This window comes from Phocoena phocoena, chromosome 8 (genome assembly GCF_963924675.1).
Source record: "Phocoena phocoena chromosome 8, mPhoPho1.1, whole genome shotgun sequence".
Lineage (NCBI taxonomy): Eukaryota > Metazoa > Chordata > Mammalia > Artiodactyla > Phocoenidae > Phocoena > Phocoena phocoena.
The window spans coordinates 109,741,263-109,873,714 of record NC_089226.1 but is presented as its reverse complement, the minus strand read 5'-3'; the positions used below and the strand labels follow the sequence as shown (position 1 = coordinate 109,873,714).

The 132,452-nt window shown below is 58.9% G+C and overlaps 9 protein-coding genes across 10 annotated transcripts; 4 read left to right on the top strand and 5 right to left on the bottom strand.

Moving 5' to 3' along the window:
• Positions 1-34,370: 34,370 nt before the first annotated feature.
• On the bottom strand, positions 34,371-37,314 carry HRAS (HRas proto-oncogene, GTPase). 2 transcript variants are annotated; one of them, XM_065883282.1, is made up of 6 exons: positions 37,207-37,314; positions 35,853-36,014; positions 35,508-35,686; positions 35,258-35,417; positions 35,086-35,167; positions 34,371-34,736 (listed from the first exon to the last, which is right to left on the bottom strand). In XM_065883282.1, exons 2-5 carry the CDS (start codon positions 35,961-35,963, stop codon positions 35,105-35,107), a joined length of 513 nt encoding a protein of 170 aa, XP_065739354.1. In that variant the 5' UTR covers positions 35,964-36,014; positions 37,207-37,314; the 3' UTR covers positions 34,371-34,736; positions 35,086-35,104. The 2 variants fall into 2 exon arrangements, with proteins under 2 accessions (XP_065739354.1, XP_065739353.1); XM_065883281.1 differs by lacking the exon at positions 35,086-35,167.
• Positions 37,315-41,723: 4,409 nt separating this feature from the next.
• LRRC56 (leucine rich repeat containing 56) lies at positions 41,724-56,547 on the top strand. The gene is made up of 11 exons (XM_065882504.1): positions 41,724-41,900; positions 43,955-44,042; positions 44,550-44,610; positions 52,333-52,429; positions 52,500-52,700; positions 53,473-53,656; positions 54,064-54,240; positions 54,320-54,384; positions 54,486-54,628; positions 54,842-54,975; positions 56,255-56,547. Exons 1-11 carry the CDS (start codon positions 41,724-41,726, stop codon positions 56,545-56,547), a joined length of 1,620 nt encoding a protein of 539 aa, XP_065738576.1.
• A 754-nt stretch (positions 56,548-57,301) lies between these two features.
• Positions 57,302-63,906, bottom strand: LMNTD2 (lamin tail domain containing 2; the record flags this gene model as incomplete). The annotated part of the gene is made up of 15 exons (XM_065882503.1): positions 57,302-57,433; positions 57,515-57,625; positions 57,672-57,786; positions 58,029-58,225; positions 58,310-58,429; positions 58,522-58,711; positions 58,827-59,123; positions 59,359-59,652; positions 59,942-60,030; positions 60,116-60,184; positions 60,493-60,648; positions 60,760-60,844; positions 61,250-61,402; positions 61,492-61,617; positions 63,842-63,906. Coding segments are annotated over 15 exons (2,199 nt in total), but the record flags the coding sequence as incomplete, so codon positions are not given.
• A 572-nt stretch (positions 63,907-64,478) lies between these two features.
• RASSF7 (Ras association domain family member 7) lies at positions 64,479-66,016 on the top strand. Its single transcript, XM_065883076.1, has 5 exons — positions 64,479-64,602; positions 64,762-65,474; positions 65,616-65,744; positions 65,821-65,902; positions 65,985-66,016. Exons 1-5 carry the CDS (start codon positions 64,479-64,481, stop codon positions 66,014-66,016), a joined length of 1,080 nt encoding a protein of 359 aa, XP_065739148.1.
• Positions 66,017-77,895: 11,879 nt separating this feature from the next.
• PHRF1 (PHD and ring finger domains 1) lies at positions 77,896-102,294 on the top strand. The gene is made up of 17 exons (XM_065882501.1): positions 77,896-77,989; positions 78,288-78,386; positions 81,813-82,027; positions 83,003-83,086; positions 84,693-84,811; positions 90,946-91,043; positions 91,310-91,485; positions 92,022-92,148; positions 95,521-95,648; positions 96,094-96,275; positions 96,667-96,786; positions 97,316-97,470; positions 98,076-100,667; positions 100,902-101,047; positions 101,245-101,520; positions 101,610-101,738; positions 102,151-102,294. Exons 1-17 carry the CDS (start codon positions 77,896-77,898, stop codon positions 102,292-102,294), a joined length of 4,884 nt encoding a protein of 1,627 aa, XP_065738573.1.
• Positions 102,295-103,081: 787 nt separating this feature from the next.
• IRF7 (interferon regulatory factor 7) lies at positions 103,082-105,599 on the bottom strand. Its single transcript, XM_065882500.1, has 8 exons — positions 105,580-105,599; positions 105,330-105,492; positions 105,028-105,235; positions 104,647-104,708; positions 104,428-104,546; positions 103,536-104,086; positions 103,339-103,457; positions 103,082-103,249 (listed from the first exon to the last, which is right to left on the bottom strand). The coding sequence occupies exons 1-8, from the start codon at positions 105,597-105,599 to the stop codon at positions 103,082-103,084; spliced, it is 1,410 nt and encodes a 469-aa protein (XP_065738572.1).
• Positions 105,600-107,396: 1,797 nt separating this feature from the next.
• CDHR5 (cadherin related family member 5) lies at positions 107,397-113,198 on the bottom strand. The gene is made up of 15 exons (XM_065882499.1): positions 113,144-113,198; positions 112,890-113,065; positions 112,480-112,530; positions 111,245-111,337; positions 111,009-111,110; positions 110,813-110,923; positions 110,541-110,711; positions 110,111-110,201; positions 109,875-109,972; positions 109,567-109,767; positions 109,349-109,462; positions 109,188-109,272; positions 108,793-109,101; positions 108,107-108,345; positions 107,397-107,834 (listed from the first exon to the last, which is right to left on the bottom strand). Exons 1-15 carry the CDS (start codon positions 113,196-113,198, stop codon positions 107,397-107,399), a joined length of 2,334 nt encoding a protein of 777 aa, XP_065738571.1.
• Positions 113,199-114,577: 1,379 nt separating this feature from the next.
• On the bottom strand, positions 114,578-115,467 carry SCT (secretin). The gene is made up of 4 exons (XM_065883169.1): positions 115,382-115,467; positions 115,176-115,277; positions 115,003-115,095; positions 114,578-114,790 (listed from the first exon to the last, which is right to left on the bottom strand). Exons 1-4 carry the CDS (start codon positions 115,465-115,467, stop codon positions 114,667-114,669), a joined length of 405 nt encoding a protein of 134 aa, XP_065739241.1. The 3' UTR covers positions 114,578-114,666.
• Positions 115,468-126,074: 10,607 nt separating this feature from the next.
• On the top strand, positions 126,075-129,081 carry DRD4 (dopamine receptor D4). The gene is made up of 4 exons (XM_065882498.1): positions 126,075-126,344; positions 127,949-128,061; positions 128,133-128,755; positions 128,879-129,081. Exons 1-4 carry the CDS (start codon positions 126,075-126,077, stop codon positions 129,079-129,081), a joined length of 1,209 nt encoding a protein of 402 aa, XP_065738570.1.
• Positions 129,082-132,452: the final 3,371 nt, after the last annotated feature.

Here is a 132,452-nt window from a genome sequence, read left to right as displayed (position 1 = left end):
GGGCCCGGGCCGTGACATTAACGTGGCGGGCAGCGGGTTGGCTCGCTGACTTGGAGCAAAGTCTGAGTGTCGGGATACAGCGAGCATCGACAACTAGAGCTGGAGAGTCAGACACAGACACAGAGAGTTGGTTTCGGAAGAAAGTGGCAACTCTGTTAATTAAGGCAACGTTTGTAATCTATAGGTGATGTTTCATTCATCTAATATTGTCAATGAATGTTAACAATTCGTGCCTCACCTAAATGCATTTCTTCGTAAATATTTAGTAACTCCTGTGTGCCTGGCTGTGTTGTAGGTGCTGAGGATTCAACAGTGAGTAGAACAGACAGAAATCCCTGATGGAAGGAAACTCGGGAGGGGAAGGACTGCGCCACCAGGGAAGTCCAAGTGTATTTCTTTTAAAGTCCTTGTCTAATAGCTCCATTATCTGCACCAGGCCAGAGAGGGTTACCTGCGGGGACTGGAGCTGGTGAGGGGTGTGGCCAGGTGTCCACAGACTGAATGAAACAAGTGGTGCCCAGCCAAAGGACATAAAATTGAAAGCTGACTAAAACACCTGAGGAGGGGAAGGAAGGTCTGGAAGTGCCTTTCCCCTCATTTTCTCACCCGTATTTGTCAATTTTGAGACACCCCACAAAGTTGAGGGTGCAGGTTACCACCATACATGTGCTGGGCACAGTGGGGGGCCCTTTAGGATTCACTGGAAGTTATGTCATTCTTGTTATTTTTTAACTTACCTGATTCACCTGGTTGAGTCCTTTTCTTCCTTCCTTCCTTCCTTCCTTCTTCCTTCCTTCCTTCCTTTCTCTCTTTCCTGCATGGCTGTGGGATCTTAGAGCTCCAACCAGGGATCAAACTCGGTCCCTCTTCAATCCTAGCATTTTCAAACTTCTTTCTGGGATCACTTTTTTTTTTTTCCCTCCATGGAGAACACCTTCTAGTATTTCATTTGGTATGGGTTTCCTGGTGAAACCAGGAAACTGGATTCTGCCAGGTTTTGTTTCTCTGAAAATTTTTCTGTGCATTCTTTATTTTTCAGGGACATTTTCACTGGGTATAGATGTATAGGTTGGCATTTATTTCTGTTAGCATTCTGAGGATGTTATTCCATTGTCTTCTGGTTTCCATACTTTCTGTCACTCTTATTGTCACTTCTTTGAAGATGACATGTCTTCCTGGGTACTTTAAAGCTTTCCTCTTTATTCTCAGTCAGCAGGTTTACTATACTGTGCCTGGATGTGTTTTTCCCTGTATTTATCCTTTTTGTTGCTCACTGTGCTTCTAGAATCTGTAGCTTGATATCTTTCATCAGTTTCAGGAAAGTCTCAGCTCTTATTTCTTCAGATATTTTGGATGCCTCGCTCTCTGCTCTTCATCTAGAATCAATTAAAAATATGCTTGAGGGCTTCCCTGGTGGCGCAGTGGTTGAGAATCTGCCTGCTAATGCAGGGGACATGGGTTCAAGCCCTGGTCTGGGAAGATCCCACGTGCCGCGGAGCAACTAGGCCCGTGAGCCACAACTACTGAGCCTGCGCGTCTGGAGCCTGTGCTCCGCAACAAGAGGGGCCGCGATAGTGAGAGGCCCACGCACCGCGATGAAGGGTGGCGCCCGCTTGCTGCAACTAGAGGAAGCCCTCGCATGGAAACAAAGACCAAACGCAGCCAAAATAAATTAATTAATTAATAATTTAAAAAAAAAGAGTAGCTATAAAAAAAAATATATGCTTGAGGGCTTCCCTGGTGGCTCAGTGGTTAAGAATCCGCCTGCCAATGCAGGGGACAGGGGTTCAAGCCCTGGTCCAGGAAGATCCCACATGCCACAGAGCAACTAAGCCCGTGTGCCACAACTAAGCCTGCGCTCTAGAGCCTGCGAGCCACAACTACCGAGCCCGTATGTCACAACTACTGAAGCCCATGTGCCTAGAGCCCATGCTCCACAACAAGAGAAGCCACCACGATGAGAAGCCCACACACTGCAATGAAGAGTAGCCCTCCGCTCGCCACAACTATAGAAAGCCCATGCGCAGCAATGAGGACCCAACCCAATTTATTTATTTAAATAAATAAATAAATAATAAATATGCTTGATCTTTCCACTGTACCCACATGTCTCTTATGCTTTTTATTAGATTTTATATCCTTTGGCGCTGTTTCGGTCTACATAATTTCTTTTGAACTGCCTTCTGGTTCACCGATTCTCTCTTTATCTTTAGATCTGCTGTCAAAACTATCCATTGAGTCCTTAAATTTAGTTATTCTATTTATTTCTTTTAGAATTTTCATTTGTTTGTTTTTGTTTCCAGGTCTCCCCCCGCCCACATCTGTTAATCTTGCCTTTTGCTCCTTGAGTACATTAAATGTATTTCTTTTATTTTTTAATAATAAATTTATTTATTTATTTTTGGCTGCGTTGGGTCTTTGTTGCTGTGTTCAGGCTTTTCTCTAGTTGCGGCGAGCGAGGGCTACTCTTCATTGAGGTAGCTTCTCATTGCGGAGCACAGGCTCTAGGCACACAAGCTTCAGTAGTTGTGGCTCGCAGGCTCAGTAGTTTTGGTGCATGGGCTTAGTTGCTCCGCGGCATGTGGAATCTTTCCGGACCAGGGTTCAAACCCTTGTCCCCTGCATTGTCAGGAGGATTCTTAACCACTGCACCACCAGGGAAGTCCAAGTGTATTTCTTTTAAAGTCCTTGTCTAATAGCTCCATTATCTGCACCTCTGTTGGGTCTGTTTCTATTGCCTGTTCTTCTTCATCACATCTTATTTCCTGATAATGCCTGGTTACTTTTGATTGAGTGTTGCACATTTTATATTTAAGAAATCATAAAGAACTTGATGATTGGATGACACGCTGATGATGTTATCTTCTGTTGGAGCAGACTGCCAGGCTAGGAGCACAGGCAATAGTCAGGTCACCTTCGTCCTGACGGGTTGGGATCGCTTGAAGCTGAGCTTTGCTTCTTACGGGGGCGTATCTCCTTCCTGCTCACTCTGGCTCTAGTGTATAGCTCTTCCAGGGTCCAACCCGAACCTGAAGGGTTCACTGGCCACCCTTCTTACCACAGCCCCTGGGTTCTGTAGCAAGTTTTGATCAGCTTCTCAGCCTCACAGCTGCTGTCTCCAAATCAACAGACACTCCTGGTGACTCGTCTCTCAGACTGAGCCCTCTTCTGGGTCTTAGCCCCACAATTCCTCACTGTCTTGGTAGGAGTTCTAAGAGGTGTATGGGTTTTGTCTTGATACTGTTCCCAGCTCTTTACTTCTCAGCAGAGGGTTGACCTGAACCCTCTATTCCACCATCCCAGGAAATGGTGCCACCTCCCTCTTTTCAAGAGTATGAAATGCAACCTGTACTTGGGTTTATACTCCAAGCCCTTGGGAAGCACAGAAGTATTCCTGAGAATAGATATGACCACATTATCTTTGCATGTAGGAGTTCCTGATTTAGAGTTAGCAACTCAGAATAGACACCAGGTATGCAGGCTGAGATACCCTGCCCTCTTGGGGAGAAGACTAGAAAAGAGACACAAGGATTTACTGGAGCTGTTAATGACACCAATGTGTGAGAAATATTACATTGACTTACTTTTTTAACTGAAATGAGATATGCTCTGAGATACCACTTGCCCACTTATTCAGTGGCACAGGGACCACTCTGGGCTCCAGGTGCAGCATGGCCGTGATGAAGGTCAGTTAGGGGGCCACGTGGGGGATCAGGGCAGCCCCCCAAATTGGCATTGGGTGGGAAGGAGGAGGGGAGGGAGGCGGAGCCAGGTGTGGGGTGGCTGGGGCTCCCTGGAAGGGGCGCTGTGGGAGGGGCTGGAGGTGGAGGTGCAGGAAGTGTCCAGGATGACCTCACATTATGGGGGGGCGGGGCAAGGGAGCCCATCTGGGGGAAGAGGAGGAATTGGCTAAATTGACTGGCCGTCTGAGCACAAGGGAATTAGTGGTGTGGCAGCGTTGGCAGAATGGGGGGCAGTGCTCTCTGAGGCTCATGTTCTGCCTTCACACCGGCCAGATCCTGAACTGCGGCTGACATCACAGAATGCCCACTGCACAGAGGCTTACCCAGAGGGACGTTTAGCATCCTCATCTAGGTCAGGGGTGGACACCATCTATGCTGCCGTAGTAGCTCAGGGCTGGGGCAGCTGTAGGATGGCCATGGAAGCTCCACCACAGGCCCACGGCCCGAGGCAGAAAGGAGGAGTCGCCGAGTGGAGCAAGACTCCCTCTCCTGCATCCCCCCGACGCGGACTTCGAGGTGCACACCTGTTCCCCCGGAGCCCCCCCAGCCCCCGCAGTCCCCCCTCCCCTCAGAGCCCCCAGCACCTGGGAGCCCCCTTAGTTGCAGCAAGTTGTGTGGATGGCCTCGTGGCCCCTGGAGCAGGGCTTAGGTTCTATCCCGAGAGCAGGAGACCCATCAGGGGTAATTGTGGAGGTGGTCAGGCGAGGGTGTCCAGTGGGAAGAGAAGGGCAGGAGTCACGGTGCTCTGAAGGCACAGTTGACGAGCGTGGTGACAGGCTGGCTGTTGGCGTGAGAGGAGGGGTCACTCCGGCGTCAGCCTCAGTAGCTGAGTACACAGTAGGGCAGCTTATGCGGGGGTGGGCTGAGGAAAGACCACCTTGCAGTGGGAGGAGTTATTTTGGTGATGTGGATTTGGGGGTGCCCATGAGACACCCGGGGATTTATTGAAAGCTTCGAGATGCCTGGGTGGAGGGAGGCCATGGCAACCTGGTGGGTGTTTAAAGCCGTGGGGAGGAGGCCCAGGGCCGACCCTGGACAGATTCCCACCTTCATGGTCAACCAGGTAAAGGAAAGCTCCTTAGGGGGTCAGGGTCAGCTGCCGAGGGGCCGGGGGCTGGGGGAGGGTGCCAATTTAGTGTGGAGCCTGGCACCCCTCACTCACCTGAGCCCCTCCAGGCGTCAGGAGGGACCCTAGCAGTGGGTTTCTTCAACATGTGTTGTAAGATTTGTCAAAACAAAGCATTTTAACTCCATCAGCCTCTTCCCACTCCAGTATCTCCCTATTATGCGCCCCCTGTGGCATGGAGCACAGGCAGCTGCGGGCATCACCTGGCATCTGGCTGTGGAAGAGCTGAGTTAGGAATATGCCATCATAACTGCATTTGGACAGATGTTTTGCAATATTTCAATATAAGTAAAAAATTATATCTTCCTGATTTGCACAAATATGAAGCACATTGACTTTTGCCACCTTATATTTATTTATGTTTTGGCTGTGCCGTGTGGCATGTGGGATATTAGTTCCCCGACCCAGGATCGAACCCGCACCCCCTGCACTGGAAGCACGGAGTCTTAACCACTGGACCAGCCAGGGAAGTCCCCCACCTTAAATTTACTTGTTAAAGAACTGGGGGAAATTTTAAATACTGAAATATGAAACAAAAGTGCTGGAGATGAGCATTGAAATCAACAGAAATTATTCAGACATTGAGGCACGAAATACAACCGAAGAATGTTGAGATCACACTGTTCATTAAAAGGAAGAGACCATGTCAAGTAGAAGTCACGGACAGTCTCTTGAATTGTCAGGTGATTCAATTAATGGAGACGGGAGAATGAAGAGAAGAGTTGTGGTTTCCTCCCAGATCTGATCACGAGGAGGAGTGAGGCCGTGGCACCACGAGGGCCTTGACGGCCTTGATGGCTCAGAGCGCCTTGTCCACAGATCCTTGAAGATCTTCAAAGACTCGTCACTTCACAGGAAAGTGGGAGCTCCTCGTACATGGAAGAAACTTGACAGAGCACTTCCCAAATTTACAATGATTCAAAAATGCATGGGCATAACCAATAACACGTTATAAATACCAATGATATAAAAGTGTTAAATTGTGGTTGAGAGTCCACCTGCCGATGCAGGGGACACGGGTTCGTGCCCCGGTCCGGGAAGATTCCACATGCCGCGGAGCGGCTGGGCCCGTGAGCCATGGCCGCTGAGCCTGCGCTTCCAGAGCCTGTGCTCCGCAGCAGGAGAGGCCGCAACAGTGAGAAGCCCGCGTACCGCAAAAAAAAAAAAAAGAATTGAAAACATACATGTAGTATGACATAATTGTATTAAGCTAGAAATTGCTAACAGAAAGATACCATGAAATTCTCCAAACACTTAGAAATTAACCTGTTCACTTCTAAATAGTTCATAGGTGAAAGAGGAAGTCTCAGGGGAAATTAGAATGTATTTTGAACTAAATAAAATGTAAAAATTTATGGGCTGCAGATAAGGCAGTGTTTACAGGGAAATTTATAGCACTAAAAGCCTACATAACAAAAGAAGATTGGTCTCAAATGAATTAACTAAGCATCCACCTTAAGAAACTACAATGGCGACCAAAAAATAAAAATAAACCCAAAGCAAGCAGAAGGAAAGAAATAATAAAATAAGCATACATATCAACAAAATTGACAATAGCAGAGAAAAATCAGTAAAACCAAAAGCTGGTTCTTTGAAAATATCAAAATATTGATAAATCTCTAGCAATACAGACAAGAATAAAAGAAAGGACATATTTTACCAATATCAGGAAAGAGAGGGTATCACTACAAGCCTCAAAGACATGAAAAGGATAAGAAGGAAACACCACAGACAACTTACACACACACAAATTTGACAACTTAGATGAAATGCACCAATTCTTCCAAAACTACAAACTGACAAAACTCACTCAAGATAAACTGGATAGCTGGGGTAGTCCTTAGGGTGTGTGTGTTTTTCACACCACCAAAGACTTGGTTCTCACAGACCAGGTGTCCCACAAGTTTAACTGAATTCTGACTCTGTCACCCTGGAGATAGCACCAGCTTCCACAGGTTAAGGGCTCAGTCCCACAAGACTGACACCACTTCAGCCGCCAATCCAGGTTCATCTGTGCTTCTGACGAACTGACTACAGATCGGAGGTTCCCACGACCCCCTCCTCAGGTTGGATTCACTTGCTAGAGCGGTTCACAGAATTCAGGAATCCAGTTTACTTACTAGATCGCGGGTTTATTATAAGGGATATTAGAGGATATGAATGAACAGCCAGATGGAGAGATATGTATATAAGGCGAGGTTTGGAAGGGTTCCCAATACAGGAGCTTCTGTCCCTGCGGAGTTTAGGGCCTGACACGTGGAAGCTTTCTGGTTCACCAACCTGGCAGCTCTCTGAACACCCTCCTTTTGGGTTTTCATGAAGGCTCCAACCCTCTAATTATGGTCGGTTCCCCTGGAATATATATATATATAGGGATAGATTGTTATATCCCCATCCTTAGGGGATTTCCAATAGTCACCTCTTACCATAAACCCAGTAGTGGTGGAAAGAGACTTGTTATGAATAACAAGACACCCATTTCACTTCGTGGCTCTGAGGGATTTCAGGGACTGAGGCCAGAAGACCAAATATTGTAACGAAAGATGCTCCCGTTACCCTTAGGAAATTCTAAGGGGTTTGGGATGAAGACCAAAATATATATTTATTATAAATCACAATATCACAGTCCTGTGACCATAAAAAAAAAGAATTTGTAGTTACACTTACTGAAAAAGAAATCTCCAGGCCCAGATGGCTTCAATGGCAAATTCTACCAAATATTTAAAGAAGAAATAACAATAATACTATGCAGTCTCTTCCGGAAAACAGAACAGGAGGGACTATGTCTGAACTCGCACTTTGAGAGCAGCATTATCCCGAGCCCCACACCTAAGGATGCCAAAAAGAAAAAGAAAGTTACCGACAATAGCCCTCATAAGCCAACTGCAAAAATCTTCAACAAAATATAATCAAATCAAATCCTGTAATATATAAAAAGAATAATGCATCACAACTTACTGGGATTTATCCTGGGAATGCAAAGTTGCTTCTTTAGTTGAAATCTGTCATTACAATTCATCATGTTAATGGTCTAAAGAAAAAGATCACACGCCATGTCAATTGATGTGAAGAAAGCATTTGACAAAATCCGACACCCATTCATGATAAAAACTCTCAGTAAAATGGAACAGAGGGGAACGTCCTCAACCAAATAAGGGTCATCTACAAAAACCTACAGCTTACATCACATGTAATGGCAAAAACTGGACATATTCCCCCGAAATTAAAAGAAATCTACTCTTACCATCCTTATTCAACATCATACTGGAAGTCTTAGCGACCCCAGTGAAAAGGACATAAAAATACAGAGATTGGAAGGGAAGAAATAAAACTGTCTTTATTCACAGATGATCTGATTATCTGTGTAGAAAATTCCAAGGACTCTGTAAGAAAAACTTGTAGAACTAATTCACAAGTTTGGTAAGGTCTTAGCATGCAGGATCACAACAGAAAGATCATAATTAGAAACCAGAAAATTTTAAAATAGCATTTACAGTAGCGCCAAAAATCAAATACTAGGTATAAATCTCCAGAAAACATGCACTGGATCTGTATGTTGAAAACTACAAAATCCTGAAGGAAGAATTTTTTTTAGCTTTTTAGAATTATTTTTTTAATGTTAAAAATTGAAGTATAGTTGATTTACAATATTGTGTTAGTTTCAGGTGTACAGCACAGTGATTCAGTTATACATATGAAGGAAGAATTTTAAGACAAATAAATGGAGAGGCATACCATGTTCATGAACGGAAAGACTCAACATAGTAAAGATATCAGTTCTCCTTAAATTGATCTACAGATTAATTACAATTCCAACCACAATTCCAGCAAGACTTTGTAGACAGAGACAAGCTGATTCTAAAATTTACATGTACAGATGGAAAAAACGAGAATAGCTTAAACAATTTTGAAAAAGAAGAATAAAGTGTGAGAATCACATTACCCAACTTAAAAACTCACTCTGAAGTTGCAGTAATGAAGACAGTGTGGTATGGGTGAAGGATAGACACACAGATGGACAGAGCAGATTAGAGCCCAGAAATAGGCCCTCACTCCTTTGGCGAACTGATTTTGACGAGGGCACAAAGGCAGTTCAGCAGAGAAAGAATCGTCTTTTCAATAAATAGTGTGGGAGCAACTGGATATTGATGTGAAAAAAGAAAAGAATTTTGATCTAAACCGTATAATTTATGCAAAGATTAACTTTAAATGGGTCATAGGTCTAAACATAAAATCTAAAAATATAAAATGTTTAGATTAAAACATAGGAGAAAATCTTACTAGCATGGAGTTAGGTAAGGAGTTGATAGATTTGACATGAAAAGCAAAATCCATCAAAGGCAAAAATATGTATCCTAACGTTAGTAGCACTGTCAAGAGGGATAGTTGTTTGGAAAGCAGTCTGACAGCATCTGGCAAAATTGAAATGATATATGATCTTTGACCTAGAACTTTCTCTCCGGGGAATTGGGCCATCCCACAGAAAGGAGCATCCATGCTGAGGATGCAGGGAGAAGGGTTTAGCTTTGCCTGCGGTGGCAGAAACGCGGGGCCGCAGGAATGGCCGTGCAGAGAGTGTACTGGACATCCACTAGCATGGCCCCAGAACCGCATGAGGCTGACCCCAAGCTCTACGCTCTGGGAACGCAACAGGGAAGCTGCCCAGGTGAGGAGGGGGCAGAACCGTGTGTAGTAAAGAGCCGTGTGATGAACCAGCAACAACCAGTATGTGCACAGGCCAAGCGCAGCGGGCTCGAGGGGAATCCTACGTAGATGCAGGAGGTGGGTCAGGAGAAACAAGACACCACCTCACGGGCTTTCTTGGAGGGGGTCCTGCTGCAGAGGTGGGAGAAGTCAGAGTGTGGAGCCACAGAATGGAAAGGCAGAGGCCGTGGGGTTTTTTGTTGTTTGGGTTTTTTTGGCTGCGCCTCGTGCGACTTGTGGGATCTTAGTTCCCTGACCAGGGATCAAACCCAGGCCCTCAGCGGCGAGAGCTCAGAGTCTTAACCACTGGACCACCAGGGAAGTCCCAAGGCCCTGGTTTTAAAACCACAGGAAAGATCACACTTGGGCGTATCTGCAAATGCACATGTATGGGTGGGCACTTGTAACGGGAACTGATGGGGAAGACAAGCACTGGGCAGGGCGGGTGCTGGTCACTGAGGCATGGCGGCCCCTGGCTCGAGGACATTGCGGGTGCAGGTGGGGGTGGGGATGGGGGGGCATCGGGAGCCCAGGGGGCCTGCCCACTCCTCCTAGGTGGTCAGGCCTCAGGCCGTGGTGCCCTCTGGGGCCTGCCAGGTGGGGTCTGCTCCAACCACAAGGGCCTTGGTTCTGCCCAAATCCCCTGAGGCCTTTAAGAGGAACAGGGTCTTTTAGACTAAAACCCCCTCTGTTTCCATAGTCAGTGGGTCTGGACACATAATAGCAGGTGGTTAATAAATGTAGCGGAATGAGGGACACTTAGGGTGTTATGGTGTTCTGGGCGCGGGGTGGCAGGGGGAGCCCACAGGAAGGCGCCACGTGGCTGAGGGTCCACGAGAGGCAGCACAGGACCCCCTGTGGACAGGGCGCGGGGACGGCCACCAGCAGCACAAGGAGAGGTCTGGAGGCCGCCTGGAGAGCAGAATGGCCACCAGAGCCAGTGGAGCACTTGAGAAAAGCTCCTTGTGTCCCCGGGCGCCGGTCCTGCACGCGGCGGCCTCCCCGTGCCCGGAAGCGGACGTCCCGTCCTGGGCAGGCTGCTGGGGGCTGCTCTGCTCCTGGACCTCAGGACGGAGGGCCCGAGGCTCTGCTCCCAGACCTCAGGACGGAGGTCCGCTCGGGGGCCGCTCTTTTGCAGCCATTCAGCACCTCCCAGCCCTTGTTTCCCTAACGGCTCACGTTTGGAGACATTGCTCTTCTCCAGGAGGCTATAAATAGAAAACTTGTCTTGAGCTCCTGGCTCAGCCTGACTTACTTCTGCCTCAGAACTGCAGGCGTCAGTGTTGGATATCTGCTGTGAACGCTGGGTTTTATAAACACGGAACCTGGGAGGAAAGACAGTCTTTTTCCTCCTATTTCGCTGTTTGAGGACATGACCATGTGGCCAGTGAGTCTGGCCGGTGGCCAGCACTGAAGGACCAGGAGTCCGTGTGCCCGCGATTACCTCCAAAACAGGACACTTGGGCAGCTGTTTGCCAAGACGTGGTTTAAAGAGGTCCAGAACTCGGTCGGGAACGTGGTCTAGAATGAAGTCTTTTATTCCTCAGACTGTATTAGTAGTTGTCTCCATAATTCTGTGTCAACCAGTGGGAAGTTAAAATCTGTAGAGAAAAGTTATAAAGAGAAGAGGACGGACGCTGGAAAGCGTGTCATGTGCAGGCAGGACGGGGCTCCTCTGTCCCCAGACAGGCCTGTGAGAACGCAGCCCCACAGGGGAGTTCCCGGAGCCCGTGCCTCCGGGGAGCGCCGCGGGCATCCTGTCCACGAAGCGGAGCCTCCAGGGCAAGGAGGGGATGGGGTGCTGAACGCATATGCCAGGGCTGGCCTTGCAGGCGGCCTGGTTCAAGTCGCTGCTGTGTTGCGGCTATCGCCGCCCTGCTGCCGACGACAGGGCGGTGGCGGGGCTGGACCACGTCTGCGCCTCGTCCCCACTCAGGGGCTGTTGGGAGCCAGGCTGCTGTAAATGTTGTGCTCTCATTTCCCTGGGATGGACGCTGGGTCGTGTTCAACCAGTGAGAAGCCGCCAGGCTGCTCTGGGGCTGGGGTGGGGCTTGCAGGTTCCTGTCCCCGGGCCGCGGTCCGTTTTACCTTAGCCAGTCTGATGGCTGTGGAGGGCATCTCGTGTGGCTCTGAGCTGCCTTCCCTCACAGCTGATGACATGGGCGTCTTTCCTCGAGCTTCTTTGCCAGCTGTGCCCATCTTCAGGGAGGTGTCCAGCTGTGTCTTTTGCCCGCTCCCTAACTGGAATATCTGCTTTACTGTTGAGTCTCCGGAGCTCTTTCTGTGTTCTGGAACTAACCCTTCGTTGGGTTATGTGCTTGCAAATATTTTCATCCGCTCAGCAGGGTCTTTGGCGGAACACAAGTTGGGAGAGCTGGCACGGTTACCACGTTGTCGCCCAATCTACGAACATGCTGTCTCTCTATTGGGGCTTTTGATTTCTTTTATCAGCATTCTGTAGTTTTCAGCATGCAGTTCTGTCTACATTTTGTTACGTTCAGTCCTAAGTGTCTTATTTTCCAGGGCGTCACTATAGCCGGGGTGGTGTCTTCATTTGGTTTCCACGCGATGATTGACCATTGTGAGCACGGAGGCGCCTGCTGACGCGTGTGTGGGTTTGCTGAGCCCACTCTGTCCTTCTACACGTGCTTTTGTTGATACCCTGAGATTTCCTACGGTCAGCCATGTCCTATGCAAAGAGGGAGCTTTATTTCTTCCTTCCCAATAGGTCTGCTTTTCCTTGCCTTACGGAAGCAGCTAGAACTCATAGGGCTGCCCTGAAGGGAGCAGAGAAAGCAAACTCCTGGTCCCACTGCAGCCCCAGGGGAAAGGCTCACGTGTCCAGTCAGGCCCCTGGGGCATCGGCTGGGAGGTGAGCTGAGGCCCACCTCACATGACTCAGACATGGCATCGAGCGTGATTTACGACACAGGGCGGGTCCTTACCCGCAGTGACAACGATGCAGCTAGCTCCACGGATGGGAACGGACAGTGAAATTGGATGTGGCACCATGGGACCAGGTAATGAGGGCTTGACGGCCAGAGTGAGTGACCTGGGCTCAGTCCAGCAGCTGGCGGAGTTCAAGACAGACGGAGAGAGACAGAGACAGATGGAGAGAGACAGACGGACGGAGACAGGAGATGTGGCGGCAGAGGGAGTCTTCTTTTGTGACTCTGTCCCTTTAGAGTGTGACCTGGGGGGATACTCGTACTGACCAGCCGCAGCCGAGCCTCTGGACGCGGGGCGAGAGTGCCTGGGGCCTGGGCTGTCCTCGTTGGGTCTCACACACCTGAGGCACCAGGTTCCTGGACTCTCGCCAGGGCCACGATAGGTGGCACACGGTGCCTGGCAGGGCTACGCACTCACGTCAGAGCTCTGGGGTCAGGACGGAGTTCCTTTGGTTTAATTGGCACTTTGGACTTCCCAGGTACCAGAAGCTCTGAAGTGATGTATGGTCACGGAGATCTTCGCTTCTCTTAGACTTGGTTTTAGGGGTTGAGAAGCAGCAGGCATGTCCTCGGGACCTGCTGTCCTGGCTGCAGCTGCGACCCCGGCAGGGAGCGGACTCAGGAAGCTGGGTGGGGAAATTGCCACGTGGGAGCTTGGGCCTCCTGCCCATGCTGGCACCTCTGGGAGGGACCGAGCAGGCGGAAGGGAGCCTCTGCACCTCTGGACCTTCCCCGGCTTGCACCCTCGTCCCCCCCACCCCTCTCCTCGCCAACACCCCTCCTCAGCAGCCCTGACCCCGGCCGCACCCCCTCGCGGCCGCCTGGCCCTTGGGGTCCTCTCTTGTAGTTTAAAAATAACCTCCTTGCAGAGCCTCCCCGAAATCCAGCCCCCCGCACTCTCTCCAGAACCCCAGTGTCCAGCCGCCTGGTGGCACCACACGCAGACATCCATGCAGCTCGTGATGAGCTCAGCGGAAACCAACTGTGAGGACAGGCCGCCCCGCGGCGGCGAGGAGCTCCAGATGGGCTGCGTCCCCGGACGCCCGGGCACAGCTCTTGCCTCGGCCCTCCAGGCCCCGCAGCTCAGGTGAGGAGACGCGCGGCCTCCTTCCCGTGCTCTCAGGGTCTGTCCCCGCACCGTGGGTCCCCAAGCTGATTGCTTGCCAGTGGATAAGCTCGTGGGCTCCAGGCCTTTGGAAGGACCAGCCCCGGGCCCTCCTGTGTCCTCCTTCATCCTCTTCCCTCCGCCCCGAGGCTCTGCCCTGTTCTGTGTCCAGCCTCCCGAGTCCATGAGCGGCTCACGGATTTCCGGTGTCTCCTGTGACTCCATTAAAACACGTAAAGGCTCTTCATTTCTCCTGAAATACACTTTAGCTGCTTCCTGTGCCTGTTGGTATTGTCACGTCTAAGTATTCCTAATTTCCATTATGATTTCTTCTTAGACCCATGAACTATTTAGAGATGTTTCCAAATGTATGGTTTTTTTTGTTGTTGTTTGTTTTTACATCTTTATTGGGGTATAATTGCTTTACAATGGTGTGCTAGTTTCTGCTTTATAACAAAGTGAATCAGTTATACATATACCTATGTCCCCATATCTCTTCCCTCTTGCGTCTCCCTCCCTCCCACCCTCCCTATCCCACCCCTCCAGGTGGTCACAAAGCACTGAGCTGATCTCCCTGTGCTATGCGGCTGCTTCCCACTAGCTATCTATTTTACGTTTGGTAGTGTATCTATGTCCATGCCACTCTCTCGCTTTGTCACAGCTTACCCTTCCCCTCCCCGTATCCTCAAGTCCATTCTCTAGTAGGTCTGTGTCTTTATTCCTGTCTTACCCCTAGGTTCTTCGTGACATTTTTTTTTTCTTAAATTCCATATATATGTGTTAGCATACAGTATTTGTCTTTCTCTTTCTGACTTACTTCACTCTGTATGACAGACTCTAGGTCTATCCACCTCATTATAAATAGCTCGATTTCATTTCTTTTTATGGCTAATATTCCATTGTATATATGTGCCACATCTTCTTTATCCGTTCATCTGATGATGAACACTTAGGTTGTTTCCATCTCCTGGCTATTGTAAATAGAGCTGCAGTGAACATTTTGGTACATGACTCTTTTTGAATTATGGTTTTCTCAGGGTATACGTCCAGTAGTGGGATTGCTGGGTCATATGGTAGTTCTATTTGTAGTTTTTTAAGGAACCTCCATACTGTTCTCCATAGTGGCTGTACCAATTCCCATTCCCACCAGCAGTGCAAGAGGGTTCCCTTTTCTCCACACCCTCTCCAGCATTTATTGTTTGTAGATTTTTTGATGATGGCCATTCTGACCGGTGTGAGATGATATCTCACTGTAGTTTTGATTTGCATTTCTCTAACGATTAATGATGTTGAGCATTCTTTCATGTGTTTGTTGGCAGTCTGTATATCTTCTTTGGAGAAATGTCTATTTAGGTCTTCTGCCCATTTTTGGATTGGGTTGTTTGTTTTTTTGTTATTGAGCTGCATGAGCTGCTTGTAAATTTTGGAGATTAATCCTTTGTCAGTTGCTTCATTGGCAAATATTTTCTCAAAGAGCACAGAGGGGACAGACAGCGTCGTTTCCAGGAGGGAAGAGCATGAGCTTGGAGCCCTCCGGCTGCATTTGCCAGATCAGAAAAGCATGAGTGCCTGTCAGTGCGGGACTTTAATAACATCCTGATGGACCCACGAAATGCACATTCACAGCCATTAACAGCAGACACACCTAGAAGGTAATCATGAAGATTTTGAAGACTGGTAAATGAAAAAGACACTCAGTGACGCTGTGGGCGGGGGAGTGGGTAACTGTGATACAGGACCACCTGGAGGCGGCTTGGCTGGACTCCGTGAGGATGGGCCAAGGGATGGCGGGAGAGGGCCAGGCCTCCCGGCTGAGACCTGCATGGTGACAGGACCCTCCCCCGAAGGCAAGAGACCTTCGAGGTAAAGGGCTCGGTTCTGATCCTGACCTCTGACCCGGGCAGCGACACCGCAGTTCTGCCTGCTGCCCGGCACCCACTCTGCTTTGTGTCCGTAGGCAGTTGGGAGCCCTCGTGGTCTCTGACCTGCTCTGACCCTCGCCCGACCCGACCGCAGTCCATTTGTAGAGACCAGGCGCCGCTCCGGCAGTTGAGAGGCCGGAAAGGTGAGCATCACCTGCACCCTCGTCCCTTGTGGCCACGTTGGGGGTAGAGGTCACCAGATGGGCAGTTCCGTCCTTCCTGGATGCGGCCAAGACGACGCTGACCCCCCAGCATCGACCCTGGGCCGGGCCCCTGCAGCCCCTTCTGCCTCCGTGGGGGGAGGGCTGCTGCCAGAGGTGCCCGTGTCCACGTGAGGAGCCCGAGGTCGGAGCTTAGACACCTGGCCCCGAGGAGGAGGAAGGACAGCAGGAGTGGGTGGAGAGGGTGCGGGAGGAAGAGCAGGGGGAGACGGACAGAAGACGGAGCCAGTGGGGAGGTGCATGCAGGGTGACGGAGGGAGGAGGAGGTAAGACAGGAAGAGGGGGAAGGACAGGAAAGATGGATGGCGGCAGCAGCGGAGGGCGGCGGGACGCAGGAGCAGTAGGGGAGAGTGGCTGAGTGGCTGAGGAGTAGGTCTGGGTGTCGGGAAATGGGGAGAATGCAGAAGGAAGGGTAGAGGCGAGTGGCCAGTGGGGACAGTGTAACAGCTGACGGAGGAGGGGGAAGGATGGAGAAGGGATGCAAGAAGTGGGCAGGAGGCGAGGGTGCAGGAGGAGGTGAAGGGTGAAGGCTAGGGGTGCGAGGGAGGGGAGGGGAGGTGTGTGGATGGAGGGGAGGCGAGCGGAGCAGGGCAGGGTGCGGGGAGGTGCTCAGAGCTTCGGAAGCCCCACAGCCTGGCGCCCTCTCCAAGCCCTGCGCTTGTGCCCTGCGTCCTCGAAGTACCCTGTCCATCGTGCCCCAGATCAGGGGCACTGCCAGGTGAGGACGTTTGTGTTCGGCCTGTGGGCCGGGCTGGGACACGGGGCCTCATCCTGAGCAGTGCCCTGTCCCAAGTCCTCTTGACGTGTCACTGGTCCAACACATCCCAGCCGTGTTCCCGATGGGCTGGGCCTTCTGCAAGTGTCCGGGAACGAGTGGGTCCCTCTGCGTGAATGGGGACCGTGAGGCCCTTCCCCCATCGCCTTGTTCAGAACTGTGGACCGAGAGACGGTCTCAAGCAGCACAGAGGCTGCCTGAGGTCAAACGTGTCCTCCTCTCCCCAAGCCACACCCTCCTGATCAGCTGCGGTGTCGTCTGAGCTGATTCACCAGCCAGCGCCAGCTTCAAGTTCAGTCAGCTGGAGTACGTGTGAGCATCTCGTCCTAGAGACCCCCGGGCCCCAGTCCCTGCTCTGCTTCCCAAGTGGGGCCATCCTGGGTGGGCGCCCGGTCCTGGGAGGAGCCTAGTGGGCAGGAGCCCAGGGCCGCCCTTGACCAGGAGCGCCCCTGCCACCTTCAGGGTCTCCTGGGGCTGAGACTGTGGGGAATCGGGCTCAGAGAGCTCTTTTTCTTCAATTCACACATCACCAAATTTAGCTGTTAAAATACACCGATCAGTGGTTTTCAGAGTACTTACAAAGTTGTGCAACCGTCACCACTGTGTCCACATTTCACCACCTCGTAACAAAGTCTCGTATCCATCAGCGGAGAACCCCCTAGCCCCTCCCCCAGCCCCAGAGACCACTGATCGAGTTTCTGTCTCTATGGATCTGGCGATGCTGGACATTTCAGATCAATGGGATCACTGTGGTCTCTTGTATCCAATTTATTTCACTGAGCATCATCTCCATCCATGTTGTAGCCCGGATCAGCATTCCTGTCCGCAATACAGGAGGGTTCTAATTTCTCCGCGTCCTTGTGTTACTGGTAATGGCCATTCCGTGGGTGAGGAGTGGTGTGTCCTGTGGCCTTGTCTCTGAAGCTGGGTAGACTTCGGAGAAAGGTCTATCCACGTCCTCTCTCCACTTTCTAATTGGTCTACTTCTCTATTGAGGTCGGGGTTTTCATATATTCCATACACGAGGCCCCTTATCAGGTGATTCACAGATATTCTTTATTGAGGTTGGGGTTTTCATACATTCTGCACACGAGGCCCCTTATCAGGTGATTCACACATATTCTCTATTGAGGTCGGGTTTTCATATATTCCGCACACGAGGCCCCTCATCAGGTGATTCACACATATTCTCTATTGAGGTCGGGGTTTCATATATTCCGCACACGAGGCCCCTCATCAGGTGATTCACACATATTCTCTATTGAGGTCGGGGTTTCATATATTCCGCACACGAGGCCCCTTATCAGGTGATTCACACATATTCTCTATTGAGGTCGGGGTTTCATATATTCCGCACACGAGGCCCCTTATCAGGTGATTCACACATATTCTCTATTGAGGTCGGGGTTTCATATATTCCGCACACGAGGCCCCTTATCAGGTGATTCACACATATTCTCTATTGAGGTCGGGGTTTCATATATTCCGCACACGAGGCCCCTCATCAGGTGATTCACACATATTCTCTATTGAGGTCGGGGTTTCATATATTCCGTACACGAGGCCCCTCATCAGGTGATTCACACATATTCTCTATTGAGGTCGGGGTTTCATATATTCCACACACGAGGCCCCTTATCAGGTGATTCACACATATTCTCTATTGAGGTCGGGGGTTTCATATATTCCGCACACGAGGCCCCTCATCAGGTGATTCACACATATTCTCTATTGAGGTCGGGGTTTTCATATATTCCGCACACGAGGCCCCTTATCAGGTGATTCACACATATTCTCTATTGAGGTCGGGGTTTCATATATTCCGCACACGAGGCCCCTCATCAGGTGATTCACACATATTCTCTATTGAGGTCGGGGTTTCATATATTCCACACACGAGGCCCCTCATCAGGTGATTCACACATATTCTCTATTGAGGTCGGGGTTTCATATATTCCGCACACGAGGCCCCTCATCAGGTGATTCACACATATTGTCTATTGAGGTCGGGGTTTCATATATTCCGCACACGAGGCCCCTCATCAGGTGATTCCCACATATTCTCTATTGAGGTCGGGGTTTCATATATTCCGCACACGAGGCCCCTCATCAGGTGATTCACACATATTCTCTATTGAGGTCGGGGTTTCATATATTCCGCACACGAGGCCCTTATCAGGTGATTCACACATATTCTCTATTGAGGTCGGGGTTTCATATATTCCGCACACGAGGCCCCTCATCAGGTGATTCACACATATTCTCTATTGAGGTCGGGGTTTCATATATTCCGCACACGAGGCCCCTCATTAGGTGATTCACACATATTCTCTATTGAGGTCGGGGTTTCATATATTCCGCACACGAGGCCCCTCATCAGGTGATTCACAAATATTCTCTATTGAAGTCGGCGTTTCATATATTCCGCACACGAGGCCCCTCATCAGGTGATTCACACATATTCTCTATTGAGGTCGGCGTTTCATATATTCCGCACACGAGGCCCCTCATCAGGTGATTCACACATATTCTCTATTGAGGTCAGGGTTTCACATATTCCGCACACGAGGCCCCTCATCAGGTGATTCACACATATTCTCTATTGAGGTCGGGGTTTCACATATTCCGCACACGAGGCCCCTCATCAGGTGATTCACACATATTCTCTATTGAGGTCTGGGTTTCATATATTCCGCACACGAGGCCCCTTATCAGGTGATTCACACATATTCTCTATTGAGGTCGGGGTTTCATATATTCCGCACACGAGGCCCCTTATCAAGTGATTCACACATATTCTCTATTGAGGTCGGGGTTTCACATATTCCGCACACGAGGCCCCTGATCAGGTGATTCACACATATTCTCTATTGAGGTCGGGATTTTCATATATTCCGCACACGAGGCCCCTTATCAGGTGATTCACACATATTCTCTATTGAGGTCGGGGTTTCATACATTCCGCACACGAGGCCCCTTATCAGGTGATTCACACATATTCTCTATTGAGGTCGGGGTTTCATATATTCCGCACACGAGGCCCCTCATTAGGTGATTCACACATATTCTCTATTGAGGTCGGGGTTTCATATATTCCGCACACGAGGCCCCTTATCAAGTGATTCACACATATTCTCTATTGAGGTCGGGGTTTCACATATTCCGCACACGAGGCCCCTGATCAGGTGATTCACACATATTCTCTATTGAGGTCGGGGTTTCATATATTCCGCACACGAGGCCCCTCATCAGGTGATTCACACATATTCTCTATTGAGGTCGGGGTTTTCATATATTCCGCACACGAGGCCCCTTATCAGGTGATTCCCACATATTCTCTATTGAGGTCGGGGTTTCATATATTCCGCACACGAGGCCCCTCATCAGGTGATTCACACATATTCTCTATTGAGGTCGGCGTTTCATATATTCCGCACACGAGGCCCCTCATCAGGTGATTCCCACATATTCTCTATTGAGGTCGGGGTTTCATATATTCCGCACACGAGGCCCCTCATCAGGTGATTCACACATATTCTCTATTGAGGTCGGCGTTTCATATATTCCGCACACGAGGCCCCTCATCAGGTGATTCCCACATATTCTCTATTGAGGTCGGGGTTTCATATATTCCGCACACGAGGCCCCTCATCAGGTGATTCACACATATTCTCTATTGAGGTCGGGGTTTTCATATATTCCGCACACGAGGCCCCTCATCAGGTGATTCACACATATTCTCTATTGAGGTCGGGGTTTCATATATTCCGCACACGAGGCCCCTCATCAGGTGATTCACACATATTCTCTATTGAGGTCGGGGTTTCATATATTCCGCACACGAGGCCCCTCATCAGGTGATTCACACATATTCTCTATTGAGGTCGGGGTTTCACATATTCCGCACACGAGGCCCCTCATCAGGTGATTCACACATATTCTCTATTGAGGTCGGGGTTTCATATATTCCGCACACGAGGCCCCTCATCAGGTGATTCACACATATTCTCTATTGAGGTCGGGGTTTCATATATTCCGCACACGAGGCCCCTCATCAGGTGATTCACACATATTCTCTATTGAGGTCGGGGTTTCATATATTCCGCACACGAGGCCCCTCATCAGGTGATTCACACATATTCTCTATTGAGGTCGGGGTTTCATATATTCCGCACACGAGGCCCCTCATCAGGTGATTCACACATATTCTCTATTGAGGTCGGGGTTTCATATATTCCGCACACGAGGCCCCTCATCAGGTGATTCACACATATTCTCTATTGAGGTCGGGGTTTCATACATTCCGCACACGAGGCCCCTCATCAGGTGATTCACACATATTCTCTATTGAGGTCGGGGTTTCATATATTCCGCACACGAGGCCCCTTATCAGGTGATTCACACATATTCTCTATTGAGGTCGGGGTTTTCATATATTCCGCACATGAGGCCCCTTATCAGGTGATTCACACATATTCTCTATTGAGGTCGGGGTTTCATATATTCCGCACACGAGGCCCCTTATCAGGTGATTCACACATATTCTCTATTGAGGTCGGGGTTTCATATATTCCGCACACGAGGCCCCTCATCAGGTGATTCACACATATTCTCTATTGAGGTCGGGGTTTCATATATTCCGCACACGAGGCCCCTCATCAGGTGATTCACACATATTCTCTATTGAGGTCGGGGTTTCATATATTCCGCACACGAGGCCCCTTATCAGGTGATTCACACATATTCTCTATTGAGGTCGGCGTTTCATATATTCCGCACACGAGGCCCCTCATCAGGTGATTCACACATATTCTCTATTGAGGTCGGGGTTTCATATATTCTGCACACGAGGCCCCTCATCAGGTGATTCACACATATTCTCTATTGAGGTCGGCGTTTCATATATTCCGCACACGAGGCCCCTCATCAGGTGATTCACACATATTCTCTATTGAGGTCGGGGTTTCACATATTCCGCACACGAGGCCCCTCATCAGGTGATTCACACATATTCTCTATTGAGGTCGGGGTTTCACATATTCCGCACACGAGGCCCCTCATCAGGTGATTCACACATATTCTCTATTGAGGTCGGGGTTTCATATATTCCACACACGAGGCCCCTCATCAGGTGATTCACACATATTCTCTATTGAGGTCTGGGTTTCATATATTCCGCACACGAGGCCCCTCATCAGGTGATTCACACATATTCTCTATTGAGGTCGGGGTTTCATATATTCCGCACACGAGGCCCCTCATCAGGTGATTCACACATATTCTCTATTGAGGTCGGGGTTTCATATATTCCGCACACGAGGCCCCTCATCAGGTGATTCACACATATTCTCTATTGAGGTCGGGGTTTCATATATTCCGCACACGAGGCCCCTTATCAGGTGATTCACATATATTCTCTATTGAGGTCGGGGTTTCATATATTCCGCACACGAGGCCCCTTATCAGGTGATTCACACATATTCTCTATTGAGGTCGGGGTTTTCATATATTCCGCACACGAGGCCCCTTATCAGGTGATTCACACATATTCTCTATTGAGGTCGGGGTTTTCATATATTCTGTACACGAGGCCCCTTATCAGGTGATTCACACATATTCTCTATTGAGGTCGGGGTTTTCATATATTCCGTACACGAGGCCCCTCATCAGGTGATTCACACATACTTTTATTCATTGTGTGTCTTTCCACTTTCTTGATGGCGTCATTTGAGGCACAGAAGCATTTCGTGTTGATAAAGTCCAGTTTACCAATTTTTTTCTGTTGCTCGTGCTTTTTTATTTATTTATTTTGTGTGTGTGTGGCCATGCTATGCAGCATGTGGGATCTTAGTTCCCCGACCAGGGATGGATCCCGTGCCCCCTGCAATAGAAGCACGGAGTCCTAACCGCGGGACCGCCAGGGGAGTCCCCTGTTGCTCACACTTCTGATGCTTGAGCAAAACGTGATTCCCGCAGGAGCCCCTCTGCAGCCGGCAGCCACCCTCTCCTCTCCTCAGCGCCCAAGGCCAGGATCACAGCTCACTGCACAGCTCAGCACTTCGCCTGGGCCTCCTGGCCCCTTTCTTGCCCCTCATCACCTCACTGTGACAGGATTTCCCAGGCGGCTCGGAGGGGAGTCTGGGAGCGGAAGTAAGTGTTACGAGGTGTGGGTGCGAGCCATGACCCGCCACCCCGGCGGCGTGGTTTTCTCCCCTCATCAGACAGACGGGGGAGCTGCCGACAAGGAGCCAACTTCAACGTGCCGGCCCTCTGGAGCTCTTTAGCACACTGGGATATTTGGATAGTTTTGTCTTGTAGCGTCGCACATGGAGAAGCCGGAGACCCTGCTGGCCCTGGAGCGAGCAGAAATAACAGCCAAACACAAGTAGGTGAGACCCCGGCAGGGACGGTGAACACGAAGAGCAGGTGCAGCCCAGGCAGGTATCAGAGCCAAGGACAGGCAGGTGAGGCCCGGCGGGGATCAGAGCAGGTAGATCAGGTGAGGCCCAAGTGGGTATCGTCACCAGTCGGAGCAGGTACAGCCCCGGTGAGGATCATAGTCACCAGCAGCAGGTGAGGCCCAGGTGGGGAAGCACAGCCAGCACAGCCAGCAGGAGCAGGTATGTCCCTGGTGGGATCAGAGCCAAGGAGGGGTGGGTGAGGCCCAGGTGGGGCCCATCACCAGGTGTGCGCAGGTGCGGCCCGGTGGGTGCCACAGCAGCAGGAACAGTTATGTTCCAGGCGGGGATCCCGGCCAAGGCGAGAAGGCGGAACCCAGGTGAGTATCCTCACCCGGAGGGGCGGGTATGGCCTGGGTGGCGGTCACAGCCAGTGGGACCAGGTGGCCCAGGCAGGATCCTAGCCAGGTACGAGCAGCTCCCACTCGGGCAGGTGGGTCTCGTGCTGTGCTCCTGGGACGCAGGGCAGGGGAGGTGTCCTGCCCCTCCTTTGGCCACACCTCTGGCCTCTGTGGGTTTCAGGGCCAGGCAGGGGCTCCGGTGGAACCCGGGGAAGATGCTGATCGCTCGCTGTACAAAGTTGCCGACAGGCTAGGTTTTCTGCCATGAAACCTGATGGCAGGTGTCCCTGCCATCAGGATGCCCCTCCTTCCCACCTCGGGGCAGGTTTCCTTTTACAGAAAGACCTCTCTGGAGGCAGGACCCATCGCCCCAGCTCAGTGCCTCGACCGCCGGTGGCCACGGCGGGTCAGGGTCTGCACTGGGCTGGAGCTGAGAGGACTCGGGGAGGTGGCGGGGGCAGGGCTGGGCGCTGGTCCAGGCCTGGGCCTCAGCCGCGTGGCCTCCATGCCTGGCCCTGGCCTCTGCCTCCGAGGTCAGAGGGAGGCTCTGCAGAGCGTGGCCACAGGGTAAGGGGCGCCTGGCCCACAGGTCTCCGAGGCTCTGGCCCGGAGGACAGTGAGAGGTGTGGCCTCAGGCGCTGCAGGGACGGGCAGGGGGAGCAGGCAGGACCGGCCTCAGAAGCTCACGGGAAGGAGACAGACGCAGGCGGAGTTTGCAGCTGAAGACGACCTGACCCCTCGGTCTGGGGCTGGGAGGAGACTCGGGGTAGAAGGCCGTGCCGGGCCACGGTGGGGGAGAGAGGAGAAGACGTGCATGTACCTGGACGGAGCTGGTCTGCAGCAGGGCTAAGGGTGCTGGGCTCCTGGACGGAGGCATCCACTCTGGAGCAGGGTGGGGTCCTGGGGAGCGACTCACCTGAGAGCCCTGAGCGGGGGCCTCTGCGCTCCAGCAGGGCAGGGGCCGGGAGGGCATGGAACAGAGTGGGTGACCAGCATCGGCAGGAGGTGGGGCACCTCCTGGGGCTGCTGTGGGGACGCAGCCCATCCCTGAGCCAGCACCCTCCTGGGGTCAGCCCTCCCCTCCGCAGTCTCCTGGGCTGACACCTGGGGGTTGATGGGGGCAGGTGGGGCCTTCTGGGCACCCGGCCGGGTGCAGGTCCTCACGCTCTGCTTCTCTTGCCTTCCAGTCAGGGGAGCTGCGTAGCCTCAGCATCCAGGGCCTCAGCATCAGCGGCTGCAGCACCCACTCGGCGAGGGTAAGAGCCATCCATGCTGCACCGGCGGGAGTGGGGAGGACGTCGTGGGTGCAGCTTCGGTTCCCTGCCGCCCTGACCCCAGAGCCGTCAAGGGGTCCTCGGGCTGAGGGGTCTGTGCCTTTCCTGGCCCTTTTGAGGTCACGCCCATCTGGGCCACCCTAGGAAGCTGGCAGCTGGGCCAGCACCACCATTTCCCATTTTCCAGCAAAAAGCCCAGGAGATCGGGCGCGCTGCCAAGTGGGTGAAGATGCTGAGGGATTGGAGTAAATACCGGGGTGGCGAGAAGGCAGCAAGCTGAGCATCCTGACCCTGAAGGGCGCTGGGCTGGGTGCCCCACAAGGCCCGGGGAGAGTCCGGTGCCAGGGCCGCAGCCAGCCCAGCTGGGGACCCCGCAGGAAGGGAGCGACAGGGCCACGGCCCGCTCTTCCTTGTGGCAGACCCAGCCCCTCCGGAGCATCCTCCAGACGCCTCTCGTTCTCTCTCCTCCTTGGCATCCCCTGCGCCTGTCTCACAGCTGGCTTCTCTCCCGGAGATGCGCTGGCGGGTCTACAAAGGAATCCCCCCACAGGTGCGAGGTCAGGTATGGTCTCTGCTGTTGGACATGGAGGAGGTGAAGGTGGAGAACAAAGGGAAATACCAGGGCTACCCTGGTGGTGCACTGGTTAAGAATCCACCCGCCAATGCAGGGGACATGGGTTCAAGCCCTGGTTCAGGAAGATCCCACATGCTGCGGAGCAACTAAGCGCGTGCGCCACAGCCACTGAGCCTGCACTCTAGAGCCGCGAGCCACAACTACTGAGCCTGCATGCCACAACTACTAAAGCCCGTGCGCCTACAGCCCGTGCTCCACAAGAGAAGCCACTGCAACAAGGACCCGCGCACCACAACGAAGAGTAGACCCCGCTCGCCACAGCTAGAGAAAGCCTGCACGCAACAACGAAGACCCAATGCAGCCATAAATAAATAAATAAGTTTTGTTTTTTTTTTAAAGGGACGACCAGGTATGGCCCCTCCACCTGTGCGAGGGCCGCACCAACAGGCCAGGACATCAGGAGCTTGGGGGGCTGGGCCTCAGGGACCCCTTGCCCATTCCCAGCACTTTCCTGGCACCTCCCAGGCTTGCAGGCCCTGAGGCCCACCTGCCTGGAAGGCCCCACCCACCCCCCTGCTGCCCATCCCACTTGGCCCAGTGCAGACACTGTGTCCAGATACGGACACATGCCACGTGGAATCAAACTAAGCCCTCCCAGACAGTTGGGGGGACAGAGTCACACGGCAAGGGATAGAAACCAGGGGGAAAAGAGCAAAGAGACACCCACAGAAGCCATGAAAGGAGAAAGCAAAGCCAAACCAGATGAACGACAGGCCTGCATTCAGTTGAACAGAAGGACTGAATCCCGACAAGAAGCAGGTCTTTTCCCATGGCCCCAGAGAGGTCCCTACACCTGGCCTGTTCCCACCGCCCAGCAGCCCCTCTCCACCAAGGGTACCCCCAGGTCACATTGCCCGGGGAGGGCGCTCTGTGTGCCCAGACCAAGTAAGACCGGCAGGGGAAATGTGACAGTGGTCATGCTTCCACAAGCAACCCAAGGACGGGTAACCCACGAGGCTAAGAATGTGGCGGACACCCACTAACTGTGGGGCCACAGCCGGCATCACGTTCAGTCCGGAAGCTCTCAAAGGGCCCCCGGAAGCTGGGCAGATACATACAGAGACCAAGAATGTCCCTCCGTATGAACATAAAAAGTTATGAAACGGGAAACACGCATGTCCGTTAGGCCTAAGGGAGCCCCAAGGATATGTTTTTCGCCTTCTTAACCAGGGGTCTGAGAAGGGGGGGTGTCAGGGCCGCGGGGCTCTGCATTCCTCATGGGCTGTTTTAGCGTCTGGGTGTTGGGAGCCCGAGCCCCCAGCAGCCCTCCCGTCCCCGTCCCCGGGGGCCCTGAGTCAGGCTGGTGCCAGATTCACTCTTGGGAAACAAGGCAATGAGCCGCCCTTACTGTCCTCGCCTTGCCCCGCCTCGCCCCGCCTCACCCCTCGTGTCCCCGCCTGTTGGCGGTGGGACTCCGGCGGGGGTCAAGGAACAGAGGCCCAACCGCCCTCTCCGCCTCCCCACGCACCTGGGAGCCGCCTCCCTGGGGCGCTGTCATCCTGGGAGGCCGCACGCAGCGGGCGGAGGAGGGGTCCAGCTGGCCTGGACGGTGCCTCCCTACAGGGCGGGGGTCTGGACCTTGGACGTGGGCGTCACTCGTGACCCGCCCTGGCTTCAGAAATGCGCACAGTGAGGCTTCCGCAGAAACAGCTCAGCTCCCGCCGGCCTCCTCGCAGCGCGCGCTCTGTCCGGCAGTGGTGGTCGTGGGTCCGGGCTCCGCCTGACGCCTGCCCCGCCCCTTGGCCCCGCCCACAGAGCCCGAAACCGCAGGCCTGGCTGTACTCCCGGGACCTAAAGCAGATCGACCAGGGTGGGAACCGCGCCTTCCGAAACCGCGTCATGTTCCGGGAGCGCTATGGCATCAAGCGGGTCCCCGGGGGCCCGCGAGGGGAGGCGTGGGCCTGGGTCTGAGGCTGAGATGGCGGGTGCCCGACCCCCGGCCTGGCGGTGCCGCCTGAGCCTCGAGGGGCGCGAGTGGGCACGTGAGGAACGAGGGCGGCGGTGTGGGGCACGGGGTGGGGGGCGCGCGGGGAGAGTGGGGACCGGTCTGGACTGGCTCAACAGGCCCCAGAGGGCTCCGCGGGAGGGGAGGGGCTCCAGGCAGCAGAGACCAGGCTGGACCCGAGCCCAGGTGGAACGAATGGAACGAATGCGGGTCGGCGGGGTCAAAATGACGCCCCATCTTGATGTTTTTAGTTATATATTTCTGCTCTTTTAGACAATTTCCATCATTTATTTTTTAAAAGTGTGACGAACACCCAAATTCCATCACCCAGGTCCAACACTAGCGACACTGTCCTGTCCTGCGTTCACCACACACTTGACCAGCACAGGTGTTTTACAGAGAACCCAAGATGTCTGGCCTCACCCCGTCCCTAGGTTCTCAGTATGCATTTTAAAAGCAGGGATTCTTGGGCTTCCTGGTGGCGCAGTGGTTGAGAGTCCGCCTGCCGATGCAGGGGACGCAGGTTCGTGCCCTGGTCCGGGAAGGTCCCACATGCCCCGGAGCGGCTGGGCCCATGAGCCATGGCCGCTGAGCCTGCGCGTCCGGAGCCTGTGCTCCGCAGCGGGAGAGGCCACAGCAGTGAGAGGCCCGCGTACCGCAAAAAAAAAAAACAAACAAAAAAAAACCGGATTCTTGGGAACTCCCTGGCGGTCCAGTGGTTAGGACTCGGCACCTTCACTGCCGAGCGCCAGGGTTTGATCCCTGGTTGGGGAACTAAGATCACAAAGCTGAGTGGGATTTTGCCGGGGGGTGGCGGGTGGGGACGGGACGGGACGCGAAGACACAGGGATTCTTATGAGTGCCCTTGACCCTGTTGCTACACCTGAAGCATTTACCGTAATCCCCTAATATCCAGCCCTCGTGGGAGCCCTAATATCGCGTCTCCCAACGCTCCACTCCTTTCTGAACAACCTGTTCCAATCTGGGTAACTGGGTATGGGGCAAAGACCCTGCCGGCCGGGGAGACCTTGTGGGTGGGCAGGAGAGCAGGTTCGGCCGTGACAGGTTCGGGGCGTACATGAATAGCCAACAGATCAAGCTCGCTCTGGACCAAGAGATGCTCTTCAGAGCCCTGACCCCGGAGAGAAGAGGGGTCTGGCCAAGACGGCGCCGGCAGCATCAAGGCAGGCGTGGGCTGTGCTGCCCGAGCGGTCGCCCTGGACCTCCCACGCTCCTCTCGTGACGAGATTCCTCTACCGAGGAGACTCCACGGGCCCGAAGCTGAGAAGCCCCATGCCTGCCTCGGCCCGGAGCGTGGCTGTGTCTCTGCTGACCTCCAAGGCCGGGCCCAGGGCGAGGCAGCCGCCGCTGGCCCTCAGAACCTCCATCACCCCACAGTCCCCAGGCTGCAGGCCTCACGCAGACAGGAGCCCAGGGTGTGAAGATAAGTCTGGTGAGCCCCACCAACCCACCACCCCTGCCCATCTGCAGGCCTGGGCACAGAATCAGGGAGGTTTCCTATAATGCACCAGATCGTAAATATCTTAGGCTTCAGGCCCAGCCACTGCTGTCTGAGAACACAGCCTATTGGATAGACAAACGAGTAAACACGGCTGTGTCCCAACTTCTGGTTCCACCTTAAACCTCTGGCTTGTTTGCAGGGCAACTCACTTGTTGCATTAGAAAACCAGAACGCCAGGATGGGGTGAGGTCATGGACACTGGGAAAGAGGCCAGTTAGGTGAGAGAAAAGACACCTATGAGAGAAAGAACTATATCTAAATGTAAAACTTTCATTCCGCAAAAGATGCTGTTAAAAGAATGAAAAAGCTACAGAGTGGGAGAAAATATTTGCCAATCATATATCTAATTAAGGACTCATGCAGAATAAGAACCAAAGTGCTGGTAAGGATGTGAAGCAACAGGAACTCTCATGCAGCCCTGGTGGGGATGCAAATGGTGCAGCCACTGTGGGGGACAGTTGGGTGGTTTCTTACAAAACTACACATATTGGGACTTCCCTGGTGGCGCAGTGGTTAAGAATCCACCTGCCAATGCAGGGGACACAGGTTCGATCCCTGGCCCGGGAAGATCCCACATGCCGCGGAGCAACTAAGCCTGTGCACCACAACTACTGAGCCTGCGCTCTAGAGCCCATGAGCCACAACTACAGAGCCCATGTGCTCTAGGGCCCACGTGCTGCAGCAATACAGACCCAATGCAGTCAAAACCCCACTACATATACTCTCACCATGTGATCAGCAATGATGCTCCTTGGTATTTACCCAAATGAGCTGAAAACTTAGACCCACATAAAACCTGCATGCAATATTCACTGCTCTGTTCGTGATCGTTAAAAACTGGAAGCAACCAAGATCATCTTCATCAAGGGAATGGATAAACTGGGGGATTCCATGAAATGGACTTTGATTCAGGGACACAAAGGAAGAAGCTATTGATTCACTCAACAGCATGGATGAGTCTTAGACATATTTTGCCAAGTGAAGGAATCCAGACCCACATGTGATTCCACTCACAGGGCGATCTGGAAAAAGCACAGCCCCGGGAGGGGGAGGGTCAGCGGCCGCCGGGGCTAACAGGGTGGGATCTTAGGCCGGAGCACGGATGCGGCGGCCCCGCCCGTGTGCGAAAACCCAAGGGGCTGTACATCCCCGAGACTGAACTGTGATGTGTGCAAACAGAAAAAATAAAGAAAATAAAAACTTGTCAAACTGTATACCTGGGATATTTATATTTCATTGCATGTAGACTTTACCCCTGAAACTCGAGTTTTGATCCTAAAAATGCTGTATTATTAATCAGAAACTTGGCAGGGATGAAGGTTCCCAGTAATCAGAACTCTTGTGGGGCCCCCAGGGAGGCAGCTCTGCTCCACCTGCTCTTTCCAGAACATTCCCTCGAGGAACACCAGCTGAGAGGACCCCACGGGCTGCCCACAGTGGGGTCTTGGGCCAGCCCCCTGGCCTTGTGCTCTCCCAGGTCAGGCCCCCCAAGCCTGACCTCACGGCAGGACCTCCAGACTGTGCCAGGCCCCATCGCCCCCCTCGCCTCGTCTGGGAAAGGGGACCCAGGACGGCGCCCAGAGCCTCCGGCTCGGGGCCGCTGTGGTGCTGGCGCCTAGCTTGCTCAGGGGCTCTCCAGCCCACAGGGCATCTCAGGGGGCCCTCCAGGGCAGTGTGAGCTCGGCCAGGCGGGAGCCCATCCAGGAGCTGAGGTGGTAGTGTGGAGGGGGCAGAAGAGGCCTCCGGGTTGGTCCTCCATGCACATCTGGCTCTTGCAAGAGGTGGACACTGCCAGGGCATGAGCCAGGTCATGGCGATCCTGCAGACGTTCCTGGGTGAGGAGGACGCCTTCTGGGCGCTGGTCCAGCTGATGACTGACGAGAAACACGCCACACATGGTAGGTGACCACCGAGGACAGCCGGAGTGCGTCAGGGCCAGGGGTCTCCCTGCAGAGCTCCCCCAGCAGTGGGCTGGCGGGGACCTGGGCCCAGTCTATGTCCCCATCAGCGAAGGGCACGGGCTTCCCGTGCTGCCCTCTGGGTCCTAGAGCCATGGCCCTCAATCCCGGCCTCGTCCAGGCAACTCTCCCTTCCCTGCTGGTCCTTCTGCCTCACACCTGCCACCCCCCAGCGCCCTCCGAGCCCACGGCCAGATGAAGCCCCGGCGGCAGCAACACCCCCTCCCGTGCCCGCAGCCTGGCTGCCAAGCCTAGGAGAGGGCCAGGCACACCCCCGTCACCCACCCCGTGGGCTGCACTCCCTGTCCCTCTGTACTGGGTCCCCCACCCCCCGCTGCGGCCAGGGCAAGTGCCAGGGCCGGACCCCTGCCCACCCCTCAGCCCAGGGTGCCAGCCGAGCTGGGCCTCCGGGAGCAGGGCCTCTGCCCCGGCCGCCCCGGCCTCACAGGCTGTCCTGCCTGGGAAGGGCGTGTCCAGCCAGGGCTCAGGAAGGCCCTCTGCACGCTGGGGTCACCGCCGGGGGCGCCTGCGGTATTCCACCCTCGCTGGACACGGCTCTGATTTGTGGGGGTCCGGGGGCTCCTCGGGCTTCTTCATCCCGGGGTTCCCAAAACTGCTGAGACTCCAGGCCCACGAAGAGCACATTCTAGGCAGAGCCCTCCCCCAGCTGCAACGACACCTGGTGAGTAGATGCATCGCCCCCGCAGAGGCGCCGTCCCACAGCCACCGCAGGGGCTTGGCCTCCTGCAGGCTTCATTCTCCTTCGCGGGGTGGGGGTGGGGGGGTGAGCGGCGAGCTCGTTTCCAGCCGAGCACGCAGGCCCTGAGCCCGTGCCCTCCATCAGGATGAGGAGCAGACATCCACGGGCACTGACACCATCCAGTGGTTCTTGCAGTGCTTCATCGACCGGGCAAGGCTGCCCAGGAGGCTGAGGCCCGGAGGTGCTCCCTGACCCCCTCCTGATGCCTGGGGAGGACCCAGCCCCACACCCCAGACGTGCCATGCCCTTCCCGAGGGGCGTCCAGGAGCAGCCCAGAGCATCTCGAAGTCCCAGCCGTTTCTGCTTTGGCTGCCGTCAGAAGGCTGGGTCAGCCCGGGGGTGGGCAAGCCAGCGTCCTGCTCCACAGAGGTGTTCCCACCGAGCGTGGACAGGCTCTGTTGCCCCCAGACTAGGGGTCGTGCTGGCCAGATCCTCAGGACCTTGAGTCCAGGAGGCACGGCCCCACCGGGACGAGCCCCACCAGATGAGGAGCTGCAGGAGCTTGTCTGATGCAGCCCGGGCGACTGCAGGGGCCGGAGGCGGTGGCGGGTTCTTACCCTGTGCTGGGACCACCACCGTGCCCTGCTCAAGCTGCCCCTCCTGGGCCTGCTGTCCCCACAGACCCCCTCTGCGCTGACCCTGAAGCTCTGGGATGCCTACATCATGGAGAGCAAGTCCTTAAGGTCCCCGAGCGTGGCATGCAGGCCGCAGAGGCAGGCTGGCCAGCACAGGAGCCCAGAGGTCGCCCTCCGGAGCACGCCCTTGGCAGTGGCCCTGCCCATGGCTCTCCCGGGCACAGCAGACCCACAGGTGTGGTGCCCAGCGGAACACAGCCGCCGCCCATGGGAGGTGCCCCAGGGTGGGGGGCTGAGTCTTCCCGGTGGGGCCCCCGCTGGCCTGATGGCATCCACACCCCCAGAACGCCCCCTGAAGCTGCCCCTGGAAGGCCTGCAGGAGTTCCTGCAGGACACGCTGTCCCGGGCCTGGGCCCTGGAGGACGACGCGGTGCTCAGGCAGCTGCAGGCCTCGATGGCCGAGCTACGCAGGACGAAGCGGGACCTGCTTCCCTCAGGGGCACTGAGCAGCGGTCTCCTCCAGAGTCACCCTCGGGGGCACTAGGCAGCGGTCTCCTCCGGAGTCACCCTCGGGGGCACTGGGCAGCGGTCTCCTCCGGAGTCACCCTCTGGGGCAGTGAGCGGTGGGGCGAGCCCCAGGCCTTCCTCCTCACCCCCTTCCACCTGCTCTTCTGCTCTAAGACTCGGCCGACCAGGCCAGGGCTGGGCATCAGGACAGCCAGGGGTCAGCAGCCCGGAGAGCTGCTCTCAGTGTTGGGCTGGGGCGGCCACGCAGGGTCCCACCGGCCCATCCTGCGCAGGCCGAATGGCCTGGTCGAGAAGCTGACCTGGTCTGTACATTTCCAGCAAAACCTGAAGAGTTCCCCACGAGGCCCCTGGGCCTGGAGCGACCTGCCCCAGCCCCCAGGCCTCTCCTTACCCCTCCCAGCATCAAGACGCTCCCCGGAGAAGATGGGCTGGCTCTCCCTGGCCCACCTGCCCAGCACGAGCAGCCCGGCCCCTCGCCCGGCCCGGCCATCCTGAAGGCCAAGGAGCAGTGGCACGAGGGGGCCACGGCCGCAGGCCTCCCGCTGGGGACCCCGGAGGCTCCGAGTCTGGCCTGCCTGTCCCCAGCCCAGGACAGTCCTCAGGATCGGCTGCAGCCACAGTGATGGAACTCCCTCCCAAGCCTCTCAGTGAACCACGAGGCCACAGGCAAGTGGCCCCCAGACAACGGCTTTGAGCCGGAATGCTGGGTCCTCTCCCCTTCAACACCTGCCTGGGCCACCCGCAGGGCCGCACGACAGGCACGGCCCTGCAAACCCACTGAGGTCCCAGCCACTGGCTCTGCCCAGCCCACTGAAGATGGCACTTCCAGACCCACGACACCCCACAGGGCAACTGCAGCCAGCACCCCTCCTGGGGCAGTGACCAGCACGGCCGCGATGGAGCTGGGGCAGTGCCCCAAGAGCAAGCCCCGCACGTCCCCACAACCCCCAACCTCTGCGTCCACAAGGAAGCTGGACATTCAGGGGCCTCCAGAGAACAAGGTGACTGTGAGCACAGTGACCCCGAGGCCCTGGGAAGCCAATGACACGCCCTACTTCTTCACGCCGGCCTTCCTTGAGGACAGGACCCCCTCACACAGCACAAGGCCCTGACCCAGAAGCACCTGGCCTGGCCTGATTTGGGCCCCGGGAAGGCAGGGGCGCTGTGAGCACCCCGACAGTTGGGATGATGACTAAAGGGGCCGCCCTGGCCAGTCCAGAGTTCTGCCCAAGGCAAGGTGAGCCCTCTCGGAGCTGGATGTGGCCACCTGGGGCCTGGATGGGCCCCACAGGCCGCTTTGGTGACCTGAGGTGGCCCTGGGAGCAACAGGTCACCTCCAACGAGGGGATGGCAGGGGCCAGCGGGCCACCCTCACACACATAAGGAGGCAGGGCCAGCGAAACGCCGGACCCCATGCAGCCACGTGGTCCCCACGGGGCAGAGCAGAGGGTGCTACTGGACCCGACAGGCTGTGTTCCTCCCTCTGCCGAAGTCAGTTACTGCCTTCCAGGGTCCCCAAAACTCAGGAGATACGACCCCACCGGGAGTCTGAAGAAGCTCCCCGCCCCCCAGCCATTCCCTACGAAGGCCTCCCTCCCAGGGAAGGGACAGTCTTTGGTCTCAGTTTCCCCTCTTGCCGGTTAAAGGTGAATAAAGTTTCGTGTGCTAAGTGGTAGACGGGCTGGTTCTCACAGCACCCAGAGGTCTCCGGAGGACGCACCCGGGGCCCCCAGAGGCAGAGAAGCTGCCGGATGCACGAAGCTGAGGTTCCCGCATGCCTCCTGGGGCGTCACTCGCACCGCAGCCTCCCGACCTCAGCCAAATGCCAGGGTCAAGACATGAAATAATTTACTGCGACTCAGCCTGTGCCCAGTGGGCCAGGACGGGGCTGGAGGAGAGTGACAACTGGGGGCCGCCGGCGTCAGTTCACGACAGTCTGTGCAAAGCGTCCCGGGAGGCCCGCGGTCACTCTGTCCACCGACCTGGGCTGGCCAGGCTCTGGCAGCACCTCCTTCCTTCCCTGCATCCTCAGCCCGCGTCTCATCCGGCACCTCCACAGCCCGCACCCGCGCCGCTGTCAGGAGAGCAGGCACCTGCAGCTCAGGCAGCCAGGGCCGCCCTCGTCAGGCGGGCTCAGCTTGCGCGCCTTGTGCTGTCGGATCTCGCGCACCAGCGTGTAGAAGGCATCCTCCACGCCCTGGGAAGAGGAGGCCAGCTCAGGGGGGGACCACTGCCTCGGCCTCGAGCAGAGCCCCAGCCCCTTCACCCCACCCCGCACACGGGGAGCTGGACCCTGCTCCTCTCTGGCCCCAGGGGCCACCCCGTGGAGGCCCGTCCTCAGCAGCTCCCCCGCAGCCCACTGAGGGGCTGGGGCTGACCAGGACCCGTGGGGCAATCTGGGGGCACAGGGGTGGGGGCCCCAGGGTCACCGCTCCGGTCTGGCTCAGGGCAGCTCTCTCCGGGGACCTCCACCTCCCCCGGGAGCTGTGTCGGCCCAGACCCGGGCCCTGGCCTCCCTCGCTGCCCTGCCATCCGGGGAGACTTACAGCGAGAGGGGCTGCTGGGTCACGGGGGTCCCGGAGGGTCCCAGAGGGTCCCGGAGCTGGAGCCAGAGCCAGAGCGGCTGCCCTGCGTCAAGGGAGAGGGGGCAGTGAGTGCGGCTCCCGGGCGGGGCGGGGCGGGGCCCTGGCTGGCTGCGGGGGCAGGGGGCCTGCTCACCTGGCGCGTCTTAGCCGACGTCTCGATGTAGGGGATGCCGTAGCTGCGGGCGAGGTCCTGGGCCTGCCGAGACTCCACGGTGCGCGCGGCCAGGTCACACTTGTTCCCCACCAGCACCATGGGCACGTCGTCCGAGTCCTTCACCCGTTTGATCTGCTCCCTGCAAGGGGGAAGGCGTGAGCCGGCGGGCAGGCTGCCCGCGGCCCCTGAGGGAGGACAGGAGGCCCCTGAGGGCTGGCGGGCAGCTCACCTGTACTGGTGGATGTCCTCGAAGGACTTGGCGTTGTTGATGGCAAACACACAAAGGAAGCCCTCCCCGGTGCGCATGTACTGGTCCCGCATGGCGCTGTACTCCTCCTGGCCCGCCGTGTCCAGGATGTCCAACAGGCACGTCTCCCCATCGATGACCACTTGCTTCCGGTAGGAGTCCTGGGGAGGACATTGCTTAGAGACAGCAGGCCCTCCGGGGACGGACCCTCCCTCGCTCCTCTCGTGCCCCCCAGGACCTACGACGAAGAGACCCCTTCCTGCAGAGCAGGTAGAAGACAAGCCCGTGCCAGGAGCCAGGCTGTGGACAGGGGCCAGGCCAGCTCACCTCTATGGTGGGGTCGTACTCATCCACAAAGTGGTTCTGGATGAGCTGGATGGTCAGGGCGCTCTTCCCCACGCCTCCAGCGCCCACCACCACGAGCTTATACTCCGTCATTGCTCCTCAAAGGACCACAGCACAAGGCACTGCAGTGGTCGCTTGTCCCACCTGCCGAGGAAGCGGCACTCAGCACGGCCAGACCACGCAGGGGAGGCCCGCTGAGCTGCCTGGGCCAGCCTGCCCAGGCCCAGCCTGCCCTCTGGGCCCGGACATCCAGTTAACAGGGGCGGCAGCCAGAATATGGCCCAGCCGCTCACCTGTGGCACCTCCAGCCCAGAGGTTGGGGGGGGGTCCTGCCTCCAGCTGCATTTAATGACTGTGTGAGAGAAGCAGGGAGCCGGCCCCCCAGAGGCAGGGCTGACAGCTGAGAGCGTCTCCCAAGCATGCACCCGAATTAGAAGCTGCTGGGTAGGCAAGAAGCCTGAACTGGAAGCGCCGTGGGCTGACGTTACCAGCGCCCCCATGAGAACAGGCCTTGCCACAGTGGCGGACACAGCAGCGTGCCCGGACAGGCTGGTGGCAGCCAACAACCGGCTCCAGGCTCCCCCACCCCCGGGCATGCTGGTGCATTTGACAAGTATTCACTGAGCACCTACTGCATGCCAGGTACTGCTCCAGACACACGATAACAAGCAGACAGAAAGTACCCCTGCCTTGGCAGGTTCGGGCTACGCTCCAAAGAAAACATCCACATAAAGGAAAAATAAAGGGAAACCCACGGGGCCCCACTGCCAGAAGAACTTTGGAGAGCATGAGGAAGGTGAGGAGGTGGGCAGGGGGCCAGGGCTCCAGGAAGCAGAAGCCGATCACAGGAAAAGACCCAAAGGAGGTGTGGAAATAAGGAGACAGGTGAGAAAGGAAAAAGGCTTGGGGCCAAGGCCCCTAGCTGGGGTGCCCCCAATTTGTGACGCTTAAAGAAGGGATGCCCTTGTGGGGACAGTGGGCTGTGACTTCCTAAACCTCAGATTCGTCTGGTGTATGTGATGGCCGCCCGGTGCCCGAGCTCTTCGCAGGGGTCCTTGGGTCTCCGGCGGGTGGGAGACCCCGCCTAGCGCCATGGTCACGGGCGGGCCTCCGCTCGGGGACACCCAGTGCACTTGTGGGGTCCCGGAAGACAGGGCCCGGGACACGGAGCCGAAGGGGTTGGTCTGGGTGAGGCAGAGCGGACCAGCCGCCGCCCGCAACCCCCGCCGCAGCGCCCCGCCCGCCGCCGCCCGCGGCTCACCTGCGCCCCCGCGCGCCCTGCGAGGACAGCAGGCCCCCCGCCCGGCCCGGCCCTCGCCGCCCCCGCCGCACTCACCGCTCACTGGCACGACTGCCCCCGGGGCCGGGGCCGGGGCGGGGGCGGCGGCGGGGGCCGGGGTCGGGGCACTTGGCTCGCCCGGCGCATGGGCTCCGTCCGCGGCGGGTGCGGCTCGGGCTGCGGGCGGCGGACACCCGACCGGGCCGCGCACGCCCCGCCCCGCGCCCGTCCGTCAGCCCGGCACAGCCTGCCATTGGCCGCGCGCACCGGGCCCCGCTCTGCCCCACCCCGGTTGGCCGAGAGGCCCGCCCGTCAGAGGCCTCGGCCGGGCGGGGCTTCCGGGAGCTGCGCGGAGGGCGGTTCCCGCCCGGCTGGGCCTCATGGGCCCCGGCCTGAGGGGTTGGCTCCGCTGGGGACGGGGTCCGGGGGAGACAACTTCTCCGGAAACTGCCCGGACTCTCCCGGGAACAGTCGGGACTCGCAGTGAGAGAGAGACCCCGCGGCGAAGCGGGTCCGCGGCCGGGTGTGGACTGGGGCGGGGTCGCCGATGTCCGACTCGAGCCCCTGCGCCGCTCTTGGAGCCCAGCGCCGGGCCCCTGGGCACCTTCACGGCGCGCACAGCTGTGCCCACGCCCCCCTAGGCCGTCCCTGCGCCGTGCCGCGCAGCACACCGTAGGGGTTCCGGAGCGGAGGGGACAGCCCGAGGGCTGAGCCTCAGGGAGGGTGGAGCCCGCGGGGTCAGCACCGCAGACTCCCCCGGACCCGAGGCCGGGGAAAAGCGGAGGGGCTGCCGGGACGCGGGTCAGGTGCAGGTGGCTTCGGAAGGGGCTCCTCCCGGCTCCCAGGACACCTGGCAGGTTCGGCGGGGTCCTTGGGCGCGGCTCAGCCATGCGCCCAGGGCCAGGCGGCGCAGGGCGCCTCGGCTGGGCGGGGACGTCTGAGCCCGCAGAGCAGCGAGTCCGGCTCAATCTTTTTACCCAGTGCGGGGGGTCTTGTTTTTCACTTACGTAGTGCGCAGCCCCGCCCCGAGCTCCGCAGAGGGCCCTTGTCCCGCGCTCCCTGATCTCCAGCTTCCCCCAACTTCGGCAGGCCCTGCCAGACTACCCGTCCACCCAGCTTCCCCAAAGCCCGGAGCCCAGCCCTGCAGGAGCTCACCCTGAGGCCCAAACGGTACCCAGGAAATCCAACCCAAAAGCTGCCATAGGGGGTTGAAGACTCCCCCACCCCAAGCATAAATATGCACATTGTATCTCCTTTAGAGATTCTCAGAAGTACATGATTTAACATTTAAAAAATTTCAAAGTAACGCATAAACACATTCTCCTTGTTTATAAGAAAGAATGGTGCATTACACGTAAGGCCAAACCTCCCCCTCTGCTCACCCTTCCATTCCTACCCGTTCCGCGCCGTTCGGCCCCCTCCCGTGCCGGCTCCGTGCTATTCCCCAGGAGCTCACCCCACTGCAAGCCTTGACCTCGGCGGGCCCCTGGGGGGGGGCCGCCCCCGCCCCAGGCACGGCGCCGACCCCACGTGCCGTGGCTGTGTCCGGTTGGCCGTCCCGCGCACTGCGCCGCGGCCACGACGAAGCCCGGCTCGCGCCTGACGCGCGTAGACGCGAAGTAAAGGCGGATAAGTGAAAATGGGTGACGGCGCCTCTCGCCGGCGCGGACACTCTGGACTCCCCTCCAGGAGTCCAGGTCTGCATTTCCCTCGTCTTCTGAGGGTCCTTTCCCAAAGCGCTTCCTTTAAATCCCGCAGGGCCTTGGCCTCAGGGACGACCCGACACGGGCGCCTACCACCTGAGAAAGGTGGGCGCGAGTCTCCACCCCAGACCACCTTTGCGGAAGCCGACACCTGGCCTGCCTGCGCCCCGCCGTCTCGACCGCGTCTCACCTCCCCAGCTGCCCTACCGGCCCCGGGGGCGCTCCCGCGCGTGCGGGGCGGGACACGCGCGAACCTCCCAACCTGGTTGGCCGCCGCCCCGCCCGCCCTCCCTCCGGCCCTAGCAACCGTTGCTAGGGGGCGTGGCTCGGCCTCGCGGAGCTGGAAGATTCCCGCGGCTCATGAATATTTGCAGATTCAGAGAAGGCCCCGCCCCCGTTGCCTTGGCGCCCAGGCCCCTCAACCCCGCGGCCGGAAGAACAACCCCAAGTCGAAGAGAGCGCCTGGCGAAGGAGGGCGCCCGGGACCAAGACCCCGAGGCTGGGGCACCGGGGACGACCCCTCAGGTGAGAGCCGAGCGCGCCTTTGGGTCCGGGGCCGCAGGCCTCGCTGTCTCCTCCCGTGTCGGGGGGGAAACTGAGGCCGGGGATGGAGCAGAAAGACAGTGAGGTCCCAGTGATGCCCCAATTGTCAGATCTGGTCCCCTGGGGACCCATCCCACAACCCCTGGCCCTGCTAAGGGTCTCGTGGTCACCGGGACAGGAGGGACCCCAAGCCCTGCCTAGGGACCCACTCTGGGAGTTTCCATGATGGGGACCTAGGAGGGGAGAGGCCCTACCCTCAGAAGGGATAGCAGGTGGAGGGGACCCAGAGAGGTGATGAGCCCGGCCAGGAGCTGGTGTTAGTCTGGGCGGTGGAGAGAGAAAGGCCACCACATTTCCAACTTCGGGGGCTCACGGAGTGGCAGGGCAGGATGGGATCAGGGCCATGAACAGTGTGGACGGGTCCAGGCCAGTGAGTAGATGTGAAGGGATAGTATCTCAATGGGAACCTCAGCCTCCAACCCAGGCCCTGCTCCTTGGACCCCAAGACCTTTGGCTAATCTGGACCCATACTCTGGGCCTAGTCATGGGCAGGACCTCAGGTCAGCTGTTCTCAGGCACAAAGGGAAGAGGGTGGCCCACTGGCATCCCAGGCCACAGTCTGGCCAGACCATCCCTTTCCCAGAGCCCAAGGCTAGCAGCCCTGGGGAAGGTGGGGGCAGCATCTTCCTAGGGGGCCTGGTGCTGGGGTCCTCCTTTGAGGCTTAGGGCCGTTCACCAGCTGGAGAAAGGCAGGCAGCAGAGGAACTTTCGGAAAGAAATCCTGGCCAGAAATTCCGTGAGGCTCTTCGTGAGGCTCCCCTGCATGGCCTTCACCTCCTTGGGTCCTTGGTGTGTGGTCACTTTCCAGACAAGGGCACGTGGAGCCCGGGCAGCTTGTCCCAAGGCCCAGCACTCCCTCCCACCCTCTCTGTCAAAGGCTAGCTGATCACCCCCGCCCCGGGGAGGATGAATCTTGACCATCCACAGGCGGTGACAGACAAGAACAGTGGCCAGAAACTGCATCTGCCACATTCACTGATTTTGGGGGGGATATTCTTGAGCCCCTGTTCTGCACACTGGACATGGCAGGTGAGTGTCCTGCCCACACAGAGCTCACTTGCTGTCTCAGGCAAGGCACTCGCTCAACTGAACTGAGGGCTGTAGAAGGGGGTCGGTCTTATCAGGTAGTAAGTCCAGGAAGGTCGGGAGGGAGCACAGGGGTAGGGGTTGGCGAGGCCCCGATCCAAGGTGGAGGGAAGAAGCCAGGATTTCCATACAGACTTCTGGCTCTACCCTCAGAAATGATTCCAGGGTCTGGGGCCAGGCACAGGCATCTGTGTCTTTAACGAGCAATGCCAGGTGAGCCTGGTGCAGGTGGACCACCTCCTGTGGGCCTGGGGGTAACGCCCAAGAGGGACAGGGTGCCTGGGAGGCCAGCCCACAGGGGATGGTCCAGAGCAACAGGCCGGGGACCCCTTTTGGAGAGGGTAAAGTTGGGGATGGAGGGAAGTGGGGATTTGAAGACCAAGCATTTGCATTGGATGGACCCAGAGGCACCCTAGCGTCGGTCACCCATATGGCTGTCTTTCCAGTCAGCCGGGCCAGGTGCCCCATCAGGATGGTTGAGAGGACCTAAGGGCCAGCGCCCAGGCTGGCATCTGCTCACTTCTGGGCCCTGTGGCCTTGGCCCAGCCTGTCCCAGGTCCCTCGAGCATGGTGACCTGGCCAGGAGGCCAACCTGACTGTCTCTCCCGCAGGTGCCGCCTGGGACCACATGCTGCCCTCTTGCCTAGATGTTTGACCCACGGTGGGAAAAAGCAGCTGCCTCCAGGTGAGGGGGTCTCAATGGGCTCAGGGGTAGGGGGGGAGTGCCTGAGACCCTGGTCCTGAGCCCCCCAGGGTCGGAGACCATCAGGTGGAGAAGGACACACAGCACAAGGCCTGAGGCAGAGGCTTGCTGCTGGTTACAGCAGCAAATGGGCGAATGGGACCTCGAGGCAGCCCCCCTCCCCGGCCTACATGGGGCCTCAGAGGGCAGGCCGGAGCTGGCACCCCACGTGGACCCTGAAGGACGGGCAGAAGCACAGGGAGGGTGGCCTGCCCAGGCCAGGGGTGTGAGCCCAGGCTGAGGGAGGAGACGGCAAGGCCCCCGGGCAGGCTGGGGCTTCACCATTACAGCCTTCTCCGGGCCAGAGGTGGGCTCCGGGGGCTTGTTGTGTGCGTGCATACATCAAGGGCTGCACGGGGTCTCGGCTGGGCTGTGGATCAGAGGAAGAGCAGAGGCTGATCAGCTTTGCCCTCTGCCTACACCCAGCAGGTTGGATGTGAATGGACCAGGCCTGGGACAGAGCCCATGGGCCTTGGCCAAGCATAGCCAGTGTCCAAGTGCGGGCGCTGAGCTGGCAGAGCCGGCACAAGCCCCGCCCCAAGAGCAAGGCCCCGGGCAGCCGAGGCGGCAGCCACAGCGGGCGGCTGCCAGAGGAGCACCTGTCACCTGCCCGACTGGTGAGTGCGGGGGGGCTGGGCTCGGCTGCAAGGGCCCGCATGGCTGACAGATGCCCTCGGCTCGCTGGGGCCCCTGCGCCTGCTCCACCCTTGGGCCGACCCCAGGTGCTTGGTGACACAGACGTCCCCCAGGCTCTCAGGCCGCAGAAGGGCCCGAGCCAGGCCCAGCCTCAGATTTGCTGAGCCCCTACCGTGCGCTGGGCTCCAGGGACCCCTCCGTGAACCAGAGAGAAGGCCCCTCATTCCCGTGGGAAACAGGGTGACAGCTCATCCAAGCGCGTGGCGCACAGACAGGGAGCCACGAGCAGAGGAGGGAGCAGGCCATCTGCAGGGCGGGGCATCCTGGGGTCCCACTGACCGCATCTGGCGCAGTTGTTGAAGCCTCTCTCCCAAACCTGGGGTGCGGTGGCAGCTGCTTCCCACCCCCACACTGGGACCCAGCAGGTTCTGCAGAGCCCTCTCGCCTGCAGGTTCCTGCCCAGTGACCCCAGAGAGCAGCCCTGCACCTCCTGGTGACCGGACCCCTTCCCTTTCTGGCCATTGCTCTCACCCGTCATTGGCCACGCTAAGGGCCAGGCGCTCCCCAGCACCCCTCCAGCCCGCACAAACACTTGCACCCAGGTGAGGGACCCTCGGAGACCCTGGGGTGACGCACCCACCAACACTCGACAGAAGGAAGCCTGGCTGCCTGAGGTCCCCACGCACTTTCCTGACCAACTCGGAGAAGGGTCCATGAGGTCTGGTCACTGCAGGTGGACAGGACACTCCCGCCGGCCCCCTCCCCACACCCCCCAGCAGCCCCTGTGTGTCCGCCCTCCAGCCAGGCCTGCAGCGCCCACAGTACCCAGGGTCCTGGTCCAGCGTGGACCCGTCACGTCAGGCCACCGGCCCCCGCTGCTGCATGGGCTGGGTGCTGGGGACACGCCTTGATCAGAGTTACTCGGTCCACCCTGGGACCTCCCCCTCCCCCACCCAGCTCCTGGCTGGGGAGAGAGCCTGCCTGTGTGAGCGTGGCCCAAGCACCCCAGGACCACCCTTGCTTCCTAACATATTTGAGTCCGGTGCCCACCATGCCAAAGCATGGCTGCTGAAGCATTTCCCTCGGTCACTGGAACCGGGGGTCTCAGGCCTCTGTCCTCCCAGACCCTCTCGCATGTAGTCAGCATGTGGCAACTGGTTTCTCCCTGAGGCTGAGTCTTACTGAGTCATCCTAACTCCAAGCCCTTCTTCATTTTTTCTTTTACTGGTTTGAGCTGAGAAGCCATTTTATTTTCCAAGCCACGAGTTCCAGGACCCCTGGGCTCTCTCCACCAGCTCTGAACTCTGCCTTGTGTAAAACCTCATCAAATGCAGTGAACTGTGGCCAGCTCACTCTGCCCACAGTTGCCTGGCACCTCTCCACCCCCATCACAGGTTCATTGTGTGCGTCTTCTGCCATCCAGGTTACTACAGGAGACCCTTTTACCAAAAATTCCATTGTCACATGACCTGGGTCTCCATCTTTCCAGCTTCAGTAACACTCACGTCACACGCCCCCCACCAGTTCCCATCCAGTGTCACATCGTTTCATCATTTTTGTTATGGTAGCTATTGGAGCTGCACCTAGATCCCAAGTTTTGTATGAGTCAGCTATTGCTATAGTGATGCTACGTAACAAGCAACCCCCAAACTCATCAGCTTACAGTGCAGGTGTACCGTCCATGGGTTTGAAGGAGGCTGGGGCTCGGCCACGCTGAGCAGAGCTGGGCTCCCGGCCCCAAGCTGCACTGGGTCTGTTCCATGGGTCTCGTTAGGACACCAGCACACCTCAGGTCACACCCTTCTCTGGCAACGGCCCCACCAGCCACACAGGATCACAATCTCCACTCCTGTCACATCACACTTATCGTCCAGCTGGAGCCAGTCGTGGCCACAGTCAACATGGGGGAGGCAGGGAAACGCCTGCCCCCTGCTCCAGGCTTGCAGCCAAAAGCAGGAGTTTCACTGGGGGGCGGGGCGGGGTGTGTGTGACTTCTGTCCAACTCTCAGGGCTGACTCCCCACCGACCCCTGCAGCAGGCCCTGGCCCAGGTGGATGACCTCCGATTGGTGAGCGTGCTGGAGCTGTGTGTCAACACCCATGAGAACAGCCTGGGGAACTTTGGTGAGAGCCCCTCCCCATGCACACCCTCCACTGTCATGGCCAGGCCGTGCTTGAAGGCTCGGCCTGCTCAGGCCCTGCCCACCAGGATCTGGTCTTTGGACCACTGCACCCACAGACCTGCCCTGCACCCCACTCTCCAGGGACTGATAACCCTCTCCCGGGGCCCTGGGAGCACGGGACACTGGCTGGTGGGGCTGTGCTCTGGAGCCCAGTGTGTGGTCTGGCCATGCCTGCAGTTCCCCGTGGGAGGCGGCCTGGGGGCAAGACCCCGCAGAGTCCCGTGGCCCCGTGGCCTTCTGTGTGCCTCTGCCCCCACGGGGTGCCTCCTGCACCCTCCCCTGCTGGCCTGTGTCATTCACACCGGGCCTCAGACGTCAGCATGTGGCCCCAAGGTGCCCCTGGGCCTCAGAGCAGCTGTCGGGCGGCAGGGGCCGAAGGGCACTGACGCCTCTGAAGGTGCAAAGGGCAGCAGGGCCTGCGCTGACCTCTCTTCCTGTGGCCCCACAGGGCTGCACCTGCCCAACCTCAGCCAGCTGAAGCTGAATGGCAGCTGCCTGGGCTCCCTGAGGTGAGTGTCCACCCCCCGCGGTGGTCACGGGGGAGGGCGTGCTGCCGGCCTGGGTGGGGTCCTGAGCATCCCACTATCTCCAGCTCCCGGCCCTAACGCCCACCCCTGGTCACGTCGCCCACCCCTGGTCAGCTGGAGGCCCCGCTGAGGGTGACGCCAGCCACCCGGAGCCTGCAGTCAGGGTCAGGCTGGTCACACCAGGTTTTGTGGCTGACGAGGTCTCCAGGGACCTCCCTGTGGTGCCCAGAAGGCGCCCACTGACCTTTGGCAGAGGACCCCCAACCCACGAGCCTGGGCGGCTCATCACCGACCAGCTTCTGGATTTGGGGCATCCCCCCACCCCTCACCACAGCCCAGGGCTGTGTCCCCGTGCTGGTGGGGCCGTAGCTGGGGGTTGAGCCGGCCCCCATCAGCGCAGCAAGACGAGCAGAGGAGCATGGCCGCTACTGCCCAGCCGGACCTCAGGCCCCACGTGAAACACAACAGCATCTTAATAGCTTAAAAGACAAAATGCAAAAATCAGGACAGATTAAGGTTTTTGCTTACTTCATCGGGCTGGAAAGAACAAAGCTGAGGTAATATCAGAGTTTATTGGGTGTTTGAACAAAATGGGTGTCAGGAAAACCCTGCTGGGATTTTTTTTGTTTGTTTGTTTTTATAAATTTATTTATTTTTGGCAGCGTTGGGTCTTCGTTGCCGTGCGCGGGCTTTCTCTAGTTGTGGCAAGCGGGGGCCACTCTTCGTTGCGATGCATGGGCTTCTCGTTGCGGTGGCTTCTTGTGTTGCGGAGCACGAGCTGTAGGCGCGTGGGCTTCAGTAGTTGTGGCTCACAGGCTCTAGAGCTCAAGCTCAGCAGTTGTGGCACACGGGCTTAGTTGCTCCACGGCATGTGGGAATCGCCCGGACCAGAGCTCGAATCTGCGTCCCCTGCATTGGCAGGCAGATTCCTAACCACTGCCCCACAAGGGAAGCCCAGCCCTGCTGGTTTTATGCGGCCAGACAGCCGTCTTGGGGCAGTGGGAGGCCAGTCCCAATTCTAGAAAGTTCTCCTGATGTTTTAAATGGGCTGTAAGTATCCAGTCATTTCCAGAGGAGATGATAAAGGTATTCATTAAGCAGCCTTGCACGGTTTTTCCTATTTGTACTGCTGTTTGTCAAATAAACATCAAAAAGAATTTGAAAAACACCTGAAAGCCTAGAAGTGGAAGCAAAGAAGATCAGAGGCCGCGTGGCCCCCGTAGGTAGGGAGAAGCAGGCGGATGCCAGCTTCCACGGCTCCTGCATGGCTCCTGGGCCTGCAAGGAAGGGTCTGGAAAGCAGGTTCTCAGAATTGCCTTTAGTACCTATACGTGGTTCAGCAATATTCTGACAGACACGTCAATACTTCACGTTAACAAAGACAAAAAAAATCATATTTACTCCTTCATTATTAAGGCTTACAAATTAGCTCAAAGAACAATAAAATATACAGAAAACATATAAAGGATGGAAACTACAAAGAGAAGTGGAAGGTTAAAATTAAGTATTTGTTACCATTTGTAACAAAACAAAATATTTGATTTCAAAAAAAAATCAATTCCAAGAAAAAATTAAATCATTATTCATATAAAACATGTGTTCTGTTCCTTGATAACGACAGTGAAAACTGTAAGGAATCTTTAAGTTGTCTGTTAGCGAATCCTGAAACTTGGCCAAATGTTGTTTGCAAATCTCCACGGAGTGACAGTAAACAAATATTTGTAAAAGGAAGCTAATTCAATATGACAGTGCAATGAAGTAGTATTACAGCTTAGCTGATGACAGAGAGAGTCAAGACATTAAAACGTCAGGCAGCGTTATGAGGACTGGAAAGTAATTTTCATGTGATGGCTGTCACTTCATCCGAAGCTGAGAGAGAATTCAGCCCCTGAAAGTGTCACTGACGTGAGGACAGATGGGGCTGGTTTCCAGGCCAGCCAGCATCTGACAAGAGCATCCTTCACCAGGACCACTGTGTGGGGAAACCACAGTAACAATCTCTGAAACTCAACAACTAACTTGGAGATCATTAAAATGATTGAAGGGACAGTTCTCACTACAACTTAATCGTGTGTGTGTCCCCTGAAGACTCTCCACCCTTCCTCCTCCCGTGATCTCAGACCATGGTGGCTTTCACTTAAACAGAAACCCCTCATTTTGATTTGTTCCAGCCCATCAGTTCTGGCTGGTATAGTGGGTGTTTTTTAGGAGGTTTGTCTGCACCCCAAGGTCTTGGAGATATTCTACTTTTTCTTCTATTCACTTATGGTCTCACTTTTCATTTTGGGGTCTTTAATCCTACTTATCTGTGAGGTTGCTTCCACTCCTGATATGAGATGGGGACCCAGTTCTGTTTAGCACCACCTGGTGAGTTGGTTTTCCCAGCATCGTCTACCCCAGGCCCACGCGGACACGCTGGCGGAGTGAGGAGCTCTCCGTCATCACAGTCTTCATTGGTGCGCCTTTGTGTTAATCTGTAACATCTGTTACCCTCATCGTAGTTTTCCTTTTTCCAAACTGACCTAGCTATTCCTGAGCACTTATTCTTGCATTTGAGTTTTACGATCAGTTTGCTGGGTTTCACACACCCTTATCTTTCAGGATTTTGTTTTGTTTTGTTTTGGAATTTTAAAAAGGAACATGCTCATTTGGGTTAATTTTTATGTTATATACATCCATGAATATGGTATAGCTCTCCATTCATGTGTGCTTTAATGTTTTTAATAGAGTCTTTAAACTTCTTCTGTAAAGTCTATAGGTTAGAACGCTTTCAGCTGCAAGTTACAGAAACCTGCAGCCAACCGGCCTGAGCAGTGAGAAATTGTTTATCCCTTAAGTGCCTAAGGACCACGGGGCAAACCCTGTTCTAAGCACAGAGGATATGTCAGGGAACAGAACAGGTGAGAATCCCTGTCTCTGAGCGCACACAAGGAGCCCGGTGGCGGCTCACGCAGCTGGTGGCCCCCCAGGATGTGGCCCCCATCCCCATGCCTGGGGCTGCTGCAGCCACGTTGGTGGGCCGAGGGAGTGTGGTAGCTAGTCTTCTAGGGTTGCTGAACAAAGCACCACGAACCAGGTGTCTTGAACAGCAGAAACTGACTCCCTCAGGTCTGGAGGCCACGAGTCAAGATCAAGGTGTATCTCCTTCTGAGCCAGAGGGAGAACCCAGCTCACTCCTCGCTCCTGGGGCTTTGCTGGCCACCTTTGACGTTCCTTGGCTTGTAGACTCATCACCCCAATCTCTGCCTTCAGCTCACGTGGCCTTCTTCTCCCTGTGTCCAGATCCAAATTCCCCCTTTTTGTAAGGACACCAGTCATATTGGATTAGGGCCCACCTCACCTCCACCAATCACATCTTCAGAGACCCTGTTTCCACGTCAGGTCACATTCTGAGGTCCTGAAGGTTAGGACTCCAACATATGAATTTGGGGGGGGGGGGAGGATGCAATTCATCCCATAACAGGAAATGTGCCTTCCTGTGTCCATCAGTAAGAACAAGAAGGTTCCCAGCATTCTTCTGTGTTTCTTTGGCCAGAATTGTATCATGTATACACTCTCTTATACCAACCACTAGCAAGGGAATGGAATTATGATTCGAGTGGGCTAACCAGGACCCCCACCTGTGCACCCTGCTGCCACTTGGGACAGGGCAGGACACCAGCCTCCTCTGAAGGCAGGGCTCCCTGAAACCGGAACTGAATTAATTCCCACGTACTTATAGTATTTTTATAATCATGGATGAGGGCCTGATTCTGCTGTATTCTGTTTGATTGTTGCAAATTTAGAGAAACACTATTCTGATTTAGAATAGATTTAAAAATTTTTTATTTTATTAACTTTTATTGGAGTATAGTTGCTTTACAATATTGTGTTAGTTTCTACTGTACAGCAAAGTGAATCAGCTATATGTATACATATATGCCCTCTTTTTTGGATTTCCTAGAATAGATTTTTTAAATCAATAAAACAATTGATTTTTATAAATGGGTCTATTACCTCTGGCAATAGTGTACCTTTGTTTTGTATTTAACATTATTGCCAAACTGTCCTATTAATTCAAGTAATTTGTTAATTCAGATGGGTTTCCATACTGATGGTGATGTTATCAGCAAGTTGGGAGTGCTATCTTTCACTCAAATCCTCCTGCTCCTTTTTCTTGTCTTATTGCTTTGGCCAGGATCTACTAGCCAGTACGATGTTAGACAGCGGCAATGACAGTAGCAGGCATCCTTGGTTTGTTCCCGATCTTAACGGGTATGTGTCTGGGTTCCTCTGCATCTATTGACATGATCATAAAATGATATTTCTCCTTTAGTCTATTTATGCACTGGATTTCACTGACAGATTTTGTGATGGTAATTCATCCTTACATTCCTGCAGTAACACTACTTGATGAGTTATTTTTAAATCACTGTAACCTTAAAATAATATTTGCTTTGCAATTTTCACATCAGTCTTCATGAGTGATAGTGCTTTAATGCCCCAGTTTGTACTTCTCTGGTCCTGGAATCAAGGACTGACTCAGACGGGGCCCTCCCTTTTATTGTTCTCTTCAACTGCTTAATTTTTTGAAACTTCCTGTACAGGAAATTATTGTGGAAGATAGAGATTGTCTATTCCATGATAGATCTTATTTTTAAAACTGATCCAGATCCGGGGACTTGGCGGGGGTGGGGCGAGGGGTGTTAATCACTGTGTAATTTCTTTAGTGGTCATTAGTCTAGTTTTCTTTCTTTTGGCACCAGCTTTGTCTAGTTTTCAAGAATGTTGGTATATAGTTTGTTCATAATGGTTTTTGTTGTTTTAAATTGCTGCTATAGCCATAATTATTCCTCTTTTTAAGTTCCATACATTTATTTGCATTGTCCCTCTGTTCATCCTTGATCAGTCCTGCCAGAGGATTGTCTATTAAGTTTTTAAAGAACCAGCACTGGGCTCTGTTAATCTTCTCTATGTTTTTTCTAGTTATTACTGGTTCTGTTCTAGTCTTGATTACATCTTTCCTTCATGTCCTTTTGTTATTTGCTGTTGTTCTTTTTCTGGCTCCTTGAGCTGAATGCTTAGCTTAATTGTTCTACTCCTTCCAGTTTTTTGATAAATATATTTAAAGATCTAACTTTCTAGGGCTTCTCTGGTGGCGCAGTGGTTAAGAATCCGCCTGCCAATGCAGGGGACATGGGTTCCAGCCCTGGTCCGGGAAGATCCCACATGCTGCGGAGCAACTAAGCCCGTGTGCCACAACTACTGAGCCTGCGCTCTAGAGCCCGCGGGCCACAACTACAGAGCCCACGTGCTGCGACTACTGAAGTCTGCACGCCTAGAGCCCGTGCTCTGCAATAAGAGAAGCCACCGCGATGAGAAGCCCACTCACTGCAATGAGAAGCCCACTCACCGCAACTCGAGAAAAGCCCACATGCAGCAACAAAGACCCAATGCAGCCAAAAATTAAATAATTTTAAAAAATAAAAGAAAATAAAAGAATCCTGGAGGGCAACTAGCAGAGGTTTGGCATGTGCAGGATTGTAACCTTTACAGAAGTGAAGAGAAACAATAGAACCTAACAGTTGTTTAAAGGATAAGGAAAACTTGTCAGACATAAAAGAAAACTTTCATCTACAGATTGAAATAAAAGACGGAAACTGAATCGGCAACCCTGAAACGTATCCTAATAAAGTTCCTGGACTTCAAGACACAGATCATATTGGGGGCAGCCAAGGAAAGAGATCAAGTCTTCCTTTAAGAAGAGAAAAAAAAGGACGTTTTCCTCAGACTTCTCCATAGAAACACTCAAAGCCAGAAGACAGTAGAATGATGTCTACACAGCCCAGCAGAAAGACGGTATGAATCAAGAATTTCATACCCAGCCAACATTTTGGAATGAGTAAGAGATTAAGGAAAACAGTTTGATTAGCCCCTCTTGAAGGAATCGTGAGACGCAAATTTCAGCCAATTAAAAGATGATTGAAAATGCATTGAAGGCAATAGACTGGGGAGAAACGTGGACTCTCTGTAACTAAAGGTGGAGATTACGGTAACAGAACAAAACTTAAAAAACGCAACATACAGGTTAATCGGTGGATGAGACGTAACCGAAGGGGAATTTGTGAACCGGAAGATGGGCCCCAGCGACGCAGAAAGGTGAGGCGGGCCAGGAACACCTCAGAGGTGAGGAGGCGCCTTCACTTGGACCAGGGGAGCAGACAGAGCCTCCAAAGCAGGAGGAAGAGCAGATGCCAAGACCAGGGGCACCACAGTGCAGGTGCGGTTCAGGACCATGGGGAGACCAGAGCTGCTGGAGCCGGAGCAGGGAGGGCAGGAAGGCCAGCAAGGACCAACGTGTGCCACCTCATCACCACCGGGAAGCCCCTCACCTCAGCGTCTCCAGTGAGTCAGCATTTCAGACCCTCACTCCCAATCTGAATGCCCAAGAAGCTATTAGTAGTAGTATAATTAGGAATATAGCAATACCTCCAGCATGAAAGGGAAAAGTCAGGACAAACCCACAGGACCCCAGAGGAAGCAGACAATGCCAGGAGGGGAGTAAAACATCCAGGCACCTTCAGTGAATGTTCTGAGAGACACGGAAGAAGACGTGGCTTCTTTGCACCCTCAAAACAAAAACAAAACAGAGGGCTTCCCTGGTGGCGCAGTGGTTCAGAGTCCGCCTGCCAATGCAGGGGACACGGGTTCGTGCCCCGGTCTGGGAAGATCCCATATGCCGCGGAGCAGCTGGGCCCGTGAGCCATGGCCGCTGAGCCTGCGCGTCCGGAGCCTGTGCTCCGCAACGGGAGAGGCCACAGCAGTGAGAGGCCCACGTACCAGAAAAAAAAAAAAAAAAAAAAAAAAACCAGAATGCCATGAAATAAGATCAGAGAACAACGAAGGGCGCTTGGGAATTAAATGTATGAGGGCTGACAAAAAATGTCACCAGCATTGTTGGAAGAGAAGGGAATCTCCCAGAAAGCAGAGGAAAGGCAAAGAGATGGAAATGGGAGAGAGAAGGGATGAGAACAAGCTCCTTCTCAGAGACCACACGTGAGAGGCTGAGCTCCAGATATGAGAGCAGAGACTGCGAGGAGAGAAAATACAAAAGGGAATATCCCAGAAGCTGACAGAAAGGATGTGCAACAGTGGGCCGGTGCCCGGACAGGAGACGAGGGTCACCCAGGCTAAGAGGACCCCGTGGGCAGAGGTGGGGCCCACTGAGGTCGGGGGCAGATGGGAGAGCCCCGGCCTGCCCACTGGCAGGGGAGTGGCCGCCAAGGGAGGGTGGCACAAACAAGTCCCAGGTGCGGGCAAGGGGAGGGGCTGTGACACAGGGAAATCATCCACAAAAAAGGCCGGGAGGAAAAAGGGAGGGAGGACACCCCGGCTGACGCCGCTGGGCAGGGGATACCCACTACAGCGGGCAGCGGCCGTCTAGCACGAGGGCAGCTCCCGCGGCCAGGCCCGGACCCTGCAGGGGTTGGATAAGGTGCCCAAGACAGGCGGCTGCAGCCAGGAGGGAAGACAGGGGCCCGGGGGCTCTGGAGCCCCTTCCTCGGCCTGGAGGCCACCCAAGCCAGTCACAGCTGTCCCTGAACCTGGAGACAGCCAGATGTGGGTGGCGGCTGGGCAGGAGGCATGGCACAGGGCCTTCACAGCCACTGAGACATGACCCTCCGCCCCAGGACCGCACTGACCAGCCAACCCTACCCTCTGCAGGGACCTGGGCACCTCCCTGGGCCGCCTGCAGGTGCTGTGGCTGGCTCGCTGCGGCCTGGCTGACCTGGATGGCATCGGCTCCTTCCCGGCCCTGAAGGTGGGTCTGCGGCGCTCCGGGGAGTGCGGGGGGAGGGGGGCCCGGACTGAGCCCCCCCCGTGCCCCCCAGGAGCTCTACCTTTCCTACAACGACGTCTCGGACCTGAGCCCGCTGTGCCTGCTTGAGCAGCTGGAGGTGCTGGACCTGGAGGGCAACTGTGTGCAGGACCCGGGGCAGCTGCGCTACCTGCAGCTGTGCCCGCGGCTGGCCACGCTCACCCTGGAGGGCAACCCGCTATGCCTGTGGCCCGGCCCCGGCCCCGCCCACCAGGTGGGCACCGGGCGGGGAGGCGCTCTGTAGCTCCAGCCTCTCGGCCCGGGCACTGCTTTGTCCACCTGAACTCCGGCCGGGTCGCAGGGGATCCCGGGACACATGCCTAGGGCACACCCGCCTGTTGCTGGGGCTTCTTCACTAGGAGCTCATTCCCATGTTGCTGGAGGCCCGGCGGCTGCCAGCTCGTCCTCCTAGGCCAGGACCAGACTCTGAAGGGCCACGTGTACACCCCAAGAAGTCTGTGCACACGCCATGGGGAACCACGCGTGTTCTGTACAGTCTCCACATAGAGTCATGTACACAAGCACACACGCTCACATACACACACCCATGCAGGCCCCGTGCAGAGGCAGCCCCACCCCCTGCAGCGCTGCTCGTAAACCGGGGGTCTGTGCACGCCACCCGCGGCTGCACACCCCCCCGCACTGCCCGTGCACTCCCAGAGCTCACACGCCTGCCCGGCTACTCGTGGTGCCTGTGCACAGCGGCCGCCCACTGGGCCGGAGCTCTGAGTTCAGGGCAGCTCCGCAGGCCAGAGGGCACCCCTGGACCCTGGCAGTGAGCCCAGAGAGTGAGATCATGCATGGGTCCCTGCAGTCCCTGCTGTCCCAGAGTGACCCAGGCTGGCCTGGCCGCCTGGGCAGAGAGAGATGGCATCCCCGACCCCCAGCTCCCCTGCACTGCCCCCCAGCAGGTCTGGGGGCAGCAGCTACAGGGCAATGCTGGCCTGATGGGCCCACCAGACTCAGGCCTGCCACCCCCACCGCAGGTGCCCCAGGGCTACAACTACCGGGCAGAGGTCAGGAAGCTCATCCCCCAGCTGCAGGTCTTGGATGAGTTGCCGGCCACACACACACACCTGCCGACCTCCCGGAAGCTGGACCATGACTGGCTCGTGGTGAAGGAGGCCATCAAGGAGGGCAGTGTCCTGGACAGCCTGCTCCCCGGGCTGGGTACAGACGGAAGCTGTCCAGGGCCCTCGGGCTGGGGCTGCCCCAGGAGAGGGCTCCACCCCCCCCACCCGTGGCCCCGCCCACAGGTCTCTCAGAGCCGGAGAGCCGCCTCGTGTCCCTTCTCAGCCACGAACCCCCCCACCCACCCCCACCTGCCCCGTCCCCAGAGCCCTGCACACCCACCCCCAGGCCAGGACACCCTCCCTGTGAGCAGTCCTGGTGGGGGCCTCCCCAACCATCCTCAGGGGGAAAGGAGGGCCAAACCTGCCCCCTGGTGGCGCTGGGCCTTGGGCACACGGATGCTGGGTGGTGGGGGGCCCTGCTCCGTGGACAGGGTTCAGCTGGGGGAATCCTGGGTGGCCGGCTGGCGTGGGCCTTGATGACCTCTGATTTTGACTGTTGTGCAGGTTCTCCCCACGGATCCCCTGTTTGGAGACGCAGCCCCGAGCTAGGCTCACCTGAGACCCAGCGCAGGGCCCCCAGGCCCTGGCCCCGCTCCCTGCTGGTCCCCGGGGGCCCCCTACCTGCAGGCCTTCTTTCCCAGGGCCCAGCCCCAGAGGACGACGCCAGCAGCCTCACCCACGGTAGGCGACCCACCTCGGCGTGAAGCTGCCCTGTAGCCCCTCAGCCCCGAACTAGGCCCAGCCGCACCCTCTTCTTCAGGTGCCGGCCGGGTCCTCTGTGGAAACCCCGCCAAAGGCCTGCAGGAGCGCCGGCACCAGTGCCAGGTACAGCCTGCTCCCCCCAGCAGGCCGTGCCCCGGCCTGAGGGCGCCTGCCCCAGCACCACCCCGAAGGCCGTGCCCCTGAACCAGCCCGTCCCTCCCCAGGCTGGGGTGCACCCAGAGAGGCTGCCGCCTCCCAGGCCCGAAGACCTGGCCGCCCGGCCCTCCGCGCCAGGGCCTGACCCTGCAGACAGCCGCCACCTCCTGGCCTCGGCCAGGCTTCCGGCCTTGAGGGAGCTGCGCCTGCGGTGGGTTCTCCCCGCCCCCCAGCCTGGCCCCGCCGCCCTGTGTGTCCCTTCTGGCTGAGACCTGCCTTGGCTGAGTGCTCACTGGTCCTCCTGGTGGCTGGAGGGGCTGGTCACGGGAGCCCAAGGCTGGGGCACCAGCCCGAGCCACACTCATCGGGGATTGGCTCCAAAGGAGGCGCAGGGCTGCAGCCTCTCTCTTTCCCCGCACCCCAGTCCCCAACCCAGTAGGTGCCTGGAGTCCCGGGAGGAGGGGGCTGCCGCCCCTGGGGGCCCACAGAGGGGCCCTGAGGAAGAGCAGGACGAGGCTGGGCCCACGACTCGCCCCCGTCCCCCGAGCCTGGCCCCAGGTACCGCGCGACCGCGGCTCTGAGATGGGTGGGACGGGGAGGTCCTCTCTGGGGGGTGGGGCCTCACGACCAAGGGGTTCCAACCCCAAGTCCCCCTCCCCTGAACCCATGGGACCATGTGGCCACCAGGGCTGGATGAGAGAGAGAGAGAAGGCCCTCCGGAGGGCAGTGTGAGCAGAGGCTGGAGGGGTCCTGGATGAAAGAGCAAGTGGCCCAGGGGTGGGCGCAGTGAGGGGCCAGGACCAGCAAGCAGGGCAGGCCCACCAGAAGTCCTGAGGGGAGCCTGGCACAAGGCCAGCCAAGGGAGCAAGGCCACCAGATGGGCAGGAGACCAAGGCGGGGGGGGGGGGACTGCCCTTCCTCTGCAGACAGGGCCTGTGCTGGGCTCGGGACACAGAATTAAGCCAGGCGAGGCCCTCCCTCAGGGACACTGGCTTCAGAGTGACCATGGCTGAAAGGAGCAAATGCAGGGCCTTAAGGCAGAGAGACCCCTCACCCAGCAGGCCCCAGGGAGGCTTCCTGGAGGAAGGGTCTGAACCGACTGAGAGAACAGCTGGGTGGGCAAACCCGGGGAGGGGGCATTGTAAGCAGGGGCCACAGAATGTAGGCTGCAAGATTGGCCCAGTGACCCTCCGGGGTGGCGTGGCACTGGGGGCGGGTGCGCATCAAGGAAGCCAGGGTGGAGCAGGGATAGGGCAGGTCAAAGCTCTGCACTTCCTGTGCTGGCTGCGGCTTGCGGGGAGGGGCTGGGGAAGGTGGGCCATGAGACAGCCAGGAGGGGTGGAAAGGTGGAGGGGGAGCAGGCAGGCAGCCAGGAGGAGTGGCTGGAGGGGTGACAGGCAGTGAGGGACAAAGGGGTGCCAGGGCCTCCTACTACAGTCCGGGGCCGGGCGGGCTCTGGGTGACCACGGACACACCTACCCAGCCTGCCCTCAGGTAGGTGCCAGGGCCTCGCTCTGTAGGGGAGGTTTGGGAACTGCCCCAGGGCCACCAGCCTGTGAGCATGCCCTAGGGGACGGGACCCAGTGACCCAGAGCTAGAGCCCAGACTTCCCCAGAGGTGGGTCCAGCTCAAGCAAAGGTCAGAGGTCACAGGGCCGAGGGGCCACAGCTTCCCTGGGGAGCACAGGAAGTGGGGCAGTGGGGTGCTGCCTTGGCGGGGGGGTGAAGGGCTAAGGGGAGGAGCCACAGTGGACACTGCAGCCCTGCCCATGGTGACCACCCCAAGTGACTCCTTGGGGGCCCTTGTCTGACATGCCGTCTTTTTCCTTCTTTTCCAGAGCCTTCCAGGACCCTGGGCTACAACCTGACCCCCTCTCCTCCCAAGTCCCTCATGCCATCTGACAGGGGCAGCAGCTCCTGGGGGTCCACAGATATGCAGTTTCGGGGGCGTCGCCTCAGAGCCCTGGATAGTCTGGGGCCTGGCCTGGGTCAGGGGCTGGCTGCAGTGACTGCTCTGAGAGCCCTAGAGGTGGCCTCAGGCCCCAGCCCTGGAGCCGAAGGCTGTCCAGGCCCAAAGCCAGCAGCAGATCCAGCAGCCAGACCCCCAGCCTCCAGCGCATGCCGCACCTGAACCTCATCGCCCCAGCCCAGCCCCACCCCTAGTGTACATCACTACCCGCTGCCAGGCTGGCCCGGGCGGTAGGCAAGGGCCCCAGGGCGATCGTGGGAGCCCCCGTGTGAACTCTGGCCTCACAGAACCCAGAGGACCTGGGCGGGTGTGTTGGGGGGTGGGAAGTGAGTCTGGTACAGGAGAGGACCCTCTTGGTAGAAGGAAGTTAGGAGTTGGGACCACCAAGGGTGGGAAGAAGGAAAGCCCAGGAGAGGATGGTCCAACTCACCACCGCTGGCCCAGCTGCCCACCTCTTCCGTGTGGCCTGGCCTTCCCTGGAGGAGCAGGCCTGGAAGAGAGCAGACTGGGCCCAGGCCGAGGTGGCTGTAGCTGGGCCCTGTCCATCCCCTGGCCAGCCCTCCAGCCGCCCCAGGGCTCTGAGCCACCCTTGGGTTGCCGTGGTCCCGAGCAGAGGCGCTTGCCCTAGGCCAACCAGGGTGCGACCACGCCTCCCATCCCTGGTGGACTTGTGGGGTTCCCCGCGCGGGGATGGGGTGGCCAGCTCCCTCCTCTTGGGGCCGGATACCCGGAAACCAAGCGAATCATTTTCGACTCTCAGGTGTACAGAAATGCGGTTTACTTGGTAGGCGGCGTTGGTTCAATAAACTATGCAGCTGGCACCGCCTGCCTCCGGCGCTTTCTCCCCGCCCCGCCCCGCAGCCACAGTCGTGGAGACGCGGGAGCACAGGCGCCGGTGCCGCCGCCCCGCCCGGCCCTACACCGGCCAGCGCGAGTCCGCGGTGATGGGCGGGCAGCTGAGGAAGCGGAAGCCGAACCTGCTCTCGGCCGTGCTCTGCACCGACAGCGCCACCATCGGGCAGCCGCGGTCCACCCTCTTCCGGCGCACCTGGGGGGGCGGAGCCTGAGTGGCCGCAGGGCGGGGCCGGGGCGGGGCGGGGGCTGCCCGGAAGCCCGCGCCAGCGCTCACCCGGACCTTGTGTTCCTTCCTAGCCTGGCAGTCCTCGAGGCCCAGCGCGGCCTCTGCGGGGGACAATGAGGGTGTGGGGTCGGCCGGCCGCCCCCTTCTCGCTGTCCGCCCCTCCCTCCACGTCCCTCCCTGCTGCGCACCCACCGGGGACGGGGACGGGGCTGGCGGGCAGGAGCTCTGGGTGGGTCTCGGCGGCGCCCTCGGGCCGCGCTGGCCCCTCTCGCTGGCGGAGGAGCTTTCTGGTGCTCAGGCGGGGCAACTGGACCCGCGTCCTGGGGGGAAGGGCGGTGAGGGGGGTCGTGAGAGACAGAGCCTGTCCGCGGGAAGGGGTGGTTCCGGAGGGGACGGGGCCAGGGGAGGTGGAGGACCTGAGGGGAGTCCTGAATAGCTGGAGGGTGGTCCTGGCAAGGGCGGGCCCTGGGGAGGTGGGGGACAGTCCTAGCAGGGGGTCTGGGGTCTTTGTCGAGTCTGGGCCTGGGGAGAAGGTACGGACTGGGGGACCCGAGGTCCTCACCCCGGCCTCCGGCGCCCGGCCCGGGCCTCCTGCACCCGACCCTTGCGCGGGGGTCGAGGCAGGGGCTGCTGCTCCGCGAGGTCGGCACCGGGCCGGGCCTCTGAGAGCGGGAAACGGTCGATGGACAAGTCGGTGTTGTCGGCGAAGATCTTGCACACGGGGGTCACGCAGTGAGCGGCCTGGTGCTCGCTGAGGACCTGCGGGGCCGTGGGGGACACGGTGGTCACCTCCACCCTGCAAAGCCCGCCCTTCCCACCACCCTCGCTGGGATCCGCACTGACCTCGCCTTGGGGGTTCAGGAGGAGGGTCACGCAGCCCCGGCTGGAGTGGAAGTGGACGGGCTCCTGGCCCAAGGAGGAGGGTGGCTGCCGCTTGGTGCTGCTGGGCGCCTCGCCCCACACCTGGGGACGGCGTCGGCGGCCGGTGAGGGGTGAGGGGCCGGCGGCGGGGGGGCCGGGGCGGGGCCGCGAGGGGCGCGGAGAGCAGGGCGCACCGTGATGTGTTGCCTTGGCTCCAGCAGCGTGCTGGGCGGGAAGCGGTACATGCACACGGGGAAGTCGTGCACCAGCTGCTGCAGCACGAAGCCACCCAGGTCGGCCGTCTCCTCCAGCGACTGGTTGAGGATGCGCACGAACCTCCGGCGGTGGCTCACCGCCATGATCTTCAGGCAGGAGCCCGTGGGGCTGGGGCGGGAGCGCGGGCAGGGGAGCTGTGCCGAGATGTTCGGGCCCTTCCCACCGGGGTCCCGCTAGGAGACCTGCTCCCGCCCTTGCGCTCGGGGCTGGCTCCCGTCCTCACCTTGGACAGCGCCCGTAATGCCGGGGATGGGGATCCTCACGGGACTCAGGCTCCTGGCCATTCTTGCCCTGCCTGTCCGAGTGGGTTTTCCGGAGATCCAGGGAGAGGCGGCCTGTCCAGGAGAGGAACCCCAATATGGAGGGTCCACTGGGGACATCTCCGGTGAGGCCAGACCTGGCCCACTGCGCCCTAAGGCTCCACGTGGGAGAGGAGCAGCATGAGGTGAGGGTCGGATCGCAGGGGAGACGGCTGGACCCAGGAGGCTGCGCGAAGCGGAGGAGCGCCTGGCAGTACTTGCTGGGACGTGGGGGAATGTGGATTCAGGCCAGAGCGCAAAGGCGGTAGCAGTCGTCCTCCAAGACCACCTTAACCCCTAGGGATGTGGCTGGAAAGGCCCCAACTGCCTCAAACTGGGCTACTGTGAAAGCCCAGAGGGTGGGGGACACCCTTTAGGACTTTGGGCAGAGATCACAGTCCCGCGGGGGTGGGAGGGGGAGAAACCAGGGGAGCCCCGCCCACTCCACCTTCCCACGTTGCTCGACTGTCCCCGCAGAGGCTCTGTGCCTGTGCCTCCTTCTGCTCAGCAGTGTGGCCTGGCGCCTGGAGAGGGTCCCCTGTCACTTTCTGCACATGGTAACGTGCAGCCAGCAGGCAGCTGCTGGACTCAGAATCGGCACCCCCGGAGCTGCTGGTGCCCACCAGGGGCAGGGAGCTCCACTCAACGCTCTTGAGACGATGCTCCCTCTGCTGGCAGTACAGCTCTGAGTTCCACTGGTCAGGCTGTGTGGCTGGTGGGAGCTCCAGGAGCGGCGGGACCCGGGGGTGCCTGCAGGCCAAGATCAGCTCGCTGCCCGTGGCTTCAGCTCCTGGACCCCAGCCCTGCCCCCATCCAGCCTCCATAAAGAGGGCAGGGCACACCAAGTTGTGGCCCCAGTCCCTAGGATCCAGCCTGGGCAAAGGGCTCATGGCTGGACAGAGATGGGCCCAGAGCCCTTTCCCTTCTAAGTGACCTGTCCAGGGACACTAAGGGGTGGAACTTGGAGTTTGGTCCATACCAACCAAGGCAAGCCCTCCCCTCCCCTCACCCCTAGGGAGTCCCCACCCAGTGCAGTTACTGTTGATCTGAGCTGGACTCGAGGTTGGTGAAGAGGTTGGGGTACCGGTGGGCGATGCTGTTCCAGTCCACATTCTCCAGCCGGAAACCCTGGCCAGGGAGCAAGAAGCACATGACCTGACCCTCCCGCAGGACTGCAGAGCCAAGAACACACCTGGAGGGCCTCGCTTACCACCCCAGCAGTGGGGGGCCGATCGTTCTCAGAGAGGTCACTGGGGCCCATCAGGGTCTCTGCCGTCACCACCTGCAAAAGGGGCAGCAGGCTGGGGGGAAGCGCTCCCCTCTGCCCAAGGTCACTCTCCCCTCTGACCTCCCCAGTGCCTGAGGCACACACTTGCTAAGTATCAGGTGTCAGGGACTACAGGGCTTGTAGCTCCTCCCTGCCCCAGGCCTCAGTCCCGGTTCCAGAGGCAGCCTGAGGGGGGCAGGCCTCCCAGGCAGCCCAGGGACCCGCAGCGGAAGCGCCAGTCTCAAGGGGACATGCTAGCTGTCGGAGGGAAGACCGAGGAGGGCGGACTTGGGGGTGGGGGGGCGCCCAGAGGCCAGGCTCACCTCCACACTGCCCGTGGAAGACCGCAGCATGCGGCCCACCCAGGAGGAGCGGGCCAGCTGCAGGAGGCAGGACTTCTGCAAGGCCTGCAACTCTGCCTCCAGCTGCCGCAGCGTGTTTCTGGTCTGCAGCAGCCGCTCCTCCAGGTGTGCCTTCTCCTGCTCGGGGAGGGCGGGGCCTTCTGCAGACCCTGCCGGCCAAGGCCAACCCCTGCCTGCCCCCTCAGCCCCCCGTCCGCACCCCACTCCCTGATCCCACCTGCCCCTCACCAGCTGGGCCTGTCCCTTCTGCTCTTCCAACTCCAGAGTCAGCTTTTGGACCTGGTTTTGCAAGAGCTCCCGGCTGCGCGAGCTCCTGGGGGAAAGGGCAATCTCAGCAGCCCCCACCTCTGGGTCGGCAGCCAAGGAGAGAAGGAGGGGCTCCTCTTCACTGTCTTTAGGGGCCTGAGGGCACAGAGTGCAACTGGGCCAGGCCAGGTCAGGCCCTGAAGAGGTCTGGGCTGGAGGTGGCGTCCAGGTTGGGTTCAGCACCCACAGACATGTTCGGGATTAGGGTCTGGGTGGCTTTACAGTATATTAACTTCTTCAGGGCTGGTGGTGGGGGGCTCAGGGCCAGGTAAGGACAGGGGCTAGAGGCGAAGATCAGGGCCAGGGTCAGGGCTGCGGTCTTGGCAGTGGACTTTGGAGTCAGACATGAACTCGGAGTTAGGGTCGGCACGGGGACTGGGCAGGCGGGGGACCAGCAGTATATGCTGCTGACCTCTCGGCTGGAAGCCCAGCCACTTCCTGCAGGATACGGCAGTGTCGGGCCTCCCGGTGGTTCTCGATCGCCCACCGCAGGGCCTGGATCTCCAGTTCTCGCTGCCTCCACAGCAGCCGCAGAGTGCGGGGGTCCAGGGACTCCGGGGCAGACCTGAAAGGCCAGCGCACCTTCCGCTTGATCAGGCCCTGCTCTCTGGCTGGCCTGGCCCAAGTGGCTGACCTCCCCCCTCCCCTCCTTACTGCGGGTTGACAGAGGAGACCATCCTGGTGGAGCTGGGCTTGGTGTCCTGAGGGCATGCAGGAGCCCCACGGTCAGGAGAGGCGCTGGCTGGGGGCCCCACGTGGCCGCTGACCAGTTCTCGGTCCACCAGGGATGGGAAAGCCTTTTCCTCGGCATCTTCAGCCTCCTGACAAGACTCAGGGGCCATTCTTGATGTTGAGGGAGTTCAGAGGAAGGATGGTAGGGCTGCCCTGGGTCCCGTGTGTGGGCACCCCTGCAGGGCTCTCCTTACGTGGCCAGCGCACGTGCGTGTGTATGGCAGCCCCAAGATGGCACTGCTGGTTCACAGGGCGTCACTCTCCGAGAAGGGGTGTGTGTGTGTGTGTGTGTGTGTGTGTGTGTGTGTGTCTGCCCCACAGGAAAGCACACTGCCAGTCACGTGGGTGTCCACACCTGCGTGTTTCTGACCAGGCCAGGGCAGCAGGTCACCCCCACCCCTGGCACCGTGTCACTTGGGTGTTCGTTCACACATTCCCTCTCATCTCCCCCCTGTCACCCTTGCCCTCCAGAAGCTGTAATCCTGCCCCCCGGCCTAGTGCAAGTGTCCCCAAAGGTGCTAGTCCTTTGCCGGTGATGTCCCTGTCCCCCGCAGACCCAGGGCCCTCCCCCCCCAACACTCACCTGAGGCCTGAAATCCAAGCAGGCCTGGGGAGAGAAACGCTCTACACTGTTGCCATGGATACCAGCACCCAGAAGGGGAGGGGCCGTTTGTTACCAGGAGCCTCCAGGGAGACCCCAGACCGGGGCCCTGAGTGGACCCTGGGCCCCCTCCTTGTCCAGCCCGAAGGAGAAACTGTGAGAGGCTGAGCTACTGCCCAGCTAACCTCCACAGGCCCAGAGGACACAGAGTGACCAGTAGGGTCTGCCATGGTCCCCAGCTCAGCCCAACACCTCCAACCGACGCTGGGGCAGGTTCCCACCGTCCCTCCCCAGCCTGACCATGGTGATCAGTGGGTATTGGTGGCATTGCTGCCCTGTGAGTGTGTCCACAGGCCAGCAGGATGGCCTTCGTGAGAATATAAGGTAAATAAGAAAAAAACAATCCCTGCCTTCAAAAGGACTCACTGGGGCCTGAGCTGACTGGGGAGGAGGGAGAGGCAGGTGAGAGCTCGGAGAACCTGGCGGAGGGGCTTGCTGAGCTCTAACCAGCAGTGGAACCCCTCCTGAGTTCCTCCTATGGCCTCTGTGCCCATAGCGGCTGGTGCCCATTTACCTGACCAAGAGAGAAGCCTCCCCTTCCCCTTCCCCCATCCACCTCCACCACTCGAGCAACTGCAGGGAGGCCTGGGGACACTTACATAACGATGACAATGGTCCCCTCACCCGCGCCTCTGGACAAAAGTGAGGCCCCAGACCTGACCCATTAGACTCACGCCCTCCAGTATTTGCCCCCCCCACCTTCATTCCTTCACCATTCATTCATTCAGACTTTCAGCTTTTGCTTTTGGTAGGGCTTGTGGTGGGAGGGAGGACACCACCCCCCACCCCCGCCCATGGCCGTCTGATTGGGCGAGTACAGCCTCTGGATGCCCTTGCCGCTGGGCCACACAGATATAGCATTGAGGCTACGAGGGGCCCTGGCTGCTGCGCTGGCTTGGGGTCTCCTGGCAGGACTGGCCTGGTGCAGGAGCGTGTCCACAGCTTGGGCAGGCATCGGGCCCCACTGAGGGCAGGAAAGGGTGGGGGGAAGGAACCTCAAAGAGTCCAGGGCCTTTGTCCCAGGCAACCTCTGGGCGGCCCCCTCACCCACCAGGATTGTCAGCCTGGCAGCAGCCAGAGAGGAACAGCGGCCAACCAGCTCCACTGCCTCCCGCTAAGAGCCGACGCGGGCCCATCAGGCCGGGGGAAGGGCGGTTCTGGCTCCGCGGCTCCGCTGGGCGCAGGCCGGGCTCGCGGGGTCCCAGGCTGGCGCCCCCTCCCTAGGCGGGAGGCTCCTCAGACTGGGCGGCTTCTGCGGAAGTCAATCATGGAGCGCGGCCAGGCACCTGCCCCACGCGCCGCCTGCGACCGCGGTCTGGGACGCGCTTCCGTGTTGCTTTCGGGCTTGGGGCGTGCGTGGACCCGGGCTCTGTCCGCTCCGCTGCTCCCCGGAGCCCCGCCCACACCTGGGCGCCGCCGGGGGCGGGGCGGGCGGGGAGCCAATGGGGAGGGCCAGGGGCGAGGCTCAGAGTAGGTGGCTAATGGGCGTCGGCATGGGGCGGGCAGTGCGCGTCGCGAAGCCAATGGAAGTGTGCGGGGCGGGGCTCTCCGGCCGTGGGCCAATGGGGTGGCGGGCCGGGGCGCTCCCGCGGTGCTGTAGGCGGCAGGTTGCGGCGGCGCCCGGCGCCTGGCAGCAGCCAGTTCGCGTCCGGATTCCGGAGGCAGGCGAGCGTCCAGGTGAGCTGCGCCGGGTCCCGGAACTTCCAGAGCGCAGGGAGCGGCCCCGGACGGCGATTCCGACGGAGGGGCGCAAGCCAGGCCGGCGTGGGGGCCGCGCCGCACCTGCACCCGCCCCGGGCGGGGACAGCGGCCTCGCGGCGATCGCGGGGACGGGCGGGAGTGGGGAGGGGCCGACCGTGCCGGGTGCGGTGGGTCTGGAGGGCCGAGGTCTGCGGGCGGACGCCCCGCGGGAGGGGCTGTACCCTCCGAGCCAGGTGGCTGGGTCTGGTTAATGATTTGCCTTGTTCCGGGAGTGGGGCGGGGCGAGAGCAGGCTGGGAAGTGGGGAAGCCTCCGAGCGCTGCGGGAGGGCACACTGGTTCCCCCTTTGGGGGGCACTGGTCTTTGCTACCCCACTCCCAGGAATGCGCGGCCTGCAGGTGGGGCTGGGCAGCAGACGCTGAGGGGCAGCAGTCCTGAGCCAGTTCAGGGGGTGAGGGGCAGGCCTCAAGGAGGAAGAGCGGGGCCAGGCTGTGTTGGGGCCAGGCAGGGCCTGACCCTGTGGCCTTCACCCTCCCTGCAGGACAGGGATGCTCTCAGGGCTGGCGGCCATGGAGCTGAAGGTGTGGGTGGATGGCATCCAGCGTGTGGTCTGTGGGGTTTCAGAGCAGACCACCTGTCAGGAAGTGGTCATCGCACTGGCCCAAGCGATAGGTGAGTCCCCTGAAGCACGGATGGGCCCAGCAGGTGCACCTGGGGTGCCCCGAGGAGGGTGGGGCTGCTGCTGATCCCTCTTGCCTGCCCCCAACTGCACAAGCCAGGTGGACAGACGGTAAGGGATGTGGGCTGACTGACCCCTCCCCCCTACCCCAGGCCAGACAGGCCGCTTCGTGCTTGTGCAGCGTCTCAGAGAGAAGGAACGGCAGCTGCTACCCCAGGAGTGTCCCGTGGGTGCCCAGGCGACCTGTGGACAGTTTGCCAGCGATGTCCAGTTTGTCCTGAGGCGGACAGGACCCAGCCTCGCTGGGAGGCCCTCCTCAGACAGCTGCCCTCCCCCTGAGCGCTGCCCAATACGAGCTAGCCTTCCCCCAAAGCCTCGACCAGCACTGGACCGTGAGCCCTGCAAAGCACTGCCCTTCAGCCTGGGGCTCCCTGGGCTGGCCCCCGGCCCTGTGCCCCCTGAGCCTGTGGGTCCCGTAGCACCAATGCCGGGCTGCTGCGCGGACCTGCAGGGCTTGGAGCGAACGGTGCGCCGGAACGCAGCGGAGCTGGGCCAGGAGGCCTTCTGGGAGCAGGAGCTGCGGCGGGAGCAGGCCCGGGAGCACGAGGGGCAGGCCCGCCTGCAGGCGCTGAGCGCGGCCACGGCTGAGCATGCCGCTCGGCTGCAGGCCCTGGACGCCCAGACCCGCGCCCTGGAGGCCGAGTTACTTATGGCCGCAGAGGCCCCTGGGCCCCCCTCACCCACAGCGTCTGTCGCAGAACGCCTGCGCCAGGACCTGGCCGCCCAGGAGCGGCAGAGTGTGGAGGTGCAGGGCAGCCTTGCCCTGGTGGGCAGGGCTCTCGAGGCTGCTGAGCACGCCCTGCAGGTGAGCCCGCTGGACCCCGCACCCCTGCCAGTTCCTCCATCGCAGGGTGGATTTGGGTGTTGGTCTCAGGATCAGACGAGGGAGAGCGTGAGGCCGTGCGGCTCCACGGCCGTGCGCCTCTGAGGGTCCCGTGTGCCCTAGGCCCAGGCCCAGGAGCTGGAGGAGCTGAACCGGGAGCTGCGTCAGTGTAACCTGCAGCAGTTCATCCGGCAGACGGGGGCTGCACTGTCCCCGTCCCCACGGCCGGACGGGGCTCCCCCTGGCACGCAGGTCAGAGCGGTTCTGGAGGGCGGCCAGGTTGGCGGGAGGCCCAGCCCAGCTCCAAGCTGACCCGCTCTTCCCACAGGATCTTCTGCCTCCGTCCAGAGAAGAGCCCCTGCCGGGAGCCCCCCCAAGTCCAGCCCTAGTGTCCAGCCTGAGCCCAGAGAGTATGTCTGTCTCCCCCACTGTGGGTGGGATGAGGTCCTTCTGTGGCCCCCGCAGCCCTCTCAGCCCATGTCTTCCCCACAGTCACCCCCATGAGGCAGAACTCCTGGAGGTAGCAGCTCTCGCCCCCGAGTGGACGTCCAGTGCCAGCCCAGCCCTGGCTCTGATGACGTGAGCAAGGGCAGCCAAGGCCAGCCCAGCCTGGATGACAGAAGGCGAGCTCGGGGCCACAGAGGACTCCTTCCACCATGCAGTGGGAAGCCCTGGTACCCTGGGTCTGAGGTGGGACTCCTCGGAGCCCTAGGGCTTCTGCTTCAGTGGGCAGGGGAAGGCTGAGGACTCTTGCTCTAGGCCTTGTCAAATCTGCGCAGACCCCTGGAGAAGCACGGGGCATGGCTAGCCCAGAAATCACTAGGCCCCAAAGGCCACAGCTCCTTGCTGGGGAAGGGAGGTGCACGGACCACCCTGTGTTCAGCCTGTAGGTATGCACTTGCGTGTGGGAGGCATCCTTCCCCACATCCGTGTGTGTGCAGGTGCGCGCACACGCGTGTGTGTGCTGCCTTCCCACCCCGACACTAAAACCTCAATAAACTGCCCCACGTGGCTTAAGTGTGTCCCAAGGCTGCAATGGGCAGGGTCTGTGGGGTCCCTGCATAGTCCCCTGAGCTGCCTGGGGCTGGCAGCAGCCAAAGATCCTGAGATGGGGGTTTCCCAGGGACCAGTCATCAGTTGGTCTAAAGCTGGAGCTCCCAGGGGCTCACATTTCAGGCTGCTGTGTCCACCCACCCCCTGGGGGGGTGGCCCTTCCCTGTTGGTGTGTGGGGGTAGGGGGTGGGGGGGGGTGTTTCTCTCCTTGGCAACCTGAGCCTGGGGTTGGAGTGGTGCTGGGCGCCTGAAGCAGCCTCAGCACTGACCTAGGTTTCTGTCTGGACCCCTCCTCCTCCTGGCTTCCCTCTCTGGCCTGCTCCCCACCAGCAGCAGAAAGCTCTGCCCGCTCTGGGGTGGCTCCTGGATATGAGGACTCGAGGACGCGCCAGACCCGTCCATCAGGTTTCCTGAGTCTGAGAGCTTGCGGGAACTCCTGGGTCTGCGAGGCCCAGGGAGCTTTGCTGGCCCCTGGAGGGTGTGCCGCCCACCTCCACTCCCCAGGTGGGCATGAAGCCTCAGCTGCATGCCTGCAGCCTTGAAATTGGGGCAGGGCGAGGTCCAAATCACAGCCCTGGTCCTGGGGTGGGCCACAGGCTCCCAGCTCAGAGAGCTGTGGCTGGGATGGGAGAGCTCTGCCGGTCAGAACCTGGGGGCTCTGAGGCTTGGGTGCAGCCATGTGTATTGAGGAACAGGGGACGGGACAGCCTAGATCACAGGGGTCTTCGTGCTTAGTTTGGGGGAGGGCAACTTTGGGATGGACTCAGCCTTCTTCTGGGGTGGCCCCTGAGCCGTGCCTGGCATTCCCCACTTCCTTTGGGGCCGACAGTAGGGGACGTGAAGTCCTGAGTGCAAGGAGCAAGGAAACCACCAAGCACACAGCTTATGGGAGTAACCAGGAGCCGGTACTTCCTGCCTGAGCTGCAGCAGGGATGGGAGTGGCTGCACGGGCCTGGTGGCAAAAGGGATCTGGCCCCGGCTTCCTCTGTGGAGCCCCCAGCCCATCCCCTCACCTGTCCACACTCCTTCCTGACCTGTGACTCCAGATAGGGCCAAGCACAGGCCACACAGGGTGCAGCCTGGAGTGCACGGGCCAGTAAGGCCTTGCCCTGGGTGGGAGGACTGGGGACTGTCCGAGGGGCCTGCTCCCTTCACCTGTAGCCCCCACCTGTGCTCCAGAGGGTTGGATGGACCGCTGGGTACCAGCCCTGAGCCTTAGCACGGCGTCATCTCCCAAGTTGAGCACGTAGGCCAGCAGAGGGCAAGGCCAGGTGCCATCTAGGGACCACCCTACACACACAGGGGAAAGGGGAGGACCAGCCCATGCCTTTCCCAGTGTCGTGGGCTTCCCCACTCCCCAAAGGGCGGCAGACACAGAACTGGGCGGACTTAAGGCCCCCGGTCTCCGCGTCTGTTTTCAGGGAACACCCGTTCCTTCTGAAGTCACTGGCAGGGACCTGCCCCTGGCCTGAGGCTGCCTCTGAGGACGCTGACAGCCCTCTCCAGCTCAGAGAGGGTCCTCAGGCAGAACCTTCCTCTGAGGCTGTTCCAGGTGAACAAAATTCCACACCCCCCGAAAGTTGCCAGAAGTGCTTCAGATCACTAAGCAAATCCTTGAGTTGCTGAAGTTTACTTTTGAGTTTTAAACTGTACTTTGAAAACAATGATGTGAAAGGTGTTGAGGTGACGAAAGGCCCAGCTCCCATCAAACCAGTGGATGGCAGGGCAGGACCCTGCCTGCTGTGAGTACCGGGCAGCTATCCTCACTGTCGCTCCACAGGGCCAGACTGGGTTGGGGGGAAGGCACTGGTGCCCCGACTGGCCTCAGAGTTCTTGCTTGCCCCCCGCCCCGCACAGCAGGGCCCTCCAGGGCTGGCTGAGAACACCAGGGTTCACAGACGGCTGCCCAGAGTAAGTCATCACCCAGTGGCAGCAAATCAGCTCTGTTGGTTCTCAGCCCCAAAGCCACCAACAGCCTCCCTGCCACCTGCGGAACCTGGCCCTGCCAAGCCTGCTGGGTGTGACACTCAGCACACCACATCGACCATCAGTTAGGACAGGGTCCCTCCAAAGGGGAGTCCGAGTCCACACAAGGCCCCGACTAAGCCTACCTCCCCACCAGGCTGCCCCAACCATCAGCCCCCACCACCTGGGAGAGGGGACAGAGCCTGCTGCTGGCCTCCTGGCGTCTGCAGGCCCAGAGGCTGCTCTGGGCCGGCTCCACAACCACAGGATTTTCACGGTGAACTCAAGAATCCCTAACAGGAAAGCGGGCCTCCAGGAGCCCCCGCCCCTGGGAGGGTGTGTCAGGGGTGCCACAAAAGGGTCTTCAGAGCCCCGCCTCCCTTAGCGGCCCCGCTGAAGTGGCAGAGTGCACAGAAAAGTCAAATCTGTCACCACTGTCCTCAAGGAAGTCCTCAGAGGTAGCCCTCAAGAGGCTGGTTCTGGAGGTCCTTGTCCCAATGTCCAAGGGTCGAACCCCGGCACCCGTGCCTGCCCAGGACTGCCTTAAGCTTGGCGACATCGGGAAGGCGGTCCCAGGAACCCTGCACATCCTGACACCCTGAGACACACAAGGGAAAGAGAGTTCCCTCCAAGAGGGCATCTGGTCCAACCTGAGCCCCCTCGTGAGGAGGACAGCGAAGTTCCCTGAATGTCCCCCGTTTTCCCTCAGCCCACTGCTGGTCGCAGAAAAGCACACCCAGTCCACGGGGCGCCTTTGCCCACCACCCGCCTTGGCGCGCGCCCTCTGACCCGATGTGGCCGTCCCCTGCCCTGCAGGGTCACAGAGGGGACGGGGCGGTCGCGCAGCCCAGAGACAGATCAGCCGCTGTCACACGCACAGTGGGTCCGGAGCAGCGCAGTGTGCGGTGGGCAGTGGCTGCCCTGCGCCTGGAGGGACCGCCGTGCGGGCGGAAGGGTCGTCCCAAGCCCCCGACCCTTCCCTCCCCTCCAACTTGGCTGTCCGATCCCGCTGCCCTTGCCCGGTCCGAGCTCCCGCCCGCCGGCCTGGGACCCCTCGCGCGTCACCTGCGACCCCGGCACGGGGCCGTCGCCGGCTTTCTGCCCAACTTCGGCGGCGGCCGCGGCCCCCTCGCGCCCCCGCCGGCTCCGCGCTCCGCGCCCGGCCCGTATGCAAATGTACAGGTCCCGCAGCCAATGGCCGGCCGAGCCGGGCCCGCCCTGCCGCGCCGCAGCCACTGTGTGAGAGCCGGGGACGGGACGCCGCGCCCACCGTCGCGCGGCGCCTCGCGGGCGCGGCCGGCGCGTTCCTCTCCGCACGTCGGCCTCTGGGCGGGGCCGCCACCTGCCGGGCGGGGCCTGCGGGCGCCGCGTCGCCGCCTGGCGCCCGGGGCAGCTCCCCCGCCGGCCGGTGCAGGTGGTACGACCCGAGGCGCTACCCACGCCGGCCCCGGCGGTGGAACAGCCCGGGCGCTTCGGCATCCTCGGCCCGCGCGAGCCGGGCCCCTCCCCGGGAAGGCCGGGCTCCGGCACACGTAAGCCGGACCGTGCCCTCGCGACCACCTACTGGCCGCGCCTCCTGCACCCACTCCGGGGCGGTCTGGCTGGCGTTGAGGGGGCTCCGCTTCTGCCTGGTTTGACCCGCGACACCCGCGGGCCGGCCCTGGGGACTCCTGGTCACTCCTGTCCGGAGGGGCCCCGGCACGGAGCGCAGGGCCCTCGGCAGCTTGCCCCCGTCCTCTGACCTGTCCTGTCCGGGCATTGAAAATTGTAGAAACCAAGGGAACGGAGCGTTTCAGACCTGGAGTCATCCGTTTCTGGTGTAGCCCCAAGGTAGCAGCCAGGGGAGTCGTGGCCCTGGCCCCTTCTCTTCACACTCCCCTCGCAGCCTCCCTGAGGCAGAATCATGGGTCATCCGGACCCCTAATCAGGCAGAGAGGTGCCCGAGCCCCTCCTGTTCTCCACCATCCAGTCTGGAGAGTTAGGGTTAGGGTTAAGGTCCTCTTAAGACCTTTGTGTCCCCTCCAAAGTAAGCAAGAACTCTCCCGTTTGCCCACCTCCCTCAAGTCAACCAGAGTCTCTGGCACCTGCCTCAGAGCCTGGCCCTCCCTGGAGGACCCCATTCTCCCTGCTCCAGGCAGCTACAAAGGGCCCCTCTGCCCCCGACTTGGCCCAGGGACAGTACCTCCTCAGCATCAGCCACCCCGGCTGCTCTCCTGCAGCCCTCCTGCCCCCCAGCTCACTACCCCACTCTTGTCCTCCCCGGAGCCCACTTAAGCCTGGGCTGGAGCCCACCAGTTGCCACAAAACCGGTGTGGGCCCCTCCTGCACCCTTCCCACCATCTTGGTCATTTCATTTCTTCCTTCAAAACTGTTGCCCGGGTGGCCGAGTGTGGGTCTCCAGGGAGACATCTGACCCTGCCTGGGACCTTGGGAGCATGAAGCCTGAGTATAGAAGTTCAAGTGCAGGGTGTTGGGTGTGGACCCTGTGGGCAGGGCCTGCACCTTCAAGACTGGGCGTGATTGGGGGCGGACAGACAGACAGAGGTTTGGAGGGGAGAAGTCTGGGATTCGGGGACAGGGACAGGCCAGAAATCAGGGTGACTCCCAGTTCCTGCCTTGCCCTGCTGGAACGACCTCCAGCAGTGCCCCCTCAGTCCTGCTGGTTCCAAATGCACCCTTTATCACCCTCTGAAGTGTACTGAATGGTGGTCCCTCAAAAAGTTATGTTATATCCAAATGCCTAGACCCTGTGAATGTTACCTTACTTGGAAAAAGGGTCTTTGCAGCTTGATGAGGTCATCCTGGATTATCTGAGTGGGTCCTAAATCCAAAGACAAGTGTGCTTTTAAGAAAGCTACAGACACACAGGGAGGAAGGCCATACGAAGACCGAGGCAGAGATTGGGGTGATGCTGCCATAAGCCACGGAAGACTGAAGGACCAAAAAACCAGAAGCAGAAACAAAGGATTCCCTCTACAGATTTCAGAGAAAGCACAGCTGTCAACCTAGATTTTGGACTTCTGGCCTCCTGGACTGTGAGAGAAGAAATTTGTGGTTTTAAGCCCCCCAGTCTGTGGTCATTTGTTGTGGCTGCCCTAGGACACTGATACACCTGCCTTCCTAAGTTAGGGATCACAGCCCTGCCTGTCTCCTTTCCCCGGCTCTGGCCCTGTGTGTTTGTGCAGGACTGATGGCAGGGGACGGGGCTGACCTGGGCTGGACAGAACCAAGGGAGCTCCCTGTCCAGCTCCACCCTCCTGTGCACACGAGGAGAGGAGCATGCATCCTGTGTCTGGGCCTGCCTGGGCCTGCGAGGGGCAGGAGTAGGGTGTGCCAGCATGCACCAGGGCCCAGTGAGGGCTGCAAGGTACAGGTTTTTTTCTCTCTCTCTCTTTTTTTTATTTATTTGTTTTTGGCTGCGTTGGGTCTTCGTTGCTGCATGCGGGCTTTCTCTAGTTGTGGCGAGTGGGGGTTACTCTTCGTTGCGGTGTGCATTCTCATTGCGGTGGCTTCTTTTGTTGCGGAGCATGGCCTCTAGGCGTGCAGGCTTCAGTAGTTGTGGCACGCGGGCTCAGTAGTTGTGGCACATGGGCTTAGTTGCTCCGCGGCATGTGGGATCCTCCCAGACCAGGGCTTGAACCCGTGTCCCCTGCATTGGCGGGCGGATTCTTAACCACTGCGCCACCAGGGAAGCCCTGCATGTGTTTATTATGACAATCTTCCAGCAGGCCTCAAGAGCAGCTGCAGGTGAGGGTAGGAGGGGCTGATCCTGCTCCAAGGGGGCTCCAAGCTGCTTGTCCAATTCCTTCCCAGGAGCTTTAGTGGCGTGCTCCCACCCACCCAGATTTGGGATCCTCTGCTGGGCGGTGTCCTCATATCTAGTGGTCTTTGGCAGGTAGGCATGTGTGTGCAGAAGGGCCGACACTGGCTGAGACCAAGCTGAGAGGGAGGGGGAGGTGCAGGGTGTTTACCATGCTGGACCCCACCCATCCAGCCCTCCATATCACTATTTTATAGCCAACGAGGCACAGAGGAATTGAGAAACTCTTCCGAGGTCACAAGATCCATACTTACGCTGAGAGCTAAAGTGTCCGGATTTGGGTACCTGGCCTGGGTGACACCCAAGAGGTACTATGCTGTGCCAGCGCTACACACACACACACACACACACACACACACACACACACACACCCACAGAGAAGATTCCCTCCAGAGTCCCTCACCTCTCTGGCACCATCCATTCTTCCTTTCTGCAAAGTCCTTTCCGGATCCTGTAAGCACGCGGGTTATTTCTCCCCTCATATAAAGAAAAAACAAAACAACCTTCTCTCGGTGGCCTTCTTCCCAGCTGCCTCCACTTTTGTTTCCCGCTTGGTGCTCGCCGGCCGTCACTCTGCTCGCCTTCTCGTTAAACCGCCTCCAGCTGCCCGGCCCCCCAGCGCTGCTATCCTCCGGGTCACCGGTGACTCCCACCTCTCTCCACACAGGCGTCCTCCTGGATGCGCCTTCTTCCCCTGGCTTCCAGGAGCCCTTCCTGGTTTCCCCTTTTACCTGGCATCTCACATCCAACTCCTCAACAACCGCGCCCCCCTCGGTTCTGTCTTCATAATCTACCAGGAGCGGATCGCTTCCCGCACCTGCGCTGCCCCAGCCCAGCCGGCACCACGGGGGTCCCTGAAGGGGGGTTGGCCAAAGAGGCCTCCCCACTGGTCCCCCAGGCCCGCCTCCGCTGCTCCATTCTGTTCACCCGCTGCCGCCCGGGGGATCCTATCAGCCAGCGCCTGTCACCCTGCTCAGGACCCTCCCGTGCCGCTCCCCGCCCGGCCCCACTTCGCGGGCCTCCCTTCTGTGGTCCCGGCAGCTTCTCCGAGCTCTCCCCACGGCTGCTCCCTCCGCCATCACGTCTCACCCGCTAACTACCACTGGCCAGTCCTCCTGCCCCCGGAGCCCCGGATTCTGCCCTTTTTATCAGAGCACGAATCAGCTTCTCACACACCACGCGGCGCAGAGATTCGCAACGTTCATTGTTTATTGTGTCTGGACAAGACGGGACTGGGGAATTGTCCTCGCTGTGCTCAGCGCCTGGCGGAGCCCGAGCAGAGGGTCCATCAGTGTTTGGTCGGAGTGAACGGACGGCACAAAGCTGCTCGTCACTGGAGCGCCACCAGGCCGTCCCGGCACGGCTCTCCGCAGCTCACGCTTGGCGTCTGAGGGATGGGAAGGGGGGTGGCGGGAGGGCGGGGCGGGGGCGCCGCGTGGAGCCGGACCCGGGTTGGGGGCGGGGCCATCGCACGGGGCGGGACCCTGGCTGGGGGCGGGACCCTAGGTGTGCCAGGCTTCCGCTCCCATTCGCCCTGGGCGACGGGCGTAGGGTCGGACTGTACCAGCTTCCCGACGGAGGGGCAGTCCCATAACAGCCCAAAGGCAGGCACTTAGAAACCTCAAGTTCTTCCGAGCAGCTTGTCTCTTTGGACTGTGATAACGCTTTAAACAGTGTTTCCAAAGCCTCGAGATCCCCAAGCTCAGGGAGCGGCTCTCTCTTCCACCTCAGGCCTTTCTTCCCCTCCCTGGTCCCAGTGGTTCCCGCCAAGGGCGGGGTGGAAGGACCCCGGAAGCCGGCTCCATGCACTTCCGGGTCGAGGAGCGCGCGGCGGCGGCGGTGGCGGCGGCGGCGGTGGCGGCGGCGGCGGTGGCGGCGGCGGCGTTCGGGCCTAGTCGTGGTTCTCGTTCGGGCGGCGGCTGCTGCAGTGGCGGCGAGCGCCCGGTAGCGGCCGGCGGGGCGTGAGGTTCCGGGTACGTGCTGGGCCGCAGCTTCCCGGGTGTCTGTTGCGCCCCGGCCGGAGGGCCGCCCCGGGCGTCTCGCGCTTTGTCTGCGGCCTGCCCAGCGGTGCGAGGCCTGCGCCGCACTGGCCCCGGGCTGGCGGGCGGCGGTGATCGCCTGCGGGCGCGGGAGGCCTCGCGCAGAAGCTGGGAGGCCCCGGGCTTGCAGGCGGGTTTCCGGGGGGGCGCCTTCCTAGAGCGAAGTGTGACCCTTTGCTAACTCGTTTCCAGCTCCTGGTCGTCTTTACTTTCATTGGCTTCGCCACTGTTTCGACAGGCCTGTTTGGTTGACGGGATGGTTTCCCGTTCTTTAACTCACGTAGTCTTCACAGCAGTCTCTCGGGACTAGGTATTGGCCTTCCTGTTTTACATACATAGAACGGAGCCCGGAGAGGTTTAAGTAACTTGCCAACGTCACACAGCTCCTGAGTGCGGAGCCAGGGCACTGTGTTAACCCTAGCCCTGATTCCTGACCCGTGTTTTTTTTTTTTTTAATAACAAGGATTGTTTTACATTTTTGTCAACTTTGGCGTTTATATACTTACTTTGTTTCTGCAGCAGCAAGATGGTAGTCAGCCTGTGAGCCACATTTTGGCCAGTGGTCACTTGGACAGAACCTGAGGCTGAAGTGAGGTTTGACTTGGGACATAGCACACCTTCCCTCTCCCTGGACCACTCGGTATTTTTTCTTAGGAGAAGAATGTTGTGTCAGAATGACAACAGCTGGTTCCTTTTTTTGCGCCAGGCTGGTGGCAAGGCCATGACAGGGCCAGCCTGGCTTTGGTTCTCTTAGCAGCCTCCCAGCATGGATTCTTGGTGTCTGTCTCAACCCTGCCAAGACCTTGCTGGGCCCTAGCTTTTTGACTTCCGTTGCAGTTTACAGTTTCGAGGTCTTGTAGCCTCTGTGGCAGACGATGAATGAAAGTTGAGAGTTGGCCCCGTGTGAGACGTTGGACCGGGCAGGCTTGCTCAGGGCCTGGTGATGGGCAGTCAGGTTCTGGTCCTGGCATAGCTGCCGGTGACCACACCGGAAGGTCTTTTGGTTCCTTAGTGATGGTTGGGATCGCAGGTGCTTTGAGTCCCTGAATTTGAAAAGAGAGGGAAATACTCTTTCTGGTTTAAATTTTTCCCCAGGTTCCCTTAAATCTGAAGGCTCGGCAGGAGCACCACAGTGCTGCGGGCGCTGCCGAAGACGGCCAGCAGCCGGGGGGCTGTGGGCTTTCCCGCAGAAAGGGCTTCCTGGCCGTTGGTCTGGGACATATGAGCAGAGGTGGGGATGGTGGATCTGAGCAGGCGTGTCTGAGCTGGGGCTGCTGGTGGGGCCAGTAGGTGCTAAGCCAGGGTCCCACTCGCACAGTGTTCTGAATGCAGGTTTCCTTACAGAGGAAGGGGGGCGGCCGGGGCTTGCTAACGGTGGTCTCTTCCTTCGTGGTCGTACAGCGCTTGCCCTGGAAAGCACCTTCAGAGGCTAGCCGGCTCTTTTCCCTGGGCGCTGCCATAAGTTACTGTGTACGATGATGCAGGAAGGGAGGGCTGTCGGGAGGCCTGGAGGTTCTCCTCGCAGCTGTGATGGAGAAGCACAGGGCTCTCGGGACTGATCCCCACAGGTGCAGGGACACGGGGAGTCAGTCATCCTGATTCCGGAGTTGGTGTCTCAAGCAAGCCAGACCCCATCGTGGCCGCACTGACCTCCTACAGCTCTCTGAGCCAGGCCCTGCCACTGCCCCTGGCAGGCAGGCCTAGGTCTCAGTCACCAAGGGAGAGGCCAGGGGTTATTTGTTTGTGCTTTTGACTTTTTGCGTGTGAACTGTCCTTGGCTGTGCTCTGTCGTCTCTTTGGGGGGTTACATTTTCTGTTTTTTTCCTCGGTAGGTTCCTGGGTGTGAGTATTTACCTCCCTCATAGACTGTGCTTCTCCAGGGCAGGACCCCTGCTGCACACAGTAGGGGCCGGGTAAGTATGAGAGCAGGTGTCCCAGAATGACAGCTATAGCCAGAGGATAATAGGTCTTCTTACCTGCAGTGGGCTGCAGCCATCATGCTCAGGGGAAAGGTGTCATCCCGTTGGGCGGACAGTGGCACCACGGTCTGTGCGTCTCCAGCGGAAGACATGGTCAGGACATGGGTACAGGACAGGGAAGGCCCCTGCTGTGTTGCTGACTCACCGAGAAGTGGGGTGCAGACCCTTAAGTTGAGTAGGACTGTTGCTGATTTTCTTAACCTTGGCCTGTTAGGTAGAAGAAAGGTGGTGGCTTTCAGGGGTTAAAAATTTCAGTTGGCTGCTTTCAGTAGAAGCATCATATGGCAGTTTCATGACATTGACGTGCCCTCGCTATTTTAGAGAGCATCGTCCCAGAATCGGGCTTTGTATGGGAAGTGAGGCATTCCGGGGTCTGAACCTGGCCTCAGCCCCATCAGGGGATCATTCTTTGGGAGCATCTGTACAATGGTGGTAGTGACGGCCCGTTCCCTTGTTTCTGTGATGCATGTGTAATACACAGTGTGTGGCCCACAGCCCATGGGAGAGAAGCCTGCATGTAGGATCCAGGAATGAGAGCCTTTCCTGGCTTCTGGGCACGCTGCTGTCAGCCTAACCCCCTGCCCCTGGATCTTGCTTTGCGCCTCTGCCTCCGGTCTTTCCTGTGACCCCTTTCCTTTGACAGTGTAGACTGGACTTGGTTGGAAGCACACTGTGCCACCTGCATGGGGGCAGTGTTTCCTCACTGTGTGTCATTGAGGTGTTTCCTCTCGGGGTCACTTGGGAAGTGAGTAGCACTGATGGGAAAGGAGCCCTTACTTGGAGACCAAAGTCAGAGGCCCTGGTGTGGGAGGGTAATTGTGTCCCTCTACGTCTGTGGGGTCATTGGTCTAGATCTTCTGTGTTATCCTGGCGGTGGCCTTGCAGAGTAGGCACGACAGGCACCCCCACTTGGAGATCAGGAGCCCAAGAGCAGGTGGACTTGGCAGCCAAGAGGCGGAACCTGACCTCTGCTGCTTGTGGTCCCGTGCTGCTCCCGGGCAGTCGGGTGACTTGGCGGTGCCCTGTGGATGCACTGGGGCGAGGTCAGAGGAACCTCCCAGCCACAGTCAGGTGCGTGGAGCCTGGGCTGGCCAGCCAGGGCTGAGAGGGAAGTGCCAGGGGAGTGCGGGGAGAGGGCCCTGCTTGGCACCAGGGCCTTCTGGTGACCATCCCCCATTGAAAGCGCTGCTTTGCCTCAGCTTGGGATAAGCCGTTTCCTTCAAGCCTGGCCTCGTGGTACCTGGGGAGTGTTGAGGTGTGGTAGGTGTCTGACTGAACAAGAAGATGGCCAGTCTGAGGCTGTTAGGTTCGTTATAAGTTGGGATCTGACTTTGAACGTGGTTGTAGATAGGAGCCAGTCTCTTGTGTGTGTCTGCACAGTTTTGAGCGTATTATATCTCCTGTGCTACGGGTGGACACGTGTCACCAGGACGTGACGTGTAGAGAGTGACTGTTGCTCTCTCGGCAGGGAGCTTTACGTAACGGTTGGGACAGCGGGGAATTACTTGACCCTGGTTTCTTTCAGAGCTGAACTCCAATGTCCAGCAATGGATGACGACAGCCTGGACGAGCTTGTGGACCGAAGCCCGGGGCCCGATGGCCACCCGAGACTCCGTCCTGCCGCCCTGACCAGCGATGCTGGTGAGCCGCCCTCCCGCCGCTCCACACGGAGCTGGGGAGCAAGTGTTCACGCTTTGCTCTTCAAGTGCACAAGCGGCACATTGTTTGGTGTTTATTTTTAATGCAATCAATATAGATGTAAATCGAGCAAAAGATGCTGCTTTTCCCTCCCCACGTCCCCATGCGGCCCCACCCCCCCATCCCTGGGGGCAATGCTGGGCGCCCTGTGGGCAGGTGTCCTCTGAACACCTCTGTGCATCTTCCAACCTGCCTCAGCCATGACGCTGCCCCCCGGGCCTGTGTTTACCTGTCCATCTAGAAGAAAGCAGTGATGCCCACAGTGGGGGCTCTGAGGACGACACGTGCACTGAGCACAGTGACGGCGAGGATGAGGCGGGGCACCTGGAAGACGGATCTGGTGAGAACGCTGGCGTTCGAGCGGCCCCGCGTGTCCCCTCTCTCGTGACAGGGATTGCTCTTATAAAACGGCTTTGTTCAAGTTGCTGTCTTAACCGCGCTGGCCACCTGGGCTGTGAACACTGGGGGTGAAACTCCCTAGCACAGCAGTCTGGCAGTCCCCTGCAGTGGGTCTCGTCTTCAGCTGGCAAGCTGGCTCGCTTTGATGTAGTTGGGCTGATGGCACAGTGGATAGGTCTCTTCCCTGGTGGCGGCAGGAGGTTAAAATGCCCGAGAATAGGAGCAGTGCGAAGGGCGTTGCCAGGGAGAATGCAGCTGGACTGGACCTGCGGGCAGAGCGGGCCCCCAGCCCCTGCTGCAGGGCAGGGGTAGCATGGGCCGAGGTTTGCCGGGACCTGGGACCACCTGACCCCAGGGGCCACCTGGGCAGGATGGCGGCGCCTCCTTCTCTCGCTCTTGATGGAACCCCTGAGAGAACTGGCAGATGCACGGAATGACTTTATTAAGAAATTCCCAGGTTGTTTACATCGCTTGATGTTTGTGCCTCTGAACTCCTGCACGGGGAGATAGTGCCGCCTGAGGACCTCACGGCACCTCCTTCCCTGGCCTTCCCGGGCATCCTGGCTGGTACGTGTCCTGTGGGGTCCCCAGGCTGGACTGCCTTGTCCCAGCCCCTCAGAGGGAGGCGTGCTCAGCCCCCTCCCCATGTGGCACCGGGCTTTGGAAGCTTGGCTTACGGCTCTTTTCCTTCTGGCAACAGCCATCCACTCAGGACGTGTGTGGTCCTGAAGCATCTGCGTAGTCTTTTTATGACAGTCCTTGGACTCCTGTGTTTATGGACATTAGAATGTTTCAGGAAGGTAACCCCTCGCGTGTGGGACAGTGCTTGTGGAGGAATGACACAGCACATCAGTGTGGGTTTGCTACCGCGCGTGTGTTGGTGACATATTCTTCCAGAGTTAGATTTTGACTTCTGTGCAGGCACGTGAAGTTCTGTGCTGAGTTTGCAGGTCACGTTGTGGCTCTTCGCTTGTTTCTGCAGATGGGCTTGGGGCTTGGGCACAGGCATGTGGCCTTGACCAGGCTGGAGGCAGAGGACGTCAGGTCTTTGTCACTTCATCCCTCGAGCAGAGGTTTGAGGCTCTACTGAAGGCCAGAGGACGGGGGCTGCAGGCTGGAGGGCAGGTGGGAGCCCAGCCGGGGCTCTCTGCCCGAGCTAACTGCCTAGCAGCAGAGACAACGGTGTAAAGGAGCAGTTAGGTCAGGTGATAGATGCCAAGAGTGTGTTTACGGGGACGTCATGGGAATGGGGAGGCCTCAGCCCCTGTGGGCCTGGGCTGGTGAGGAGAAGCTTCCAGAGAGACACATCTAAGCTGTGATCTGAAGGGCAGGAGGGTTAGCCGGGTAATGGGGGACATGGGCTGGTGGGGAGTGCCGTGCAGGGACAGCTGGCGTAGAGCCCAGTGCCCAGCAGGCCCGCGGGTGATGAGGAGGTGCCCAGTGGCGGGCAGGCACCTGGAGGCCACGGCCATAGCTGATGGGCAGTAAAACTCCACCAGACACCCCTGGTTTTCCGCGCCGGTCGGTGAAACTCACAGGCAAGGAGCGTATCTCTGTGGCTGGTGAGAATTTAAGAGGTCTCAAACGTAGTGTCTTCAAAGGGAGTTACCTGCATCCTTACGGGCCTGGTATCTGCCACGTCCCTCTTCTCTCCGCAGCTCTTTCTACTCATCTTTTTGCTTTTCCTGCACTAGTGTTGATTCCTGAAAGTCACTTGCTTGTGTCGCTGTTTGCTCAGTTTTCAACTTTAGATAGGTATTATCTGTTCAAGTCTTAGGATGAAACATGAGGACTTGGGACTCTGACCCGCTGCCTCAGCCCGCTCTCCAGGCGGTGCACATGCGTCCTGGTCTGCTCAGCTCGCAGCCCCTCCCTACTCGGCCTCATCTCAGTTGCTCCCAGCTCTTTCCAGTGTGGTCCTGCCCTCCTCGTGTGAGCCGTGCCCTCACCTGCGCTGGGTTCCCAGGCGTGCTGTGCTGCCAGCTGCCACGCCGGGCTGGCACCCATGTCTGCACCTCCTTTGGCCTGGTCCTTCGTGTGGTTGGGGCCTGGTCCGGCCGCCCCTGAGACGGGGTGAGGAGGCGGGTGGCCCAGGGTCTTGGCACCTGCCTGTGTCTTTAGCCGCCTCTCCGTTGGTGGTCGCTGCCCCTCAGGCACTTCAGAGGCGTCCTCCGTGGGTGGGACACCGCGGAGGGGTCAGGTGGCCCTCCGATGGCCAGCTCTCTGCCTTCCCTTCAGTTCCTGAGCCTTCTGGAATTCCGGAGGAAGAACCAGATCGTCCAGCCTCCACGCCCTTAGCCAGGCAGGAAGCCGAGCAAAGTCATTCTCCAAGATTTTGTGGACACCAGTTTTGTTAGTTTTCTCTTGGTTTGTAACAGATTGTCTCGAACACAGCAGCTGAGAACTGCATGCTCTGTGGTTCCATGGGTCTGTAGTCCAGACACCGGTGGCCGGTCCTCTGCTTGGTTCTCACCTGACTGACATCAAGGGTCACAGGGCTGCCGTTCCATCTGAGGCTCAGGGTGCTCCCCTTGTCAGCAGATTTCAGATCCCTGCGGGCATGGGGCTCCAGTCCTGTCTCTGGCCGGCTGCCAGGGGAGGCCGTCGTCACTCAGCTCCTGGGAGCCACCCCTCAGTGGATAGGCCGCAACGTTGTACAACCAGCCAGAGAAAACTGCTCTTAAAGAGCTCATTTGGTTATGTTCTAGTTTCCCTTTGCCTTGAGACAGCAGAGTCTCAGGGGTGTGTAAGCACCCTGCCTGCCACACCCCTAGCCTGCTTCTCTTGTCCATGTGAAGTAGCGTTATTTCAGTGGGGTTCAGTGGGGAGAGAAAACTAATGCACCTGTTGACTCTGCCTTGGTGAACTGGAAGTGTCTCCTTCCTTTTCTGCTGGCCTAACCCCAGCTTCAGAAGCTTTCAGAAATTGATCAGGACTGTTGTGGCCAGCTTGCTGGGTTAGGAATTTATGCTCTCTAATCCCTGAAGCAAGAAAAATGAAAGACCTGTAGGAGAGGCCTTTCCTGAGGGCCGTGGCTCACTGACACTGTTTTGAGAAGGGTGTTGACGGCACGTGGCACCCTCTGGAGGCCACTGCACTGAGCCGAGAGGCGGGCTGGCCCCTGGAGGCTGCCTGCCTCATGAGGGTTCTGATTCGGCTCCAAGTTGGGGGGGTGGGGCTGGTGTCCCCTGAGCTTGGAAGCAGCTTCGGGTTAAAAATGCCCGGTGACATCTGTCCTGGTGGGGCTGCGGGAGCGGGTCTGTCCCTCGTGTGTGGGATTCGGGACCCTGCTCACCCGAGTGCGGCTGCGGCCTGCATGCCTCCTGTACTGCGGTTTGTGGACTTGTAACATTGCCTCTTTGTCAAGGTTCCGAGGATTCTGAAGAAGACGGCGACGATGCGGACACGTTAGCAGCAGCAGTGGCTACTCGGGGGGCGCTGGAAGCCAGCGGTGCATTTAACTCTGATGATGATTTGGAGAGCTGCCCGATCTGTCTTAATGCTTTCAGGGACCAGGCTGTGGGGACACCCGAGAACTGTGCCCACTACTTCTGCCTCGATTGCATCGTGGAGTGGTCCAAGGTGCGTGGCTTCTCTTCGGGTACTTCCTCCCTTCGGGCTAGCCTCTGTGTGTGTGTGACCCAGCCTGTGGCTGGCCTCTCAAGGGTCTGGGTCTCTGCTCTACAACAGGAGTTGGAGCCCCAGGTGGCGTCCGAGCTTGATCTCTGCTTCGTTCGAGCTCTAGGCCCTCAGGGTGCTCGGTGAAGCTCACTGTGGGGTGATATGCTCGTGGAGCGCTGGATCAGGAGGGTTATTTATGGGCCGGTGCCCCTCAGGGACCAGAAATCCTTAGTGGCCCAGGGGCAGCCTGCTCAGGCCGAGTTGGCCGGTGCTTACATGCTGAGGGGTCATCTCATAGACCCAGGAAAGCCTGAGTCGTGTGACTAGCAGTAAAAGCACATGGGGTTCACCAGATGGTGCAGTGTTGCAGGGTGAGCTTTAGAAGCAGTGCCCCCTCCCTACTTTCTGAACTTTGTGAAAAACCTCAAAGAAGTAATGAGTCAAAGGACGCGTGGCCCACAGCCCCGTGCCTTTCACCGTCCTCGAGGACCAGCGGCCCTGCCTGATTCTCTGCTAGTCCCACCCTCACCAACTCGGACCCCGGGAACGCGGCAGGTCTCGCCGCACCGTGCCTGCCCTTACCCAGCGAGGGTGACAGTAACGGCGTTGCCTCAAGCACCCAGCCTCTTCTCCTCCGCCCCCTGCTTGCTGGCCAGTAACCCAGCTGTCCCGCCACCCCTTGCCCTCCTCTTGTCTTCTTAGCACTGACTGGCCCTCCAAGAGAACCGCTCCACGTGGCAGGGATTTGATTTCTGTCTCTTTTCTTCACCGCTGTATCCCCAGCCGCCTAGCACAGGGCCTAGCCTACACAGGCATTCTGCGAATTAGATTTTTAATGGAAAAGGAAGTCTTGACTTCTAAATGAAATTATCTTCAGATGGTATTAATAGTGAAAGTCATTCTATAAGGTTGAAGTATGATTTTTCTTTCTTACAGAATGCCAATTCCTGTCCAGTTGATCGAACTATATTTAAATGTATTTGTATTCGAGCTCAATTTGGCGGTAAAATCTTGAAGAAGGTAAGTGTAGGCGCCCCCTTTTGTGCATTACATCGGTCCCCATCTCATGGGAAAACATGCCTTCAAAAGGCAAGTTGCTTTCCTGAAATATTAGTTACGTGTGTTTTAGAAATCGACTAAAAGGCCGTTTGCGGCCATGAACGTGAAACCCGGTGCTGGAGGTGGCGCCGTGTGCCTGGCCAGCCTGGGCTCTGCGTGGGAGTGGTTTCCCAGACTTCCTCCTCTCCACTCCCACACGCCTTTTCTGCATCTCCGAGCTTCTCTCCTCTTGAGCCACGGCAGCCACAGCAGGCAGGGAAGGTCAGGGTGTGGACCCCAGACCTGGGAGAGGGGGCCAGCTCTCTCGGAACCAGACCTCGGAAGGCGCGTGGCAGGAGCGCGAGGGCTGGGGACAAGGTGTTTTCCTTGCTCTTAAAAGTGTGCTTTTGCTCACCTGCTGTTTGGGGACTGGGAGGCCTCCATACATCGTCTTCTGTTGAGGAGCAGCATTGGAAAGACTTGTTGAGGGAGTTCCCTGGTGGCCTAGTGGTTAGGCTTCCTCGCTTTCACTGCCATGGCCTGGGTTCAGTTCCTGGTCGGGGAAGTTCCTGCAAGCCACACGGCTCGGCCAAAAAGAAGAAAAAGAAAGACTCGTAGAGACTTGCCTTACATCTTCTCAGCGAGTCTTATAGCCGCAGATGTGCCTTTTTATTTGCAGAGCCAGGGATGTGTGAGGACTCCGGCTCTGGGTGAGCAGACTTCTTCTGGAGTCTTTGCCGGGGCCGGCAGCTCCCGTCCCGTCCTGCTGGCGGAGCCTCCTGTGGCCTGCCCTGGGCGCTTTGCTCTTCTGCCCGAGGTCTCTGGGGAGCGCTGGCAGATTCCCCGCAGGCAAGCTCTGTTTCCTTGAGTGCCTGCCTCTTGAGTCCTTGGCCCCGAGCACCTCCTGTGTGGGAAGGGGAGGTGGGTGGAGGGCCCACTTAAACGCCAGCAGGTCCAGTTGGAGGAGATCCGAGAGCGGCTCAGACCCAGCACAGAGTCCAGGAGGCCGCGGGAGGGCCCCGAGTCCCTGGCTGGTGCGGGAACAAAGGCAGAGAGTGTGGCTCAGGCGAGTCCCCCGTGGGGAAGTGAGCTGCAGGGGCTGTTTCTCAGTGGGACTCACGGGCAGGAGGCCGAGGCAGCCTGTGGAGGTGGCTCGGGCTGGCGGCAGCGACGAGGAGTAGCCGTGATCGTCACGGGGCAGCGCATGTTAGAGTGTCATTTGGCAGTCACGTTTCTGTGCTTTGCTTGGTCCTGGGACAGTTCTCGGGGGACGAGAGCCCGGCGCTTCCCTGTTCTCCACCCGCGGGGTCCGTGCAGTGTAGCCCTCATGTTTGGCTGTCTCACCTGCCACTCCGCTCTGGGGCCCTTCTGTGGGTCAGACTTTTTCTGTTGAATCGTTTTTTTTCTCAGGGCTAACTACCCTGAGATGGTTAGAAAACATAAAAGTCACTGGTGCTTGTTAATTCAGAACCTCTGGGCCCATGGAGCCCGTGTGAATCCGCTCTGGGTCCATTGCAAACCGTGATATAAACGGCTCTGGGATTTGGGTCCCTCTTGCCATGTGCTGAGCATGCTGTCCTGTCCCCAGATCCCAGTGGAGAGCGCCAGGCTTGGGGAGGACGAGGATGAAGACCCGACCTTCTGTGGGGTGTGCGGCAGGAGCGACCGGGAGGACCGTCTGCTGCTCTGCGACGGCTGCGACGCTGGGTGAGCCCCTCCCGTCGGGGGCCCTGAGCTCGGCTCAGAGCTGGTCTTGTTGACCCGCTAGAGGGACCTGCCCAGCTGTGTTTGTGCTCAGCGCCACCTGCCCCCCGAGGGTCGTCTGCTGCATCCTGGGCTCCGCATGCTTCGTCCCCCCCCCCCGCATCGTTGTTTATATCCTCCACCTGTTTCCAGACGATATCCTGAGGCCGCTTGCAGAGATGTACCTAGTATCTCAGGATGAGGGGGAGAGGCAAGAAATGGGGGTGTGGGCTGGCTGGGCCGGGGGCGGACACGAACGGGACCCACCCTTTGTGCGAGGCCAGGGGCCGGGGCAGCTTCACACGGCAGGACAGTGGGACGCGCTTCCAGCCAGGCTGCCAGCCACCCCTGTGTCCGTGGAGCCCCTTTCATTGTCATTCCGCAATACCATTGGGTCCCCTGCTTCTCGTCAGGCCCTTTCCTTGTGCTGGAGCAGCACAAGCCCTGGAGGACGGGCACCTGTGGGGCCTGTGCTTGTCCCAATGCAGACACTGCCTGGGCTGCCCACCGGGGCCCACTACCTGCCACCTCCCTGCACTGAGACAGCAGGTCACCCTCCCCGGGCCTGGCAGCATCTCCCACCTTCCTCTGAGCCCCGCCCTCGGTGCTCACACAGCTGAGAATGCAATGCGTTCCTCCCTCCTTTCTCACCAGTCTCAGCTTGCATCCGTGTTTGGTGACACGGTTGCCTGACCTTGCTGCTCCTTGCCCCTTTGGAGTCCCGGAAGTTGGCCATGTCTGAGCGGGTCCCCTCTAGCCTGTTGTCGGTCTGGGGCTGGAGGGCAGAAGCAGAGCCTTGGGTGACCTGCAGACCCGTGTGTCCAGCTCACGGCTCTTGCTGTCACACTCCATGACCGAGTGGGGCCACGGGGGTGGCAGCATTCAGAACGCTGCTCACACGCAGACTGCACCCTTTTCCCCAGTGATGGTGGCTGCTCGGGGCCTGAGAAGGAGGGGCCTGGGACAGCTGGATGCTGCCTGAGAGCCCACACGTGGTGGGAAGGAGAGGCCTGGTACTGGCCGCCACACCCCTTGGCCTGGCCTGGCCCTCGTCACCAGCCTTGCCTTCTTGGCCTGGGTTCCCTGTGCCAGACGAGCCTGTGTGCCTTCCAGTGGCCTTGAGGAAGCTGGGGAGCCCTGGATGAGGCTGTCGGAGTTTTCACTCACAAAGCCTTGATTTTCTCTTAAGCTTTTATCCCTTTTTTTTTTCTTTCCTTTTTGCCTTGCTGCGTGGCTTGTGGGATCTTAGTTTCCTGACCAGGGATTGAACCCGGGCCCTCAGCAGTGAAAGCACCGAGTCCTAACTACTGGACTGCCAGGGAGTTCCCCCCTTAGGCGTTTTTTCTTTTTTTTTTTTCTTTTAATATTTATTTATTTATTTTTGGCTGTGTTGGGTCTTCGTTTCTGTGCGAGGGCTTTCTCTAGTTGCGGTGAGTGGGGGCCACTCTTCATCACGGTACGCGGGCCTCTCACTATCGCGGCCTCTCTTGTTGTGGAGCACAAGCTCCAGACGCGCAGGCTCAGTAGTTGTGGCTCACAGGCCCAGTTGCTCCGCGGCATGTGGGATCCTCCCAGACCAGGGCTCGAACCCCTGTCCCCTGCATTGGCAGGCAGATTCTCAACCACTGTGCCACCAGGGAAGCCCCCCTACACCCTTAAGCTTTTAAATGGAGCTTACGGTCCTTTTTTTTTTTTTTTAAATAGATTTTATTTTTCAGAGCAATTTTAGGTTCGTAACAAAATTGAGTGGAACATAGCATGCATTTTTTTAAAAATTGAGGTATAGTTGGTTTATAGAGTTATATTAGTTTCAGGTGTACAACAGTGATTCAAAATTTTTATCAGTTATGCTCTAAAGTTATTATAAAACATTGACTCTACTTCTCTGTGCTGTGAAGTGTATCCTTGTACCTTATTATATACAGAGTAGCTTGTATCTCTTAATCCCACCCATACCCCTGCCTTGCTCCCCGACTCCCCTCTACTGACTGTTAACCACTACTTTGTTCTCTATATCTGAGTCTGTTTCTGTTTTATCACATACGGTGGTTTGTTTCATTTCTACGTTACACATATAAGCGATAACATAGAGTATTTGTTTTTCTCTTTTGACTTATTTCACTAAGTGTAACACTCTCCAGGTCCATTCATGTTTTTTGCAAATGGCAGAATTGCAGTCTTTTTTATGGCTGAGGGTGTGTGTTTGTGTACACCACTTCTTCTTTATCCATTTGTCTGTTCATGGGTACTTGGGTTACTTCCATATCTTGGCTTTTGTGAATAATGCTGTGAACACTGGAGTGCATGTATCTTTTTGAATTAGTGTTTTCATTTTCTTAAGTACCCAGGAGTGGAAGTGCTGGATCATATGGTAGTTCTATTTTTAGTTTCTTCAGGAACCTCCATACTGCTCTGCATGGCAGCTGCACCAATTTACAGTCCCACCACCAGTGCAAGAGAGCTCCCTTTTCTGCACATCCTCGCCAACATTTGTTATTTGTGGTCTTATTTTTTTTTTTTTTGCGGTACGCGGGCCTCTCACTGTTGTGGCCTCTCTCGTTGCGGAGCACAGGCTCCGGACGCGCAGGCTCAGCTGCCATGGCTCACGGGCCTATCTGCTCTGTGGCATGTGGGACCTTCCTGGACCGGGGCACAAACCCGTGTCCCCTGCATCGGCAGGTGGACCCTCAACCACTGCGCCACCAGGGAAACCCTATTTGTGCCCTTTCTGACGAAAGCCATTCAGACAGGTGTGATGTGTTGTCTCATTGTGCTTTTGATTTGCATTTCTCTGATGATTAGCAATGTTGAACATCTTTTCATGTGCCTTTGGGCCATCTGTATGTCGTCTTTGGAAAAATGTCTGCTGTCTTTTGCCCATGTTTTAATCACTTTTTTTGATATTGAGTTGTATGAGCTGTTGATATATTTTGGATGTTGATCCCTTGTTGGTCATGTAATTTGCAAATATTTTCTTCCATTCAGGAAGTCTTTTCGTTTTGTCAGTGTTTCCTTTGCTGTGCAAAAGTTAAGATTTAAAGTTTAATTAGGTCCCATTTGTTTATTTTCGCTTTTGTTTTCTTTGCTTTGAGAGACAGATCCCCAAAAATATTGCTGTGACTTATGTCAAAGAGTGTTCTGTTATTGTTTTCTTTTAGGAGTTTTATAGTTTCCAATCTTACGTTTAGGTCTTTAATCCATTTTGAGTTTATTGTTGTATACAGTGTGAGAAAGTGTCCTATTTCATTCTTTTACATGAAGCTGTCCAGCTTTCCGAGCACCACTTATTGGAGAGACTGTCTTTCTTCAACTGTATATTCTTGCCTCCTTTGTTGTAGATTAATTGACCATGTAAGTGTAGGTTTATTTCTGGGGTCTCTTTTCTGATTCATTTTTCTGTGTGTCTGTTTTTGAGCCAGTATTGTACTGTTTTGATTACGGTAGCTTTGTAGCATAGTCTGAAGTGAGGGAGGGTGATACCTCTAGCTCAGTTCTTTCTTGGGATTGCCTTGTCTGAGCCTACAATCCTTGATTATGTTAATTCTTTATATCAGGTTCTGTTTCAGGGAGTTCCCTGGTGGTCCATTGGTTAAGACTCCACATTTCCAGTGCAGGGGGTCAGGTTCAATCCCTAGTCAGGGATCTAAGATCCCACATGCCGCATGGTGTGGCCAAAAAAAAAATTGTTTCAATTTTAGTAGTGTTTTGTTTGTTTGTTTGTTTTTGCAGTACGCGGGCCTCTCACTGTTGTGGCTTCTCCCGTTGCGGAGCACAGGCTCTGGACGCGCAGGCTCAGCGGCCATGGCTCATAGGCCCAGCCGCTCCACGGCATGTGGGATCTTCCTGGACTGGGGCACAAACCTGTGTCCCCTGCATCGGCAGGCGGACTCTTAACCACTGCGCCACCAGAGAAGCCCCAATTTTAGTAGTCTTAACAGTGACTCGGGGATTTTTGCAACTTCATCAAAAATATTTTTTGTTGTAAAGTATATTTATAAACTTATTTTTTTTTATGTGCTTGAATTGAACAGATAAAACAAGTACATGAAAATTGCGATAGACCTAAAACATTAAAACTGGTAAAACATATAGTGACTCGTATGCTTCTGAATATCCTCACTGCTAATATTTGCCATTAGCTAAATTTTCTTACAGTTAAGTCTTTCAACTAAAGTCACAAGTCTACAAGTCTAAGATCACTGTTACTCATTTTTCTTTAATAATGGGAGATGCAACTGAAATTTTTTTTTAATATAAATTTATTTATTTTTTATTTTTGCCTGTGTTGGGTCTTGGTTGCTGCGCGTGGATTTTCTCTAGTTGCGGCGAGTGGGGGCTACTCTCTGTTGCAGTGTGCGGGCTTCTCATTGCGGTGGCTTCTCTTGTTGTGGAGCACGGGCTCTAGAGCACAGGCTTCAGTAGTTGTGGCTCGCGGGCTCTAGAGTGCAGGCTCAGCAGTTGTGGCGCATGGGCTTAGTTGCTCTACAGCATGTGGGATCTTCCCAGACCAGGGCTCGAACCTGTGTCCCCTGCATTGGCAGGCGGATTCTTAACCACTGTGCCACCTGGGAAGCCCTGTTCCTCATTTTTAAATGAGTAACTCACAAGCCTGTCTATAGATACATGAATATGCCAGGTTCTTTCACTGTTGTATGAAGCAAGGTACAGATTATCTGTGGGGGGTTTTGCCTTGGTTTTTTTTTTTTTGGCCGTGCTCCGTGGCTTTTGGGATCTTAGTTCCCCGACCAGGGATTGAACCCGGACCCTGGCAGTGAAATTGCCAAGTCCTAACCACTGGACCGCCATGGAGTTCCCCCATTTGTGTTTTATGTAGCGGTATTTATTCTCGAGGGAGGACCTCTCTGTGCCGCATGGCTGTGGCTCTCCCGGTGGGAGGAGGTCATCCTTGTGCTCAAGTGAGCACTGCAGGCCGGTCCTACTGGGCGATCATGGGGCTCTTCTGGGTTTGAGCCCTCAGCCATCTCCTCCGTGGAGGGACTAGTGGGTGCAGACTGGCTGGGCGGGGTGCCTGTCACCCCCGCCAGCCTCCGCTCTCAGGCCCTGGGGCTTGGTGGCGAGAACAGGGTTGAACCGCGCTCGATCCTGGGGACACTGTCAGAAGCTGCCACTCAGTTCTTGGATGTTGTTCCTGAGACCATATCCTGGAGGATCTTCTCAGGCTGAAACCTAGTTGGGGTTCTGGGTGCTCCCCGGTCCTTGGTGCCAGCCTGCCGCGTCCCAGGAGGAGCAGCCTCCCGCCGTCCGTCCCGGGGTGCTCGGGTGAGGTCCAGCCAGGGGGTCGGGGCAAGCTTCGCCCTGTGGGTCTGTCTTGGACCCTCAGGCAGGGCAGGGCTGTGAGCAGCACACGGCCTCAAAGCCGAGTCCAGCCTGGGCTCGGATGTTCAGTGTGGGCTCGGCGCTGGTTTCCACCTGGCCTGGCTCGGCGCCATCTCGGACACGGGGGTGGAGTTTGGAGGGTTCCGGCACCGGCGGCCCATGCTAGCGGTGGCTCCTCCAGCAACTGAAAAGCAGACGCTGTTGGGTGGCGCTGCCGTGCGGGGTGTTAGTTCCTCGGAGACTGGCCTCCCAGGATGGTGGCTGCCACCCCGCCGCCGTCAGGGTCCAGCTGCCACTCTCTTAGCTCTGTCCCTCCAGATGGTACGTCCCCTGGGGAGAGTTTGGCGGCCGTCAGGGTCCCCTTGGAGGGCAGAGATGCCCAGAAGCCTGCGGTGGGGGTCCGTCCACCCAGAATGCCAGTGGGAGAGTGAGAAGACAGGTGACTGCAGCTCCAAGCGCGCAGGCCCTCTGAGCAGGCGGACTCCCCCTTGGCCTCGGGTGGGGGCATCCAAGTCAGTCCTGGCAGAGCTCACGGTCGGGGAGGGGGCGCTGTGTCCCTGGTCAGGGCCCCGCCCTCATGACTTCACTTAACCTTCGTCACCCCCACAGGCCGTCTCCAGGTGCCGTCACGTTGCGAGGTTAGGGCTTCCACACGTGGATTGGGGGGCCACGAGATCACAGCAGGGTGTGTTGTCAGGAGGCCTGTCATAGGGCTCGCTTGGCTGGGACAGTGAGGCTGGGGACACCGTCTCGTTTCCTAGGTACCACATGGAGTGTTTGGACCCCCCTCTCCAGGAGGTGCCAGTGGACGAGTGGTTCTGTCCGGAATGTGCTGCCCCCGGGGCCGCCCCTGCTGCGGGTAACACACTGCCCCCCCTCAGGTGGCCCGGACCCTTCCTGTGGGCCGGCCCCTCGTCCCAGGGAGATCGTGTCCGGCTCTCCAGCAGGGGCGGCTTTCGGTTGCACTCCTTGGGCGGGGCACGGGCTGGAGACAGGGGGTTGGCTGATGGGGGTCTAGGAGCCCAAGCTCCAGGGAGACACCCCCTGTGCCCCGTTTCCCAGAGTCCTCCTACCAGGGCCAGGGCTCAGCGGAGTGCATGTCAGCCCAGGGTGTTTTCTTCCAAGACGCGGGTCCCGTGAGCGAGGAGGAGGTTTCCCTGCTCTTGGCCGACGTAGTGCCCACCACCAGCCGGCTTCAGCCACACGCAGGGAGGACCCGGGCCATCGCCAGGACACGGCAGAGCGAGAGGGTCCGAGCGACGGTGAACCGGAACCGGATCTCCACAGCCAGGAGGATCCAGGTGGGTGCTGGTGGCCTCGCATCCTGGCCACGTGCAGGGAACAAAGCCAAGTGGGCCTGAGGCGGCGGAAGCAGTGGAGAGCTGGCCCTGGGGGTGCTGGGCAGTCGGGTCCGGCCACTGGTTGGTGGCCCAGCCCATGGGTGCATCGTGGAAGCTGCCGGGGGTCCCCTGCCTTGCAGCTGTCACCTGCCAAGGCCGTAGTACTGAACTGAGAGGAGCTGAGAGGACTTCATGGGGAACGTGGTCCCGGGACCCCACCACAGATGCCCACAGTCCCTCCTGGCACCTCCACCCTCCACTCTGAGGCCCGCAAGCCCTCCTTGTTCTGCATCCTTGCCCGGCCTGCTCCTCGGGAGGCCTTCCCAGACCCCACTTCCCACTGGGCCCTTGGGGAGCCCCCAGCAGCCTGCTTGATGTCTGCTGCTGCCAGGCTGAGGCGTCCAGCCTCCCGGGGGCTCAGGGGGCTCCTCAGGGCTCCCTCGAGGGGCCTGAGGCGGCTCCGGCCCCCCTGACCAGCGCCGTCCCGTGCTGTGCAGCACGTCCCGAGGTACCTCATGTCTCCTCTGCTGGACGAGACCATCGAAGCTGTGGCCGCTGGACTGAGCACAGCCGTGTACCAGCACCCCGGGCCGCGAGCCCCTGCCCGTCGGAGGAGGAAAGCAGGTAGGCCTGGCTCGGTCTCTGGCTTCCAGTGGTGGCTGCCATTCCTGTAGCCTGGTTTCCGCAGACCATCGCGCAGAAGGCCCTGCAGGCCCAGGGGTCTGGGTCTGGTCCTTCCCGCTGAACCCCCCAGGGTGCTGTCCATGCAGCAGCGCCCTGCATGTGCATCAGGGTGGCACAGCCTCCCCGAAGTTGATCGGGGAAGAGCCCCCAAGGACCTTGTGGAAGATTCGCGATTTTCTCTAAATTGGGCAACACACAGGTGAAGTCCCATGCCTGGCTTTTCTGGGTGGGAACAGCTAAAATGATTAATTCAGTGTCTTTGCTGGTTTTGGCGCTGTTCACGTTTTCTAGTTCTTTTCTGTGTTAGTCTCGGTAATTTTGTCCCAGTAAGTTCCGTTTTTCTTTGGTAGTCGACATCCCTGCCTGGGGAGAAGCTTTCACCCCAGTTTAACATCCTTGGCGATTTCTGGGTCTGTGCTCCAGTTATATTCATGGGTTGGAATTCTCCGAAGAAGAGCTTTCCTTTTTCTCCTTGACTATTCATTTAAACCAGTAGATGTGGTTTCCTGTTTTTTCAGTGGGTTGCAATCTGTGGTCTTTTAAAAATCAACATTATTGAGACATACGTTTTCTGTGATGAGCACACCCACTCTGGGCATATGGTTCCCGGTGAGACCGACGAGGCTTCCAGCCGGTGCCCCCACTCCCCAGGCAGCCCCTCCAGGCACCTGCCGTCCTGTCGTTGGCACTAGCTGTGCCATCCTCGGTTCTCACTTGTGAGGTCTTGAGTGTGTGCTCTGGTTTGTCGCTTAGCACAGTGATTGGGGGCCTGTGTAGTGGGTGTCTGGGGTTAATTTCTGTTTATTGGTGAGGAACATGCCACGGCACGAACCACCCCAGCTTGTCCACCTGCCTGTGCCGGGCATTTGGGTTGGTTCTGTAATGAAGCTGCTGTGAGTATCTTTCCTGCAGGCAGGTGTTTCCGCTGCTCTGGGTCGGTAGAGAGCAGTAGACTAGTTGGTGCAACCAGTGAACGTGTGTTGGAGGTGACTCACCCCCTGCGCTCCCATCAGCAACGTGCGTGTTGTAGCTGTGCCGCGTTCTTGCCCACGCTCGTCCTCCCCACCCCCAGCGGGCGTGTGTGTGTCAGGTTCCGCTGCCCTGCGTGGCCCCGCCAGGTGCCGAGCGCGTATGTGCTCCCGGAGAGCCCGCGCCCCCGAAGAGCTGAGCACAGAGAAGACACCCAAGGGCCGCCGGTGGGCGGTCCTGGTTCGCAACCCCGTGTAGTGGTTGGAGCCAGGAGCTGTACCCCGAGGTCACGCTGATCACTGCCTTGAAGTTCAGGATGAGAGAGGTTTTGCTTCTCGTATTTTCTGTCTGGATCTCCTCTCATGTCCAGGGTCTCAATTCTCAGTCCCAGTAGTTGCTCCCTTGCATTTCACAGACCCGTCCCAGGATAAGAGCTGGAGGTGCTGCAGCTCCTGGAGAGACGGGCTCACTTCTCCCTTTGTCCCGAGTGGCCCCCACGCTTGGCTGTTACATCTTTGCTGTGAATATTTCACACTTTAAAAAAAAATTTTATTTATTTAATTAATTTATTGGCAGCTTTGGGTCTTCATTGCTGCGTGCGGGCTTTCTCTAGTTGTGGCGAGCGGAGGCTACTCTTTGTTGCGGTGCGCAGGCTTCTCATTGCGGTGGCTTCTCTTGTTGCGGAGCACGGGCTCTAGGTGCGCGGGCTTCAGTAGTTGCGGCTCGCGGGCTCTAGAGCGCAGGCTCAGTAGTTGTGGCGCACAGGCTTAGTTGCTCCGCGGCATGTGGGATCTTCCTGGACCAGGGCTCGGAACCCTGGTCCCCTGCATTGACAGGCAGATTCTTAACCACTGCACCACCAGAGAAGCCCAATGTTTCGCACTTTTTACAGACGTAGTCACACTGTGGAAGTGCAGGGAGACAGGAACAGCACCCTGTGACCGTCTTGGCATGGCCTGGTGACTCCTGGCCAGGGCTGCTTCGTCTCTCTCCACCCCCTCCCCCTCTGTTATTTTGAAGCAGATCCTCATTTTGTCTCTAAGTGTCTCACAATATGTTTCTGGAAGAGGGAGTCTTTCTTTTGATTGAACAACGAGGCCGTTGTTACACTCGAGGAGATGAGCAGTGATTGCGCAGCGACACGGTGAAATAGCTGGTCGGGGTTGAAAGTTCTCATTGTGTCACAAATTGTGATGGAATTAAAAAAAATAGTTTACTTGAATCTCGAGCCAAAGGAGATCTGTGTTGCACTAGTGGCTGCCTGTTAAGTGTCTCTGTGTCCTCCTGACTGGGGGTGATGCAGGGTCTCCTATCCCGGCGCATCCCTCGTGGGCAGGTCTCACCTGCTCCGGCTGGGCGGCTGGAGCCCCGAGGCTGGCTCAGGTGCCGGTGGGCGTCTCGTTGGGTTGGTGGGGTGTCTGAAGGGTTGCTTGGGTTGGGGTTGGGGGTCCTCCCAGCGGGCAGCTCCGCCAGGCTCTCTGTTCACAGTCAGGCAGCCCCGGGGCTCAGGTCTCAGATCCATGAAGTGACGGAGGAGGTGAAGGAGAGGCTTCCTCCTGACGGGCTGCTTCCAGGAGTGCAGTTTCCGTGGACAGCACGGGCTCGCTGGCGCCTCCGTCTGTTTCCTTTGTTGAGCAGTTCTCAGAACCCCCGAGCTGCTTGTAGCATCCTTCAGTGGAGATCAGGTAGGGCTTTTAGCTTCATCGCGAGATCACAGATTCAAGTGTAGCGGAAGTGCTTTAACAGCACACGTCTTCTCAGAACCTGCTGTTTCTCTGCTGGGGTTCTTGAGAGTTCGGGGGTGCTGGAGCATCACTGAACTAGGGCGCCCTGTGGCTGCCATGGCTCGTCCCCAGTCAGCCCGTAGCGCCCCAGGGTGGCCGAGGGGGACGGAGCGCTGCTGGGTTTGCAATGTAATCCTCAGGATACGTTTTACTGGACACGTACCGTGAGGTCGTCTGTTTCCAAGCCTCTGGGAGAGTGCTTCTCCAGGGTGAGACCACCAAGTGGATACAGAGCTGGGAGCCAGTGTTTCCTTTTACTTTTGATTATTAGGGTTTGTGTTTTCTAATTTAATTCTGTTTCATAATTGTGTAAAATAATCTGCCGGTTCTAATAATGAGGTCTACAAATCAAAGTAGGCTCAGACCTACTCTGTTTTTGCTTTGCACTGCCTTCCCCCTCCCCTCCTCTGTGACGAAGTATGTAAAACCCTATAACAAAAAAAAATAAAAAGAGGAAGGCCCCAGGCCGGGATGGACAGTTGTCGTCCGCTGGGTCTTGGGGGGGACACCTGGGGTGGGGCGCACAGTGAAGTGTGCGCTGTCAATGTGCTCTTTGTAGGAAGACGGAGGAAAGTGTCGGGAAGAAAGAAAACCCAGTCCAGATCATCTGTGAAGAGCAGGAGCTCGGGGACGAGGTCCAGGAAACGCCAGGGCCGTGTGAAGAAGAGTAAAGGGAAGAAGATAAAGGTAGCGTCGGATGGGGGATCACGCTGGGCGAGCTTCAGTCCTGTGTGTGGGTAGATAGTGGGAGTCGTAGAAGGACCCTTTTTTTATAATTACTTAGAGATTCACAGATAAATATGCACGTTTCTGCAGCACGGATTGAAGATGGGGCTGAGACAAGATGTGTTCTGGGCCCCGCAGAGCGGCTCCTGGGACCGCGGGGGGCGCAAGGAGCTGGGCTACAACCCGTCAAGGCGCTTGTTCCCTGGGGTGCCGGCATCCGGTGTGAGCCAGGTGGGGGTGAGGCCCAGGCGGGGTCCTCACGTGTGATGAGTACACGTGACCCTCAGGCTGCAGGATTGTGGCTACTCGGTCGGCCGTGTTTGGTGCTGCGGATTCATAGTTGGAATGGAGGCTGTAGATTTCAGCCCTGTGGATCAGTGTTTCTCCCTCTGTCCCCTGGGTTCAGAATGAAGCCACAGCTCGTTCCCGCATCGCACGGACGCTGGGCCTCCGCAGGCCAGCCCATGGAGCCTGCATCCCCTCGGTGTACAAGCCTGCAGACCCCTCTCTGGGGCTGATGCGTGCAGACATCGGGGCAGCCTCTCTCTCCCTGTTTGGAGACCCTTATGAGCTGGACCCCTTCGACAGGTGACTGCAGAGGGGGAACTGGGGGGGGCTCACTCTTTTCCTAGGCCCGTGGGCATGTCGCTTCTGGTGGAGGCATGGCTCAGCCTCAGAATTCGCATTTGTGAAATTCCTGCTTCCGAGTTGTTCTCAGAATTCTGTACCTACTCGTCCCCTAATTTGGAGAAAGATCTAACTTGCTCACCTGTCCCCCACCCCGTCCCCGCCCAGAGACTCGGGCAGCTGCTGACAGAAAACCGCTGCACGGGGCCTGGGTTCATTGTTGAGTCACGGGGGCTGCCGTGGGGGTAGTGCTTAGTCCGCCTGGGCCCCGCGCTGCTGAGAGGTGGGGGGCGGCCCCCGGGCCTCGGTGTGCAGGGTCACGCCGTGCCCTCTGGCACGTGTCCTCCTCCAGCAGTGAAGAGGCGTCTCCGAGCCCCGCTTCCCCTCTGAGCGTCAAGAGGAGGGTCCTGTCCCGGTCAGCCCTGCGCTCGCACCAGCCTGTGGCCAGGCCCGTCTCCATGGGGCTCTCCAGGTGTGTCCCGGGGGACAGGATGGCCGGGGCGGTGGTGTGGGGTGGGGCCCCAGGCGTGCAAGGACCGTAGGCTCCATGTTGGGCTGGCGCTCTGCCACCCGGCACCCACGGCCTCTCCTGTGGCCTGTCCTCTGGCTCTCGGTTGAGGAAGTGCTGCGGCCAGTCCCAAGCCGAGGGCACAGGGACGAGGTGACAGCCCCAGAGGCTGCCTCCGTGTGCCTAGCTCTGCTGTAGAACCCACAGCAGGGAGGGGCCGGGCAGGGAGCCAAGCTTTTTCTCTGTTTGACCCTCCAAAAGAAAGACTTAACCAACTCTACCAGTCGGCGTTGCTCACGAGCTCCTGCCTGTCAGTGAGTGGAGCCGGGGCCAAAGCCTTGGACGACTCCACCCCCCCACCCCATCTTCCTTTAGTCCGAGCTGCTGGGTGGGTCTCACCCCTCCCCTCGGGGCCACCGCCTGCTGCCTGGGTGTGGGGGCGCGTGGGCAGGAGGGCCGTGACCGCTGGGCCTGCCCCGGGTCTGCCCTGCAGGAGGAGCGCTCCCGCCATGGCGCCCCAGCCGGAAGTGGATGCGGACCCCGGCCCTGACCTGCTGGGGAGCATCCTGTCGGGCCAGAGCTTCCTGATGATGAACGGCGCCGACATCGTCATCCACCGCGATGGCTCCCTCAGCGCCAAGAGGGCAGGTGAGGAGCCCCTGCGCACGGCCCGCCGTCCCCACCTCTGCGCGCCTGGAGATGAGGACGTGCGTTCCTCCAGGGACAGTCGTGTGGTGTGACCCAGCGGCTCTAGGGTTTGCTTCCGAGTGTAGGTGAGGGTGCTGAGGGACTGAAGATGCCTGTCCCATCGCTTTCTGATAACACATCTGTTGGGGGAGTTACCAGGCAGCCCACAGGCCCTCCTTGCCGTCAGCAGCTGCTGTCTGTTCTCACAGCCCCAGGAACCAGCGTGGAGCCCTCTCCACGGATCTGGGCCCCAGCGGGATTCGGGCCTGGGGGGATCTGGCCATGGAGGGCAGGGTAGGCTGCATGGGCGTGGTCATTGGTAGACCCTGTTTTCAAGTGTCCATCACGGGCTCAGGCTCCTTCTGATCCACGAATAGTGTGAAGATAGCGTGTGAAGCAGAAGGGGCTGGTGGGCAGCAGCAGAGCGAGCCTCCAGCCCCGTCCCTGTGCCCAGCCAGAGTGAGCGGGAGTGGAAACCGTGCACCGTTGGGAGGGTGTTCTGAGGAGGGTGGAGCTTTTTAAGGATGGGGGTGGGGACTGATGGCTGTTTGCCTTTTGTCTTTTAGCGCCAGTTTCTTTTCAGCGAAACTCAGTTGGTCCATCCAGAGGGGCAGAAGGCGCCGGGTCTGGGGCCTGCCTGCAGCCCAGAGGGACTCAGTCAGGAAGCGGGCCAGAGAGCTTGGGGTCCAGCTGTCCAGGCAGAGCTACCCCAGGCACACCCCCGGCCCCGCCCACCCCCGCCCATGTCCCTGCGCTCACGTTGGGGGCAGCTGTGAGACTGGACTCCTTGGTGACCCTTCAGTCAGGCCAGGCTCAGACCTTGTCCAGCGTGAGCAGACCCAGCTTAAAACAAAGTGACGGCCCCCGATTTAACGGCGACAGCAAGCACCCTCCACCTCTTAGGTCTGCGGCATTGAAGACCTCGAATGGTAGCTCTAACTTGCCTTCCGAGAGCACGGTGCTGGGACAGGCCCTGAGACCAGCTCCCAGGAGGACGGACATCTCCGAGCTCCCCAGGATACCAAAGATCAGGAGAGACGACAGGCGGGTGGGCGAGGTCCCTGCCGGCGGGCAGAGAGTCGAGATTCCCAGCTCCTGCATCAGCCGGCTGACGGGCAGGGAGGGCCCCAGGCAGCCTGGCTGTGGCGCCAGGGCGGAGGGTGAGCCCAGCAGCAGGGGCGCTCAGGAGCCCAGCACGCGCTCGGGGGGCGGCCCCCAGCCCCCTGCCCCGCTGGGCCCCTCCCGGGGGAAGGGTGTCGGCTCCACCTTCGAGAGCTTCAGGATCAACATTCCTGGGAACACAGCCCATTCCGGCAGAGTCCTCAGCCCCGGCTTCTGTAACACGTTCCGGCCCGTGGACAGCAAGGTGCAGAGAAGAGAGAGCCCTGTGCCCCTCTTCTCCGTCAGGAAGACGAAGCAGCTGAAGAGCGAGATCTATGACCCCTTCAACCCCACGGGCTCTGACTCCAGCTCGGCCAGCAGCAGCCCCGAGCACCCGGGCTCTGGCCTCCTGCCCTCTGAGATCACACGCACCATCTCCATTGACAGCCCCAAGGCCCCCGTGCTGCCGCCCGTGCGCTGCGTCACCTCCTACACGGTGCAGACCGGCATGGGGAAGGAGCCCGAGCCCCCCCAGGGGCCCTGCGGCCTGCCCGAGCTCCAGGGCGAGGAGGAGCCCGTGGCACAAGCACAGAGGCCGTCCCCGCCAGAGCCCTGGGGGGACGAGGACCCACCACCCCGTAGCTCCTTCTTTGGCTCAGAGGGGCGGACGGTGACTTGTGTGACTGCGGTGGAGCCGGACGCCCCACCCAGTCCGGACGCCCTGCCCGCAACCACCCACAGGGTCGTGGAGCTGCGGTCCCCCACCCGTTCCCGCTCCAGGTCCAGCTCCCGCGGTGGGAAGAAAGCCCAGAGGCCGAGGGTCGCCACCAGGGAGCACCGGAGGGCCCGCTCAGGGTCCCGCTCGTCGCGCTCGGGGGACAGGAGCTCGCGGTCTGCGTCGCCACCGGCAGGTGAGGACCAGGCCAAGAGGCACCGGCCCAAGGCCCGGGATCGGAGGTCTTCCAGCGACCGCTCCAGCAGCCGCGAGCGCACCAAGCGGAGAAAGGCCAAGGACAAGAGCAGGGAGAGGAGGAGGGGCTCCTGGGGCCGAGGCCGGCGGAGGTCCCGCTCCCGCTCCGGCAGCCCCGGCAGCTCCTCCCACGAGCATCGCGAGGGCAGGAGGAAGAAGAGGCGGCGGTCGGGGTCCCGGTCTCGGGGGAGGGAGTGCTCACCCCACAGCAGCCTGGAGAGAGCCCGGAGGCCCAGGCACCCCCGGGAGAGGAGGGAGCGGCCCGACAGGGAGAGTGCCGCGCGGCTCCGAGACAGGCGAGGCTCCTGGGAGAGGAGGCGGCGTAGGTCCAGGTCACCCAGCCCCGAGCACAGGCCCCGGGAGCACCGGCGGCCTCGGTCCCGTGAGAAGCGCCCACGGCCCCGCCCCCGCTCCCCGGAGAGGAAGTTGGCTCCGAAAGAGGCTTCTCCGGCACCCCTTCCCCAGGGGGAGCCCAGGCTGGACAGGGAGCCCCCGGCCAGGCCCCTGGCCTTGGCAGGAACAGATGCCTTGCTGGAGGGGTCTGAGGCCGACAAGCCCCCCACAAAGGTCCCCCCAGTCCTGGAGGTGCCAGCCGAGTACCCCCCCGAGGATCTGGATTACGGTGACTCCGTGGAGGCGGGGCACCTCTTCGAGGACTTTTCAAACGAAGCCATCTTCATGCAGCTTGATGACATGAGCTCCCCGCCCTCCCCGGAGAGCACGGACTCCTCCCCAGAGCGAGGCCTCCTGCCCAAGCCCACTGGGCCCCCGGCTGGCCAGCAGCACGACGCTGGCCTGGCCGTGGCCATCATCCGCAGGGAGGTGTCTCGGATCCACGGTGAAGATGTGGCACAGCCCCTGCCCAGGATGGAGGGCCCTCGAGAGGAGCACTTGCTCCAGCAGGACGCGGCCGAAGCAGCCACAGCTCCCTGCGCTCTGGGAGGCCAAGCCATGGGTGGGGCGCCTGCGGGGAAGGAGGAGGGTCCCTCTCAGAACCCCCTGCTGCGGGCTAAGGCGCTGGTGAAGAGAGTCACCTGGGACCTCCAGGAGGTGGAGAGCGGTGCCCCGGCTGAGGACAGAGGCCTGCGTGAGTAGGCGCTTGGGCGGGGCGGGGCAACGGGGCGGGATACAAGGATGGCTCAGAGCGACCACCACGGAGTCTTCTCCCTGGATGGCTCACGGGCCTCCTTGGTCATGCAGGGAGATGGCCACGGCCTGACCTGTGGTCCTTGCTGCTGGGATGCTTTTCTGGAATTTTCCAGCCAGGAAACAGCCTTTTGGCGTGGCCACAGAGCACCCACCCCCCTGTGTTGGCCCTCAGGGACGCCGCTTCACAGGCCGCAGAAGCCCCGGGAAACCGAGGACACGGGCCCCGTGGCTGCGTTCCAGCAGGCTCCCTTCTCTGAGCCCCCTCCCCCTGGTTATGTGCTTCCAGAGCCTGTCTTTCCTGATGCTGACCCTTCTCAGGTGGGCGCCTGGCCTGCAGGGATGTGGCGTTGGGCTCAGGCCACTCAAGCTGGGCCGGGTTGGGGCTGAGGGCCTCATGCACCAGCCCCTTTCTGCTGGGGCTTTTAGTGGTTCGGGCGTGGGGGTTGGGAGCACGTTGTCTTGGGCACTGGGGCAGCGAGCTCTGCAGGGGCTGAGCGGGCTGTGCTCTCGCCCAGGTACAGAGCCTGAACCTGCCCCCCACTCCGGCTCTGCCTTCGAGTGTCCCACCATACGCACCTGTCAGCCAGCCCGCGGTCCAGTTCCTCTTGCAGGGGAGCCTGCCCCTGATGGGCTGCGGGGCGGCCCAGAGCCCGGCCCCGGTGCCCACCGTCCTGACTGCAGCCTCAGAGCCAGCTGGTCATGCTGCCACTGTGCCCACCGCTGCTGCCAACAGCTCCGAGGAGAGAACGGCTGCTCCCAGGCCAGCCTCGGAGAAGACCAAGAACGAGGAGGTGAGTCCCGCCCCTCCTTCCTCCAGGGACTGGCGCGGGTGGGTGGGTGGGAAGCCAGGGGCCAGTGGTCTCACAAGTGTCCCCCCCAGTACATGAAGAAGCTGCACGTGCAAGAGCGGGCTGTGGAGGAGGTGAAGCTGGCCATCAAGCCCTTCTACCAGAAGAGGGAGGTGACAAAGGACGAGTACAAGGACATTCTGCGCAAGGCCGTGCAGAAGGTGGGTGTGGGGTCCGTGAGCCCAGAGAGAGGGGCTCCGGCCCCAGGGTCGCTGGGCCACATCCTGGGCGCAGCTTCAGGCCAGTTGTAGCCACGCCTCATTGATGCTTCGGGGGTATAAAATGCTGGTGTTTGTGAGGGGCTTACGACTGTGTCCTCGTGACTTTAGTTAAAGAGGCTAAGTGACACAAGATGTTTAACCCAGCTCATGGGTAGGAAGTGAGACCCTGAGAGATGGACATACCAGCTGATCTCAGTGGGACCCTCAGCAGCCCTTGAGGGGGGCAGAGCAGGCAGGTGCACGTCAGGCTGCCTGCTGTCCCTCATGGCGTGGTCCCCAGGGCTCCATCCCCACGATCCCTGACCACGCGGGTTTGCAGGGACATCCGGGTAACTGTGCCCCACTCCCCCAGATCTGCCACAGCAAGAGTGGGGAGATCAACCCCGTGAAGGTGGGCAACCTGGTGAAGGCCTACGTGGACAAGTACAGGCATATGCGCAGACACCGGCGGGCCGAGGCCGGTGAGGAGCCGCCTGCCCAGGGTGCCGAGGGCTGAGGCCTGCCCGGGGCCCTCCTGGCTGGAGTAGCCGAAGCAGAAAACTCCGGGCCACTCGCCCTCCCGTTTCCAGGGTTCCTGTGATCGCACGTGGTCTGTGCACCTGTCTTGCTCACAGTTTAAAACTGGACTTTTCTATGTACATTATAGACACACACTGTTCCCATCGTGTTCTAATTTATCAGAAACGGATTATCTTTAGAAATGTCTTGATTGGCTCAGTACTTGAAAGGCAAAGCCTTTGGTGATGAGAAACCAAAGGTGGGGCGGGCGGGCGGGCGGCGCTTCTCCCACAGGCAGCCGTCTGGCCCCAGGATCCCTCGTCTGCTCGCTGTGTTTTGTGAGTAATTGCTCGGGTTTACACTTGGGTCCGCCTCCCAAGCAGAGCAGTGTTGGCGGGTCTCGAAGGCCAGGGACAGGCCTTGGGCGCAGCACAGATGGGGAGCCCTGTTCTCGGCAGAGGGGCCCCAGGTGCTGCCCCCTCTGGGGGCGGGGGGACACGTGTCCTGAGGGCCCTTGCGCTCTTGGAGCAGCTTGTTGGCTCTGAAGCATGCTCTGAGTTTCTTCACTGTGAAGTCAGGAGAACGGGTGTGCACAGGAGGCCTACGTGGACGGGGCAGGGGGCTCCCTTCCTGGGCTCACAGGCCACGGGCTTCCCGAGCAGTGGGGTGAACCTCGCATCCACAGCGCCCCTCCCAAGCCTCAGTCTCAAGCCTGCCCCTGGTCAGGACACCAGCACTGGTTCTTGGGATCTTTTTATTAGATCGGGAGGGGCTGGGGGCCCAGCCTAGCCGGGCTGCTCCGCCTCCATCAGGAAGTGCTCCAGGAAGTGCTCCAGTTCATCATAGAGGCTGTTGCAGCTGGAAAGGCAGAGGCTGAGGCTGCCGCTGTCCAGAGAGGACGCGCCTTCGCGCTGCACGCCCTCCAGGTATGCCCGGCACAGCCATGGCTCCAACTGTGGGGAGGGCGCGGTCAGGCGGGGGGAGGGCTGTGTGCAGCCTCCCTCCCTCCCCCCACCCCCACCCCAGGGACCCTCCACCTCACCTTCACCAGGACCAGGCTCTTCTCCTTGGGCCTTCCCACTGACAGGTCCTGCCCAAAGCCCAGATAGATGGTGTAGTGAGGGGAGCCCCGGCGCCGGCAGGCCTCAAACTCCCCCAGTTCTGCAGGACAGGGCTTTGGTGAGGGGGGGTGGGGGGAGGCGGGGAGGCCCTCAGCCCCAGGGCAGGTGCATCACTGACCTTGGAAGAAGGTGCTGAAGTCAAAGATGGGGGTGTCGCAGTTCCGGGGCAGCAGGCGGGCGGGGGTGGAGGAGCTGGCCGAGCCCAGGGGCCCTCCCACCTCCCAATAGACCTTACACTTGCCCAGGCGCCGGGCCCACAGCCTGAGACCGCGCAGTTCCAGCTGCAGGCCGGGGGCTACGTGCTGCAGCAGCTTCTCTGTGTAGTGGAGCTGCTTCTGGTCGGGCAGCTGGGCGGGGCTGGGAAAGGCTACTCGCTGGTGCTCTGAAGCGCCACCACCTCCATCGGGGGGGCCATACAGGAGCACACAGCTCGGGCGCCCCACCACCGCCTGCAGCACTGTTCGGCCCTTGTACGTGATGGTCAAGTCCAGGGCCCCCAAGCTGGGCAGTGTGTGCAGACCGAGCTGTGAGCAGGTGGGACCAGCCACGTGCACAGGCCCTGCCATCAGGGTGCAGGCACTGGGGGAGGCTGTGGTGCGGGGCTCCGCCTCTCGGGGCTGCCAGGGGGCTGGGGGTGGGCCCGTGTCTGGAGAGGAGGGCAGGCCTGAGCTGGCACCCGAGCCGCCAGCTCCTCCCATTTCCTTCCACATGTCCCCTAGCTCCTGTTAGCTGGGCCTGGGGCTGTGGCGCCACATTTACTGTGGCGGGCACAACTGCCAAGCAGGGAGCTTTGGACCTGAGGAGGCTCAGCTGTGCCCAGCAGGGATGATGGCCCACCTCTGGCCAGCACCGTCCCTCCTGGGCACCCCCCTCCCCCGGGCCCCCTCTCCCCGGGGACTCTGCTGTCCTGCCTGTCCCTCCCCTCGGCACACAGAATTCTGCAGGGCAGAGCATCCCCCTCCAACAGCCCCTCACCAGGAGCCCCAGGGGCTATCGGCTCCACCCCACACGCAGCTTTCAGCACATGGTCCTCCAGGCAGCTCTGCTGCAGAGCCTGGATCAGTAGGTCCCCAGCATCTCCGGCTGGGCTTGGGGCACAGGGCTCAGGGCTCAGCCCGGCCAGCCCATCCTGCAGGAGAGGACAGACGGTCCCAGCATAACTCAGCAGCTCCCCAGCCCAGTGAGAGGGGGCGGCCCCAAGGTGGGATCCAAGAGGGCAGTGACCTTACCCTTGTAGGTGGGGCATCTTCAAGGGCCTTGTCCTCCCCCTGGCTAATAATGTCTGGGCTTTCTGAGGGAGAATTAGGGTTGGGGGAACACTGGACTTGCGACTCCGGAGTGGGACACCTAGGTGGGAATCCCTGGGCAGCTCCTCAAAGCTCAACCGCACTTCCCCTTCACTGATCCCAACAGGCCCATGAGCTTCCTCCCAGCAATCCCCAGTCCCCGCTAGCCGCGCCACACGCCCTCACCCCGGCCCCGCCATCCCCCAGCAATCTGGCACCAGCCTCTCCCATGCCAGTTTTCTAAAACCGAAAATCCGACCCAGCGGCTGCTCCCGGGACAGAGCCAAGTCTCCCTGCCGGCAGCCCTGGCCGTGGCCTCCTCACCTCCGCACGCCGGCCCGGGGGTGACCATGTACACCTTATGAGGGTCGGTAGGGTCCCCCGAGTTGTCTTGCAACATCACGAAGCGCCGCGTACAATGCAGCGCGCAGCGGAAGTTGGTTTTCCAGGAAGCTCGGAGCGCACTCTCGGCGGTCGGCCGGGCACCTACGCTGCTGCGGAGAGGCCACCTGCCGCGGGCCACAGCCCAGGCCTGGGGAGCGAGACTGAGTGGATTACGCGGCCCGGACACTCGGGCCTGGGCCTGGACCGGCCCTCCCCCGCCCCGGGCGGGGCTGGGGTCCCACCTTGAAGATGCGCGAGTCGGCCTCTCCCAGGTCCTTCCGCGCAAAGTGCTTCCAGGGCACGCGGAAGCGCGTTCGGGCCGCGTCCAGCCACCGTAGTCCCTCGTAGCGGCCACTGCTGACCTCGCCCAGAAGCCAGTCTCCGAAGAGCACGCGCGGGGTCCCCCTGCGGGCGGAGCAGCCGGGCGTCAGGGCGCGCGCGGGCCACCGGGGGCGTGGGTGGGGTCGGCAGCGGGCAGCGCGGCGGGCTCACCCGTCGGGAGCCACGGCCATTGCTCCCTCCGCAAGGGCTGGGCGTAGAGAGAGCGGCGCGCCCTCCGCGGCGAGGGCTGGGGTCGCGGGGGCAGTCGGGGGATGGCGCAGGCGAGAGGAGGGTTCCGCGTGAGTCTCCGCAGGTAGTCCCGGGTGTTGGGGTCCCAAGTGTTGGGGTCACAGATGGAAGTTGAGGACTTCTGGCCACGGTGTTGCCCAGGTGAGTCCTGGCCAAGGAGGCGATGAGTGTGGCTACAGATGCGGCGGGGCCTCGGGGCACACGAGGGGCCACAGGTGTCGAGCCGGCGTCCGGGCTGGGCCCTGCGGGGGCGCGACGGGAACGGCCGTAGGAAAACGAAACCGCGCGCTGCGGGAAAACGAAACCTAACCCGCCCCACCCCGCGCGTCAGCGCGATCTCCGCCTCCAGGTCCCCCAGTTCCGGACCCGTGCCCCTCGCCGTCACCCGCTCTGCCCGCCCCCTCCTGGTCACTGCTCCGCGGAGCGAACCTGGGGTCCGACGCGGCCGTCGCTGCCTTTCTCGCTCCGCGTGGGTTGGGAGTCCCGAGTACCTGCTACTGGCACCGCCAGCGCGGGAAATTTCGGCTCCGCTGGGGCTCCGGAGCAAGCGCTTTTATGGAGGCGGGGGCCGGAGGCGGGGCCGGGGCCGGGGAAGTCACGTGATCCCGCGGGCGGGGGCGGGGGCGGCACTGGGGTCCTGGCTGCCGCAGGGCACAGCCCCTTCGGAGTCCAGCCGCTCCCCTCCCTCACCCAGCGCTGCGGGGGGCTGGGGCGCCAGCAACCAACGTGGTGGGAGAAGCAGTGGGATAAGCTGGGGACCCCAGGATCAGAAACAAAACCAGTCAGGTCCCTGAGCGGACGAGCGGGTGAGGGGGGTGCGTGGGAGGAGATGCAGCTGTGCTCTTTGGGTTCTTACCAGTGACAGTTGTCCAGGCAAGAATACTCAAATACTGTCGAGATTAAAATATTTGGAAAGGAATCGGAAATGCCTTTTCGTGAGGAAAAAACGCCAGTGATGCATAAGGGACAGTGGCGGTGGTCGGGGCTGAAGTCCTGACTGAGGGTCGCCCCTGAGGAAGCCAGTGGAGGGGGCTCGGTCCCCAACTCCGTGGCTCTGGGTCGCGTCCACAGCCTCTGTCCTGTGCACCCACTGGCCCCACCTGCTGCCCGGGGCCCAGGGCCTGCAGGCCACCGTCGCACTGGGCCAAACCACCCGCCTCCACCCCGCACCGCCCGTCACAGCCCAGCCACCTGGACCACGTGCCTCCGAGGGCACCCCAGCGTGTTTACTGCCCTCACTGTAGCCCACAGATGCAGGAGTGTGACCCCCCGGAAGGTCCCCGGGCCCATGCTCTCCCAAACGAGTGTCCTTGAGGGTGGCTCCTGGCCACGTGGCTCCTCTGCCTCCCCCAGGGGAAGAATCTCTGTGTTGTTGGGTCAGCTGTGGTTAGACAAGGAGAGGAACTTCCTGGCCACCAGCCGGCACCGAGCCTGGGAAGCCCCGCGGGCGCAGCAGGTGGTTTACGGGAAACAGCACCCAGTGCTCTGGGCAGGGAACGACCCCGCCCACCCCTCTCCGCCCCCACGGCGCCCCTGGCGGCCCCTCTGAGGAGGACTCAGTGCAGGGCTGGAGCAGATGGACCCCGTCCTGACAACCCCCACTGGCAGCCCCTTGGGGCAGACCCCACGCGTCCCAGCAGATCCGAAAATGCCACTTTATTCTGCGCAGTGGGGTGGGGGGAGAGCCACCAAGCCGACTCCAGTGATCCAGACTCGCCGGGAGAGGAGGGGCGGCCACGCTAGAGGTAGATGGAGTCGGAGCGAGGCGCATCCTGGGCACCCCCGCGCAGGCCCACCTCTGCGCCCTCGTCGCCGCTGCCCTCGCTGCCCTCGTCGCCAGCACCGTCCACTTCCGAGGCAGGCGTGTTGAGGACCACCACGTCGGCCTCGGCGCCGATGTCCTCGCCGAACCACACCGCCTTGTAGCCACCCTCAGGCCGCCGCTCCTTGGTCAGGATGGACCTCACAGCGGCCGGGCCGTCCCCCTCCAGGGCCACCGTAGGGGACTCGGCGACTAGGCGGAGGGTCTCCGGGCTGGGGGGCTTGGGTTCTGGGGGTGCAGGCTCTGGGGGAGCCAGCGGGACGGGACTGGATGAGGGGCTAGGAGCCGGCGCCCAGCTGGCCTCATCGGGGTTGTTGAGGAAGGCCTCGTTGTCAAAGCCTTGGGGCTGGGGCTCCTGGGGGGCAGGCGGGAACCAGCAATCAACCAGACCAGGCCTGGGCTCAGACCACCCCTGTTCCCCCAGAGACAGGCGGCTAGACGCTCTGCCGCTCTCTGCCCTTCCCCCCATCTGTGGGCTGTGGTGTGTACGCCCCGTCCCTCCTCACCTCCGCCCTGCATCTCCCGGGTGGACTCCTGGCCTCCACGCTGCCTCTCTCTCCATCCTGCCGCTTCTCCACCGCCCCCCCGTCCTCTCTCCTGTCCTTTCCCCCACCCCGAGGGCCTCACCAGCGCTTTGCCACAGCAGCACTTGAGTCGGTGGCCGTAGTGCTTGTGGACGAGGACTATGAGGGCGATGAGAGCCAGAAGGAGCAGCGCGCTCAGCACCCCGCCCAGCGCCGCCATATCCACCACCGAGAAGCGCAAGTCCTCAACGCGTCTTGCACTGGTCCCAGGCGTCCCTGCTGGCAACACCACTGCCCGCTTGCTGTCCCACCGCAAGCACTCCCGGGCCAGCCTGGGGCAAGCTCGGGACACCCGAAGAGCAGGCTAGGGCTGGCCACCGGAGATGACGTTTGGAGGAGTGGGCGCCACTGACCCCCACCAGGGAGCCCCGATAGGCCGGGCTACTGGGAGCGGGGAGGGGGTCAGTGCCCACCAGTTCCAGGTGGGTGGTAGGGGGCCAACATGCCAGGCAGGGAGCTGAGGGTAGCACGGGGCCCGTGGGCTGAATGGCCCTGGGAATTGGGTGGGTCGCTGGATCCTAAGTCTGGCCTCCGCCCCACCCTCCACACATCTTCCCTAGCTTACCTCCTGGGGCCCCCCAGGACCTGTCTCTTTGCCAGACCCCCCTTGGGGTTTCGTGGTCCCCATGGTCGTGCTGGGCCGACCTGGGGTAGACCCTACCCCACAGCGACCGCCCAGAGTCCTGAGTCAGAGAGCATGAGGGTAACTAGGGTAAATGGTGGTGCTACCTGTAGGCCGGGGGGTCCTGCTGGGTCCAGGGGACGTTGGCAGAGAGGTTCCTGGCTTTGAGGTCTCTGCTGAGCCCTCACTGGGTGAGGCTGATGGCAAGGAGAGGCTGGTTCCCACACTGGGGGGCCCCCCAGGCATGGAGGAGGCCGGAGGCCTCAGAGTTGTGCCTGAGGAGGGGTGTGGGCTGCTGTCCCCACCAGAGCTGGTCGTGGAGGACCCCCAAGAGGGCTCAGGGGGCCGAGGGGCTTCTGATGTGGTGCCGCTGGAGGCTCCGGTTGTTCCTGCTGTCTCTGGGGACGTGGGGGGGCCTGGGGCCAGGGCCAGGGCTCAGGCTCGCCACTCCCCCTAGCAAGAAGCCCTCCCCGAGTCGACCCGGGGTCCCTGGGAGGCTCACCTGTGGGGGCGGGTTCCTGTTCTGAGACTTGAACCTCCACGACCGTGGTCGCTGTGCCTGAGGTCACCGTGTTCCTGGCCTCAACCTGGGCAGGAAGGGGGCTTGTCCCTCCTGGGCTCCAGCTTGACCCCTGGCCCTCGGAGATACTGCCCGCCTCTCACCTCTGCATAGAAGACCCCGGCGTGCACCAGTGAAGCGCCAGTCAGCATGGCCTCCCCGTCCATTCTGAAGTTAGAGTTGTTGGTGACCCGATACGTGATGGCCAAGTTGAGGTCCTGGACGTGGCCCCAGTGAGTCCTGAGCCCAGGCTGCTCCCCAGACCGCTCCAACCCCCCCACAGCAGGAGGCCGGGCAGACCCAGGGACCAGGCGGTGCCTACTGGGAACTCAGGATCCTGGGCCCGGATCCTCAGAGGCTGGGAGGGGGCAGCTGCATCCTTGATGGCCACGCCCACCCCAGAGCCGAGCGCCACGGTGCCGCGGTACAGGCTCTGGGGGAAGCGGGGCGGCCTCCCACTGGCGGCCTGGGCCTCCACCGTGACCTGGGTCACCGAGTACCTGGCGTGATCCGCCTGCTTGCCCTGGGGGTTGGAGAGGCCGCAGTGACCAGCAGGTCCTTGAAGGGTGAGCCCTGTAGCCAGGGGCCCAGGAAGGGCCCGTGGAGACCTGGCCCTGTGCGGGCACCCACCTTGACCAGCAGAAGGAAGGTCTTGGGGCTGGGGATGCTCTTGGTCATGGTGAGGTTGCCTGTGTTGGCATCAATGGAGAACGAGCCATCCTCGTTTCCTGGGAGGACGGCGGGAGGGTTTGGCCGCAGTCCCTTCTGGAGGCCTGAAGTCCCAGTGTCACAGCTGGTTCTGCCCATGTGGGGACGGGGTCAGGGTGTTGCATGGAGAGAGAAGTTGGGGGCTGGTGCCCACTCACCCCCGATGATGCTGTACACAATGGGCTGATGGATGCCCCGGTCCCCGTCCACAGCGTAGATGGGCCCAGGATGCAGGATGAGGGGTCCTGACTGCGGGAACAGGGAGGGGAGGGTACGCCGTGGAACTGGTGCCCCTCCCGCTCCCCTCAGGGAGATCTGGAGTAGCCCCAGGGGGCAGTCAGGGACCCAGGTCGGTCCCTGGGGTCCCTCACTGGGTCCCAGGGGCCTGGCTGGCTCTGCCCTGAGGACAGCTGGACCCTGTTTCCTCATTTGAATTTCAGAGGCCCTGTGTCCCACTTGCCACCACGGGGTGGGGCAAGATTGGTTTACGAAAAATCGTTCACATTTGCTTGAAAATCACAACCCACTCTGACCCCCTGGCAGCCAGGCCCGTGCTCACGCTGCCCTGGTCCTCCACGGCCCCCGTACCAGTGTGTGGCCTGTGGGCACAGCCCCGTGGTACTGGGCTTCGAGGCAGACAAAACCGTCAGAGTATGTGCAGGGCAGGAACCAGGGGGCCCGCAGGTCGGCGGGCCGCACCTCCAGGACCAAGGTGGCTGTGGCCGTGTGGCTGGGCTCCGCGTTCTCCTCTCGCGTGTCCTGCAGCCCCGCAGCCCTACCGTCAGGCCTGGGGCCTGCGGCTGGAGCGGCTCGGGTGGGGCCGTGGGCGCCCGGGATGAGGGCGGGAGTGGCCTGCTCACCCGGACCAGCAGTTGGAAGGTCATGTTCGGCCACCTGTCGAAGTCCAGTGACCGGTCCAGCCGCAGCTCTGGGCGGTTCGCGCCCACCAAAGAGAAGAAGCCGCTGGCACCCTGGGGAGGTGGGGGACTCAGCCTGGGACCCCGGGAGGATGCGCAGAGGTGGGGATACCCAAAGGGGAGGGCTGGGGGCACTGACCGGGGTCACTTCCTGGAGGGTGTAGAACAGGATGTCATCTTTGTCGAGGTCCTGGGCCTTCAGCTCTGTCTCGGGGATGACGACGGCATTCACTTTAGTGTCCTGGGGTACGGAGGGGGGTCGGTCTGGCCACGCCCGTGTCCCCAGGGTGAGACCCGCCAGCCACTAGCCCTCTGCCCCCCATCCCAGGCGCCAGATGCCCCAGGTGGTGTGAACTGCTGCTCCCTTCCACTCACCTCCGGCACCCTTTGGACCTTGACTACAAAGGGGAACCTGGGCGGGTTGTCGTTGACATCCAGCACTGACACAAACACCCTCAGGCTGGTCACCTGGGAGAGGGAGGAGGGTCCCCGGCCCAGCGGCGTGAGCTCATTCTAGGCGCTGGGGTACAGTTCCCAAGGCAGCTCTCTGCCTGGGGCTCCTGCTCCAGCAGGCGTTACAGACAAGGAACAGAAAGCAATTTTTTTAAAGCACAGAAGGTGCGAACGCCCTGGAGAAAAATAACGCAGGCACTGGGGGCGCAACCAGCAAAACCCCAAATGAGGAAAACGGCAAAACAATCGAATTTCTTCAAGCATAAGTCTCACGGAAAATCAGGACACCATATGTTGAAAGAGACGTGAGAAAAACATCAACCAGCTGCATTGGGTGGACCTCGCTGGCAGGAAACTGCGAAAGACTGCTCTGGAGCTGGGGGGGTGCGGGCGTGGGATGCTGCGCTGCTGAGGGGCCCCTGCCTTTTCCGGACGTGACAACACTACCGCGTTAAGAAGAAGCGGCCTTGTCCGCTAGAGGCTCATCCCGAGGTATTAGTGGGTGGTGTGCTGTGACGTCGGGCGGGGGGCACCCACGGGGCTCAGGGAGACCACAGAGCTGACTGGTGCGAGGGGCCAGAGAGGCGGGCGCCTCTCCGAGCAGGTGACAGGGAGCAGCCGGGGTGGGAGGCTGGGGGCGCGGCGTGTCGCTGGGCCTTTATTCGCTTTATTTGGGAGGGCAGGGACCGCTGCTTGCTTTACCGGATAGGATCGTTCTCCTGCCATTCGGAGAGTGGACTGGGGTGGGCGGGGCCAAGAGGGGAACAGAAGGACCAGCGGAAGATGCTGGTGTCAGGCCCAGTCAGCCGGCAGATTTGCTGGAGGACCGGCGTGGGGAGGGGGAAGTGAGGACTGAGCTGGCAGGGCGAGGCGCCTTTGGGGGGGCCTTGGATCTCAGGGCGGGGGTGTCCGTGGGGTGTGATGTCCGTCCGGGGCCGGGTTTGTGAGTCTGAGGCTCGAGGCACAGCCTGGGCTGGGGGAAGTGTGGGCGTTGCCGGCACAGAGGTGACACTTGAAACACACCACTGGGTGAGGTCGCCAGGGAGTGACCGTGGGCCAGGCAGAGCAGGGCACAGAGGTCCAAGCCGGAGCCCTCTGACATCACGGGGAGGGTGGGGATATGGGGATGCCGGAGGGGGTCTGGGGGGCAGACTCACCACAGCGTCAGCCCTCTTGCACTCCAGGACTGCTACCAGCATTGAGTTCTCCTGCGGGGGGCGGGCAGGTGTGGGAATCACCTGGGCAGCTGGCCCAACCCCCCCCCCCCCCGCCCCATTCCACAGGTGAGGAGACAGAGCGAGAGCAGCAGGTGCTGGCCCAGGGTCCCTGTCATCCATGCTGAGTCCAGAGGGCGGCGGGGCCCAGGCAGCTTCGTCCCCCGAGGGCCCCACCCCCTCAGGGCCAGCCCTCAGCCAAGCCTGGGGGCCCGAGAGGCAAACTGAGACCCAAAGATCCCCAGAGAGCCCTTCTCTGGGGACAAGTGTGGGTGGCCGCCTGGGTCCCATGGAGGGTCGGCCACCCCCGCTGACCCCATGGGCACAGCCAGCCCTGGGCCCGCCATCCATACCTCGTAGTCCGGGGTCACATTGAGAAACAGCTGAGTCCCCTGGATCCGAAATGCGAAACGGGTGGGCGAGGGCCCGAGGGTCACCTGCTGGCCCTCAGGGACGGTGATGTTGAGAAGTAGCTGCCCGGGACTCGTGTTCTCACTGACTTCGAAGGAGGTCTTTTCCACAGAGCAGACTGGAAGTTGGAGAGGAAGGGTTGGTGCCCGCCAGCACCCTGCCTGCCGCCCCGCCCCTCTGCCACTGCCCCCAGTACCCTGGGCCTGGGCCACGGCCACGAGCAGAGGAAGCAGTAGGGCCCAAGTCACCATCTCGGCAGGCGGGCAGCCCCGGGGGAGGCTGTGGGCCCGTCTGGCGTCTGGGACCCTCTGAGCGGCTGTGTTGCTGGCGCAGTCTCTGCCTGGGCGACCTTCGCCCCTGCCGGGCACCGCCCCACTTTATGATCCTTTACAACGACTGCTGCCAACCAACCACAGGACTGGCCTCCACCAAGGGGGCCCCCGCTGGCCGCCGGCCAGGCCTCGCCGGCTGCCAGGAGGGGCAGACCAGGTGGTTACGCGGCCGGAACCGGGCCACGTGCAGGCGCTGACAGGGGCTCAACCCACAGACCCCAAGACAGAGGAACCCAGAGCTGGTGGGCGGGCACTGGGGGCCTGGGCGGGCTGGGGCTGGGGTGGGCCTCTGTGTTTGCTGTACTTGCCCCCCAACCTGGGACGCCCTTCTGCTGGGCCCCTCTGCCAGAACCCTCGTGGGCACAGCTCCTAAGGCGGTCCGGGAGGTCCAGGCTCAGGCCGCAGGTGTTCCCCTCCGGGCCCACCTCCTGTCCCCGAGTTTAGGGGACAGGTCTGGAAGGGAAAGGTTATATGTGTCCTAGGGACTCCCCTGCCTGTCCCAGAAACAAGCCAGCTTCTTCCAGGGGGCTGGGCGGGGTCACAGTGACAAGGATGGCAGTGCTTCGGGGCAGCTGGCAGCTGGGGGGGGACCCTGGGCCCCGACAGAGGGGCATCCTTGTGAGGGGCCCATGGCAGAGGCCCCCAACTGCCCCACCTCCATCTTTCCTCAGCCCCCTAAGCCCAAAAGCTGGGAGAGGACACTGGGTGGGGGAGGGGCTGCTGTGATCGGTCGGTTGGAGCCCTTCGCACCTTCAGGCCCCAGGCCTGAAACACCTTCGCAGAGCAACCCTGAGCCCGTGGTCCTACAAGGCCTCCTGCAGCCTGGCACTTGGGGTGTCATCACCGGCCCTGCTCCGCAGGCCCTGCGAGGTCAAGCCACCCATCCAGACTGCGTGCCTGGACTGGGAGCCAGGACTCATGCTCAGGTCCTTTCACTGGGGAGTGGCCTCCTGGGTCCTGCCTGTCGCCTCTTCCTGCTTGGCCAAGCCTCCTTGCCCCCTCACCACTGCCCCCCGGGGCAGGATCTCGGGGACATCTCCCAGAGCCCCTGAATGTTTGCTGTGTGGATACCAGAGGGGCCGGGCGGCTTCCAGGGAGCTCAGTGGATGGGGCAGGAGATAAGGAAGCGGAAAGATGAGGCTCCCCGCTGGCTTCCCAGGTTGAAAGGGCAGCTGGGCATAGCCACGGTCCTAGAATCCCGAGGATGGGTCTCTCCTTCCCTCTGGCAGCCGTGCCCTGCAGCAGCTTTCTCGATGGTACCCAGACGGCGCACAGAGCGGGCTCACAGGGCCAGGGTCTGAATTGCTCCTTTATTGGTGCCAACTGCAACCCCCCCTCCTCCGCCCCCCTCCCCTGTCCAGGCTCCCCTTGGGAGGTTCCTTCTTCCTCAGGGCCTCATCTGGGTCCCCCCAGCAGCAGGGATGGCCGGCTCCGACACCATGACCCCAGCCCTCAGTCCAAGAGGCATCTGGGGAGACCAGGCCTGATCCTCGGGGGGCCTCAGGGGCATCCTGCAGAGACAGCCAGGTTAGGGGTTGGGGTCTTGGTGCTGGAGACCGCTGCCCACCCGGCGAAACTGGGCCTTCTCTGGTCACCAGCGCTGACAGTTTCACCCTCCCAGACCCCTGGGCCATTGCTGTGTCCAGTTGTGCCCGGGACCTGGGGCAGGGAGAGAGGCTATGGGGCAGGGGATGGGGGATGGGGGGATGGGGCTGGTGCTCACCAGGCCTGCAGGGTGGGCGCGTCGGACCACAGCAGGCAGAGGCGGCCCTCCGCAGAGTTGGTCCAGGCTGTGCTGTTCTCTGTGTCCTGCTCGCTGCTCCCCACCCCAGGTCAGAATTAGTCTGGAGTTGGGGAGCCCCCTGGCAGGTCCACCCCCATCCCGCCGCCCCTCACCTGCGCTTCCCCACCAGGCCCTGCAGCAGCCGCTGCAGCCGCGCGCTCTCCCGCAGGCGGCTGAGCTCGCTGGTGAAAGTCCCGTCCGAGTGTCGCGGGGCCCTGCGGAGGGGACGCGGAGGGGCCCGGGTGGTGGTGGGGGGGGGTGGTCAGGGCCGGGGCGGGGTGGGGGCGGGCGGGCGCGGGGCCCGGGGCCGCGGGCTCACCTGGGGGGCGCGGGGCGCGCGGCGCAGCCCCGGAGCAGCGGCGGCGGCAGCAGCAGTAGCAGCAGCAGCAGGGCCCGAGTGGCCATGGTGGGCGCCGGGCGGGGGCTGAGCGGCCGTCGGGCCGCGGCCCCTTTATAGCGGCGCCCGGGAGCGGGAGCGGGGCGGGCGGGGGTCAGCGCCGCCCCGGCTCCGCGCCGCCCGAGCCGCGCCCCATCGATCGCGCGGGAAGGTCAGGGCCGCCCCCCCAGCTGTCGCCCCGGCCGCCCGCCCGCCCCCACCGCCTCGGCGGCGCCCCTCGGCGGGCCCGCTGGGGTCGGGCGCCCGGGGACAAGGGGACCCCCGCGGGGCTGGCGGGCGGGACCTGCGGGGTGTCGGCCCGTGCAGTGACCTTTCCCAGTCGCCGGGCGCGGGGCGGCGGGGGAGCGGCGGGCAGGTGGGCCGGGGGCGGGGGTGGGGGTGGGGGCTGATGCCGCGCAAGAGCCGGGCCTGGGGCGCCTTGGCCTTTGGGTGCATTTTTGGAGGCGGGAGACCTGAGCCTGCATCGGGCCTTTTACAACCAGCACCCATGAAATCCTTACACGTAAATTACAAATCGAGTAAGGGGACTTCTTATAAGCCAGTAGTTCTTGTGTTAAACTTTATATGCATTTTAAAGATAATTAGTAGACTTTCTTTAGAGCAGTTTTAGGGTTAGGGAAGAATGCAGCTGAAAGTACAGGAGCTCACACACGCACGTGCCCAGCCTCCCCAGCACCAGGCATTAGTTTGGGACATTCGTTACAATTGATGAACCAGTATTGTACGTTATTATTAACTAAACCCATGATTTACAGTACGGTTCACCTTGGTGTTGTACATTCTGTGGGGTTTTGACAAATGTACAATGACGCGAGTCTGCTATTGTAGACAGTACCACCCAGGGCCCTGCCCTACAAATCCCCTGCTCGCCACCTGTTCACCCCTCCTTCATCAACCCCTGATCTTTTCACTGTCTCCATAGTTTTACCTTTTCCAGAATGTCATAAGGTTGGAAGCATACAGTCTGTGGCCTTTTCTTATCGGCTCCTTTCACTTGGTTATATGCATTTAAGGTTCCTCCATGGCTTGTCATGGCCTGATAGCTCATTCCTTTTTAGTGCTGAATAATATTTCATTGTCCAATGGGCCACAGTTTATTTATTCACTCACCTATTAAAGGACATCTTTGTTGCTTCCAAGTTTTGACAATTATGAATAAAGCTGCTGTAAACATCTGTGTGCAGGCTTCTGTGTGGAAACAAGTTTTCAGCTCCTTTGGGTGAACACCAAGGACCGTGATTGCTGGATCCCATGGTAAGGTTATGGTTTGCTTTATAGGAAAGCAGCAGACTGTCTTCCAAAGTGGCCGCACCGTTTTGCATTCACACCAGGGCGTGTGTATCTCATTGTTGTTTTCTGTACATGTATTTGCAACAGCTGCTGCGGCCTCTTCTTGCACAAATTTGGCAAATTAAAACCGCTAAACTTTAACAACATTGACCGATTCATGACATTCATGAGAACACTCAAAATTGTGAGTAGTCGTTTAACCAGTCAGATGTCTTAGCACCTCAAACACTTAAGTGACCAGGCAGATCTTCATAGGAAAGATCTTCCTATTAAAGAAAATTTTTTGCATGCAGTAAAATTGACTTCTAAAAAATTAACATACTGTAAAAAATGAATTTCAACACATGTATGGATCCGTGTAGCCACCACCATAATCAGGATACAGAGCAAGTCCATCACCCCAAAGAACCCCCTCCTGCTGCCCTTTGTGGTCACATCCACTGCCCTGAGCGACTTCAGTCGCACCTGCTCGAGGTCCCCAGCAGTCACTAGCATAGAAGGACAGACCCGGATGGAACTGAGGCAAGGATAGGCGGGCTGTGTCCTGCATGTGCACGGCACAGAGGATTTTGTAACTAGCTGCCTCCATCACGCCTGAATGGCTGTCGCCAGTTGTCTCTGCCACTCAGAATCTCTCCAGAAAAAAAAAAAAAAGAATCTCTCCAGAGACAGTCCTGGCCTGTGTCCTCCACACCCACGTGTGGCTGCCTCAGCGTTTCATGCTGAAATGCGACAGGTAACGAGGACCGGACCCTGATGGGAACTGGAGCAGGAATGCACGGGTCCGCTCACACTTGCCTGGTTTGGACCCTACTCTGAAACACACAACACAAGCTACATGACTAAACGCCACGTTCAACCCACAGATTTCAGGGAGAGCCCCAGGGATTTCCAGGACATCAACCCTGGCTGGGTCCTCATTACAAACGCACAGAAAAGAGTCAACGTATGTGAATAGCTATTTGAAGCCTCTAATCGGACATCACTCTGTGTGTGGGATCCTCATAATGGCCAATTTCAGGATTCAGGTTTCTGAGGAAGAATATAAAGCTTTATTTATTTATTTATCTTGCAGTACGCGGGCCTCTCGCTGTTGTGGCCTCTCCCGTTGCAGAGCACAGGCTCCGGACACGCAGGCTCAGCGGCCACGGCTCCCGGGCCCAGCCGCTCCGCAGCATGTGGGATCCTCCCGGAACGGGGCACGAACCCGCGTCCCCTGCATCGGCAGGCGGATTCCCAACCACTGCGCCACCAGGGAAGCCCCGCAGCTTTATTTTTTCACGGTAGAACATAGGAGGGAGCGTTTTCGAAGCAGAAGAATTTCTCTCACTGTGACACAGTTTTATTCTCTGAATACTAAAGCACAGAAAATATTCTCTACTCTTTTTTTGTTTGTTTGTTTTAACCAAGATTTAAATGTCAAGTTTAAGTTAATTGTATCTACTCTTAGTTCTACATTAGGAGTGTCCTAGGAAGGTATTGAAAAGAATTATTTCTCTCAAATCTCCGACCACACTGCTCTTCCCTGCCTTCCACAGAACTGCAGACTCCAGTGTGACTTAGGTTATGTTTGGCTGGATGCTTTCACATTGCGAGCCTGGGACCCACGGTAACAGAGTGCAGCCTTTCCGTGGCCTTAATGAACATCTTCTCTTAAGGACCAGAAAAAAAATCATTTTTTTATTATAGAGAATTATAAACATACAAAAGTAGACAAACGCCCATGTACCGTTACTCAGCTTCAACAATTTCTGATAAATCTTATCTATCCCTGTTGATTTTCTCTATTTTTTTCAAATTAATTTTGGAGCAGGTTTCAGAACTTGTATCATTTTACCTGTAGGGATTTCAGCATATCTCTCAAAAAGTTAAGGACTGTCAATTGTCGAGGACCCTACAGAGCCCGTTGATCAAACGAATCTGAGTTAACAAAGGCAAGCCAGAAAGAGCGTGGGCTGAGAATGGCTCAAGGGGTGTCGTTATCAGGCTTTGGGATAAGGGCGCAATTGCTCTAAGAAGGGTCTTCCAAAACAGGAAACTGGCCAGGATTGAGAAAAGGTTGTAAACAGTTTAGGGCTGGTGGACACAGGGAGACAACATTCTTAATATGGTGAAACCTACAGTGCTCTCCTATTTCTTGTCTCCTGCTTAATTAAGATAACAATGTAATATATGGGCGATAGCCCCGTATATTACCTCCCAAAGCATCATTATTTTATGTTCCAGATATAGATCTGGAATTTGTGTCGCACATGGTGTTAGGCAGTGACTAAGTTTCATTTTTTCTATGCGGCTGTCCAGTTGTCCAGCGTTAGTTACTGAAAGACCATATTTCTCCACTGCCCTTCAATGTCCCTGTAACCGTGAACCAACCATCTATGTGCGCTTAGGTCTAGGTCCACACTCCCCGTTATATGCCATCAGCCTGATTTTGTCATCCTTCATACTGTCCTAGCCACAATGCCTCAACTACTTCACTATCTTAGTTACGGTACTTTTATGAGTCTTCATAGCTGACAGATCAAATCTGTTCACCTTGTTTTTCTTCAAGAGTGTTTTAGCAATTTTTGACCCTCTGCATTTCCATATAAATTCTAGGATCTACTTGTCAAGGTTTACAGAAAGATACTGTTAGGAGACTAATGAAAACTTCATCAAATTGTTAGATCAATTTTAGAATTCTATGAAATTGTGCTTCCGAATCGCGATTCCCCAATGACGAGTGACGACGTAGGGCATCTTTCACGTGCTTCTTGGTCATTTGTGTACCTTCTTTGGAAACCATTGCAAATCCAAGGTCATGAAGATTTGCCCCTATACTTTCTTCTAAGAGTTCTATAGGTTTATTTTAATTTTTATTATTTTTCTTGTAAGACTCTTGTTTTTCCACCATACCATGCAGCTTGTGGGATCTTATGTTCCCAACCAGGATCGAACCCAGGCCCCCGGCAGTGAGAGAACAGAGTCCTCACCACTGGACAGCCAGGGAATTCCCAGTTGTATAGTTTTAGATCAAATATTTTAGACTTTGATTCATTTTAAGTTTTGTATATGGTGTGAGGTAAGGATTGAACTTCATTGTTTTGCATGTGGATGTCCAGTTGTTCCAATGCCATGTATTGAAGAAACTCTTCTTTCCCTATTAAATAGTCTTGACACCCCTGTTAAAAGTCAATTGAGGGATTCCCTGGTGGCGCAGTGGTTGAGAGTCCGCCTGCCGATGCAGGGGACGCGGGTTCGTGCCCCGGTCCGGGAGGATCCCACATGCCGCGGAGCGGCTGAGCCCGTGAGCCATGACTGCTGAGCCTGCGCGTCTGGAGCCTGTGCTCCGCAACGGGAGAGGCCACAACAGTGAGATGCCCGCGTACTGCATAAAAAAAAAAAAAAAAAATTGATCACACCAACACGCCACAACTAGAGAGAAGCCTGTGCGCCACAACAAAAGATCCTGTGTGCTGCAACTAAGACCTGATGCAGCCAAAAATAAATAAATAAATATTTTTTAAAAAGAAATTCAATTGATCACAGATGTATGGCTTATATCTGAACCCTCGATTCTATTCCATTGATGTTTATGTCTGTCCTTATCACCAGTATCATATTGTTTTGATTCCTGTAGTTTTGTAGCAATTTTTGGAATCAGCAACTGTGCCAACTTTGTTTTTTCCTTTTCAAGAATGTTTTGGTTACTTGGGTTTCTTTGCAATTCCATATGAATTTTAGTTTTGGATTTCTTTAAAAAAAAAGTCACTGGAGTTTCACTTGGGAGCGTATTGAATCTGGGGATCATTTGGTGAGAAAAGCCATCTTAACAATATTAAATCTTCCAGTCCGTGAACATTAGATTGACTTATTTATGCCTTCTTTAATCTCTTCCAGCAATGTTTTCTGGTTTTCAGTGTACAAGTCTTTCACCTTCTTGGTTAAATTTTTTACTAAGTATTTTATTCTTTTTGATGCTATTTCAAATGAATTACTTTCTTAATTTCATTTTTGGATTGTTCATTGCTAATATATAGAAATATAACTGATTCTTATATGTCAATCTTATATCCTGAAACTTTGTTGAATTTGTTTGTTAGCTCTAACAGGTTTTTTTTCCTTTCCTTTTTTTTCCTTCCTTATGTATTTTCTATACGTAAGATCATGCTATCTGCAAATAGAAATAGTTTTACTTTTTTCTCTCCGATTTTGGGTGCCTTTTATTTCTTTTTCTTGCCCAGTTGCTCTGGCTAGAACTTCCAGGACATGTTGTATAGAAGCAACAAAGTTGGGTATCGTTGTCTTTTTCCTGATCTCAAGGGAAAGGTTTCAGTCTCATCACTGAGTATGATGTTTTGTGTTTTTCATATATGGCCTTGATCGTGTTGAGGAAATTTCTTTCTATTCCTAGTTTATTGAGTCTTTTTATCATGAAAGTGTGTTGGATTTCATCAAATGCACTTTTCTGCATCAACTGAGATGATTAAATTTATTCCTCCGTTCTATTAATGTGATGTATTACATTGATTGAGTTTTGTCTGTTGAATCACCCTTGCATTCCTGGGATAAATCCCCATTTGGTCATAGTGTATAATCCTTTAAAAAGTGCTGCTGGATTTGGCTTGATCATATTTTGTCGAAGAGTTTTATATGTATATTTATAAGGGATACTCACCTGCAGTTTTCTTTCCTGTAGTATCATTACTGTTGAGCTTTGAGAGTTCTTTATGTATTTTGCATACAAGTCATTTGCTAGAAATGCAATTTGGTGATATTTTCTTCCATCCTATGACTGAAAGCTTTTAATTTTAGTGAAGTCCAGTTTATCTATTTTTTCATTTGTAAATCCATGCTTTTGGTGTCATGTCTAAAACTCTTTGCCTAACCCCTGGTCACAAAGATTTTCTCCCATCTTTTCTTCCAAATTTTTTATAGTTTTAGGTTTTACATTTAAATCTATGATTATATAGATAAATCACTTTGCTGTAAACCTGAAAATAACACAGTATTGTAAATCAACTACAGTGGAAGAAAGAAAGAAAGAAAGAAAAAGAAAGACAGAAAAGTCATCCAGATAAGAAAAGAAGAAATAAAATTGTCTCTATTCATGAACAAGATCATTATCTATGTAGAAATCCTGAAGAAAACCAAAGGAAAAAAAAATCCTTGAATTAATAGTGAGTTTAGCAACAACAAAAGATACAAGTTCGGGCTTCCCTGGTGGTGCTGTGGCTGAGAGTCCACCTGCCGATGCAGGGGACACGGATTCGTGCCCCGGTCCGGGAGGATCCCACATGCCGCGGAGCGGCTGGGCCCGTGAGCCATGGCCGCTGGGCCTGCGCGTCCGGAGACTGTGCTCCGCAACGGGAGGGGCCGCAACAGTGAGAGGCCCGCGTACCGCAAAAAAAAAAAAAAAAAAAGATACAAGGTCAATATACAAAACTGTTTCTGCTCATTGGCAATGAACAACTGGAAACCAAAAATTTTTTAACTACCATTTACAATCGTACCAGAAAACATGAAATACTTAGGTACAAATCTTACAAAATATGTGCAGGATCCGTATGCTGAAAAGTACAAAATATTGACGAAAGAAATCAAGGAATATCTAAATAAATGGAGAGATATACTATGTTCATGAATTGGGAGACTCAGTATTGTTAAGATGTCAATGTCTCCCAGTCAAATTCCCAGCAGGACTTTTTTGTAGATAGAGACAAGCTGATTCTAAAATTCATACATACAAGGGAACTAGAGTAGTCAAAACAATTTTGTGAAAGAACAACTTTAGAGGACCCACACTACCTGATATCATGACTTACTATAAAGCCACAATAATCAAGACTGTACTATTGTTGAAAGGAAAGACACTTGGATAATGGAACTGAATAGAAGTCAAGAAATAGCCCCACACAAATGTGATCAAGTGCTTTTGGACAAAAGTTCAAAGGCAGTTCTATGGAGAGAAAACAATATTTTCAACAAGTGGTGCTGGGATAACTGGACATCCATAGGCAAGAAAAATCAATCAATCACCTCAGCTCATACCTTACACATAAAAAAAAATTAACTCAAATACACTGTTAGGAGAATGAAGAGACAAGCTACAGTCTGGGAGGAAATATTTTCAAATTACATATCTGACATTTTCCCCCCATTTTAGTGTGCAATGACAAGTCTTTGTGATTCTTTTTTTGGGGGGGGGCGGGGCTGTGCCGCACGGCATGTGGGATCTTAGTTCCCTGACCATAGATCAAACCCTTGCCGCCTGCAGTGGAAACGTGGAGTCTCACCCACTGGACCACCAGGGAACTCCCTCGTTGTGATTTTTTTTTTTTAAGATTTATTTTGACTATGGAGATAATTTTTTAAAAATTTATTTATTTTTATTTATGTATTTTTGGCTGTGTTTGGTCCTCGTTTCTGTGCGAGGGCTTTCTCTAGTTGGGGCGAGCGGGGGCCACTCTTCATCGTGGTGCGCAGGCCTTTCACTGTCGCGGCCTCTCTTATTGCGGAGCACAGGCTCCAGACGCGCAGGCTCAGTAGTTATGGCTCATGGGCCCAGTTGCTCCATGGCATGTGGGATCTTCCCAGACCAGGGCTTGAACCCGTGTCCGCTGCACTGGCAGGCAGATTCTCAACCACTGCGCCACCAGGGAAGCCCCTTGTTGTGATTTTTATTGTCATGTCCCCAGTGGCTAAGGACGTTAAGCATTTTCTCATGTGCTTATTTGCTTATTGACCATTAGGATACCCTCTTTTTTTTTTTTTTTTTTTTTTTTGCGGTACGCGGGCCTCTCACTGTTGTGGCCTCTCCCGTTGCGGAGCACAGGCTCCGGACGCGCAGGCTCAGCGGCCATGGCTCATGGGTCCAGCTGCTCCGCGGCATGTGGGATCTTCCCGGACCGGGGCACGAACCCGTGTCCCCTGCATCGGCAGGCGGACTCTCAACCACTGCGCCACCAGGGAAGCCCGGGGATACCCTCTTTTGTAATGTGGGTACAAGACTTTTACATTTGTTAAAATGGGATTGTCTTTCTTTTCTTGTTGATTTGTCAGAGCTCTTTATATATTCTGGATCTGCATCCTTTATCAGAGATCTACATTGCAACTATATTATATCCTTTCCCAGTCTGGACTACCTTTTCACTCTTAATGGTGGCAGATGTCTGAGGACCAGGAGAGAGACCCAAAGCAGATAGGAGGCTAGGCTGGACTCACCACTTGGCACCCAACCCAAGATCACAGAGCCAACCCTGCCTTGGATTTTTGTCTTGTGAGAAAAGAAACTTCCTGCCCTAGTCACTAGTATTGTGAGTTCTCTTGCTCAGAGCTTCAGAAGGGGAGGAAGCCTGCCTGTCCCTTTACTGATCCACATGAAAGGGATGGAGATGTTGAATGCAACTCAGACCTGGATGCCCATCCACACCGCGTCCTGCACACCTTTCCTTTATCAGACCTCAAGTGATTTTGCCCCTTATGAGTATATCATGACATCTGTCTCTTCAGAGTCCTTGTTTTCTCTTTAATACACACACTACCAGTCCCTCAAGCTGGCCCCTGTGTCTCCTGATGTCTTTGAAATCAGGATCCTTGATTCCGGGCAGCACCTCTGCGCTTCGGGTCCATCCTGAGTTTTCTGGCCCTCCCAGGGCAGAGGGAGTCACAGATGCAAACGAGGGGCCAGGATGTGCCTTAGATGGTCCCACCGAGTGATGCAGCTGCATAGCCCACTTCTTGGCTCCGTTAGTGACCAGGCTGCGGGTCGCAGGAAGTCCGTAATGAAAATTCTCACTGCACATTTTCCTTGCATGTTCTTTCTGTTCACTTTTTTTTTTTTTGCGGTACGCGGGCCTCTCACTGTTGGGGCCTCTCCCGTTGCGGAGCACAGGCTCCGGACGCGCAGGCTCATCGGCCATGGCTCCCGGGCCCAGCCGCTCCGCGGCATGTGGGATCCTCCCGGACCGGGGCACGAATCCGTGTCCCCTGCATCGGCAGGCGGACTCCCAAACACTGCGCCACCAGGGAAGCCCCTCTGTTCACTTTTATAATCTGAGACAGACGGTCTGGGCTGACCTCTAAGTCATGCACAGCCATCTCTGCCATGAACTCTGTGCCCCATGGATACAACACAGTCTTACCTGCATGGGTCTGGGACCCTGTACCCAGAGCCCCTCAAGCTCCTACAGTCTTATGTTGGCAGGTGGAGGGTGATGGGCACATGGGGCCCCAGGCTCATCCTTGGGAGGGAGGGAGGGAGAACCACCTCCAGTGCTCCAGGGAGGCCCGAGGTCTAGTGAGTTTGTAGGAGTGGAGGGTGCAGGTTGAGCGGGTTCTCATTTGCGGCTTTTCTCTGTGAAGAAGGAAGTGACTCAGGTAAAACAGGTCTGAAGAGCACGCAGAACTCTGGAGACTGCTAAGCCCCCTGTGGGCTTATCATGGCCTTTCCTCCTGTTACGGCCTTTCAGGCTCTGTGGGGTGAGCTCATTTTCCAGGCTCAGAGGGGTGCACAGCTTGCTCAGGGTCACAGGCTCAGAGGTGATGGAGCCGGAATTGAGGCTGACCACTCAGCTGCTGGGGGGAAGATGAGGGGCGGTGGGTGTGGGTGGAGAGTGACTGAGTGTGGTCCAGACTGATGGAGAGGCTGCTTTGGGTGGGGGAGTGCAGGGCCCCTGGTTGGGGTCTGCAATCATTGCGGGGGGACGCAAAGGGGCCCAAGAGGCTGGGGTGTAGAGGGTGGAAGGGTGAGCGTGGAGCTGGCACCGCCGATCATCAGGGGGCCCCAGGGGGGAGGCTGGGGTGGTGGCCTGAAAAGGCTGTCCTCCCCAGATGCTGGAACCGGATGGAGTGAGAAGTGGCTCCACCTCTGCCTCGAGGGCCTCCAGCAGGGTCCCTGGGGAGGTGACGCCCAGCTTGGGTCCAGGTAGGGACGCCGGGGCTCTCTGGGGCCGGGCGGGATGGCGCTGGCATGGGCGCCCGCGAGTCTCGTGCGATGGTCGGGCCGACCTTCCATCCCCGTCGGTTTCTCGGGGCTCAGACCAGCGCGTCGCCCCCCAACCCTTCCAGGCGCAGAGCGATGCTGGGCCCGCCCGTGCCAATCATATCACTTCATTCGGGTCGCTTTGGGTCGTTGCATTTGCCCACCTGCCGGTCTCTCGGAGCGCAGAAGTCCAAGATGGGCAAAGACTGGATGCAACTTAGAGCGCCCCGGGGTCCATCGAGCCGGGCGGACAGGGCGGGACTAAGACCAGGCTGGGCGGGCCGGAGGGGCGGGGCTCCGGCTCCCGACCTGGGCACTGTCCGCGGTGCTGAGCGCCCGCCGGGGCGCGCGGGGCCGTGCGCCATGGGGAACCGCAGCGCCGCGGACGCGGACGGGCTGCTGGCTGGGCGCGGGCCCGGCACGGGCGGCGGCGCGGGGGGCCCCGGGGCGGCGGCGGCGCTGGCGGGGGGCGTGCTGCTCATCGGCGCGGTGCTCGCAGGGAACTCGCTCGTGTGCGTGAGCGTGGCGGCCGAGCGCGCCCTGCAGACGCCCACCAACTACTTCATCTTGAGCCTGGCGGCCGCCGACCTCCTGCTCGCCCTGCTCGTGCTGCCTCTCTTCGTCTACTCCGAGGTGAGCCCGCGTCGCGACCGCACGCGCACCCTCACCTGCTCCTTGTTCCCTGTGCCGAGCCACACCGAGGACCCAGTGTGACCCTGCCGCCTGGCCTCTCAGGAGCCTCGAGTTGGGGGCCGCGCCTGGTCCCAGGACGACCGGAGCCTCCAGCACCTCCGAGCCTCACTCCCCTCCCCCATCTCGCGGTCCATCTGCCCGCTTTGCTGTCTGTCCGCCCTCCCTCTTCTGCCCCTCTCTCCTCTTCTCCCTTTCTGTCTTGGTGTCTGTTACCCAAGAGATGCCTCTGTCCTTCAAGCAGAGAACCCAGAAACAGGCGACTTTGGCAGTCCAGCCCCCCCCTCAGCCCCCTCAGCCGGGTTCCACTCCCCCAGGGGAGCCAGGTGTAGAGGGTGGAAGGGTGAGCATGGAGCTGGCACCGCCGATCCTGGACAGACAGGCAGATTCAGGCTTACCCCCATGCCGGCTCCCCCTGGGGCACAGAGACACACACGTCACTGCACGAGGCCACACCACAGCCAGGCAGGACCACAGGCGGGCACACACCGGCACACTTCAGGGCAGGAGACCCTCACTCACGCACCGACTGGGCTCCCAGCAGGAGGGACGCTCAGCTGCCAGGAGCTGCAGGGCAGTGAGCACAGCTGGAGGGAGGGGACACCCGGGCCTGACAGTGGAACCAAGGGAAGGCACAGGTGTGGGGTCCGGGGCCCCTGCCAGAACCTGGCCCCAGGAGCCTCCAGCCCCAGAGCAGGTCTGGCCCTTGGGTCGGTCCCCCTTGGTGCCAGCCATGTCCGCTCTGCAGTTTGGGCAGAGAAAAGCTGCTTAGGGCTGAGCTGGGGACACAGCGTCCTGGGCTATGGGGGAGGGGAGGCTTGATTTTTCTAAGGTGGACACAGTGAGTCTGGGCAGGGCTGGGGCAGAGGCTAGCAGGACAAGGACAGACGTGACCTGCCGCTCCCCCTCCACCCCGAGCTGCAGACAAACGTCACAATGACGGCTCTTAAGCTCCTAATCGCCCCAAATCAGCAGGAGGGGATTTAGAGGGGGGTGGTTGTCTGCTCCTTTGCCCTTGGTGGGACCGCCAGGCATGGCGCCGGGGACTTTACTTTGTAACAATGCTGTGGGTGCCATCCTCGCCCTCTCTTATGGGTGAAGGGACAGGAGTGAAATGACACGTCCAGAGGCCCAGAGAGCGAGTTTCCGCAGACACTGACTCTTAGCTGTCTGCAGGGGCTGGGGGGTGGTATAGGGGTGCTGGGCTCACACTCTTGGGCCGCAGGGTCCCCACCTGCGCAGGGAGGGGCCCCCCGGTACCCCGAGCCCCACAGCATCAGAGATCACAGTCCTCAGGTGACTATGCCCCCCAGGATCCCCCCCAAGGCCTTTCTCAGTTCTAAGAGAAAGGAAGGGGGTCGTCTCTTGGCGCCCAGCTTGAGGGGCGGGCAGGACTGCCCAGCTGTCTCCGGCTCACTCCCCTCCCCTCCTCTCCCCTCCCCTCTGATATTCAGCCCCCTCTGCTCCCGGACCATTGCGGGTCAGAAGGCTGGGGGAGGGTAGCGTCCTGTGTCTGTTGTTGCTACGGGGCCCCTCCCTGCGCCCAGGTCCAGGGCGGCGTGTGGCTGCTGAGCCCTGGCCTCTGCGACGCGCTCATGGCCATGGACGTCATGCTGTGCACGGCCTCCATCTTCAATCTGTGCGCCATCAGCGTGGACAGGTAGGCCGCCCCCACCGCCCCGGCCCCGGTAGCGCCGCCCCGGCCCGCCGCCCTCAGCACGCTCCCCGCAGGTTCGTGGCGGTGGCCGCGCCGCTGCGCTACAACCGCCGGAGCCGCGGTGGCCGCCAGCTGCTGCTCATCGGCGCCACGTGGCTGCTGTCGGCAGCGGTGGCGGCGCCCGTGTTGTGCGGCCTCAACGACGCGCGCGGCCGCGATCCCTCCGTGTGCCGCCTGGAGGACCGCGACTACGTGGTCTACTCGTCCGTGTGCTCCTTCTTCCTGCCCTGCCCGCTCATGCTGCTGCTCTACTGGGCCACGTTCCGGGGCCTTCGGCGCTGGGAGGCAGCCCGCCGCGCCAAGTTGCACGGCCGTGCGCCCCGCCGCCCCAGCGGCCCCGGCCCGCCGCCCCCCGACGGCATCCCGGCCCCCGATGCCGCCGCGCCCCCGGATGCCATCCCGGCCCCAGACTGCATCCCGCCCCACGACGCCATCCCGGGCCCCGACGCAACCCCGCCCCCCGACGCCATCCCGGGCCCCGACGCCACCCCGCCCCCCGACGCCACCCCAGCCTCGGATGCCGTCTTGCCCTCGGGCGCCATGCCGGCCGAACCCCCGCTGCGGGCCCGCAGGAGGAGACGCGCCAAGATCTCGGGCCGGGAGCGCAAAGCTATGAGAGTCCTGCCAGTGGTGGTCGGTGGGTACCGGCCAGGGGACGTGGGCAGAGAGGGGAAGACTGCAGCGCCCAGGGTGCGAGGCGGTGCCCGGGGCGGGGGGCGTGGCAGGGAGCCGCTCACGGCAGCCCCAACCCCGCCCCCAGGGGCCTTTCTGCTCTGCTGGACGCCCTTCTTTGTCGTGCACATCTCCCGGGCACTGTGTCCCACGTGCGCCGTGCCCCCGCGGCTGGTGAGCGCGGTCACCTGGCTGGGCTACGTCAACAGCGCCCTCAACCCCGTCATCTACACCGCCTTCAACGCCGAGTTCCGGACCGTCTTCCGCAAGGCTCTGCGCCTCTGCTACTGAGCAGACCGCTGGCACCGCAGCCCCTCTTCAGCACCCCGCCTCGCCTGGGGGTTTGTAGGAGTTATTAAACAGATCCCCAACACCTGCTGGGAAGACTCTTGGAGGCGGGGGAGGGGGCAAGGAGGAGGAGCCCAGGCCTCCACTAACCCTCATCCGGCCAGTTAACCCCTTCCTTCCTTCGGAGGAAGCCCAGAGAAGAGACCCCACCAAGCCAGATCTGCCCTGCCCCAGAAGCCTTGGGAAGAGGGCCAGCCCTTGCCTGGGAAGACTGCCCCGACTCACACCCTCCCTGAACAGGTTCCCTCCCCGAACAGGTTCCCTCCCCAACACACCCGGCCAGCTGCAGGCCAGCTGCAACCCACCCCGACCCGACAGCTGTTCCCAGGCCAGCAGCCTCCTCCCCTTGTCCTGGTGGCCCCATCCACTGTCCCTGCAAAATGCAGCTGACCTGCCCCTGCCACTGCTTTGGCAGCTGCCTCAAGGTCGGAGCACAGCTCCCTGCCAGCTCCTGACTTGCCCATAGATGCCCAAAGCCTGGAGGAACAGGGGGCCTGGGTGCTGGGTGGGCTCACGGGGGCAGCCTCCCTCCAGGGAGGGCCAGCGCAGGCCCACAAGGCACTCAGCCATCCTCTGCCCACTTGGCTGGGAGCAAGTGGGCAGAGCAGGGAGTGGCTGCCCCTCTCCTGCCCACAGCGTGGCCCGCCCCTCAACCCGAGACAGCCCCACTTGAACTTCACCTGGACCCTCCCAAGTCCCCCGCCACAGGCACCCGCTGTTCCCAGTACTGTGGCTGAGCGCTCCTGTCAGGAACTGTGACCAAGCCGGCCACTGCCGGGTGTCAAGTTCTCTGAACATGAGAAACTATGGGCTGTGAGGGCCACGGCATCAGGCCCACCCTCAGCGTGCTAAACTATTCCATGGAGAGGGGGCCACCCTGTTCCCCTCTCTGGGTGAGCACCGTTTCCTGCTCAGTCTCTCAGCTGCTGCCTCCCCTGAGAAGCCCCACCTGACCACCCCCCAGGACCAGCCTGCCCCTATCATCCTGGGAGAGACTGGCCCTCGAGGAACCGAGTATTGGTGGACTGGGGGCCAGTATGGGGTGCTGTGTCCCTGGCACCACACAGGAACCAACACAAAATGGGAGTGGGGGAGGGGGCCCAGGGCCGGACCCCAGGTCTGTTGGCTGCTTCAGCTTCCAGCACCTTCTTGCCTGTGGAGCATGAGGATGGCTGCAGCGGATACCCTGGGTCTCCTCCCGGGAGGAGCCCCAGATGGCACAGCCTCACCCGGGCAAGACACTTGCTTCAGAGCTGGGCTGGTGGTCCCTCCTGGGAACCTCAGACTTGAAGGGACCATCGGGCTGACGGCAGGGTCAGGGTCAGGGTTGGAGCAAAGGGCCCCTGACTGCGGCCGCTGGCCCTGCCACCTGGCTCGTCCCTCAGGTCCACACCCCACGCCCGTGCCCTGCCACCCATCTCTGATGTGCCCCGACGTGCGCCTGCTGGGCCTTCTGTGGTCACTCCAGGTGGTCAGAGCTGGTGTCTGCCACTGCCAAGAGGGTCTCAAGTAGCAGCACCCCTGCCCGCCAGCCGTGGGCACCAGCTGCCATGCCCACCAGCCCAGGGGTCTGTGTGGAGCAAGGCCACATCCCCCTCCATGTACCCTTCTCATCTCCTATGCTAGGGAGGGGGTGACCGTGCCCCCAACAGGCCAGGCCAGGCCAGTAAGTGCATCTCTTCCGGAGGTGGGGCTGCAGATGGGCTGGGATCTGCTGGTGTCCGGCGCTGTGCCCACTGGCCCTGTGGGCAGACTCCTGTGTCCCCCAAGAGGGGGACAAGGCGGGCACAGGGGGGACAGGTGGACACTAGGGAGTGAGTGACAAGGTGGGCACAGGGACAAGGTGGGCACTGGGGGAACAGGTGCGGATATACAGAGCCTGGCTGACCCGGGGGCTCAGCAGGTGCCTCGAGGGTCCCAGGCCCACAGATGCCGAGTGTCACCGCGGCCTCAGCTCAGAGGACCCGCAGCACCTGGACGGCTGCCGCACCGCACGCTGTCAGAAGCCTTGGCCTGGCCCCCGCGGCTGCGTCTGGCAGAAGCCATCAGAAGGCTGACACAGAACTGAGGGTGTCAACGCACCCTTGGCGCTTGGATGGCAATTTCCTGAAGGAGCCTGATGTCCGGGATTATGCAGAGATAGCTTCAAAGGCTTAGAAACGATACACTTTGGAAAACTGCCCCCAACACGAGCGGTCCCCAGGCTTCTACGTTAAGGAGAAGGGGAGGAGAAGCCGCCCCGATCCCAGAAAACCCTCACCCAGGATGGCTTCCCTGCAGGGCCTGGTCCCAAGGCCTCCGAATCTGCTCACAGGGAGGCCACTGCCTGGAGCTGGACGCCAGGGAGGGACCTGGAAGCCTTTCCCTGTGGGCGCTGCCCACCTAAGTCGCCATTTTAGCCTTTTCAGGTTTGGGGGGGTTCCTTCTGGGGGTGCAGCCCCTTCTGCTGAGGCCGACGTGGCCCCCACCCCCGTCCTCACTTACCACCACCTTCATGCTGTGCAAACCCCAGGGGCCGGGCCTGGCCTTCCCCAAGGTGGTGGAGAGGCGGGACGACAAAACAAATAAAACCCAAATAGAACCGCTTAGTCCACAGAGGCCGATGGAACGGAGGCAGAGGGGCTTCTGGGGGCAGGTCCTCCCCCACCTGGAGCCAGGCTGGGCGCGGGGGGACGGGCGTGGGTGCCACCCCCTCGGCTCACCGGGGAGCCCGTGGCCCAAAAGGCAAGTCTCCGTGTGCTATGAAGAACCTTCTGGAAGCAGGAGCCGGGAGGTGCGGGGCCGGACGTGTGAACGAGATGCAACAGTGAGGCGAGGGTCGGGGTCAAAGTCCAGCTCTCAGTGCACAGAAGACGGGGCACCGCAAGCTTTCCTGGAACCCAGGCTTGGGGACAGGCTGGGTAGGGCGCCGGGAAGGGCAGGGACAAGGCCCCCAGCCCGCAAGAGTTGGGCGAGGATAGCCGGGCGCAGGCAAGAGCCACCCTGGGCGGGTCCCCAGGGGTCCCGGGCGCGCTCTGTGCAAAGGGAAGGTGGCACGTCCAGACGCCGAGCCGTCCCTGAGACTGGACGGCGGCTCGGCCTTCCCGGCTGGCAGCTCTGGGGCCCCAGCTCCTGGGCAGCAGGTGCCAGCCTCCCGTCCCGCCGGGCTGGGCCCCATACGGTCTCGGCTTCCGAACTACACGATCGGGCCCCCGGGGCCTCGGGGAGGTCGGAGCTTGGAGTCACCAGTCCGCATGGGGCAGGGGCGCCAACTTTACTGACAGACACATGTATGTACACGCGTGTTACGGAACACGACACACCCATAGGGAAGA

Bases quoted from the DNA above. Each gene is read 5' to 3' on its own strand.
- HRAS (XM_065883281.1), bottom strand. From the start codon at position 35,963: ATGACGGAGTATAAGCTCGTGGTGGTGGGCGCTGGAGGCGTGGGGAAG. The intron at 35,418-35,507 runs GTGAGCTGCCCG...TCCCCCTTGCAG, and splicing joins GAGGACATCCACCAGTACAG to GGAGCAGATCAAACGGGTGA. The intron at 34,737-35,257 runs GTGAGCAGGCCC...TCCTCTTCCCAG, and splicing joins CGTCGGCTAAGACGCGCCAG to GGCGTGGAGGATGCCTTCTA.
- LRRC56 (XM_065882504.1), top strand. From the start codon at position 41,724: ATGGACCAGGCCTGGGACAGAGCCCATGGGCCTTGGCCAAGCATAGCC. The intron at 41,901-43,954 runs GTGAGTGCGGGG...CGACCCCTGCAG, and splicing joins ACCTGTCACCTGCCCGACTG to CAGGCCCTGGCCCAGGTGGA. The intron at 44,611-52,332 runs GTGAGTGTCCAC...TACCCTCTGCAG, and splicing joins AGCTGCCTGGGCTCCCTGAG to GGACCTGGGCACCTCCCTGG.
- RASSF7 (XM_065883076.1), top strand. From the start codon at position 64,479: ATGCTCTCAGGGCTGGCGGCCATGGAGCTGAAGGTGTGGGTGGATGGC. The intron at 64,603-64,761 runs GTGAGTCCCCTG...CCCCTACCCCAG, and splicing joins CGCACTGGCCCAAGCGATAG to GCCAGACAGGCCGCTTCGTG. The intron at 65,475-65,615 runs GTGAGCCCGCTG...CGTGTGCCCTAG, and splicing joins CTGCTGAGCACGCCCTGCAG to GCCCAGGCCCAGGAGCTGGA.
- PHRF1 (XM_065882501.1), top strand. From the start codon at position 77,896: ATGGATGACGACAGCCTGGACGAGCTTGTGGACCGAAGCCCGGGGCCC. The intron at 100,668-100,901 runs GTGAGTAGGCGC...GTTGGCCCTCAG, and splicing joins GGCTGAGGACAGAGGCCTGC to GGACGCCGCTTCACAGGCCG. The intron at 101,048-101,244 runs GTGGGCGCCTGG...GCTCTCGCCCAG, and splicing joins CTGATGCTGACCCTTCTCAG to GTACAGAGCCTGAACCTGCC.
- IRF7 (XM_065882500.1), bottom strand. From the start codon at position 105,599: ATGGCCGTGGCTCCCGACGG. The intron at 104,709-105,027 runs GTGAGGAGGCCA...ATTCTCCCTCAG, and splicing joins CCCCGGGCCGGCGTGCGGAG to AAAGCCCAGACATTATTAGC. The intron at 103,250-103,338 runs GTGAGGTGGAGG...CCCTCCCCACAG, and splicing joins AGAGCCTGGTCCTGGTGAAG to TTGGAGCCATGGCTGTGCCG.
- CDHR5 (XM_065882499.1), bottom strand. From the start codon at position 113,198: ATGGTGACTTGGGCCCTACTGCTTCCTCTGCTCGTGGCCGTGGCCCAG. The intron at 109,273-109,348 runs GTGAGAGGCGGG...CTTCCTGCCCAG, and splicing joins CCGGGGTCTTCTATGCAGAG to GTTGAGGCCAGGAACACGGT. The intron at 107,835-108,106 runs GTGAGGCCCTCG...CCTGCCCCCCAG, and splicing joins GCTGCTGTGGCAAAGCGCTG to GAGCCCCAGCCCCAAGGCTT.
- SCT (XM_065883169.1), bottom strand. From the start codon at position 115,467: ATGGCCACTCGGGCCCTGCTGCTGCTGCTACTGCTGCTGCCGCCGCCG. The intron at 115,096-115,175 runs GTGAGGGGCGGC...GGTGGGGAGCAG, and splicing joins GGCCTGGTGGGGAAGCGCAG to CGAGCAGGACACAGAGAACA. The intron at 114,791-115,002 runs GTGAGCACCAGC...CTGTCTCTGCAG, and splicing joins GCGCCCACCCTGCAGGCCTG to GATGCCCCTGAGGCCCCCCG.
- DRD4 (XM_065882498.1), top strand. From the start codon at position 126,075: ATGGGGAACCGCAGCGCCGCGGACGCGGACGGGCTGCTGGCTGGGCGC. The intron at 126,345-127,948 runs GTGAGCCCGCGT...CCCTGCGCCCAG, and splicing joins CTCTCTTCGTCTACTCCGAG to GTCCAGGGCGGCGTGTGGCT. The intron at 128,756-128,878 runs GTGGGTACCGGC...CCCCGCCCCCAG, and splicing joins AGTCCTGCCAGTGGTGGTCG to GGGCCTTTCTGCTCTGCTGG.